At 41.6% G+C, this 141,608-nt stretch overlaps 11 protein-coding genes and 1 pseudogene across 11 annotated transcripts in view; 2 read left to right on the top strand and 10 right to left on the bottom strand.

Annotated features, from left to right (window-relative positions):
• Positions 1 to 66,371: 66,371 nt before the first annotated feature.
• On the bottom strand, positions 66,372 to 67,706 carry LOC118857488 (C-C motif chemokine 3-like). Its single transcript, XM_036768161.1, has 3 exons — positions 67,634 to 67,706; positions 66,943 to 67,054; positions 66,372 to 66,501 (listed from the first exon to the last, which is right to left on the bottom strand). Exons 1-3 carry the CDS (start codon positions 67,704 to 67,706, stop codon positions 66,372 to 66,374), a joined length of 315 nt encoding a protein of 104 aa, XP_036624056.1.
• A 785-nt stretch (positions 67,707 to 68,491) lies between these two features.
• On the top strand, positions 68,492 to 70,175 carry LOC118857487 (annotated as a pseudogene).
• Positions 70,176 to 70,265: 90 nt separating this feature from the next.
• On the top strand, positions 70,266 to 70,770 carry LOC118857188 (40S ribosomal protein S24-like). Its single transcript, XM_036767839.1, has one exon. It carries the CDS (start codon positions 70,300 to 70,302, stop codon positions 70,696 to 70,698), a length of 399 nt encoding a protein of 132 aa, XP_036623734.1. The 5' UTR covers positions 70,266 to 70,299; the 3' UTR covers positions 70,699 to 70,770.
• Positions 70,771 to 88,494: 17,724 nt separating this feature from the next.
• Positions 88,495 to 89,788, bottom strand: LOC118858074 (C-C motif chemokine 4-like). Its single transcript, XM_036768515.1, has 3 exons — positions 89,716 to 89,788; positions 89,025 to 89,136; positions 88,495 to 88,582 (listed from the first exon to the last, which is right to left on the bottom strand). Exons 1-3 carry the CDS (start codon positions 89,786 to 89,788, stop codon positions 88,495 to 88,497), a joined length of 273 nt encoding a protein of 90 aa, XP_036624410.1.
• A 5,265-nt stretch (positions 89,789 to 95,053) lies between these two features.
• LOC118857122 (C-C motif chemokine 4-like) lies at positions 95,054 to 96,333 on the bottom strand. The gene is made up of 3 exons (XM_036767759.1): positions 96,261 to 96,333; positions 95,598 to 95,712; positions 95,054 to 95,141 (listed from the first exon to the last, which is right to left on the bottom strand). Exons 1-3 carry the CDS (start codon positions 96,331 to 96,333, stop codon positions 95,054 to 95,056), a joined length of 276 nt encoding a protein of 91 aa, XP_036623654.1.
• Positions 96,334 to 104,015: 7,682 nt separating this feature from the next.
• Positions 104,016 to 105,761, bottom strand: LOC118856937 (C-C motif chemokine 4-like). Its single transcript, XM_036767496.1, has 3 exons — positions 105,625 to 105,761; positions 104,892 to 105,006; positions 104,016 to 104,441 (listed from the first exon to the last, which is right to left on the bottom strand). The coding sequence occupies exons 1-3, from the start codon at positions 105,695 to 105,697 to the stop codon at positions 104,354 to 104,356; spliced, it is 276 nt and encodes a 91-aa protein (XP_036623391.1). The 5' UTR covers positions 105,698 to 105,761; the 3' UTR covers positions 104,016 to 104,353.
• Positions 105,762 to 111,516: 5,755 nt separating this feature from the next.
• Positions 111,517 to 113,305, bottom strand: LOC118857036 (C-C motif chemokine 4-like). The gene is made up of 3 exons (XM_036767628.1): positions 113,061 to 113,305; positions 112,345 to 112,459; positions 111,517 to 111,900 (listed from the first exon to the last, which is right to left on the bottom strand). Exons 1-3 carry the CDS (start codon positions 113,131 to 113,133, stop codon positions 111,813 to 111,815), a joined length of 276 nt encoding a protein of 91 aa, XP_036623523.1. The 5' UTR covers positions 113,134 to 113,305; the 3' UTR covers positions 111,517 to 111,812.
• A 5,218-nt stretch (positions 113,306 to 118,523) lies between these two features.
• Positions 118,524 to 120,210, bottom strand: LOC118857044 (C-C motif chemokine 4-like). Its single transcript, XM_036767635.1, has 3 exons — positions 120,094 to 120,210; positions 119,369 to 119,483; positions 118,524 to 118,921 (listed from the first exon to the last, which is right to left on the bottom strand). The coding sequence occupies exons 1-3, from the start codon at positions 120,164 to 120,166 to the stop codon at positions 118,834 to 118,836; spliced, it is 276 nt and encodes a 91-aa protein (XP_036623530.1). The 5' UTR covers positions 120,167 to 120,210; the 3' UTR covers positions 118,524 to 118,833.
• A 5,162-nt stretch (positions 120,211 to 125,372) lies between these two features.
• Positions 125,373 to 126,979, bottom strand: LOC118857076 (C-C motif chemokine 4-like). Its single transcript, XM_036767677.1, has 3 exons — positions 126,862 to 126,979; positions 126,145 to 126,259; positions 125,373 to 125,693 (listed from the first exon to the last, which is right to left on the bottom strand). Exons 1-3 carry the CDS (start codon positions 126,932 to 126,934, stop codon positions 125,606 to 125,608), a joined length of 276 nt encoding a protein of 91 aa, XP_036623572.1. The 5' UTR covers positions 126,935 to 126,979; the 3' UTR covers positions 125,373 to 125,605.
• Positions 126,980 to 132,249: 5,270 nt separating this feature from the next.
• LOC118856867 (C-C motif chemokine 4-like) lies at positions 132,250 to 133,949 on the bottom strand. Its single transcript, XM_036767397.1, has 3 exons — positions 133,838 to 133,949; positions 133,113 to 133,227; positions 132,250 to 132,665 (listed from the first exon to the last, which is right to left on the bottom strand). Exons 1-3 carry the CDS (start codon positions 133,908 to 133,910, stop codon positions 132,578 to 132,580), a joined length of 276 nt encoding a protein of 91 aa, XP_036623292.1. The 5' UTR covers positions 133,911 to 133,949; the 3' UTR covers positions 132,250 to 132,577.
• Positions 133,950 to 139,217: 5,268 nt separating this feature from the next.
• Positions 139,218 to 140,159, bottom strand: LOC118857486 (C-C motif chemokine 4-like). The gene is made up of 3 exons (XM_036768160.1): positions 140,144 to 140,159; positions 139,878 to 139,992; positions 139,218 to 139,436 (listed from the first exon to the last, which is right to left on the bottom strand). Exons 1-3 carry the CDS (start codon positions 140,157 to 140,159, stop codon positions 139,349 to 139,351), a joined length of 219 nt encoding a protein of 72 aa, XP_036624055.1. The 3' UTR covers positions 139,218 to 139,348.
• A 708-nt stretch (positions 140,160 to 140,867) lies between these two features.
• The window catches only part of LOC118856868 (C-C motif chemokine 4-like), a 1,673-nt gene continuing 932 nt past the window's right edge, over positions 140,868 to 141,608 (bottom strand). The window contains exon 3 of the mRNA XM_036767398.1: positions 140,868 to 141,283. Within this exon, the coding sequence (XP_036623293.1) occupies positions 141,196 to 141,283 (88 nt within the window). The 3' untranslated portion in view covers positions 140,868 to 141,195. The remainder of the gene's footprint in view (positions 141,284 to 141,608) is intronic.

Here is a 141,608-nt window from a genome sequence, read left to right as displayed (position 1 = left end):
TGTCCTTTCTCAAAGAGGACCTGGACATCAGGAAGGGGAAGCCATGACATGCAAGTGAATTGGATTTAAGTGACGGAGGGCTGTGCAAAGTCACCAGCCTCACTTTGTCCTCTGGAGCCATCTCGGTCCAGTAGCCAGATATAGATCACTACTACTGGAGATGGCCCAGGATGCAGTGGGAGACCTTGGCCTTTTAAAGCTAAGGTCTTTAACTGATCTCAGTTTGACTGAGGCAACACCCATTCAGTGATTTAGGCATAATAAGAAATGAGGATAAGAATGGCCTCATTAAAAAAAAAAAAAAGATCTGAAAGTTGAAGACCTTGAGGGTTTCTGGCCAAAACAGAAACAATTGCTATGTACATTCATTCTGAGCCAATAAGGGCCCAAACTATTTTGGGACCTATTGTTGGCCAATCAAGAAGTGCATCTTGAGCCATTTCTAATTGTCCTGATCCATATTCTTCACTTAAATCCAATTCATTTGCATGTCATGGCATTACCTCCCTGATGTCATGGTCCTCTTCAAGAACAAAGGAGAAATAGCAACCTCTGTGAGTAGAAAAGGAGCTGCCCACTGGGGACCAAACTTCCAGATGGACAACATGGATTCCTTCTTTCCTTCCTTCCTTCCTTCCTTCCTTCCTTCCTTCCTTCCTTCCTTCCTTTCTTTACCTCTGCCCAAAGGGAATGTAAATTTCAGTCTCCGAAACTTTCTTTTTTTTTTTCTTAAAGACCAGCTTTAATCCCAAATCACACTGGTCTGGGAGAGTAATAAACCCATGATTAAGTCTTAAAAATAGAATTAAAATCAATTTTCAATTTTATAAGTCTAAATGTTTATTTTATTCTCCAGACAACACTCATTGCTGAACTTCTTATTCCGCTGAATGACTTAGTCATGACCTTCCACCAACTTCTCACTTTTGGTTTAGTTAGGAGAACTAGGTCTCACTGACTTTCAGCTCAAGGAGATGGCCCAGAAAAGTAACTAAGTAAAATCCCTCCTAGAAAGCTCCTCTTGCTTCCCCTTCCATGCATTTTTGCTTTAAACCCTAAGTAAAGAATGAATATATGTGTGTGCATAGATACACATAAACATATATATCTATACACATATGTATATGCATTATATATTTATATCATATACATAATATACACATATATTCATGTGTATGTCTTTAAACTGATATATTTGTTAATACAATCAGAGTAACATTCTTTTTTTTGTTTGTGGAAGGGGGAGACAAGGCAATCGGGGTTAAGTGACTTACCCAAGGTCACACAGCTAGTAAGTTTCAAGTGTCTGAGGCTGGATTTGAACTCAGGTTCTCCTGACTGATGCTCTATTCACTGTTCCACCTCGCTGCCCCCAGAGTAAAGTTTTTGTTTTTTTTAATTGAGAGGCAGAGTGATCTCTGGAACCAGGAGGACCTGAATTTAAACACTAGCTATGTGACCCTGGGCAAGTCACTTAACTTCTTGGTAACAACCTTTTGGTAACTTGATCCAGATGACTCTTTAAGATGCTAACTTACAAAGGAGTTGCTGATCTGTACCAGTGGAGGGAATTTCCATTCTGGGAACTTCCTACACCAAAGAAATCACAGGTCAAAGAAACGAATCAAGGCAATCCTCAGAAAAGAGGTTTAGTGTGGTGGTATCATATGAGAGGAAAAAAAATATTCTAGGTACTAGATTGCATTGGGATTGCATTAAAATTGTCTCTTGTACTGGTCTCCCCAACCCCAACTACCCTGCCCCCATTCTGGGCAGTATTAGTAAGTTTATAAATAGCCAGTATAGAGTATCAGTGGCAAGAAGTAAGATTGCTAAAGGGGAGCCTAGAAGTCACATACAGACTGTCCCAAAGATCAAAGGAGCATGATTTGCAAACTAAGCCATATATTAACCAAAAATCACATCCTGGTTATATGTGCTGAATCAGCCATCTAAACTTGGGTGTCAGGGGCTTTGGGTCCTATGATATGTAAATCTCAGATGACTTCCAGATATTTGCAGTAAGATCATCCAAACACCAAATGGTGCTGATCATTTTGAGATGCTATGGATATGTTAACTTTAAAGGTTTTCTGACAATTTTGAGCTGATTGGGGTCTATTAATGAACTAAACTCAAGGTAACACAGATTAGAGTTAGTTTGTTGCTCGCCCCACCAAAAAAAATGATAAAAATGAGAGTCCCAGCTCCTACCCTCCCAACCCTCCCATTCCCCACCCTCCAGCCCAGCACTTTTCCATTTCCATCTGGGCTTATGCTGCTGAGAGCTTCCAACTCTGATCTAGGGTTCTGTGATCCATTCTCTGTGCCTTTCCCTAGCCTCATCCTCTTCCCACACTGCCTATCCCTATACTGTCTGCCTCTATTCCTCTTTTCACTGTTTGTCTCTACTTTCTATGATGTTGCTCCCACACCCTCTGTGCCTTATTAAAGTGTGATTGCAACTTCACTTCCCTCTGCCATCGTGGCTTTTCCTGTCAATTGCCTGAAGAACCAGGCGTGCCCACCCCATTTCATCATTTTATAAATTAATTAGTAATTAAAGTGTTCATTGGCAGAAGTTATTCCCACCTTCCCAAAGACATTCCTCGTACCAAGGAGGGGTATAAATTAAGTGCCTAGATTGTAACTGATAAGGTGAGCCCAGGCACCAGAGAAGAGGCAGAAATAACAATACAGCCTGGTAATTCAAACCTGACATTCTGACCTACCTCTAGCAAGGTCTGAATCTGAAGTTTAAGTCAGGAAGAGGGAATAAGGAAAGATGCCCAGTTTGTAGATCTAAACTGACTCAGCTAAATGATGGAACGTTTCCACTGATGACTTCCTGAGGAAGGATTTCCAACTACAACCCTTCACACTGGAAAGGCAGGGGAAAACCCAGAGAACATTCATTCATTCATTCATTCATATTCATTCATGTGTCAGTTCATTCAACAAACATCTACTATGTGCCAGGCACTGTGCTAAACATGAGGAACACCAAGACAAAAATGAGGGCCCCTGCTCTAGAAACCTTGGGTTTTGCTGTGGGGGAAGTAACACAGAAGCAGAAAAGTGGATACAAAATACATCCAAAATAAGTACAAAGTAATTGCCAGCAAGTTGTGTTTGTCCTTCATTCTCGAAAAGGACCATGGCATCAGGGAAATGATGACACGACTTGCAGGTGACTTGGATTTGAGTGAGGGAGGACTGTACAAGGTCACCAGCCTCACTTTCTCCTCCAGAGCCATCTGGGTCCAGTGACCAGATATTCATCAGGGTGACTGGAGATGACCCAGAATGCAATGGGAGACCCTGGCCCTTTTAGGCTAAGGCCTTTTCAGGTACTCACTTAGATTGAGGTAAATCCCAGTTAGTGAACAGTCTTCTTTAAGAGGTGAGTCAAAGGGTGGCCCCTTTAACTAGAAAAAAAGAAAAAAAAATCAAGCTGGGAAGAGAAGACCCTCAGGGTTGCTGTTCCAAAGAGAAACAGTTGCCATTGACGTTCACTCTAAGTCAGGCAGGACCAAAATACAGCTATTAAGTGGGGCTAGGGCCAGGATGTATCTATGGGTAACTGAAGCCAATACAAGCATTTATCCCACTGGAGGGCATCATGATATATTTTCTAATGGGGGTAGCTTTTGAGTTGAGTTTTCCAAGGAAGCTGGGGATTCTAAGAGGGACAGGTAGATGGCACTGCAGTAGATAGAGCTCCACGCCTGGAGTCAGGAAGACTCATCTCCCTGAGTTCAAATTTGGCCTCAGATACTTACTAGCTGTGTGACCCTGAACAAGTCACTTAACCCTGTTTGCCTCAGTTTCCACATCTATAAAAGGAGCTCGAGAAGAAAATGGCAAACCATTCCAGTATCTTTGCCAAGAAAACCCTAAATGGGGGTCAAGGAGAGTCAGAGATGACTGAAAACCACTAAATAACAAAAAACAACAACAAAGGGGAGATGAAAAGTGACTGTGCATATTTGTCACAAGGGTTCTGCTCCCCTCCCACAGGGGGAGGTAGAAGGCAGAGGAAATGTTTGTTCATTTTAAAAATAAAAAGAACATCAAAACAAAAATAAAATGGACTGCCACTCACTCCTAGAAGGCAGCATCTGCCTAAATCACTTTGTCCTTCAATTCAGCTCAGTTCAGTTCCATTCAGCAAGCATTTATTAAGCTTTTATTATTTATTATTAACTATTATCTAACCCTCATACTTCCAGGCACTGTGCTAGGTAGGTGCTCAAGATACAAACCCCACCAAATGAAAGAGGCCTTGCCCTCCAGGAGGTCGCATTCTCTTGATGAAAGCAACACATACACAGAGAAGTTCAGACAGCATATAAGTAAAATAAATACCAAGTAAATTTGGGGATGGGGTGGAGTGGGGTAGGGAAAAGTAACAACCAGAACCGGAAAAGGCACTTGGGCTGAACCTGGAAGAGAGCTAAGGCTACCAGGAGGCAGAGCAGAGGCCCCCAAACTCAGAATGTTCTCCTCGGAGTCAGGCTTGGCCATTTCATATTGTTGCTCCCGTGATTGCACCTTATGTCTTCCCACCCGCACCCAGGACTTTGTGTGCTCAGCATTATACTAGGACAAATATTGTTATTCTAGAAACTTGGGCCACAGTGATTGTCCTTAAGGAGCTTAGAGGTTTGTGGGTGGGGGAATAAGACTCAAAGAGAGGAAACAGTTAGAGAACATTACAAGTGAATAATCCAAGTGGTGGACTGAACATAATCAGGCACCGGAATGAATGAATGAATGAATGAATGAGAAAGCCTTTATTTACTTGCTTATATGCAAAACACTGTATATGGTAATATGTTATTGGCACAGTATAAATTCTTTTAGAGTGAGAACTATTTTTCATTTTTCTTATACATAAGAAGTACTTAATAAATGTTTGTTTAAGTGGATTTGATGGGTGATTGTCAAGAAAAGTGATGTCTATGTCTCACCTGTCTACAATCTGGCCTTCTCCCAGCTGCCTAAACAATCTTCCTAAAGCACGGGTCTGACCTTGTCATTCCCACGATGAAAAGCCTCCCACAGCTGGCACACCCCTGGCTTCCCCTATGGAGAGTATCTTAAAGATTCTAGCAAGAGCTATGTTGCATATGCCCCTGTGTTAGAGCCCATTTTTTCCTAGACTCTATAGGTGTTGGAGGGAAAACATGTCAGATTTTTAAGGGGATGTTTGCACTGACTGTTCTTGCTGTAACAATAACTGAGTCCAACTAATTAATTGGTAATCAACCCATGATCATGGCAGAAAGCACTTCAGTTGGGGCTTAGGAGCTATAGCACTAGAAAAATAACTCCCAGCCCCTCAGCGATACCCCTAGGTCCCCAAGAGATGTACTAGCAAAGTTCTAGGAATCAGGGCCAGAATAAGGACACCCCAGAACTTACATAAAGAACACAGATTTCTTTCCACTACATCACCTACCTCACACTGTTGAGGAAATTTGTGCCTGATTGCCTGTCTATTGCCTTTCTATTTTTTCCCCCAACCCCTTCCTTAATGGTTGTTGGCTAATCAGAATCACCCCTTGTCTCTTATCAATTAAGATAGGGTTTCTAAGAAATGGTCAAGAAATGGACTTTAACCACCTTCTTGCTCATTCTTTACCCTCTTAACGTAAGCTTCCCTAGAATGGGTCCCTTTGAAAAGGTAGACACTTGGCCTTTCTCTTTTGCCTGCTTATACAAGGTGTCACTACACTAAGATCTTTGGGACACCCTGCATGTGGCTCTAAGAGCTGTTTTTATTCCTGAAGATATCAACAACTGAAATCATCCCCAAGAGGATCTGCCTAAAAAGCAGAATATTCACACAGGCTCTAGACCCACTCTTCATCCCAGGGTCTTGCTTAAGCTTTGGGATGGGATTGTGTGAGACACACTAAGAGGTTGTGTGCATACAGGCAAATGTGAGATTGTGTGGTATACAAGTATGCTTAGTGGAGAAAGGAAACCCCACTAGAACAATTTCCACTTTGATGGAGAGTCGAGAAGGGAAGTGAGTCTTGAGTAAGAAATTAGCAGCTCTCAGTATCACTGTTGAGACAAATGAGTCAAAACAAAGTCAGCAGATAGCTAAGTCACCCCATATCCTGCTGGACTGTGTAAAGCTGATGTGGTTGGTTCTCTTCCCCCTTAGTGGTTAAGAGACTTGAGAGCATTGCAGCAGAAGATGCAGAATGGTGGAGAGAGGGCCTTTTGTAACTCACACCATTTAGTGGCAGATTGGCCCTCTCCATCTTTCCATCAGTCTTTTCATTTCTCTTTTGTTCATTTCCTGGCAAACTCCTTACAATGACTGGAAACCAATTATCTTGTTCCCTTATTTCTTTTTCCTCTAGGCTATACTTCCCCATTCCTTTCATTAAGTTACAAATTCCACCTTTTAATCAAGAAAACAATAAGCATTTATTAAGCACCAACTATATGTCAGGCACTGGTCTAGGCACTGGGAATACAAAGACAGATGATCTTTGCTCTCAGGGAGTTTACATTCTGTGGTGGAGGGGAGGACCACATACACATATATAGATAAAATCAAAATACATACAAAATAGATGTAACGGTGAACCTAGAGGAAAAGACACCAGTAGCTAGGTGGACCAAGAAAGACCTCCTGCAGAAGGTGACAGTTGAGCTGAGTCTCAAAGCAGGGGTGGGGAACCTGTGGCCTTGAGGCCATCTGTGGCCTTCTAGGTCCACAACTGTGGCCCTTTGATGGAATCCAAACTTCACAGAACAAATCTCCTTAATAAAAGGATTTGTTCTGTAAAACTTGGACTCAGTCAAAAGGCCACACCCAAAGACCTAGAAGACCATGTGTGGCCTCGAGGCCTCAGGTTCCCCACTCCTACAAAGAGAACTTGGGATTCCAAAAAGTACAGGTCAGGAGGGAGAGCATTTGAAGTTTGGAAGACAATCAATACAAAGATATGGAAGGCAAGAAATGGAAGGTCAAGTATAAGGACTGGCAAGTTAGGTGAGTATGGCTGGATCTGGAGTGGGTGGGTTGGAGAAATGTATAAGAAAGAGCTTAAAAGCAAAGCAGAGGAGTCTTTATTTGAGCCAAGAGGTAACAGAGAGTCACTGAATACGTTGGGTGTGGAAATGTATGACACAGTGAGACCTACATTTTAGGAAAATTACTTTGGGGCTGTTGAGAAGATGAATTGAAGAAGGGAGAGACTTGAGGGAGGGAGACCAGTCAGGAGAAGAAGTGCAATAGTCCAGGCAAAGCCTGGTAAGGGCCTGATCCAGGGGAGTGCTTGAATGAAGAGGAGGCATTACTCTCCTCAAGTGCCAGTATTGGCCCTTGTCTTTTTGTTTGTTTGGGGTTTTTTTGTTTGTTTTTTCTTTGGCAGGGCAATTGGGATTAAGTGACTTGCCCAAGGTCACTCAGCTAGTACATGTGTCAAGTGTCTGAGGCTGGATTTGAACTCAGGTCCTTCTGACTCCAGGGCCAGTGCTCTACTCACTGCACCACCTAGCTGCCCCTGGCCCTTGTCTTACTGCTTGTTATGAGCTTTCCTTCTGTCCCTGACTCATTTTTGTCTCTGTATCATCCTTCTAATGCTTCTCTCCAGTCTCTGAGAAACAGAGGTCCTTCCTCTGAAGCCACCTGCCTTTCCCATCTCTTCCCAGCTCCTGAGGGCCTTGATATTCTTTCCTTTTCCTCCTCCTTGGTTCCACTCCTGTTTGAAAACATTCACTGCCTTCCATTTACCTCCATGGAAGCCCTTGCCAATTTTGGTTGATGACTCTAGCTCCTGTCCCATTCTTGTCTTCCTTTTACTATTCAATTTTCAAGTGAGTGGTTGGCAACCACTAACACCATTGTTTCACTAGGGCTTCCTGAGTAACCCCCACTGCATTCCCACGCTTCTATTGAAATTGTTTTCTTATGTTACCAATGGCTTCCTCCCCAGACCCTATGGGCCCTCTCTCAGTCTCCATTTTCTCTAAGCCTTCTAGTAGAACTTGACTATCCCCTCCCTTCTTCATGGGAATCTTTTTCCTTGTCTTCATTCATACTATACTACCTTGATTCTCTTATGTTGTGAAGATTGAATGAGATGATATTTATAAAACACGTAGCACAGTGCCTAGTAAGAAGTAGGTGCTGTTTGAATGTTAGCTATCAGCATCAGCATCACCACCATCAACATCATCATCATCACCCATCATTATGATTATTATCAGTGTTTTTCTGTTTACTCCAGTATGGTGTAGTAGATAGCCTACTGAACTTGGGATGAGGGAGACCCTAGGTCAAATTCTGCCTTTGTCATTTGCTACTTGCAGGATGACAGACAACTCCCTGAACCTCTCTGAGCCTCAGTTTCCTCATCTATAAAATGGGAATAAGAAGAGGTTATTGTGAGTCTCAAGTATGGTATAAAGTGCCTTGCATACTTTGAAATGCTGCATCATTTCAATGATTATTATTGGATATAGCCTTCTCCCAACCTTGGTATAGTACCAGGCACATGGTAAATACTTAACAAATGCTTATTGATTGACTTTTCTCTTTTGCTGATTCTTCCCCTGCCCCTCCCCCACCTTAGCATATGACATCAGAGGGAGGAAATGAGGATGTTTAACTTGGAGAAAAGAGGACCTAAGAGTCAAGATACTTTGGATTTGTAAGGTTGTCACATGAAAGAAGGGTTAGACTCATTTCCACTTGGTCCCAAAGGGCAGAGCTAGGAACAGTAGGAAGTATCTGGGAAAGAGAAGTTTCCTTAAGTTAGGAAAGTGCTCTTAATGATGAGAGCTGTCCAAAAGTGGAATGGGCTAATTTGCAAGGTTGTGAGATCACCATCACCAGAAGGCTTCAAACAAATACTAGATGACTGTTTGTTGGGAGTATTGTAGAAGGGATTCTTGGTCAGGTGTGGGTTGGACTCCACAGGCTCTGAAGTCCCTTCCAACTTTGACACTTCAGACTCTGTTCACATTTTTTCTTCCTGAAATGCCTCCTCTCATCCCTTCTGCCCATACATATTTTTAATGCTTTTTGTTGTTGTTATGAACTTGACAAAAACCAACAAACATGAGCATATCCATGTCCAAAGAAGAATAAAAAAAATAGGATTTTAATAAAACTGTAAATACCCATTATGTGTAGCTTGTTTTTTTTTAAATGAGTAATAAATCTAACATGTTAATCCCAAAGCTGTCTTGCTTATCTTTGTCTTTATCTGAACTTCCTTCTGTTCTCTTCTGTTTGCCCACACAAATTCTACTCAACCTTCAAGGTCCATTTCAAGACCCAATTCCTCCAGGAAACCTCATTTCTAGTGTCCATTGATAACTTCCTTCTTTGAAAACCTGCAACAATTCAGAGATCAGCTGTCTCTCCAATCTTCAAACCCCACCCTGCCCCAAATTTTTCTAATCTATTCAGAGAGAATGGTATCATTTCTCTAGGATCTTGGTTTTTTATTCCACTTGCTCCCCAACCCCCCACTTCCTTACCAGGCTATGTGCCTAGGCCAGTGCTGGGCACATAATCGGTACTCCATAAATATGGTACTTGTTGAATAAATATACACAGCTGTCAAAAAATTATCCTCAGATACTCTTTTCACTTCCATCTCAAAAACCTCTCTATTGCTTTATTAACTTAGGGGCATTGTGGTGTTCTGGAAAGAGAACTAAATTCTAAGGTACATGACCTAATTTCAATTCCCTCCAACTACTGCTCAGAGATCTTGGACAGGTCACTTGGCCTCTTGAGCCATCAGTTTCCAGTTCAGTAAAATGAATAGTTGTATTGTCTGATTTCTACCTACATTCTTGTGTAACCATTTGCTGAATAACCCCCAGCAATCTGGCTTGTATCCTTCCCCTTCTATTGAAATTGTTTTCTTGCCATACCAATGGTTTCCTCCCCAGACCCAACGGTCCTACTCTCAATCATCATTTTCTCCAAACCTTCTAGGAGCATTTGACTGTCCCCTCCTTTCTTCTATCTCTCAATCCTATATCTTCTGCGTGGTCTTCCAAAGTCTACTGTGTGCAAAGGATTCTTTTCTTCATCCAACAACTTTGCCCCTGGAACAGCTTTGCTCTCTCCCCACCAATACATTTCTAGAATACTCAAAGCTCACTTCTTCACTTCAATCTTCTTGGATTGATTTTACTCAACAGATTATTCTTTTTCTTTGTATCCTCTCTGCACAGATGGGTTTAGTTTGTGCCATATTATTGTGCATTTGTTGCAATGTTGCTTCATAAAAGATTAAATTGTTTCTCTTGTGTTCAGCATCTCAAGTTAGAATGCAAACTCTTTGAAAAGAGGGAGTTTTCATCTGAGTCAGTTTCATCCTCTGAGACACAACTTCAGTAGTTCCATGAGTAGCTGCCCAGGGTGGAATGTCTCATGCTTCCTTTTCATCACCTCATGTGTTGATAAGCAAAATAGCCTTTGTTTTCTTTGAGTGACTCAATTTATCTCAGTGAGCTTTACTAGGTGCTAAGCCCCAGGCCCAAACCCCATTAGGTGTTAACTTAATCCATGTGGATGTGAACCTCCCAGGGTCCTAAGGAGAGGGACCAACTCAAGAACCAATCACCAGAGCCTGAGCTCTGGTGATTCAGATGATGTTTGATGATGTCTGAAGCCCTATAAGAAGGGAGGACAGAGCCATTTGTGCAGGGTTCTGGAGATGGTGCTGATGAGGAGACTCTGGGCAGCTGCAGCTAAGGAGCCCTCCAGCTTGTAAACCTGGATGCTGAAACTTTGTTGAACTCTGGTAACTATGTGCTGGGATTTGAATCAGACAAAGTCTGTTGATGTTTGTAATTTGTTTGCGTTTTGTTTTGAAGTTCAGGGTGCTGGATTTTTCCCCTGAACTAACTGAATGATATTTGAATGCTGAATTAAAAGTAAGCTTGTCAACCCCTTCACCTTGCTTTCCTTAATTAAGCAGATCAGAAGAACCTGTACTGTTGGCAGCTTTCTGGGTGCTGGCTGTGGGTGAATCTTATACCCCCACAGAAGCTGCTAGCCAGATTGTTGAAACACCTCACTGTGGCTGGTGTCATGGTCTGTACCCAGTAGAAGCTAAATAAATGCCTATTCATTGAAAGTTTCTTCATTTGATCTCACCAAGTGCCACCTTTTGACTTAAGTTCTTTGGTAGAAATGGACAAGTTCAAGCTCTTTGGTTCTTCTTCTTTCTTAAGGATCAAAAAATCTGAGTTGTTGGTGGCCCAAAGTCCAATAGAGAGACATAGGAAATGCTGCAGCACATTTCCAATGATGGTAGGAAGATCTGGTTTAGAGAGTAAGTAGCATAAGAGATATTATTCAGGAAATGAATAATCAGAAAAGGAAGTAGATCAGTTATGAGGGTGAGAGATGGACAAGCTGGGTGCTATATTGGTACCTACCAATGGCAAGTCTTAGAGAGAGACCTCCAGCACATTGGGTGGAGTCCCCATGGAGTAAGATCTATGGGGGAACCTAGACAAGAACATCACTGGAAGAGAAGACATGGATGGGTTACAATTCGAATTGCTAGAAGTCATACCCACATTGATCAGGTCATGGATCCAGTAAAAAGCCAAGATCTTGTAATGACTGGGGCACTGGACTTGGATTCAGGAAGTCCTGGGTTCAAATCTAGCCCCAGACACTTGCTAATTACATGGCCCTCTGTAAGTCTCTTAAACACTCTATGCCTCGGTTTCTTCATCTATAAAATGAGGGGGTTGGACTAGCTGGTCTCTAAGCTGCCTCTAGTTCTAAATCTCTGAGCCTATAAATTCTATCCTAATAGAACTCTAACCTAACTTTATCCTAATACCACACTAATATGCCTCAATCAACAAGTCCCTACCATATAAAATGCCACATAATAAACCCAAGGTAATGGAGCAGGGAGGAAGGTACTAACAGTTGGGGTGAGGCAGTCAATTAGGCAAGGCCTCATAGTCAGTGAGTCGATGAATACTTTTAACCACCTTGTGCAAGGCACTGTTCTAAGACCTGAAGAGACGAAGAACGGCAAATGCCAGCCCCTGCTACAAGGACCTCACAGTCTGATGGGGGGAACAGCACACAAACAATTATGTACAATCAAGGTTTATGCAAAACCAATGGGAATTAAGTGACAGAGGGAAGGAACTAGAATTAAGGGGGATTTGGAAAAGCTTCCTGCAGAAAGGGATTGTTTTCACTGGAACTTAAAGGAAGCCAGGAGGCAAGAAAAACCCCATTTGGGGTTTTCTTGCCAAGATTACTGAAGCGGTTAGTTAGTCTTTCATAACATGACTCTTATGGAAGTCTTTTGCATAACTACACATGTATAACCTCTATTGAATTGCTTGCCTTTTCAATGAGGGTGGGTAGGAAGGGAAGAAGGGAGAGAATCTGGAACTCAAAGTTTTAAAAACAATGTTAAAAATTGTTTTTACATGCCACTGGGGAATAAGATATACAGGCAATGGGTATAGAAATCTATCTTGCCCACATGGTATCTGTAAGGACTAACTTTGACTCCTCTCATCAGTACAAGGTTCAAAGACACCTCCAAAAGAGTCATGATGGAAAAAGCTATGCACATCTAGAGAAAGAATTACAGAGTCTGAATGCAGATGGAGGCAAACTATTTGCTCCTTTTTTTTCCTTCTTTTTTGGTTTCGTTTCTCCTTTCTTATGATTCACCTCATGGGTTATAACTCTTCTTTACAACTGGACTATCATGTAACTAAGTTCAATGTGAAGGTATATGTAGAACCTACATTGGATTACATGCTGTCTTGGGGGGAGGGGGGAGGAGAGGGAGGGAGAGAAAATTTGGAACCCCAAAACTTGTGGAACTGAATGTCGTAAACTAAAAATAAAAAATAAATTTATATAAAAAAAGAAATCTATCTTGCCCTACAAGAAAGTAAGGAGGAAGAGGGTAAGAGGTGGGGGGTAGGGTAGTAGAAGGGAGGGCAGACTGGGGGAAGCAATAATCAGAATGCATGCCATCTTGGGGTGGGGGGGAGGGGAGAGATAGGGAGAAAATTTGGAATTCAAAATCTTGTGGAAATGAATGTTGAAAACTTAAATAAATTTTTAAAAAAAGGAAAGAAGATTACTGGAGTGCTTTGCCATTTGCTTCTCCAGCTCATTTTACAGATGAGGCACAGTTAAGTGACTTGCCCAGGGTCACACATCTAGTAAGTGTCTGAGGACAGATTTAAACTCAGGAAGAAGAGTCTTCCTGACTCCAGGCTCAGTGTTTTATCCACTGCACCACCTAGCTGCCCTTAGCTTTGAATGCCAAACAATATTTTTGAGCTGAGATTTATGGGAAACTAAAGAATATAAGCATAAAGGGAGCATAAATTATGTGAGGCATTTTATGTTTTCTCAGAGAGAGGGATCGATTTCCTCTAGCTACCTGCACAGAACCATCCCTAACCTCAGCACTAGACCTACAGGCTGCAGAGAGAGTACGGAACTGGGGGATGCTTAGAAGAAGAAACAGTCTGGATGTGTCTGAAAGCCTGAGGCTAAGCCTAACTTTGGACTCACCAGACAGCTCTGTTTCCAAAGCCAGGCTTCAAATCAAAGCCCTTCCAACACCTGCTGCTCTCACTCCTCACAGTCATTGTCCTTAAGCTCCTGGCACTTACTTTAAAAGAGCATTGAGTGGTGAGAAAACAGAGGCAGAGAGCCCAGGAAGGGAATATTCAATAGTCCTCAGTCAGAGGAAAAGTTATCATATAAATGCTTCAGCTATCTTGACAAAACCACAAGCAAATCTCTCGATTTTGAAAACAACCACTTCTAAATCTGTGATTTATTTCCCTTTGCTAGGTGGCCCCATGGAAAGAGTGCCAGGTCTGGAATCAGGAAGACTCGTCTTCCTGAGTTCAAATCTGGCCTCTGAAATGGACTAGCTGTGTGACCCTGGGCAAGTAACTTAACCCTGTTTGCCTCAGTTTCCTCTTCTGTCAAATGAATTGTAGACAGAAATTGCAAACCACTCCAGTATCTTTACTAAGAAATTCCCAAATGGGGTCACGGAGAGTCAGACACAACTGAAAAACGACTAAACAACATGCACAGAACCACTGTCTTGTAGTTGTTTGTATGTCTACACCAATGTCATCTATTTTCAAATGCAAACCTAGATCACCTGGCAGAATTGCTCCCCATGTGTACTGGTGTAGGGATTTATGGGGCTAAGTGAGCCCCCTTCCCCTTTTATTAACAGACTCCCTTCTCCCTTTGAGCAAGACTTCCAAGTTTAGCCAAGCCCTCTTCCAAGAAGTGATTTTCCTTTCAAATCAGTCCCCAATCCTTGGCAGACAATGGGAAGAAAAATGATGCCAGCCACAGCTGCTCAGCAAGTCAACCCTCTGCCATGCTAGTCACTCCCTCAGCTCCTTCCTGCTAGAAGGGATTTAGCACAGTGCATATAGGAACTGTTTTTGCTTTTGTCCTCACAACCCTCACATCCAGCACAGTGCCCAGCATATAATCAGTGCTTAATAATTTCTTATTGATCGTTGACTCCAGCATGGGCAAAAGGAAAGGAAAGTGTTGAAGGTCCTCCCTTCTCAAAAACCAGCTTAGCTATACAAGCCACAGTCCTCAATCCTCAGTCATCGATTGCCTAAAGAGATCCTACTGTAATTTTGGTGCCCTAAGAACTATGAAAATGAATCAATAATTTTCATTTCTGAGCTTCCAACCAGAGAACTATCCTGGCAAAATGCCACAATTGTCAAACTCATGTAAAGTTTTCTCTATCTCTGTCTTTTTATATGTCTCCGTCTCTGTGTCTGTCCATCGTCCTTTCTTCTCCCCTCTGAGACAGAGGTTATTTTCAGGAAGCAGCACCCGCCTTCCCGGGAGGGAGGAAGTGGGAGAAGAGTGAAGGAGAGAAAAGTGAAGGAGAGAAGGAAGTCACCACTTTGTTAGTCTGCAAGGAAGGCGCAACACCCATACTGATACGCTTCTTCCACACAGATCTAGTTTTGGCATCAGCACTGAGGATTTCATTTCCTATGGAGCTTCCAGCTCTTGCTGGTTATGGCAGCTCCCCTTGTCTTGGGGCTACCCAGTAACCCTTCCCCGCCCTCTTCTTGGCTTCCTGAGCTTCTCTCATGCTAGACACTTTTTTTTCTGCCCCATTAATCTTATAGGCTGGGAGAACAGGTCTGTGAGTCACATCTGCCCATATCTGCCATATCCTTAGAACGAATGAAAGAGGGAAATGGTAGTGGGATTTCTGCCCAAACTAACAAACATATATCTCCAGTGTCCTGATTTCCTTGTCAATGTCAACACAACACTAGTCTCAGATTATGGGATCATAGGTTTAGAGCTAAAAGGAACTGAAAAGCCACCTCCAGCGATCTCCTTTTACACATGGAAAAACTGAGTCACAGAAAGAAGAGACTAGCCCAAAATCACCCAGTGAGTAATAGAACTGGAATCTGAACCCATGTTTGCTCACTTGAAATCCAGGGCTCTTTCCACTGTACTTTCTGAACTGTACTACATTAGCTCTTTTCAAGGAATACTGATTAAACACCTGTTTTGTGTAATCAAGCATTTACTAAGTGCCCACAATATGGTGGACACTGCGCTAATGTGGGAGTTTGGAAAGGATACAAAGACAACAGTGAGACAGTTCTAGCTCTCAAGGAATTTACATTCTTTTTAAAAAAATTATTCCTTATTATTAACTTAATTTGAGTTACGTAAACATTAGCAAACATGAAGTATTTCACTATGCAAAGTAAAAAAGAGTTGTTTATGGAACTCTCCACATGCATATATATATATATACATACAAGTATAGATGTGCATGTGTGAGTACATATATTATATCTACATATGTGTGTATGTATGTGTATATGTGCATATACACGTGTGTATATACATACATGTGTGTATGTTCATATATATGAAAGACTGTTATGTTCAATTTATTTTTTCCCAGCAAAAATCTTTTTTAGAAAAAGATAATTCAGTTTCAGCATGGCAGTTCCAATATTGTTGGTGTTCCTTATTGAACTTTCTTCAACTCTTTTCACCTTATTTTTTCTCTTTTCTTCTTTAGTAAGTAGCAGAGGCTGGATGTGATCACACTTCTCCAACTTCAATTCTTGAGCTCTCTACGCTACAACACACTGTGCCTAGGTCTGGGTTATTTCTAAAGGATCAACATTACAAATGGGCAATTAATGGAAGGTTGTTTATGGAGGGATTTTATAGCTATCTAGTGATGCTCATGATGCCTGAGCCTAGGATCTTTCTTACCTTGTATTGACTTATCTGTGTGCAGGTTATATTCTCTATACCTCAATTTTACCTCCTCCTACTCAATGGAATATAAGTTTCCTGAGGGTAACAGCTATTCTTTTGCATTTTTTTAATGTCCCCCAGGAACCACCTTTGTTTTAAGTCATTTTTTTAGTCATGTTTGACTCTCCATGAACCCATTTGGGGTTTGCTTGGTAGAGATACTGGGGTAGTTTGCCATTTCCTTCTCCAGCTCCTTTTACAAATGAGGAAACTGAGGCAAACAGGGTTAACTGCCTTTCTGACTCTAAGCCTGGCACGCTATCCACTGTACTACCTAGCTGCCCTAGAAACTACCTTAGTGCCTTCCTAAGCACCTGCTGTTGTTTAATCAATGTTTGTTTAATTGAATTGCATTTTCATGGGCAGGGGGAGCGGGGGGAGGGGAGGATTGGAGTTGTCTAGTTATAAAGTATTAGTGATATTGTGGAGGGGACCTTAAAGGTCATCTCATCCATTCCCCCTGTGTGGGGCAGTTGATGAATTAAAATCAGAGGCATCTCAGGTAGAAAGTAGAAAGGATTTTATTACTATCCCATGGGAAAGAGCAACTCCAGCACCAAGAGCACCAAGGGTCCTCTCAGCGTCAGAGTGCACTGGTCACAGAAAATCAGGTGTTTTTATAGGTCCCTAACCACAATTCCCCTCTCAACCTCCTTCCTACCCTGGTGACAATGGCAAAGAACAAATCGTGTGATTATTTTTGACAAGTAGGTGACGAACCTAACCTTCCCACCATTCTTACATCTGTAACAGATGGCAAGCCTATTCTCCCACTATTCTTACATCTTAACATGATAAATATGCCCCAGTGACAATGACAAAGAACAAATGGTTTGGTTATCTTTGACAAGCAGAAGCCAGTTGTTTGATACCTCATCTTCACACCGGTGGCAAACTAGCCTTTCCCACCACCCTTGCTTCTGCAATGGATGCCTTCCATCACTCTTACATCTGTGATGGATATCCCTCAGCACCCTTACATTTGTTTCCCATCATTCTTATACCTAACTGGTCTTTCCAACCAGGTCTTGCAGGGCTACATTGCACCTGGCTTTCTGGCTTTTCATCCATTTCTCTTTTGGGAGCCCCTTGCCCTTGGGTAAATACACAGGATGTGAGCATCCTGTGTTCTATTCTTATTCATAGAGGATGTCCCGGTTACTGACCTGTTTGCCTCTATCCTTCTTTCTTTCAGGCCCCTCACCCTTAGGTAAAATACACAGGATGTGAGCATCCTGTGTCCTATCCTTACCTTCAGGGGATCCTACGGTTACTAACCTGTCTTCTGATGGTCACTAACTTGTCTTACAGAAAAACTTAACTAGAAAGCTGAGTTTTAAATTTCATGAGAGGCCTTACTATCTTACTTATTTCATGCTTATTTAATTTGTCCCTTTTTCTTATGAGAGGTCTTCACTTGTCCCACTCACCCCTAATTTTATAGATGAGGAAATTGTGTCCTAGAGAGTGTAAATGACTCCTCCAAAGTTAGACAAGCAGTAAGTAGCAGAGGCAGGCTGTCTGACTACAAATCCCATGTTCTTTCTAGTTCCTCATGTTACCTTTCAGTGGACTGTCAGATGGGGCAGAGAGAAATGAATATGGGGAGGGGGTCACCAAGCTGTGATGATGATTTGGTATATGTGCAGGGGCCCCTGAGGACTAAGAACCGGATGAGGCAACATGGTAGGGGCAGGAATTATGGCTTCTAATACCAAGCCTGGGTTCCGGAATCCTTTTGCATTGGAATCCAAAGGAAGGCTTCCAAATGCAATTCTTCTGATTTCTCTAGCAGGCTGGAAGAGGGGCCGAGGCCCGGGTACTTTTTCAGCACTGCTAAGAGAGTGGGCAGATGTCTTCATTTGATCAGTCAGCGAGAGGGTAATGCCAGCACCATAGTCATTTCCCTGAGGATGGAAGTCGGGACTCACAGGCAGCTAGAGAGTAGGGGTAGGAGCTGGGATGTCTCTTTCCTTCCATGATCACACAGACTCGTCATCACCGAGTCACTAGAAAGAGGAAAGACCTCACAAAGTTAGAGAGGATTTCCAGTTCCTCATGCTTTGGTAGCCCTGTTTTCTTAACAATAAACTCCATCATTGTGGGCAATATTATGTAGCTCTGTTTGGTTAGAGTAAGACATTGTGGGTACACTTAATCTGTGATCTTCCTAGATTACAATTCAGTAGAAATTTGAGTAATATTATCTGTGAACGGCAAAGTTATTGCAGGAAAGAGGTGATGATAGATATGGTTTTTCTTTATCCTTTGCAACCTAATCTGTAAGACCCGAATGGGTATATTTACTGGGGGGGGGGGGGGTGAGGGAGGAGAGAGGGGACAGAGCTTGCAGGGGAGGAGGGTTGATGGTGGGGACTTTATTCCTCAACTGGAATATTGTTCAAGGTTGTTGATGATGCTCCTTTGGGAGGGAATCAGATTTGTTTTATGGACTTGTGGGAAGATTCATGTAAAAAACATAAGAGTATGAAGGTGAAATAGAAGGAAACCAAGCAGGACACATTGGCAGCTGAGGCATCTGTCCCCCTGCGTTGGTGGTATTAGATTTATGTCAGTCACATTTGCCATAGGTCGTTTGCTTCTGGGGCATTTTAGCAGGGTTTCAGGGCTGTGAGTTGCAGAGTTCAGACTCCAATGGACCACAGCATTTTAGGATTTAGAAGAGTTTTCCTATGTTCCCCTTTGCCAATGTATCAGAATCCCGGAAAATCACTGAAAGCTTTCACAGCATTTTCTAATCTCAATGAAGGCAGATAATTGTGAGTTAGTCCCGTATGTGTCTAGCTAGAGGGAGAGAGAGAAGTTTTGTGTGTATGTGTGTGTGTGTGTGTGTGTGTGTGTGTGTGTGAGTGAGAGAGAGGGAGAAAAGGAGGGAAGCTAAGAGAGAGGAAGAAAGAAGAGGGAGAAAGAGAAGGGAGAGAGATGAAGACAGAGACACATAAAGTCAGAGAGAGAGAGAGAGAGAGAGAGAGAATGAACTGCAGCCTAATAGAATCTGGAGTTGGGGCTGGGATGCGTAAAATGTATATCATGTGTAATTAAAGATTCTACTTTTCCTATGTATTTATTTAATGTAATTAAGTTGCTTGCTTAGCTAAGTCTTCGATCAGAAGATACTGACTGGCACAGTATGCTAGGTGGGGAAGGAATAGGTGTGGCTATTAGGTTGCAGACTTAGCCTGAGAGATTGAGTAAACCATAATCTTAAACTAGATAAAATATGAACCCTGGAAAGCAACAATGGAAGATGTACTTCCTCAGTCGTAGCCATACTTCCAGAGTCTTGATTTCTAAATGGGACCAGGCACTGGTCACCTTACCTATTTTTACAAGGGGGAAGTGGTTTCCTTGCTGTGCTCTGGACCTAGAAGATGCAAGGGGGGTGGGGGTAGAGTTAATTTGAGTAATAAGGCCTTTTGATGCCTATATCACAATCTTGAAATCTTGGCAAACAAAGCTTAAGGGCCATTAGTTTGAACTAGGAAATAACACCAAACCTCTTGAGGAATAACTGTATGGCCAGGGTTCTTGCAATGCTAATGGTTTATTAAGAAGGAAAGGGCTTCTGAGAAGCCACACCTCCCCTTTCTCTCCATTGTACCCTCTAAGCTTTCACCTCCTGTCCCCCCCACCCCACCACCCTTCCTGCCCACTTCCCCACCCACCATAAACTTCCAAAATCTATCAGATCTTCCAAGGTAAGAATTCCAGCAAGATATGGACAACTCCCAGCAGACTTTTCTTGAATTGGTTGTTCTCTAAGGAGATTCTGGTAAATAAAAAAACAAAAAATTAAAACAAATAAAGAAAGGATTTCATGCACTGAGTGAGCCTACAGATGCCCTGGCCTGTCCCACTGCTTTCCACCATCTTCAGCTGCTTTATTGACAGAAGTGTGTGGCAGGAGTATTGGGGAACCTTGGTCTCCCTTCCCCAGAACAACTTCAAGTGTTCCCTAGGGCTTCCCTGGCCCATATGGACCATGCAGTAGAGTTCCTCCTCTCTATGGATGACTATTTTTTGATCCAATTAGTCCCTTTCTTCAGTAGTCTGTGTCATAGATGCCCAGGGAGTGCAGTAGTCCAAGTTCCCACATCCCAGCTTCCTAAATCTTTTACTTTTATCACTGACCAGTTATCATCATGATGCTTTAGGCATTATATAAACCCCATTATATAAACCCCAACTACCCCATGCCTGCCCTCAGTTACCTGCCCTCAGGTAAGCTTATAAACTTAGACCATTCTAAAGCAGATACACACCTCTAGAACAAGGCAGTGGGAGGTAATAAAAAAATACCTGGTATTTATATAGCCCTTTAAGATTTGCAAAGCATTTTACAAATATGAACACCCTATGAGGCTGGTACCACAAGTATTATGGTACCATTTTACAGATGAAGAAACTAGGGTTTAGTCAGGATAACTAACCAGGCCAGGGTCACAAAACCAGTTAAGTGACTAGCCTCAGTGTCAGAGTCAGGATTCCTGTCTGGTAAGAACATGGGATTAATCCACTGGGAACCCTGGTTCTAATCATTGGACCATTAATCTAGAACTGGAAGGGACACCAAAGGCTGTCTAGTTTATAAAACCACAGATCTAGAGCTTGAAGAGACCTCCTCATTTGCAGATGAGGAATGTGACCCCAGTAGAGGTTAAGTGACATGTCCTACGGCACATAGGCAGAAAGCATCAAAGATAGGATTTGAACTCAGATTCTCTGAGTCCAGAGCCAATGATCATTTCACTATGTGGCATTGCTTCCTCTTTGACTCTGCCACTTACTAGCTCTGGGACACTGAACAAATCCCTTCCTGTTTCTGGGCCTGGTTTCCTTTTCTGGAAAAGGAGAGGGGCTGATTCAAAGCTCCCTCCGTATCTATGGAAGTGCTTGGATGAAAGTGCTATGATAAAATACTTCCTAGCTGAGGAGGAAAGAAGCACTTTGGTGATTTGGTATTTTTTCAAAAAAATTATTATTATTCTATGGTTTATATTCCCTGATCACTCAAAATAAGGAAGATAAGGAGACAAATGGAGAAATCCAGCTTTCCCTTTAATGCCAACATTTCCCTTGGGAAGGGAAGTGGAGGTGGAGGGGGGAGGTGAGTGTGATGAGGAGGACCCCCCCCCCAGAAGTAATAGATGCCCAGAGATACAATAAGGCTTTTGTTCCTCAATGGTTAACCAGACCGTTCAGGAAAACCTGTTGAGTCAATAGAATGATCCGGGGGAAGGAGGGCAGGGAATAGGCTTGGTCCTCTTACCTAAATATGTCTAAATGTCTATTAATATAAGTAAATAAATAAATATACCAGAAACAATGTCTACACACTGATGGCCACATCCATTGCTGACACAGCGTTCTTCAGCATCACAGTCCCAGTCTCCACTGCAGAACTCTAGACAATCACCTGATGTTAGAAAAGAGCCAAAGGGAGAAAAGTAGCCATACTATAGGTAACAGTAAGACCAGCTATTCACAAGGATCCCTGAAGGTGGCATATTGACTTAGAAAACCACATGCTAGCATTATCTATGTTCTGTTGTACTTTTGTTTTGTTAAATATTTCCCAATGATATTTTGGTTTGGCTCCTGGTGGCATTGCTGCCTCTGGCCTAGTATTTTAAATAACTATCAGGAGGAAATGAAACAAGATGGGAGGCTGTTTGGTATAGAGAAAGAAACATCGCTTCCAGAATCAGAGGGCCTGGATGATCTTGGCCATGTCACAACCTCTCTAGGCCTTAGTTTCCTTATTTGTAAATGAAGGGGTTGGTTGGGGTATGGCTAAACAAACCATGGCACATGGATGTAAGGGAATTATCGAGCTGTAAGAAATGATCAAGATAAAGGATTCAGAGAAGCCTGGGAAGACTTATATGAACTAATGGAGTATGAGGAATGTAGAACTAGGGAATAGGGTGCACAACTACAACAATGTAAGAGAAAGAACAAAGAAAGAGAGAGAAACGGAATATTATATAATTATAATGACCAACTTTGGTCCTGGAAAAAAGAGAAAATGTACCTCCCTCTCTTGATTGCAGAGGGATTAGGAGTTTGCAGAGTTGGGAAGGAGGGAAGGCATATAGCTTTGGAATATGTTTTGACATGGTGAGTTTATTAGCTAATTCTGCTGAACTGATTTTTCTCTCCTCTTTTTAAATCTTTGTTATAAGGGAGGGAGGGATTGGGAAATAAGTGTGACATAAACACAAAATCCATGAATACAAATAAGATATATATGTATATACATACATACATACATACATATATATACTTTTAAAATGAAGGTCCATTCCAGCTCCAAATCTGTGATCCATGATCCTAAGACCATCAAAAACTTTAAATCTTCTTGTGTATTTGCTGGTTTCAGCTCTTTGGTCAGAGTTAATAGCGAATAATAAAGTTGTTGTTATTTGTGGTGGTGGTGGTAGTAGTAGGGGTGTGTGTGTGTGTGTGTGTGTGTGACACAGTTGGAAATTCTAGAGTTTGGGAAGTAGGTCAAAACTGGAGATATAGATTAGGGAACCACACATGTAGAGGTGATCCTTGAAGCCACAAGAAAGGATAGGATCATAGAAGGAGAGACTGTAGAAAAGGAGCAGCCGAAAAGCCAAGGACAGAAACACAGGGAGTGTCTATATCGTGGTGGGGGTGGGAAGATAGAAAATGAGGCTAGTGTCATTTTATGGAAGCCAAAGGAGAGGGTTTCAAAAAGGAAGGGTTAGCGTTGTCAAATATTGAAGAAAAGTCAAGGAGGATGAGGACTTTGGGAAAAGTATTTCAGTTTGGTGATTAGGGGTGTTATTGTTGACCTTTGAGAGAACAATTTTAGCAGAATAATGCAAGGCCCAGTCTTTAAGAAAGAAGTGGGTGGTGAGGAAGTGGATGCAACGAGTATAGACTATTCTTTCTATAAGTTTGGCAGCAAAATAAAGAGATAGGAAAGCAGATCCTATGTCTTTAAGGTTTTGTGGGAAGCTTTTGCTTACATATTTGCTTTAATTTAAGGGACACATGCAAACAGACGGAGAGGAACAGATTGGAGTTACAAGAGAAGGGATGATTGATGAAAGAGGTGGGAGGGGATGAGGTTGAAGGCACAAATAGAAAGGATCAAAACATCATCAAACTAGAGCCGGCCTTCAGGTTATTTCTATGTATTAGAAAAATCACCAGCTTTTGAGTGGAGAAACTGAATTCAAATCTTGGTTCTATTTGTGTGACCTTGGGAAAATCACATAAACTCTCTTGAGTCTTTATTTCTTCAACTTGAAAGGAGAGTTAGATTAAATCAGGGATTCTTTACCTTTTTTTGTGTTGTGGACCCCTTAGGTAGTCTGATGAAATCTATGGACCCCTTCTCAGAAAAATAGTTTTAAAAACATAAAATAAAATACACAGATTTACAAAGGAGAACAATTACATTGGAATAAAATCATTGAGCTATTAGAAAAACCAATTCGTGGCTCCCAGGACTAAATGATCAAGAACCCTTGGATTAGATGATTAATAAGACCTTCCAGGTCTACAGCTTACAATCTTTAGAAAGAAATCAGGATACTTCTCTTGAGACAGCTCAAAAGGAAGTCATAAAGTTGAGGATCTAGGGAAAGTTCTATGTGCAAAAGAGGGTGTTGGGGTGAAGGTGTGGGTAACCTGCAGCCTCGAGGTTACATGTGGCCCTCTAGGTCCCCAAGTGTGGCTCTGACTAAATCCAAACTTTACAAAACAAATTCTTGGTGTCTCCATGTGTAAGATGTCTTAGGATTTCCTGCCTTCGGCTTCCATTCTCCTTCTTTCTGGTTGCCTTCTTTAAAAGAATCTTTTTTTCCTGACTTACCTAAGAGTGAAGGATGGATCACTCTTGCTTCTTGCTGGTCCATGCTGAAGGTGAGGAGTGCCAGGAGGAAGAGGAGGCCTCCTGACAACTTCATGCTGGATGCCAAAGCCTTCAGACAACAGGAAAGTCAGGGCAGAACCAGTATTTATATCTTCTTGCTGAAACTAATAACAAGGCAGGCCCAGGGCAGGGCTTTGTTACCTGAAAGCATGGGCCCTGCCAATTTCTGGAAAGTATGATTCATGTTGCCAGCTCCATGTGTAAATACTGTGTGATGAAAGCAAGCTCTTTGAGCCAAGAAGAACAGCCAAAAGAAAGAAAGGGGAAAAAAAGAAAAAGGAAGCCAGGGAATGGCAGAACAAAGAAAAGTTACTGTTCCTTTTCCTTTCTCATGCTCTCCTGATAGAAACTCATCTAAGTAATAAATTACAGCCCAGGCTGAAGGTTTAGTATAAGATAGAGAGTAGGCCAGTGATCCAGATTTGGACAGTCCTACCTACCCCTAAACATCTTCTACAAGGCCTGAAATTCTTCACTTTTCTACATTATTTGAAATTCTACCAGTAAGAGATTCTCTTGCATTAGTCCATTTTGATCCAACCCAATCCGATGAGCACGTATTCAGCACCTACCAAGTTCAAGGCTTCAGAGATACAAGAAAAAAAGAAACCAAAAAACCCAGTCCCTGCTCTTGAGGAGCTTACATTCTATAAATAAGCAGATAAATCTATGCATGGGAATTTTAGGAGCAAAGAGTACTAATTGGGGTGGAGAGTAAGGGATAGATATGGAAATCCCATAAGCTAAGTCTTGAAGGAAGCTAAGAATTCTAATCAATGGAGGTGGGGGAAGACTTAATTCTAGGCATAAGGTAAACAAGCCTCCTATTTTAAAATGTAAACACCCCTGGAAGATTGAGAAGTATTTCACCTCTGTGTGACTTGTCATATGTTACAGAAGCAAGAAACCTTGATTTGAAGTTGAAAGCACTTGGGTTCAAATTCCACCTCTGCCACCAATTCGCAACTTGGGCAAGGCACTTCTCCCACTTTGCACCTCATTTTGGACTACATTTTTCTAAGGTCCCTTCTAGCTCTTCATTGCCTCCCTTTTGTTAATAATGCTGGAAACCCAACAGAGACACCAAGGGCCAGAGAACCACCTAGAGTGAGATTTAGTACGGATCTCCCCTTCCTAAGACCAATGCTAGATGCCTCAAAGTGCTTTCAAGGGTGAGAACACCAACTGGATTGAGCCTTCATACTTGCTATTACTTGTCTTCTTGATGAGGTTAGAGAAAAATGATGATAGTAGGGAACCACAGGTTTTTAGGGGCTCGAGACCCCGAACACCGACACACCAGGTCCTGCTAAAAGAATTCGACTCAAGCCTTCTCAGCCAAGGATAAGGACAAAGTTTATTAAAGATTCACCATAATGGCTTGTCTTAAGAAATCTTACCCTTTGTGATGTTTGTTTTCTCAAGCAGGCCAGATTCAATCTTAGCTAGATTGAATCTGAGCGCCTTCATGGAGGCAAGATGAGACTTATACACAGAAAGATTGTGGGAGGGATTGAGGGGTAGTCTTGGCTAGTCTGAGATGACTAGAGGACAGGTTTAGAGCAGACTGGGGTGAGGTCAGACTCCAGGGTGAGAAATAGTTGAAGGCTACCTGGAGATGACAGACTAAGAGAGCTAGGGTATAGATATTTTGATCAGGATCAAGGGTGAGAAACAGCCAGAAGGCAATTCAGAGGTAGCCAGACAATGGAAAGCTAGGCTAGGCTAGGCTAAGCTAGGCTATTTGGGCATGAAAAGCCAGATCAAGTGGGAAGATTCAGCGTGGGGTTCAAGGGGGTTCCCACAGTCTAAACACCATCATTCCCCCATCAAACAAATGGGACCCAAATTCTTTTGGGGTAAAAGGCGAAAGTCTTAGCTTCTGAAATTTCTTCCTGCTGGCAAGGGGCATAGAGCTGTCCCTGCCTCGATGGGTCCCGTTCAAGAGGTACATAGTCTGTGCAGTCATCTGGAAGTTGATGGTTTGGAGCCTGGAGGAGACAAATCTGGCAAGAAGGTTAAGTAAACAACCAAACAGACAGCATAGGAGTATAGAGAAAGGACAACTCCCCTGGTGTAAAAGACAATTTCCCTGGAGGGAATTAAAGATGACTATTTTGCGTCTAGCTCCCCTCATCACTTGTTCTGTGTACCACACTGCTTCAGGGTTCAGGAGTGTGTGGCACACCCGAAGAATTAGGTCAGGGGTATCTAAGAGCAAGTTTTGATATTTGGTGAGCCTGTGGTTAGCCAGCCACTAGTGGCTCTCTGCTTCTAGGATGCTCTGAACTTGATGGGGATTCAGAACTTCTAAAGGCTGGTCAACCAGAGGTTTAGAAGCTTCCTCAATTGGAATGGCTGTAGCAGCCAGGGAATCTAATTGTTTTAAAAAACAGGCAGTTGGCCTGGGGTCAGGTCCTAAGGACTGGGTTAGAACTCCCAAAGCCTGTCCTCTCCTTTCATCAACATACCAAGTGAAAGGTTTTTCTAGATTAGGAAAAGATAATGCTGGAGTGGTGGTCAATTTAGTTTTCAAAGTCTCCAAAGCTTGTGCTGGGTAGGGGCCCCACTCTAGAGGGAGTAAGTCTGGGCCTTGAGTGGCAATTAATGGTTGCAGTCCCTCCCAAACCTTGGGCTTAATTGGATATTGAAGGTGACTGGGGAGCACATTAGAATCTCTGAGGTGAATAAGGGCTGGAGTGGCATGAGTAGCTTTCCCAGGAATTCCCTGATACCAAACAATTGGCTTGACTGTCTCCCGCACTTCTGGGGGAACATGGGGAGGTCTGGTGAGCAGAGGGAAAAGGGAGCTGGGAGGTTTAACTAGAGAAAATTGGCTCCCCAGTTTCACCATCAAGTCCCTTCCCAACAAGAGGGTAGAGCCAGAGGAGAGCATAAGGATGGAGTGTTCAAACAACAGATCCTCTAGGAGGCAGGGGAGGAAGTATGTCTGGAGACTTCCCTTAGTTTCACCTTTGATGCCTATGACCCCACGGGTTGAGGGTCAAGAACATGTAGGGCCAGAGTAATTAGTCAACACAAGAGAACATAGCCATGATAAAGTGGGTAACCTTATCTTCTGCCTCGATTTTGCCCAGGGTTCAGTGAGAGAGGTGGAGAAAGTGGGAGCACTGCTGAGTGGGATGGTGAAGACCTCTCATAAAATCTAAACCTCAGCCTTTCTGTAAATTGAGTGGGATAAATAAAAGTGAGAGGTTCTCAGCATGACTCAGGGCTTCTGATTGTCAGCTAGGCCTAAGTTTCGAGCTACTACCTGTAGGAATCCGAAACTTAGAGCAGCCTGACCCCTTCTCAGCACGAGCCTCGCCAAATAAGGAGAGAAGTGTTTTTAAGAGTTGGCATTGGCTAAACTAGCTTTTCGTTGTTCCTTGTACCTGGGGTGGATTTCCGTGTTTAGACTGTGAGCCTGAACTGCACCAATGACAGTAAAGAGGTCTTTCCTCATTTGCAAAATAGGAGGAGTTGGATTAGGTGACCTCTGAGTTTCCTTCCAGCTCTAAATGACACTGTGAACCTCTCTGCATGTGCTCTTAACCTCTTCCTTATCAACTGTGTCCATCTTCAAATCCCTACCTTCTTTTGCACATTCCTTCCTCCAACTCACTTTGGCGTCTGGGACCATTGTCCTCTCATTAACAAGCTCTTCCTAGATCTCTTCTTTTTGGACTTTCCATTTTCTTGAATTCACAGAAAACTGGTTCTCACAAGAGATGCTTTATCCCTGACCTTACTTTCCAGTTGCAAGTTGTTCCTTCTCTATTATCCTACCCATTATACTGGGCCAGGAAGAGTCAACATACTTTTGATTCCTCATTGCCATTTCCAGACCCTACCTACATTCCATCCATCTATAAAATTCCGTTTAGATGCTTGTTTCTATGACTTCTATAGGTCACTCATCCGCCTTTTTCAGAGTTCTTTACCTGGCTTACAGCCTTTATTTCCACCCTAACTCCCAGAGTTGAGAATTTACAGATACCTTGGTTTCTCACCTGATCAACCTCCTCAATTCTCATGACCTATAGATTCACTACACCTTGACTACCCATAGGTGTGGTACTTTACTTTAGATCTTTAGATCTCACCACCTCCCTGTTTAAAATCTTGGAAATTCCTCTCTCTGATTATAATCTCCTGTCTTTTCAGTCTTCCTTCTGCTTCACTCCTCTTAAACCTAATTTTCATTCTCAAGGTGACTTCCAGTCTTTCTATCCTTTCCTATTCACCCAGTCTAACACCTGTATTTTGGTCTTCTTTTCTTTTTTTTTTTTTTACGTACTGATCCTGTGGTTGACCAGTTCTTCCACCTCGACCCATTTGTCTCTTTGCCCTACTTTTGTGGCCAGCCTTTCTTTATCCCTGGGTCATAGGCACCATCCACCCTCTATTGAAAGTCATTTGAAGACATTACGTGGCTCTGCCGGATACACTGATACTATCTAGCCTTGACAGAGTCTTCAGTGCAGCATGGGAATCCTTTTATTCTTCCCTCCTTGACCATCTCATATCCCTCCTGGTGGCTGTACCAAAATTTTTCTTCTCTAATGAAGGTCCCAAAGCTGGCCTTACAATTCTTCATCTGCAGGAACATACCCTTAGTGAGAAAACTGGGCCCATTTGTCCTGAGTCCCTTTTACATCTTGAACTGTTCTTCAACTCTTTTGTGCCAGTCTCTGAGGAGGAGGTGGCCCTTCTATTGGCCAACCTTTCTACTTGTGCCTTGGATCCTTTGCTGTTAGGAATCCTCTAATATTCTTCAATTTGCTATCTGTTAGATGCCTTTCCCACATGCCCAGGTCTCCCCTATCCTTAAAAAAGGAAAACCAAGCCCTCCACTTGACCCATTTGTCACCTCAAGCTATCATCCTCTATCTGTCCTCCATTTTATTGCCGTCACCCTAGACAAGTCATCCATATTGTCTGCTTTTCTTTCCTTACCATCCACTCACTTTGGGACCCTTTGCAGTCCAACTTTTCGCACCCCTGCTTTACTGAACCTGCTCTCTCAAAGGTTACCAACAATCTCTTCATTTTTTTATCTTGATGAATTTTCCTCGGGTCTCATACTTTTTGCTATTCATGCAGCTATTGATCCTGTCAATAACTGGCACCACCAACCCACTCCTCGGGATGATTTCTCTTCCCTTGATTTTGGTGACGCTGCTCTTTCTTGATTCTACATGTCTGATTTTTGCTCAGTTTCTTTTATTGGATCATCATCTATCCTCTGCCTTCCCAAGGCTTTTTCCTTGGGCCCTCTTCTCTTATCTCTTTGTACCCTATGACTGTGACCTTATCTGCTTCCATTGGTTCAGTTTAGTAATAGCTAGTATTTGTATAGCACTCTAAGGTTGCAAAGCGCTTTACATACGATATCTCGTTTGGTCCTCACAACAATCCCATAAGGTTGGTGCAGATGTGCAGATGATTTCTCATCTCTGTGTCTGGCCATTATCTTTGGAACTTCCATTTCTGAGTTTCCTTCTGACTGGCAGACGTCTCTATGTGGAGGTCCTGCCCGCACCTAGAGGCCAACATCATTATGTCCAAAATGGAGCTCATCAGCTTCCCTCCTGAACCTGCCCTCTAAACATTCTTATTTCTGCTGACATCATCATCCTTCCAGTCACCGAGGTTTATAACCTCCCAAAAGTCAGCTTTCTAACGTCAAGATCAACTTTGATTCTTGCCTCTCACTCAATGAGCTTCCCAACCTCTCCATATCCAGTCAGTTGCCAAGACTTGTTTATTCTATTTCTATAACACTTCCCATCTGTCTCTTTCATGCACAATTATTTCCCTAGTCCAGGCCTTCATCACTTCTCACCGGGACTCCTGTTTCAATGACCTAATTGCTCCCTGTGCTCCCATTCTCTCTCCTCTCCAATCCAGCTATATAGTGGCTATGACAATCTTCCTAAAACACAGGTCTGACCGTCAGCACTTTCTAGATTAAAAAAAAGAGAGCCTTCAATAGTGCTGTCTGTCTCCGTCTCTCTGTTTTTGTCTGTCTGTCTTTGTCTCTGTCTCTGTCTGTCTCTGTGTCTGTCTCTGTCTGTGTCTCTCTGTCTCTGTCTGTCTCTGTCTCTCTCTCTCTCTGTCTCTGTCTCTCTCTCTGTCTCTCTCTGTCTCTCTCTCTCTCTCTCTCCCTCTCTCTGTCTCTGTCTCTCTCCCTGATAAAATACAAAATCTTAAAATCTTCAGCCTGGCATCTAATATTTTCCATAATCTGCCTAACAAACTTGTTCCATATTATTAGCCCTTCAACATTCTATATTCCAGCCAAGATGGACTGAGTAAGCTTCTCCTCAAACTCAACTTTTTATCATTGCCCATCTCAAGTCATCTCCCATGCCTGGCATACACTCTCTCCTCACCTATGCCTTTCAGAATCTTTATCTTCCTTCAAGACAAGATTCAGGTACCCCTTTCTCTATGAAGTCTTCCTAGATCCCCCTCCATTTCTCTCTGTTCAAATCACCTTGCCTTATACTTTTCTATGCAGAGAGTATCCCCTCAGGATAATGTAAACTCCTTGAGGGCAGAGATTTGGTCTGTGTATCCCCAGCATCTGGTACAATGCTTGCCACACAGTAGATGCCTAATTTATCATTGTTGAATTGATAGTCACAGAGCCTAAGCAGAACCTTGTCAGAGCACAAAGAAGTCTACCAGAGGGCTGATTAGGTATTTCACATTTCACCTGGGCACTGTACTATCTAAACTGCTTCTGGCATAGAAGATCTCTATCGAGAGAGAGAGAGAGAGAGAGAGAGAGAGAGAGAGAGAGAGAGAGAGAGAGTTGGATAGATAGACAGACAGACAGGCAGATCTCATCATGCTCCTAAAACATCCAGACTTGAATCGATCCTCTTGTTGGTGGAAATCCTCTCCAGTGCAGGTTTCCCTACCTTCTCCTGCCACTACTATGATCAACTGCTCTTCTCATTGGACCCAAGAACTCTGGATCTGTCAAACTCACATGGTTACCCTTCAAGCCTATGCATGTCCATTTCAAAAATGGTGTTTGGTCATCTTCAAGAAAGGAAAGTGGAACAGCCAGTCAGGAGCCTAGGTGCAAGTTCATCTAATTGAGTCCATATTCCCTGAGGGAGGCAGTGCCAAGGGTAGGGGGCATAAGGACTGCTGATTCCCCTACCCCTCTTCATGGGAGTCTAGAAATAGAGTACACTCCTTGCCACCCAGAAGAGTCAAAACCAAACACCAAGACCAAAACAATTTCTTGTTTTGGTGGCACAGCCCTCTCTGATGCTGTCATAGTACTAAGGCTGGTGGGCCAAAGGACCACTTAGGGCTTAACACATACTACTAAAGCACAAACTCTTTCAATCCTGAGCCACCGCATACCCAGAAGCAGTCTCCAAAGTACCCACGTTGTCACTGGGACCAGGAATGACAATTATGAACGTAGTCCAGAGGGGATGATGATAGGGAGATGATCTCGGTACACTCTTAACATAAACCTTCCTCAAGGCTATGTGTTTGGCCTACTTCTTTTGGCCATCCTATTCTTATGGCAACTGCACTCATTCTATCTTTTCATCTATCTTCTCTATATAGATAATGCCCTAATCTGTATCTCCAAACCTGACCTCTTCTTGAATTTCAGTCCTTCATTCTGAAGCTGCCTCCAGGATCCCCCAAGCATCTCAAACTGGACACGACCAAAATCAAAATGTTTACCATCCCCTCCAAGCCCAGTCATCCTTCTTAATTCACTGGTTCTCTACAGGGCACCACCATGCACTGTGCCTCTTACTTTCATAATCTTAGACTGTCTTTGATGCTCGCCTCTCCCTTAGTTCTCCTATGCAATCAATTACCACGTTTAGTCAGTTCCATCTCCTGATGTCTCTTTAATCTGTTCCCTCCTTTACATTCCTACTGACCTCATGTGAGTAAAGGCTCTTATTTTCATTTGCCTTAGATGCCCACAATAGCTTCCTAACAGGTCTTTCTACCTATACTTGCCCCCTCTTTGAATATTCCCTTCACACTTCTTGCTCAGAACCATTTTTCTTGCTCATCAATCATATCTGAGACAGTTGCATCACTCATTGTGTGCCTCCAGAATGAAGTTCAAATTCCCCCATCTGGCATTTGAAACCCTCCTCAATCCAAGCCACTCACTACCCTATCTAGTCTTCTAGATAGATATATCAATAGACACACAGATAGACAGACAGAAAGACAGATAAATAGACACAGACACACAGACAGATCGATAGATGGATGGATAGATAGGTAGATAGATAGATAGATAGATAGATAGATAGATAGATAGATAGATAGGTAGATAGATAGACAGACAGACAGGCAGATCTCATCATGTGCTTACTATGTGCCAGGCATTTTGCTAAGTGCTGGGGATACAAAAAAAAAGGCAAGGGGAGACAGTCTCTGCCCTCAAGGAGTTTACAATCTAATGGAGAAGACAACATGCAAACAAATATATACAAAGCACACTATACACAGGAGAAATAGGAGATAATTAAGAGAGAGGAGGCAGTAGAATTAAGAGGGGTTGAGGAAGGATTTCTGTAGAAGGTGGGATTCTAGTTGGGACTTAAAGGATGCCAGGGAGGTCAGTAGTTGATGCAGAGGAGAGAGAGTTCTAGGCAGGAGGACACCTAAGGAGAAAGCCCAGAGCTGACAGATGGGAGTATCTTGTTCTAATATGCATTAAGTGCTAGGTTCTAGGGCTTCAAAGAAAAAAGTAAAAGGACGCGGCCACCAAGGAGTTTATATTCTATCAGAAGAGACAGCATGAACATCATGAATGTGCCTAGAAGGGAGCACTGGGTGAACCAGCCACATGTATTATCACTGGTCCTCAACTTGCCCTCAGGGGAAATGCTGAGGTACTTCAGCTATGCCACAGGATGGCAACAAACTGTTCTGGGTACACCCATGAGCTATGTATGTAGACATGTACAAGACGTGTACAAAATAGACTCAAAGTATTTGGAAGAGGGCAAAACATAGCTGCTGGCAGGGGGTGTGGGGAGAGGGCTCATATACAGAGGGGGCAGGGAATGTCCTGTAGATTGGAGAAAATCCAAGATTCTGAGAGGTGGAGGTGAGGAGAATGCTCTGAAGACATAGGGAGGCAACATGGACAAAGGTATGGAGACAAGAGTTGGAAGGTCATGTGTGAGAAGAAATGAAAGTACTGTTTGTCTGAAGCAGAGTGCCCTGAGGGCAGGGATATCTGAATGTGGTATCTCTTCCAAAATGTAGCATTGTGCTCTGCAAATGATACAGGATTAGCCTGTTTGTTGAGAATTACTGAATGATAAAGTTTTTTTTTTAATTTTTGGACTGTTTTAGTTAGGTCTTTTTACTTTTAGCCCAGTTGTTGGCTTGCTCTGAGGAAATAGAAGGGTTGGTTGGCATTCAGAGCAGAGGAAGAGCAAGAGGCAGTTGTCATGCATGGGGTAGGATAGGTATGGATGAGCTATAGAGCCTTTGATTAACCAGTGGGTGGTACAAGACTAGGACAGCTAGGTGGTGCGGTGGATAGAACACCTGGCCCAGAGTGAGGACGACTTGAGGTCAAAACTGGCCTCGGATACTTACTTGCTGTGTGACCCTGGGCAAGTTCCTTAACCCTGTTTGCCTCAGTTTCCTCATCTGTAAAATGAGCTGGAGAAGGAAATAGCAAACTACTCCAGTATCTTTACCAAGAAAACCCCAAATGGGGTCACGAAGAGTTGGGCATGAGTGAAACAACTGAATAACAAGTTAGAGGCTACTAAGTGCCTGTGAAATGGAGAGAAATGTTCTTAGGAGTTAAGAGTGAGGTCAAAGAAGGGAGTTGTGAAGGTACCTGAGAAAAAAATACCTACATCAAAATTTTGACCAGCATAAGGCCTCTCCAGAAATCATCTCAGTGATTTTCTTTCCCAGGAGTTGTTTTTTGTTTTTCTCTTTTCTCAGTGCTGGACCAAGTTAAGACACAAATGAAAATTAATATACTGATATTCAATCCACACAAAATGGAGCATATTCTGGGAAAGGTCATAGAGTGATAATAATAATAATTGTTGCTATTAGTAATTTCAGTTGGGTCCAACTGTTTGTGACCCCATTTGAGGTTTTCTAGGCCAAGATACTGGGGTGGTTTGCCATTTCCTTCTCCAGCTCATTTTACAGATGAGGAAACTGAGGCCAACAGGGTTAAGTGACTTGACCAGGGTCATACAACCACTAAGCGTCTGAGGCGAGATTTGAACTCAAGTCTTCCTGGCTCCAGGCCTAGCACTCTATGCACTGTGCCATCTAGCTTCCCTAATAATAATAATGATGATGACTAACATTTATCTAACACTTCAAGGCTTGACTTTTCCTCAACACCATAATATAATCTTCATTGTTGTTGCTTTTTTTACCCAAATTTTTTAATAACCTGAATTTTGACTGAATCACAAAGAGAGGCCGAGGGCTAAGTATAAACAGATATAACTATTCTGTTTAGTCAGAGAGCTCAAGCTCTACCTAAATGTTAGGAATTTTCCTAATTGGGGGCTCGGAGCAATTGTGATTGAATTTACAACTTTTTTGTCAATCAAGATTTTGTCTATGCTTTTTATTTATTTATACTGCCCTGTTTATTTATGCTGCCCCAACGATCCGCTGCCTGAAGTATAGGTATGTTACACTCCATCCCCTCACCAGGATTTTCTGAAACCTTTGAAAGGGTTTGAGGATTTCTAGGCTCTGCCATTGGCTCAAGTCTCCACCAATAGTGTTCCACCATTTTAGGAGGCCCGTGTTCTCCTCCAGACAATTCAGAAACTTGACCCTAATGAAAGGCACCACAGCCTGGGTGCTGTGGAAGTTGCCTTGATCCTGGATAAGGGCCTGAACATAGGCCCTACTAGAACTATGTGCGCTGTGGTCCATTTATGACTCTCTTACTTCCTGGAGATCCACTTCATCAATGAAAAGATGAAGCTTCTAAGGCATCTGAGTGGCCACCTGACAACCAATGCTTACCCATTTCCAAAGTGGAAATAATCACACAGCAGTTGGTTTGAAATGGTTCCAGCAGACCCCTGGCCCTAAGCCTGGGCTGGGCAAATCAGAAACACAGCTAAAGTCTGCATCTTCCTAGTCTGACCTGGAGGTTCTTCTGAAGTTCTGTCCCCACTCTTGAAACAAAGTGCCAATATTAAAACTTTGTTGTGACAGCAAGAAAAACAAATATTAACAGTAGAAATGACCTGGGTTGCATTATGTACCAGTAAAAAACTTATCTGGGAAGACTAGAGAGTGGGCGTCTACATTGAATGTTCAGAAACTAAACACTCAAACTAAAAACCTCAGGGGCCTTGTCCAAATCCCTCATTTTACAGATGAGGGAACTGAGACCCAGAGAAGCCAAGTGACACACAAGTAGAAAGAGGCAGAATTAAATTCAAACCCAGGTCCTTTTGTCTCAAAATCCTTTACCTTTTTTTTTTTTAACACCATACTAGGGGCTGGAGGAAGTTCTGGCTTTCCCATGTGATCTTGAGCAAAATCTGAGCCTGTGTTAGCTGAGACCTTATCTTCAAAATGGGGACAACCATGGAATACTTGTGCTATCAACCTAACAAGGCTATTTTGAGGAAAATCCTCTGTAAAACACTATAAAAATTTGATGATGACCTAAGGGATAAGATCTAAATAGAATCACCTCCCTTCCCTACTGCAGTCAGCATTGTCTCTACCCCAAAGAGGACCTATGATTCTCCTCTACCTTTCAGACATCCCTTCAACTTGGGCAAGACCAGCAACAATAGGAAGCTTCAGAGTAATGTGTAAGTGGAAGCATATTAGAGAGTTCTTTTTTTTTGTCCAACTGAAAATATTAATAAATAATATTTACTCTAGCCTAAAGTCCTTCCTAGATTTTTCCCTTTAGGAAAATGCCTGGTGATAAATGTTTATTGACTATTAACTATTTTTTAAATTAATCTATTCATTTTTAGTTTTTGACATTCACCTCCACAAGCTTTTTGAATTTCAAACTTTCTCCACCTCCTTCCCCTCCCCCACCTCAAGACACCATGCAATCTGACATAGGCTCCACCTACACATTCTTATTAAACATATTTTCACATTAGTCATGCTGTAAAGAAGAATTAGAATGAGTAGGAGGAATCACGAGAAAGAAAAAACAAAACAAAAAAAAAAGAGAGAAAGCAAATAGCATGCCTCGATCTGTACTAAGACTCTCCACAGCTCTTTCTCTGGATGTGGACAGTATTCTCCATCGTGAGTGCCCTGGAGATGTCTTAGATCCCTGCATCGCTGAGAAGAGCTAAGTCTGTCAAAGTTAGTCATCGAACAATGTAGCTGCTACTGTGTACAGTGTTCTGGTTCTGCTCACTTCACTCTGCATCAGTTCATTAAGTCCAGATTTTTCTAAAATGACAATTGACTAAATATGTTCAGTCAATAATATATCAAGAACAAATATGTCAAGAACAAAGGGTAAGGTCCTGAGGATAGGAATAAGGGTTATAATCAGATTGAAAACAAAGAGAATATTTTATCTAGTTGAGATCATTGTCTTCCTCAGCCCTTGAAGTGATTGATGCTATGACCAACCTAAGGTTATTCAAAAAGACCAAGCTTTTTATCACAGAGAGGATACCCTTTCAATTCTTGAGGGTAGTGCCTAGGAAATGGTTTTAGTAGAAGATTAAGTGATTATTGTTCTAGAATATTGACTCCCAAAATTGCATTTTAGTATGCTGGCTTTTTCCTTCTTTAAGATTCTTATGTTATCTTGAGTTATCTTGGAGTAGAACCATGTCCATGGACATGAAGGGGCTCTACTGGTTTGGACATCTGTCTCTTTGAGCAAAAAATGCTTTAGATAATGTTAAGTTAATAAAATAATAAAAATTGTTTTTTTAAAAATTTTTTTCTGGGCACACATTCCTGAAATGTTGCATACAGTATTAACCTTTTTCCTTTGAATGTATGACCTAAAATAAATTGGAGGAATGGAATTGTGAAGGCTCTGATGCCCCATAGCCCCAAAGTGGTTGAACATGTCCTCTGTTTGGCTACTAAGGCATTTGGCAATGACCCAATTTCATTAGAAGTTGTCTAAGTCTCAAGATACAAAGAGTCGAACAGTTGATCCTACTACCCCAGCAAGGACTACTGCCATTCATACAACAGGTGTGCTCTGGCATGGAAAAGACTGGCTGACTTCCTCACTGAGCTCTATTATCTGGTTTCCCTTATTTGCATTCCCAAGCTTAGCTGCTTTGCGGATGTGGCTACCAATTGACTCCTGAGGAAACTATTTAGCTCATCAGTCAACCACAATCCTTCACCCTGTGCTTGGGGCTTCTAGGAACCATGGACTTAGAACAGAGATTTGCATCTGTCTTTTTTTTTATGCTGAAATAATAGACAAAACCACACCCTCACCAGAATGATGGTGTTCTAAGCAGCTGAGTCCAGAATGGACAAACATACTGTCTTTGTTTGATGTTACATGTATATCAACTGCCAGCTATACAGATGAAGCTGATTAGGTTAGCCCAGGGGTGGGGAACCTGTGACCTTGAGACCACATGTGGCCCTCTAGGTCCTCAAGTGCAGCCCTTTGACTGAATCCAAACTTCAAAGTTCAAAGGGCTGCACTTGAGGACCTAGAGGGCCACAGGTTTCCCAACCTTGGCTTAGCCAAAATTGACTGTTTATTGGTCTAGGCCCTAGACTCTAGGGATGCATAGAAGAACTGTGTGCTACTTTCTCTTATTATGGACACTCTCCATGTTGCCATAGCACTTTTTAAATCTGGAATTCATGGTGGCATATATGTTACTGGATCTTCCACAAACCCTGAAATGGCTAGGTGTTACTTGGGACCTGTGACTTCAGCTGAAGCTAATTGATCAATTGGTAGCACTGGGGAATAAATTAAGCTCTCTCCCTCCCCACCCCGCTCCTCTCTCTCCCTCTCTCCCTCTCTCTCTCTCTCTCTCTCTCTTCCCTTCACTCTCTCTCTTTCACTCTCTCTGCCTCAGACTCTCTGTCTCTATCTCCACTTTTTTCCCCACAAACCAAAGTTGATTGAGTCCTGGTAGTAAGATTGAGGGATGAATGAGCCCCTTATGTGGATGTTTCTCCAGGAATTCCTGGGACATGATGCTTAACCATTTCCCTTCCCAAGTAGAATCAAGTACCATTTCACCTGTGTTAGTGATCAAGGTGACATATGATAATTTGAAACCTCAAAATAGGGGCCATATGTTGCAAAGCTCAGACTTAAAAAAAGATATTTCCTGAGAAGATATAACAAGAACAGAAGTACAAATACACCCCCTTGAACCAATGGCACACTCCTCTATACCACCTCTTTCCCAGAGGAGCAAGGGCTCAAACTTCCAGAGACTGCCTCAAAGCATTTACTCCACCAAGTTTCCTTCCAAAGTAGCAAAGCTGATAGACAAAGCTGCTCCCTTATCTGCAGAAAATGGTGTCTCAGCTGTCTGGTGCATGCACTGTTGTACTCAGTCAAGCTTGGGACTACTGGTAAACTCTTATATGGGTTCCTATTCCTGGACCTCTGGCAGCTTCCTCTTTCTACTTTTCAAAGCTCAGTAGGTCACTGCTATCTCCTTTACTATCACTTAAGGGCTAGAAAAAAAATAGATGCAACAGGGGTAGGAAAATAGCTGTATTAGGTGCTCATAGCCTCATGTTAGCTCCAGGTGAAACAGGGTCCTCCTCTACCTACAGCCCAGAGAAGTTTGTCCTCCATACTTAGATGTATCCAGGTAGAGAGAAAGGCATAATAGCGTCTACATGGTCTATACCAGGGGTGGGGAACCTGTGGCCTTAAGGCCACGTGTGGCCTGGTCTATACTAAGGAAGCCCATTACATCATCATGCCTACTCATGACCCCCATTCTATGCCTCTTTGCGTCTCAGCTTCCTTGTCTATAAATTGTGATGAATCTACTTTTCTTCTCTTCCTGTCACTCAAACTACAAGCTGATCTAAGCTCCATTTGGGAATTTAAAGACTATGGGAGACCATTTATGAGTGTGTGGAGACAGAACTTGAAGAGTTCTGGGGGATGGAAATCCTCTGTGTAGTAACTCATTTTTCTCCCATTTTTAGCATAAGACTCCTCTACTCCAGGCTGACTAGACTTCCAGTGTTAGGCAGAACAGGTCTAGCTGAAGGCCAGATAAGCCCGAGGGCCTAGAAATAAAACCAGTTACTATTGTTATTATTAGGCATGTTTTAACTCACACAAGAAAATGCTTGAAATATAACTTAAGATAGCCAGGGGAACAAGGGAGTAGAAGGGCAAGGGAAGAGAGGTTCAGTGTGGAGGATACAGCTGGGTCTTAGTCACCAGATGAGTTGTGGGGCAGAGTGCCAGCAGAGGGAGGAAGAGAGTCAAAGACCCTGGGAGATGTTTCCACCAAGGCTTAATACATCCATGTTATTCCATGCCTGAGTTCTATTGCATGCATTTTATGGGTATGCTCATCTGCTCAGGCACATCTGATTAGTTTCCTGTTTCTGATGTTCCAGACAGAGAATTACCAAAAATTAGTTAGAAAGGCCTAGTTTGCTTATGAGGCACTGGATGTTCCTGTATTGGCAAGCAAAGTGGGACTTTTGTTGTCTGTTGTTTTGGAGTGCTTCTCAGCGCTAAGGCAATCAAGTGCCTTTGACTGAGTCTTGACTTTGTTTGTAGGAAGGCCCACACCCTTTTGCTAGTTAGGTCATAAGAGGTGTGAAACCCTCAAGAGCTGTGAAGCTCTCTGACCCTGAAAAAGGGTATATACACTCTGAGGTTAGTATTTTGTTTGGGGGCACACTCATTGAAAGAGAGTTGGTGATGAGACTCTGGGTAAGCCATTGAAGCAGTCCCCCCTCCCTACCTCTGCTGGCTTTGAAAACCCAGATGTTGGTGCTTCTCTGGTAGCCATTGTGGTTTGGCCAGACAGAAATCCGTCTGTTGATTTGTTTATAATGTATGCTTGTAATTTCTGTTTGTATTTGCTTTGAAGTTCAGAATGCTGCCTTTTCTCCCTGAACTAAGTGGATGATATACATATATTTAATTAAAATAAGATTGTTAACCCCTTAAAGTTGCTTTCCTTAGAAGAGCAGATCAAAGAACTTGTGCTAGCAGCCCTTCTGTGTGCAATGGTCAGAAGTTAGAAGCTTCTTTGATTAGATCAGTTAATAGAAATACTCTTGGATTTGCCTTTAACTAGCTAGAGGGGAAACCCCTTGAAGGGAATGGTCAAAGAGGGATTGAATGGTGGTAGGAAAATGATAAGGCAAGTAGGTGGCCTAGTGGATAGAGTTGGGCCTGGAGTCAGGAAGACTGATCTGTCCTCAGGTATTTGATAGTTGTGTGACCCTGGGCAAGTTACTAAACCCTGTTTGCTTCAATTTCCTCATCTGTACAAAAACCTTTCCAGTATCTTTGCCAAGAAAACCCCAAAATGATGTCATGAAGAGTTGGATAAGACTGGACAAGAAGTAGGAAATGATTCCTTAAGAGCATGTGCAAAGTTCTAACTACTGTTCTATTTGATGAAGCAGATTGTTTATTGACCTGTTAAACTCTGGGCCCTTGCTCAATCTTAATTGGGAAATATTCCTCATTCAAGCATCCTGTAAATTGTGATTTCAAAATGGTTTGTGTTAGAGAGAAGTCTAAAAGAGTGTGACATTTCTCTTTCTAAGAAGGAAAATGTGTGCTAGTGTTATCGGTCTTTCACCCCCACAACAGCTGCTAGCAACATTGTTGTTACAGTTCCCAGCATGGAAGATCCTAGAAGGGAGGGTGGGGGTACCAAACAGAAGGGGGCATCACATTTTTTCTGACCATTGCCCTACTACAAACAGGGCACAGGGAAAGAGGGTATTGCTTTCTGGTGAACCCAGAAAGAAAACCCAGATGGGGTCACATTCATTTTTAACGGGTCTATGGCCACATCCACTGCTGAAACATTTCTCCTCCTTGGAAGTAAATTTCATTTCTAAATATAACATCATGTCATCTGCAAATAGGACAAACTTTGTCTCCTCTTTGCCTTGTTTGTGCCTTTAACATGGTCCTCTCATCTTATAGCTAGCATTTCTCTGTGAAAGAGAAAACTGAACTCTGCATTTTAGGCACAAGCTTTCCAGAAAGGATTTTTATTAATTCATGATTTTTCTACTCTTTGCATTTTCCTTTCTGGTGAACCAGTGGAGGGACTCTCCAATGGGTACAGCTTAGAGTCAGGATGGTGATACAGACAGGAAGACCTGAGTTTGAATTCTGAATTAGATACTTACCAGCTGCATAACCCTGGCCAAGTCATTTAACTTCTGTCTGTCTCAATTTTCTCAACTGTAAAATGCATTCCCAGTTGCATAACGGTAGTGACCTCATAGAAATATTTTGAGGTTCAAATGAGATAGTATTTGTTAAGCACTTAGTATAGTGCTTGGTACATAATAGGTGCTTAATAAATGCTTTTTCCCTTCACTCACCAAGTAGCACTTTAGACTTCTCTCCCATGCCCCCACACCTGGTACTTGTCAATCAGTCAGGCAATGATCAGTAAATACACATTTATTAAGCACCTACTGTATACTAGGCACTGTATTAAGGCTGGGAACATAAAAAGAGTCAAAAGACAGTCCCTCCCCTTAAGGTGCACCCAAGCTAATGGGGAGACAAAAACAAACAAATACGTACAAACAAGCTATAGACAGAATAGGAATAAATAAATAAAATAGGAAATAATGAAAAGAGGTAAAGCACTAGAATTTTTTTTTTGCATGGGGGAAGGCAGGGCAATTGGGGTTAAGTGACTTTCCCAAGGTCACACAGCTAGTAAATGTACCAAGTGTCTGAGGCCAGATTTGAACTCAGGTCCTCCTGACTTCAGGGCCAGTGCTCTACCTAGCTGCCCCCAAGGCACTAGAATTAAGAGGGGCTGGGTACCTTCATCTCCCACACCCCCTTTTCACCCTTCCTTTTGTGTTGTTTTCCCACCTTAAATGCAAGCTCCTTGAGGGCAAAGACTTGTCTTTTGCTTATATTTGTGTTGTCTCTTAGCACAGTACCTGACACATAGTAAGCCTTAAAAAATGCTTGTTGACTACTTGCTGGTCTTGTTTGGAGAGAGGAGAGCAGCATTTGGTTTCAGAATTGATGATTTAAAAAAGGCTGATGAAGTTTATTTTTCAAGTTAATGCAAAAGCTGAAGACTAGGAGCATCTTAAAATGCTTTCTTAATATTTCTAAAAGAGAGAGCAGGAAGGCTTTTGTCTACCTCTACACTTACTTTACCCTTATCCATACTGGGAAAGCTTCTTTTTTTTTAAATAATAGCTTCAAATATATACTTTTGACCATATTTTAAAAAGAATGAGTTTTTTTTAGGGTTTTAACATAAATAAATATTGAATTGCATCAAAAGCTTTTTCTGCACCTACTGAAATAATCATATGATGGTTATAATCTTTGTTGTTTATATGATTAACTACCCTGACATCTTCACTATGACTCAAACTTGGGAATAGTAAATTATTTTCTAGATACATTTCTGTAGTCTGCTTACAAGGATTTTATTTATTTATTTTGTATCATTAATTATATTAGTTTATAGTTCTCTTTCTGTGTATTGTCTTCCCCCTTATCACAACCATTTTTGTCACATTAAATAATTTTTAAAGTGCTTTCTGTCTCTATTTTTTAGAATAATTTTTATAGCTGTTATTAATTGTTCCTTAAATGTTTGATAAATTCCTTTTGTAAATCTATCTGGCTCAGGACTTTTCCCTCTTTAATTAATTAATTAATTTACTCAATTTATTTTTCCAAGACTGGGTTAAAATATCTATTTCTTATAAGATTTTATTTCCTATGTACATTTCAGCCCCAAATTCAATGGTTCTTTTGGGTTTCCTGAATTGAAATCCAGTGATGAAAAAATATCGAAGGCCCACTATACTTTCCACATCTTCAAATTCTTCACTTCTCTCCCTATCTCCCAATTTCATTTTAACATTTTTTAAAAATTTAATTTTATTTACAGTATCAAATTTTCTTCCTCTTCCCCTCGCTCTTATTTTTTGTGTTTCAATTATGCCCCCAAAGTGTAGTGCAACTCCTTTGGGCTAAGTCCAAACAAGCCAAGTCAGTGATACAGCTTAATGAGAAAATAAAGGTGTTAGATAAAATTCATGCCGGAATGTCATCAGCCATGAGTTTGGTGTTAACAAATCAACAATCCATCATATTCATAAAAAGGAGGAAAGTATTTCAAGCTGGTGTGTCCTTCACAGTCTCTAATGCCATCCACCAGCCATGAAGGACAGAGTGTCAGAGTGATGTCAAGACTTCACCAGTCTTGGCATCTTCTAACAGCAGTGACTGAAGTCCCAGAAACCTCTAGCTTGGTTTTCAGAGGGCAGCCAAGGTAGAAGCGTTCATAGCAGTACAGTACAAAGTACAACACCCTCACACTGCCATCTGACACAGGAGAAAGTAAAATTCAGGTTCAAAATATTTTTGTTTTAAGAATTTTATTTGCTGTACAGTATTTATAGCATTGCAGATTTCATGTGTTATGAAAGGTGAATATTGTCTGAAATTAATGGGTTTTTTTTGTTTTGTTAGCACAAAAGGCCACAAAACTCTAAGGAATTACTAACAAGAAAAAATGTTTTGCATGTTACCAATTTTATTTTGTGTATTTCGTTTTATGGGTTATTTCATGGTTAATGTGTCAGGAAAAGTGCATATTAACAGAATTAGTATTACCCCAGGCAAGGCAAGTCACTTCACTTCTATTTGCCTCGGTTTTCTTTTTTTGTTTGGGTTTTTTTGGGAGGGGGGAAGGCAGGGCAATTGGGGTTAAGTGACTTGCCTAAGGTCACACAGCTAGTAAATGTGTCAAATGTCTGAGGCTGGATTTGAACTCAGGTCCTTCTGACTCCAGGGCCGGTGCTCTACTAACTGAGCCACGTAGCTACCCTGCCTCAGTTTTCTTAACTGTAAATGGGGATAACAACAGCCCCTACCTCCCTAGGTTATTGTGAGGATCAGTTTTTGGTTGTTAAACATTCACCAGGATGTCCCTGCCAGTAGTCTTCGTGTCAGAGACCCTCCCATGACTGGCCCAAGGACATGGTGAAAGATTTCTCTGCTTTCTTACTTCCTAGACCCCACTCAGGAATCTAAGACAGCATATGCACAGCACCTTTCAGCATATTGAAGCAAATTTTCCATTTATAGGAGTGGAGTTCACAATATTTCATTTGCTATGCTATTTACATTTAAATAAGTAGATTTTTGACCTGTAAACATCGTAACTTTTAAATTGCTTCCATTGGAATTCTTTGTTCATCCAACCATTCCCACTCACTTTCTCTCTCATATGGTTGTAGGCAGTTCCTTCTCTGTTCTTCTGGTTCTGCTTTTTTTAATTTTACATAATTTCACAAAGATCTTTCAATATTTCCTTGTATTCTTCGTACTCGTTGGTCTTCACTGAGCTGCAGAACTCTATTACATTGACGTTCTTCAATTTATTTCCCATTCCTCTCTTGTTGGATATTTACAATCATAGGATTAATGATTTAGAGCTGAAAGAGGCATTAAAGGCTAATGAATCTAACCGCCTCACTTTATAGAAGAGGAAACTGAGATCCATTGAGGTTAAGCAATTTGCCCAGAGTTGCACACAGTTACAGTGTCTAAGGCAGGATTTAATGACCCCAAGTCCCCCTGACCCCAACTCCACTGCCCCTTTAGAAGCAGCTGGTAGTGCAGTGGATAGAGTGTCAGGCCTGGAGTGAAGAAGACCCAAATACGAATCCATTTATTAGCTGTGTGACCCTGGGCAAGTCATTGAACATCTATCTGTCTCAGTTTCCCTAACTGTCAAAAGAGGATGATAGTAACAACATCTACCCTGCAGAGTTGTCATGAGGATCAAACGAGATAATATTTCTAAAAAGCACTTAGCATAGTGCATGACCCCATTTGAAGTTTTCATGGGAAAGATAGTGGAGTGGTTTGCTATCTCCTTCTCCAGCTCATTTAATGGAAGACAGAATTGAGGCCAATGGGGTTAAGTGACTTGCCCAGGGTCACGCATCTAGTAAGTATCTGATGGTCTATACACTATACCACCTAGCTGCCTCCTAAGTCATAACACCTAGCTTTTATAGAGTACCTTAAGGGTTGCAAGATGCGAGTCAGTGGGCTAGAAAGAGCCAGGAGCGGTAGGTGGTTTTGTCAGAGATGGAAGTTGGATCAAACCCCAAAATTCACAACAAAGGTTCTAGAGATACCTGGAGAGAAACAAGATCTGGCTTTGGGGCCTCAAATGTTCATTTCAGAGCCACAGCTGAAGATTTGAGTTAGACAAGAACACAGAGTGAATCAGTAATAATAATGATAATGAGTCATTTCAGTCACGCCCTACTCTCCATGACTCCATGTGGGGTTTTCTCGGCAAAGATACTGGAGTGATTTGCCATTTCCTTCTCCAGCTTATTTTACAGATGAGGAAACTGAGGCAAACAGGATAAAGTGACTTGCTCAGGATCACCCAGTTAGTAGGTTTCTGAGGTCACATTTGAACTCAGGTCTTCCTGACTTTCAGGGCCAGCGCTCTATCTACTTTGCCACCTAACTGCCCCAATAACAATAATTAGCACTAACATCTCCACTTTGAGAGTCATAAAACACTTTACACAACGTTATCTAATTTGATCCTTACAACATCCCTGCAAGGTGGGTGCTATTATTCTCCCCATTTGACAGTTGAGGAAACTGAGGTTAAGTGATCTGCATAGTCATCCAGCTAGTAAATATCTGAGGCAGGATTCAAGCTCAGACCTCCCAACACTAGGTCCAGTGCTCAATACTCTACGCCACTTAATGGCCTTTGTAGCATTGAAGGTCTACATAGCAGGCACGGACAAGTTTTTGGCCCAGACTTTCACCACTGGCTCTCTCCAACTCCCTTCAGCTAGAGACTTCCCCATACCATTTTTTCCTTCATTAATTATGCTGGAATCTATAGGGCAGTGGATAAACATAGGATGCTAATCTAGGAGAAAACCAGGGTGGAAACCAAAATTGATTTGGAAGGGAGTGTTTGGGGTGGGTGAGTAAAATAGCTTGTAATACCAGAATTTTCCTCTGGAGTGTGACTTAGAGGTAGAAGGGACCTGAGAGGCTGTCTACCCCAAGCCAACCCACCACCACTACTTCATTTTACAGATGAGAAAACTAAACCCCAGAGAGGTGTGACTTGTCTGAGGTCACACATGTAGGAAGCAGCAGAGACGGTAGTTGAACCCAGGAGATCTGACTCCCTGGCCAGGGCTCTTCCCACTGTAACAAGTCATTACATTCTGTTTGTCTCACAGACTTCAGGTAATGGACAGTAGCCAGGTAAATTTTTACCTGAAAGGTAATGAATAGTGCAGTTCAGAAGTAGGAAATCAACTAAAGGCTTAAGCTGGAGGTAAGGTGGGAGGGGATACCATGGATGCGTAGTCTGTTATCTTGGTCAAGTTGTCAGGGATCACATGGAAATCATCCCTTGTGGATAAGGGTGAGCCAGTCATGAGGCCCAACATTACTACTCCCCAGGAATACAAAGGATTTGGTAGGGGAAGTAGCAAATCTTTGGGCTTCCCCATGCTTAGTCTGGTCACATGCTTCCCAGGATTGCATAAGAAGCTGATGGTAAGTCACATCAGTACTACCATAACCCTGGAGGATTGTATGCAAGAGTGTGAACAGTCTGCTGGAACTGATTGCAGAGATATAGTACCATAGGCAGAACATTGACCAAAGAACTGTCCCTAGGATGATACAGAGCCAAGAGCAAATGTACAGGAACCTATCAGTCATGTAGCCTTGGAGTCAAAGACTCCCATCTGACACAAATGGCCTGGGCACACTTTGGGCATATCTAACTCTGGTCTGTTGTGCCCACCTGGGGATATCTCTGTCTGATAACCCCCCAAATATACCAACTAGATGTCCTCACAAGTACTCAATCTTTTTTTAATTATTAAGCACCTACTATGTGTTAGGCACTGGAAGGACAAAGACCAAAATTAAGTAGTTTCTGCCCTCAGGGAGATTATATTCTATAAAAGGAGATAACACAAAAATAGGTATGCATATATATGCATGAATATATACATATATATGTAATATAAAAATGTGTGTCTATACACATGCATGTATATAATATAAAATTACATACATATACACACACAAATAAGTACTAGGTCATTTGAAGAGAGGAAAGTACTAGCAATTGGAGGGATAAGAAAAGGTCTCATAGAAGGAGTGATAGTGAAAATGAACTTTGAATGAAATTCAAGACTCTAAGAGGTAGAGGTGAGTTGAGAATGCATCCCTGGACAAAGGATAGAGATGGAGTGTCGTGTGTGATGAGCTGTATTAGAAGCTAGAAATGTAGGCTAAAACCAGGTTGTAAGGAAAGGGCTTCAAATGTCAAACACAGCAGTTTGTGTTTGCTACTCAAAGTAATAGAGAGCCATTGGAGTTTATTGAAGGAGAAAGGTGTCATAGTCTAATTTGTGCTTTAGGAAAATCAAAATGATATAAACTTCTATGTTTGACATCAAAAGCCCTTTGTTTGCAACTTGGTTCCACCCTATATTTCTAGCCTTATTCGCCCTCTTATCTGGAAAGTCCCTTGTGCTAGGAACTCCAACAACATGGAGAAGAACAGCCCACAGAAGAAGGCACTTTTTGGTCTATCCCTAGGCACTGCACTGGCTTTTCAGGATAGAGAAAGGCTGTGTCCCTAGCAAGAAAAGGAGGTCAGCTGAACTGGGTAAACTTAGGACACAAGCTACTGTTTCCTATCTAGTCAAACAAACATAAACCTTGTATCAGAGACATCTTCACACCAAAGGATGAGACGAGCTTGGGGAAATGTCACACTTCTGTCCAGAAACCTAAAGAAGCCTCTTATTGGGCTACCCAAGGAGGCTGCACTAATACCCTAACAATTGCCATGATGAGCCACAAGGAAGTTATCTCAATGGAAAAGTAAAGCAGAAACTCTCAGAAATTGTGCAACTGGTAAAGTCCCAAATTGCTTCATCATTCTATTTTCTTTAAAAAAAATTTTTTTAGATGCCTGATGGGCATCTAAAAGTGGGGAGAATAAAAAGGCATTTTCGAGAAACAGGATGATGACACACCTAGACACCTGGGCTCAGAGTCAGGAAGAGCTGGGTTCAAATCCTCCCTCTGACACATGCTGGCTTTGTGACCATGGGGACAAATCTCTTGGCCTCTCATTCATTGGTGTCAAACTCAAATAGAAATGAGAGTCACTAAGCCACATGGAAGGACCTCTACAGGAAGCACAGTGAATTAGAAAATCATATATATTTTTTGTATTTTTTATTAATATATAAACACATTAAAATCAGATAGAAACTACATTTTAATCTGGTTTGGGGCACACTTTGGGAGTGTCATGGTCCACATGTGGTTCATGAGCCAAGTGTTTGATACCTCTGCTCAAGGAGAGAGGGAGAAAAGAAGGAAGGGAGAGAATAAGCATTTATATAGTGCTCACTATGTGCCAGGTTCTGCACTAAGTGCTTTTTACAAATATTCTCTTGTTTGATTCTCACAACAACCCTGCAAGGTAGGTGCTATTAGTAGCCCCATTTTACAGCTGAGAAAATTGAGGTAAACAGAGGTTAAGACTTTAAGACTGTAAAGTTGCAGAGAAGGTGCCCATCTGCACTGGTAGGGTGGTTAGTCACTAGGGGCTCCCTATACTGATGAAATCACAAGTGTGGTTTTTAAAAAACAACAGCAACAACCCAGACACAAAGCGGCTGTGTCCACGGTCATTGCCCTAGAGGAGCTGACATTCCATTGGAGGGTTGCAATATTTACACTAGGGATTCTTAACCATTTTAATGACAGCTACCTCTTTGGCAGGCTAGTAAGTCTATGAATCCCTTTTCAGAAGAACATTTTTAAACAATTGAAGGAAATGTGAGATTTCAGTTAGAAGTTAGTGAAAATATAGATATGATTTTTTTTCCCTGTCTAACTTCATAGATCCTTGAAGTTTATCTATGGACGTCTGTGGACCCCACATGAAGAATCCCTCATCTATACAGATAACTAGAAAACAGGAAGAAAGAGGACAGAAAAGGCAGAGAGAGAAAACAGTAATGATTGGAGGGATCGAGGGGGTTATAATCCTCCCTATACTACCCTAATCATTGGGGAGGGGAGAGAAGTAAAGGGGGAATTAGGTTTACAACTCAGTTCCCATGTAGCAATAGTCCCACTGATGTGAATACAAACAGTGTCCTAAGGGTTTAAAAAAAGAATAACAAGAGTTGCTTTTTCGGTACCTTGTGAAGCTCCTCCTGAACTTGAGGGCATCCTAAAGTCTCTCCCCCTTATCCTGAAATACCATAAAACTTCCCCTTATCCTGGACCATAAAATTCCTTGTCCTCATCCTGAGTCATAAAATGTCCCCTGTCTCCCTTATCCTGTGTCTGCTATCCTGTCATCCATCTTCCTCATCCTGTCCCTAATCTTCAACCTCCATAAAAACTCTAAAATTACATCATCATCCTGAATAACTCTATATAAGCAGAATTCCCCCAAATATCGGAGTCTCACTTAGCTTTCTTGCTGAGGAGGCCCATGCTGCTCACACAATAAACAAAGCTCCCAATTAATGGCTAAGAGAAAATCATCTAAGTGAATTCTTTCACACCTGAACTGTGCTCTCCCAACTCTGACCTCAACACCAGAAAGGACCAAGTCAAGCCCCCCTACCCCCACCCCATTTCTGGGACCCTGACCTCATAGGGCTTCACTGCTGGGCTGGTCGCAACATCTGGCTTGGAATCCTGGGTTTCTAGGTCTGCATGGGTACTGGGTCCAGGACTCCACTCCCTGCACCTAGAACTGAAAAAATGATAAATGAAATAATAACAAAATCCCAAGTTTGTTTCTTGGGGCCACATGGCCTAAGGGCGGGGGGGAGAGAGAGAGAGAGAGAGAGAGACAGATTGAGAGAGAGAGAGAGAGAGAGATTGAGGAGAGAGAGAGAGAGAGATTGAGAGAGAGAGAGAGAGAGAGAGTGAGGAGAGAGAGAGAGAGAGAGAGAGAGAGAGAGAGAGAGAGAGAGAGAGAGAGAGAGAGAGAGACAAAGGGAGGGAGGAAGGGAGAGGGAGGGAGAGAGAAGAGGGAAGAAGGAAAGGAGGGGAGGAGGGAGGGAGGGGACAGAGGGGAGGAGAAGAGGAGGGAGAGAAGGGGGCATAAGAAATAGTGATGATGGGGATGGCATATGAACCCCAAAAAGAAAAGACCATGTCTTTGGGATCTGGACCCCAAAAAGGAAAAGCCCTGGACTTTCCCATGTGTCCCAGGTCCCTGGCATTCACCTGGGCAATTGATGCTTCCCAGTTAATTAACTGCCTTTTCATTGTCTGCACCTGGCCCTACCCTGGACCACTGCTCCCTTCATTCCATCTAGACCCCTTCTCTGTTCCCAGAAACTTTCTGTATAAAAGATCCATCTTGCCTCCATTAAAATGCTCAGATTCCTAAAGAGTCTGGCCAATACGGAGGATTTTTAGAATCATGCCTACCGTCTATCGGTGTTCTAATAAACCTTGTCTTTGGCTGAAAGAAAGCTTAGGTAGAATTCACTTGGGCAGGACCTGCATGTTGCTATTTTTGGGCCCCAGCACCCTTAAACCTTAACAGTAGGGTAGTTTAAAGACACCACAGTTCTGTCTATGTAGACAACAGAAAGAGGCTACCCTGGAGTTTCCCAAGTGGGCCCCCCAATCTTAGATTATCTGGGTCTGTGCCAAATCCCCTTTCACATACCTTTGAAATAAATATTCCTTTATAAAAGCTAATCTGTCAGTTAAATAAATGGAGCTGGTGTGAGATGCCTTCAAGGAGCTTACAGTCTAATGAGCGGGATAATATGCACACACACAGACACACACACACAGAGCAGGTTGTACACAGGATAAATAGGAAATAATTAACAGAGGGAAGGCACTGGAATTAAAAGGGGTTGGGAAAGGCTTCCTGTAGGAAGTGGGATTTTAGTTGGGACTTAAGGAAGTCAGGGAGATCAGTAGTGGGAGCAGAGGAGGGAGAGCATTCCAGGCATGGAGGACAGCCAGAGGGAATGCCCAGAACCAAAGGATGGAGTGTCTTGTTCATGGAACAGCCAGGAGTAGTATATAAAAATCTATTAACACCTATTGACAGGTAAACCCAGTAGTCCTGGGAGTGACAGCAGCCTCCAGACCACTGATCCTGCTTCCAGCTCCACCTCCACAGCCCTTATCCCAGTAAAGAATTACAAGGGAGATGCAGCTCAGTAACTGCTTCTGTGAGAGCTATAGCCATGGCTAGCATAGACCCATGAAAGCAAGTTCTAGCCACCTTTGTCCTTGGCATTTATGGGATGCTTGGGTGCTTGTGCTTCATTCTAATATTTCTCCTTAGATTCTGCTTGGATGCCTGTGCCTGGACCCCAAATCCAAAATCACATCCAGTTCTAAAATCACATCTCTCCCTAGCTTCAAAACATTGGCCCTAGCAATTCCTCTCTAGTTCAAGGGCAGCATGCAAAACACTTATCTCTCCTCCTGATACTGTGGCCAGCTGCACGTATAGAATTTATTAGTTTGGATTACTTGTGTATGTGCTAATTGACTGTGTACTGGGACATAACAATATTTACTACTTACTGACCTTACTGACATGTATCCTAGACATAGCCAAATGTATACTCCCTTACATTCATCTTGTCTAATGAGACATTTGATGAGAGCCACCTAGATATTCCCAGTCAGCCCTGACTGTTAGTTGACTTAGTGACCTTTTACAGTCAAAACCACACCTTCAGGTCACCCCACCTTGGGCTACTTCCCAGTGAACTGTGGGTAATATACCTGTGCAGTAGATACAAAAAGCGCATGTTCCTTTAAGAACTGACTACCCCTTAACCACTCCCTTATCCCACCCCAAAACACCTAATTGACAGGTTTTACCCCCAAATCTCATATTTAACTTTCCCTGTATCCCTGTAAGATTGCAGGTTCCCTAAGCACTCTTGCCTACTGTAAAGCATAATAAATCTTTGCCACTTTGACTTAAAGAATACTTGAGATCATGAATTCATTCCGGATGGCCCCCACCCTCTCCTACACTAGGGTCCTTGAGGGACGCTCCATCTCAACGACCCCATCTGGGAACTCCAGTCCTGGGATTCCTGGACCTCATCTCCCTCAACCCTCAATAGCATTGTCAAGAAGTTCAATATCAGGTGCTGATATGATTATGTTAGTGGAAGTGACATTACAGAAGAGAAATTGCCATCTGCTTTTTCACCATACCCTAAAGATTCTAGAACCTTGCCACCTTGATGGGGATGAGATCTGAACCCCCAAAAGGAAAAGACCATATCTTTGGCATTTGGACCCCAAAAAGGAAAAGCCCTGGACTTTCCCATGTGGCCCAGGTTCCTGGCATTTGCCTGGGGCAATCAGCCCTTCCTAGTTAATTAACTGCCCTTTCATTGCCTGAACCTGGCTCCACCCTAGACTGCCACTCTCTTAATTCCCTCTAGACCCCCTTCTCTGTCCCCACAGTCTTTCTCTAGGTAAGATCCATCTTGCCTGCATTAAGGGGCTCAGATTCAATCTGGCCAGCTTGTCAATACAAGCACCATAAATGCTTAGATTCCTTAAGAGTCTGGCCAATATGGCAGATTTTTAGAATCATGCCCACCTTCTATAGGTGTTTTCTCTTTGGCTCAGAGAAGGCTTGGATCTAATTCATTTGATCAAGAACTGTGTGTGGCTATTTTGGGATCCCAGCACCCCTAAACCTCAACAACCTGACTTGCAACTCAAAGCTTCTTTATGTGTTTTCCCTCCCTATTAGAACGTGAGTTCCTGGAGAGTTAGGACTGTGTCCACTTTGTACCCCAGCACTTAGCACAGTGCTCAGCTCTTAGTAAAGGGGTAGTAAATACTTTTAATTAATTAGTGTATTCATTCATTCATCCATTGAGAAATAGGACTGGATAGGTAGGCAGGAATCAGATTGTGGAAAACCCTAAATATCAGGCCAAGGAGTTTTTATTTTATCCTAGAGAAAAAAGGAATCATTCAAGTCTGTGAGGAAGGAAGCAGCTTGGTTAAACATGTACTTTATGAAGAAGAAAGAGGACAGAAACTGGAAAAAGAGAAATGTTAGTAATTTAGGTGACAGATGATAAAAGCCTGAGCTAGAATATTGATTGTGTAGGTGGAGTGAAGGGAACAGACACCAAAGATGTTATAGAGGAAGAACCAGAAAGGAAGGAAGACTTAGAACTGATTGGAATAGGGGTGAGGAAGGGAAAAGGTAACTCTGAGGTTACAAATCTGACTGTTCGAAATACTTACATTGTCTAGGAATAAATAATACTCGTTGGGAAGCCAGGAACATTTTAATTATATTTTACATTCAGTCTGAATAAATGGGTACATCCCCTGAACAGAGTACAAAAGAGTACAAAGGACTCAGATGGATGCCAGTCCTTTTGTTGACTCCCACATCAAATCTCCTGCCAGGTTCTCCACTGGCCAGATGTAACCCCCTGACTGCCTACATCATGTCCTCCTCAAATGGCTCACTTAAGCATGTGTACAAGCTTCTAACCTTTTGACCAACCAGAGGCTTGGTCTCTGCTAGATCAGAACTCTGATTTGAATTAGTTCTAATCAGTCACCTGACTTACATTCTGGTAAAGCTGGTGGGGAGGGGGGAGGGTGTTTTAACAATCCAGCTAGCAGCTTCTGTGGGGGCATAAGATGCACCCAGGAGGCTGCCAGCACGCTGGGAAAGCACAGGTTCTTTTTATCTGCTTAAACAAGGAAAGCACAGTGAAGGGGTTGACCAGCTTACTTTAATGCAGCATTCAGCTAGTTCAGGGGAGCATTCAGGCAACATTCATTTAGCTCAGGGGAAAAATCCAGCACCCCAAACTTCAGAACAAAATATAAACAAATTACAAATATCAACAGACAGACCCAATACAGATTCATTCACTTACTTCAGGGGAAAAAGCCAACACCCCAAAGTTAAGAACATTCATTTAGTTTGGGGGAAAAACAAAACCAGTACCCCGAACTTCAGAACAAAATACAAACAAATTACAAATATCAACAGACAGACCCAATACAATTCATAGTTACCAACATCTGGGCTCAGCCCAAGAGCAAGGGCTGGCCCAGAGTCACGCTCGCCACTGCTCCCACACCAACCGGAAAAGGAAAGAGAGATCTTCAAGCCGTCTTCTCCCCTCTTATAGAGTTTTTGACATCATCAAGTGCCGCCTGAATGACCAGGGCCCATTGGTTCTTGAGTTGGCCCCTTCCCCTAGGTTAACACCCAATAGGGTGTGGCTCTGGAGTCAATACCTCCCCTCAGTCAGCCCCATGACTCATCACACAGCAAGTTCTCTGCTCACAGGCACGGGTCTCTAGGCTTCCTGCCCCGAAGAGGAGCAGCAAGCCCGGCACTCAGCAAGGCCCAATGAGATAAACTGAGCCACCCAAAGAAAACAAAGGCCATTCTGGCCACAGAGGGATACTTTGAACTCTATGGAAACAAAACTACTCCCCCCGTTTCTTACAGTGAAGGATTTATACACAGATTTGGGAGTCATTGGTACAGATGTGATGCTTGGATTGATGGAAACAGACTTGATATGAGGATATTACCTGGTAAAATTTGTTAGATTAAACAGCATGCTTACAAAAGAGTTCTGTCTATATTAAAAGAATCAATATTTAAATTCAGAATATGTAGTCTGTAATAGCTAAGGTTAAAGGGATCAGATTATCTTCTGTCCAGCTGACTAGGACACTAATGTTACTTTTAAGTTCTAGTTGTCTCAATCTCTGGCAGCTTTGTTAATCTTCAGAGCCTTCTGGCTACTGTCCAGGAGATGAAACAGCTGGCTAGAGACTCAAATGTTGGAGCACTGAGTCTTGTCTCTTACCCCTTATATTACTTTCTGTATCCCAGTCCAACAATGCCTTCTACTCTACTGTGTCACCTGGAATACTGTTATAACACCTCGAATAGTTCTTATTGTCCCACTGTTTGCTACATTCACTGTATTAAAGCAAAACAGAAAGAGCTCCTTATTTTAGACCAACTAGAGCAATCAGTCCTTGCTTCTTATTATCAGATGCAAAATCAAAATACTAGAATTAATACACACACACACACACACACACACACACAGACACACACACACACACGGGGTGTCCATAAAGTCTGTGTGCAATTTAAAATAGTTGTAACTTTGTACCTATATGTGATAGAAAGAATCTGTAACAAGCAAAAGAAAGAAGAAACACTTAATTTTTTTTTGTTGCTCTTGTTAATTTTCAATATGTCCGCCATCATTACTAATACAAAGGGTAATACAATTCTGTAGTTCATGGAAAACATTTTCAAGCTGATTTTCTGTTTACTTTCTCTTCTAGTGAAGCCATGGGTGAACAGTAATCCTGAAAAATAAGTAACTTTTAAGTTGAATTTCTTTTTTTTTATAAATAAGATTTTTTTATTTTTAGTTTACAACGCTCAGTTCCACATAATTTTGAGTTACAAATTTTCTTCCCCTCCTTCCCCCCTTCCTCCCCAAGATGGTGTAGAATTTGATATATCTTTTACATATAACTTCACATTGAACTTATTTACACAATAGTCAAGTTGTAAAGAAGAATTATGACCAATGGAATGGATCAGGAGAAAGAAGAAACAAAACCAAAAACAAACAAAAGTGAAAAAAAAAACAAAGGGAAAGCAAAAAAAAAAAAAGGAGAGCAAACAGTGTGCCTCAATCTGCATTCATACTTCATAGTTCTTTCTATGTAGCTATGTTTAGCTCTCTCCATCATGAGTCCTTTGGAGTTGTCCTTGCACCTTGCATTGCTGCGAAGAACAAAGTCTATTAGGGTTGGTCATCACAGAATCCATATATCTGTGATTGTGTATAACATTCTCCTGGCTCTGCTCCTCTCGCTCAGCATTATATCATGTAGGTTTTTTCTTGTTATTATGAAGTCTGTATCATCCCCATTTCTTATTGCACAATAGTATTCCATTACCTTCATATACCACAACCTGTTCAGCCATTCCCCAGTTGATGGGCATCCCTTTGATTTCCAATTCTTAGCTACTACAAAAAAAGCCACTATAAATATTTTTGTACATATGGGTCCTTTTCCCACTTGTGTGATCTCTTTGGGATACAACCACAGAAGTGGTATTGCTGGGTCAAAGGGTATGAACATTTTTATAGCCCTTTGGGCATAGCTCCAAATTGCTCTGCAGAATGGCTGGATCAGTTCACAACTCCACCAGCAATGTAACAATGTTCCAATTTTCCCACATCTTCTCCAGCATTTATCATTTTCCTGTTTTGTCATTTTCGCCAATTTGACAGGAGAGATGTGGTACCTAAGAGTTGTTGTGATTTGCATTTCTCTAATCAGTAGTGATTTCAAGCATTTTTTCATATGCCTATAGATAGCTTTAATTTGTCCCTCTGAAAACTGTCTGTTCATATCCTTTGACCATTTCTCAATTGAGGAATGACTTGTATTCCTATATATTTGGCTCAGTTCCCTGTATATTTTAGAAATGAGGCCTTTATCAGAGACACTGGTTGTAAATATTTTCTCCCAATTTTCTGCTTTCCTCCTAATCTTTGTGGCATTGGCTTTTTTTGTACAAAAACATTACAATTTAACATAATGAAAATTATCCATTTTGCATTTTGTAATGCTCTCTATTTCTTGTGGCGTCGTGAATTCTTTGCTTTTCCATAAATCTGATAGGTAAACTATTCCTTGCTCTCCCAAATTGCTTATAGTATCAGCCTTTATTCCTAAATCATGAACCCATTTTGACTTTATTTTGGTATGTAGTATAAGATATTGGTCTATGCCCAGTTTCTGCCCTACCATTTTCCAATTTTCCCAGCAATTTTTTGTAAAATAGAGAATTCTTAGCCCAGAAGCTGGATTCTTTGGGTTTATCGAAGAGTACATTGCTATAGTCGGTGAGTACTGCATCTTGTGTACCTATCCTATTCCACTGATCCATGGCTCTGTTTCTTAGCCAGTACCAGGTACTTTTGATGACTGCTGCTTTATAGGACAGTTTAATATGTGGTATGGCTAGGCCACCTTCCCTAGCATTTATTTTCATTAATACCCTAGATATTCTAGACCACTTGCTCTTCCAGATGAATTTTGTTAGTATTTTATCCAGCTCTGTAAAATAATTTTTTGGTAGTTCAATTGGTATGGCACTGAATAAATAAATTAATTTAGGTAAAATTGTCATTTTTATTATATTAGCTCTGCCTAAGCATGAGCAATTGATATTTTTCCATTTATTTAGATCTGACTTTATTCACGTGAAAACTGTTTCATAATTATGTTCATATAAGCTTTGGATTTGTCTTGGCAGATAGACTCCCAAATATTTTATAGTGTCTACAGTATTAAGTTGAATTTCTAAAAATAAAATAAACATAAAATTTCTAAGGACAAAAATAAACTAGATACATCCAGCTTTCTAATCCTTGTTACAGATTCTTTCTATCACATATGGTTACAAGTTACAACTATTTTATATTGCAAACAGACTTTATGGACACTATAGATCATGCTTCAGATAATTGAATTGGGAAGCACAAGAGGGGAATTGTGGGAGAATATTATCTTCCCCCTTTTTATTTTAACTAAAAATATTGATAAAAGGAGCCAAAATGGCAGAGTAGAGGCAAGAATTCATCACAACTCTCTCAACATTCCTTGTCCTTCTTAAACTCCAACAAGTGTAAAATAACACTTCAAATTGAAATCTGGAGGGGTAGAGCCAATAAAAAAAGTTCATGACAAGAAATTTTTCCAGCTTGAAACAACTGGGAGGTCAGCAGGATAGATCTGACACTAAGGAGGGAGCAGATCTGGAGCAGCCTGGAGAGACCTCAGTTTAACGCCAGCAGCAGTCCTCACACAGAGCTGCAACAGCAGTAGCAGGTTTGAGAGTTCTCAGACCAGGTATGGTAAGTGGGTCTGACAACTCATCATAAAGAGATTACAGAGGACCCCAAGCTGGCACTGGGCACAAGATCATATTGGATTGTCCATATGCAGTTCTGGGTCTCAGTTTTAGGGCAAGGAGAAGCACTAATGCTTATGACCACAGGCAGCAGCAGATCTGGTCACAGTTCCAGGGCCAAGAGGAATGCTAGTACTTGTGGCTATAGGGAAGCAAGTTTCCTTCCTCGGTAAGGACAAGAGCACAGGCCAGGGGAGCAATGACCATGCCTCTCCTTTGATCATACCACCTTGGAAACACTAAAAACTTACAGGTGCCAGAACTAAATCTGAAAACTGTGGCTCAAAAAGACATGAAGCTTGGGACAGTGCCCTCTTCACCCTAGGAGTAGAGCCCAACTTTAATTTAAATAAGTCAAGAAATAGGCTGGAAAATGAACAAACAACAACAATGAAAAAAGAGCCTGACCATAGAAATCTATGATGATGAAAAGGAAGATCAAAACACGAACTCAGAAGAAGACAACATCAAAACAGCTTTAAGGAAATCCTCAAAAAAAAAAAAAGTCAATTGTACAGAAGAAGAAGAATTCCTGGAAGAGGAAGAGCTTTAAAAGGATTTATTAAATCAAATAAGAGAGGTAGAAGAAAAATTGGGGAAAGAAATGAAAGAGAATTATGAAAGTAGAGTCAACACCTTGGTAAAAAGAGACACACAAAAAAATTACAAAGGAAATAACACCTTAAAAAACAGAATTGGCCAAATGGCAAAAGAGGTGAAAAAAAATTCACTGAAGAGAACTCTTTAAAAAGCAGAATTGGACAGATGGGAGGAAAGGCTTAAAAGCTCACTGAAGAAAATAATTCCTTAAAAATTAGAACAGGGCCAGTGGAAACTAATAACTCCATGACACATCAAGAAAAATAAAAGAAAGTTAAAAGAATGGAAAAAATAGAAGAGAATGTGAAATATCTTATCAAAAAAATAACTGAACTGGAAAACAGATTGAGGAGACATCATTTAAGAATTACTGGGCTATTTGAATGTTTTGAGTAGAAAAAGACCTTAGACATCATATTTTAAGAAATTATAAAGAAAAACTACTCTGATATCCTAGAAACAGAGTATAAAATATAAGCTGAAAGAATCCACTGATCATTTCTTGAAAGAGATCCCAAAATGGAAACTACCAAGAGTTTCCAAATTTCAGAGCTCTCAGGTCAAGGAGAAAAATTGTAAGGAGCTAGAAAAAAAAATCAAATGTTGCAGAGCCACAATCAGGATCACACAAAATTTAGCAGCTTCCACATTGAAGGAGCAGAGGGCTTAGAATATGATGTTCTTTTTTTGGAGAGGGGAAGGCAGGGCAATTGGGGTTAAGTGACTTGCCCAAGGTCACACAGTTATCAAGTGTGCCAAGTGTCTGAGGCCAGATTTGAACTCAGGCCCTCCTGACTCCAGGGCTGGTACTCTACTCAGTGTGCTACCTAGCTGCCCCTGGAATATGATATTCTGAAGGACAAAGGAACTAGAATTACAACCAAAAATAACTGAATATACTCCTTTGGGGGAAAATGGGTATTTAATGAAATAAAGAAATTTCAAGCATTCCTAATGAAAAGACCAGAGCTTAATAGAAACTTGACATTCAAATGGAAGATTCAAAAGAAACACAAAAAGGTAAACATGACAGAGAAATCTTACAGGACTTAATATGGTTAATCTTTCTATTAATACATGGGAATATGATACTTGTAACTCCTAAGAATTATTACTATGGCATTAGAAGTATACACAGTAAATATGGGTGTGGGTTGACATGATGGGATAATCTCAGAAAAATTTAAAGTGTGAGAAAGAAGAATGCATTGGGAGAAGGAGGAAGGGAGAGGAAGAATGGGAAAAATTATCTCATGTAAAACAAGTGCACAAGAAAACTTTTACAGTGGAGGGGAAAGTAGCAGGGTAGGAGGGAGTGGTGGGCAACACTGGAAACTTATTCTCACCAGAACTGGTTCAAAGAAGGAATAACATACACACTCACTTGGGTATAGAAATCTATATTACCCAAAAGGGAAGTAAGAGGGGAAGAGGATAAGAGAAGGGGCTGGGTGGTGATAGAAGGAAAAGTGAATTAATGAAGGTAGTGGTCAGAAGCAAAATAGACTTTTGAGAGGGGACAGGGTAAAAAGAGAGAGAGAAGGATAAATGGGGGAGGGGGTGAGATGAGAAAATAAGATGGAGGAAAATATTGTGAATGTCAAAGAAATGAGCATACCTGTAAAATGGAAGCAGATAGTAGAATGGAGTAGAAATCAGAATCCAACAGTATGTTTTTTTACAAGAAATACACTTGAAACAGAAAGACACACAGAGTAAAAACAAGTGGCTGGAGCAGAATCTTCAACTGAAGTAAAAAAGTAAAAAGGGGGTATCAATCATGATCTTAGACAAAGCAGAAGGAAAAATAGACCCAATTAAAAGATATGAGCAGGGAAACTACATTTTGTATAAAGGTACCATAGACAATGAAGTAATACCAATACTGAACATATATATAGCATCCAAATAATTAAAAGAAAAGTTAAATGAGTTACAGGAGGAAATAGATAGTACCAAAGCAGTACTTAAGGGAAAATTTTAAATCTCTAAATGCTTAAATCAATAAAGAAAGAGCAGATTAATAAATTGGGCATACAATTTAAAAACATAGAAAAAGAACAAATTTAAAATCCTTAAACACCAAAATGAAAATCAAAGGAGACATTAATAAAAATTGAAAGTAAATAAGCCCATTAAACTAATAAATAAAACCAGGAGCTGGTTTTATGGGGGGAAAACAGTAAAAGAGATAAACCATTGGTTAACTTGATTTTTAAAAGGAAAGGAAAATAAGAAATTACCAGTATCAAAAACGAAAAGGGTGAATGTACCACCACTGAAGATGAAATTAAAACAATATTATTAAGAATTATTTTGTCCAATTATATGCAGATAAATCTGACAATCTAAGTGAAATAGAAGAATATTTGCAAAACACAAATTTTCCAAATTAACAGAAGAGGAAACAGAATATTTAAATAACTCTATCTTAGAAAAATAAATTGAAAAATTCATCAATGAGCACCCTCAGGAAAAAATCCAGAGGACCAGATGGACTTACAAATGAATTCTCCCAAAATTTAAAGAATAAGTAATTCTAATATGTACTATGTAAACCATTTGGAAAAATAGGCAAAGAAGGAGTCCTACAAAATTCCTTTTATGACATAAATATAATTCTTATACCTCAACCAGGAAGAACAAAAACAGAGAAAGAAAACTATAGACCTATTTCCCTAATGAATACTAATGCAAAATTTTAAATAAACTACTAGCAAAGAGATTTTATCAATATATAACAAAGATCATACATTGTGACCATGTGGAATTTACATCAGGGATATAAGGCTGGTTCAATATCAGGAAAACGACTGGTGTAATATGCCATAACAAATAACAACAAAAATCATATAATTATGTCAATAGTTGTGGAAAAATCTTTAGAAAAAATGCACTTCTCATTTGTACTTAAAAACACCAGAAACCATAGGAATAAATGGGGCTTTTCTTAAAATGGTGAGTAGTATCTGTCTAAAGCCATCAGCAAGCATTACGTGTGATGAGGATAGGCAAGAATCTTCCCAATGAGATCAGGAGCAAAGCAAGGATGCCCACTATCACCATTATTATTTAATAATGTGCTAGAAATGCTAGCTATAGCAATGAGACAAGAAAAAGAAATTGAAGAAATTAAAATGGGCAAGGAAGAAACAAAACTATTACTCTTTGCAGATGATATGATGGTATATTTAGACAATCCTAGAGAACCAACTAAAAAACTAGTTCAAACAATTAACAATTTTAGCAAAGTTGTAGGATATATAATAAACCCATATAAATCATCACTATTTCTATATGTTACCAACAAAGGCCATCAGGAAGAGATAGAAAGAGAAATCCATTTAAAATAACTGCAGAAAATATAAAACACTTGGCATTCTACCTGCCAAGAAAAACCCAGGAGCTATATGAAAACAATTACAAAACATTTTGCACACAAATAAAGTCAGATCTAATTGCTCATGGGTAGGCCAGGCCAATATGTCAAAAATGAAAATTCAACCTAAGTTAATTTATAGTATTCACTGCCATAACAATCAAACTACCAAAAAAAATCACCTTATAAAGCTAGAAAAAAATAAGAGCAAAATTCATTTGGAAGAACAAAAAGTCAAGAATATCAAGGGAATCAATGAAAAGAATATGAAGGAAGGCAGACTAGCAGTACCAGACTTCAAACTATATTACAAAGTGGCAATCATGAAAACAATCCAGTCCTGGATAAGAAAGAGAGTGGTGGATCAGCGGAATAGATGAGATACACAATACACAGTAGTAAATGACCATAGTTATTGAGTATTTGATAAACACAAAGATCCAAGCTTTTGGGACAAGAATTCACTATTTGACAAAAATTGCTGAGAAAACTACAAAGCAGTTTGGCAGGTTATATCTATAGACCAACATCTCACATCATACACCAAGATAAGGTCAGGATGGGTACATGATTTAGGCATAAAGAATGACAGCATATGAAATTAGGGGAACATGGAAATTTTTACCTGTCAGATCTATTGATAAGAAAAAAGATTATGACTGACCTTGAGATAGAGAGGCTCATGGGAAGTAAAGTGGATAATTTTGATTACCTTAAATTTTAAAAAGGTTGCACAAACAAAACCAACTCATCCAAGATTAGAAGAAAAAAAGCAAGAAACTGGGGGAAATTTTTCTTTTCTTTTTTTTTTTTCATTTGCTATTGGAGGAAGGAGGACAAGGCAATTAGGGATAAGTGACTTGCCCAAGGTTACACAGTAGTATGTTATTGTAATGGAATACTATTGTGCTATAAAAAACGACAAACAGAGTGGTTTTAGAAAAACCTGAGAAGATTTACATGAACTGATAAAGAATGAAATAAACAGAACCAGGTGAATATTGTACATAGTAACAGCAATATTGTAACAATGATCAACTATGAGTGACTTCATTATTCTGACCAATGCAATGATCCACAACAATTCCAAAGGACTTAAGATGAAAAATACTATCTATCTCCAAAGAAAGAACTGATGGACTCTGAGTACAGGTTGAAGCCAATTTTTTTTTCCACTTTCTTTTGCTTGCTTTTAAATTTTTGCTGTTGTTCAGTCATTTCAGTCATGTTCAACTCTTCACAACCCCATCTGGGGTTTTCTTGGCAAAGATACTGGAGTGGGTTGCCATTTACTTGTCCACCTCATTTTACACATGAGGTAACTGAGGTAAACGGGGTTAAGTGACTTGCCCAGCATCACACAGCTAATAAGTGTCTGAGGCCAGGTTTCAACTCAGGGAGATGAATCTTTCTGACTGCAGGCCCAGAACTCTATGTACTATACCACCTAACTGCCTTTTTTAAATTTTGCAACATGGCTAATACTGAAATATGTTTTTTGCATGATTTTGCATGTACAATGGAGATCATATTTCTTGCCTTCTCAATGGGTGGGAAAGGAACAAGAAGTAGAGAGAGAAAAATCATAACTCAAAAAATTTAAATAGATGTTAAAAATAAATAAATTGTAAATGTGAATTTTTTAAAAGGACATATGGAGAAAAATATTCATATATATGTATATGTTTGTATTATATGTATAAATTCTAGAAGCCCTTTTCAGATTTGTCCCCTTAAGAAGGTGGGTTAGGTTAAGAACCAAAAACTTTTCTTAAAGAAATTAGATTGAGTGGAAACCAAATTTAGGGCAAACGTGCCTTTTGTTAAGATCATGGCTTTTTCCATTCCCAAAAGTGATTGGTCTGTGATCTAGCCAAGGTAAGTGCTCTCTTTTCTATCCACAAAGAAATGCCCTTTTGGTCTCATTCAGAAAACATTACAATATTGATCAAAGAGTAGAGACCATCTCAGTTCTTGAGGTCAAGAAAAGAATTGTATTGCTCTAATTGAAAATTAAGTTACTATTATTAGTGACTATTATTCTCAAATGTTTACTGCAAACTGTATTTTCAGATAATATAACCATTTCCTTGTTCAAGATTCCTATTAAATTTCATTTCAAATTGTCTTGGTCTAGAAAGATATCTGAGGGCATGGTGTGAGGAGGGTTGGGGAACAAGGCCAGTTTGGACCATTGTCTCTCTCAGCTAGAAAAATGTTTGGACTTAGAATAATGTTAAACAAATTTTTTAAAAGTTTCTGGGAATATGATTGTGCTATAAGAAACGATGAGCAGGTGGATTTCAGAAAAACCTGGAAAGACTTACATGAACTGATGCTGAGTGAAGTGAATAGAACCAGGAGAACATTGCACACAGTAGCAGCAACATTGTGTGATGATCAACTTTCATAGACTTAGCTCCTCTCAACAATAAAACAACCTAAGAATTCCAAGGTTCATGATGGAAAATGCTATCCGCATCCAAAGAACTATGGAGTCTGAATACAGATCAAAGCAAAGCATATTATTCACTCTCTCTCTCTCTCTCTCTCTCTCACACACACACACACACACACACACACACACACACACATCTTTCTCTGTTTTTTTCTTTCTTGTGGTCTTTCCATTTTGTTCTGATTCTTCTTTTACAACATGAATAATGTAGAAATATGTTTAATATGATCATTCTCTTTCCCTCCCTATACTGAATGTCCATAATGACCTTAGCGTATCTCTAACACATACACTATTTCCTGACTGTTCCATGACAATATCACAGAATCACAGAACTCAAGACCTAGAAGGGGCCCCAGAAGCCATCTAGTTCAAGATATACTTGAAAGAAACCTCCACTAGAATTTCCTCTGTGGGTAGTTACCCAACCTCTGTTTAATGCCCTCTAAGGAGAGGAACCAACTGCCATTCCAGGCCACTCGTTCCAGTTTTGAAGAGCTCTAATTATTAAGAAGGTTTTCCTATTATTAGCCTCTGTTTACCTCTTTGTCACTTCTACCCATTGGTCATGGTAGGCACAAACAGTACAAGTATGACCCCTTTTCCCCATGATAGTCCTGAAGATATTTGCATATGAGTATAATAATCTCCCTGAATCTTTTCCTCTTTTCACTAACCGTCCTTAAACTCATTCTTGCATGACAGGGACTCTAGGCCCTTCTCTTTCCTGATTGCCCTCCTTGGGACACTATCCAGCTTCCCAATGTCTTTCTCAGGACTGTGCTCACATGTGGTGTTCAGAACTGAACACGGTACTGCAGGCCAGAATGTGGTCAGATCAGGCAATCCTTATTCCTAGAAGCTATGCCTCTCATTGTAGATTAGATATTTTGTGGGCCACTCAAGGTGCTGAGCCCAATTGAGATTGTCATATACTTCAACCACCAAATTCTTTTCCTCTCAGAACAAATGCTGTCTGACTAGCCCTTCCCCATATGGTGTGGTGGTATAGGAACTCCACCTTAGCCATCTTATTTCTACTGAGAAAACCAAAAACACACAGAAAACACGTGGCTTAAAAAAATTTTATTCTGAAGTCTTAGTCCAACAGATGTTCATGGAATCCAGCAGATGGCCCCAGGATTCAAAGGAAATGAGGCTTGGCTCCTAATAGAGATCTCCATGGAGGACAGACATTCTCCAAAAGGGCAAATAGCACCAATAAATACCCAAAGCTGCCACCCAATAATTTACATAAATTAAATTTCACTGATGTAAACATCTCAGGAAGGCTGGGGTCTAGGAAGATTGCTTCTGAATGTGGAATTCCTTAGCTTGGTTCATTTCTCTTTAAGATTCGTTGTCCTAGTCTCCTGAGCCTCTCTGTTCAGTTCTGGGTCAGCCATGTACTTCTGAACCCAGTCATCCTTGGGGTTGGCACATTTCTGGCCTCCCTTTGTGTTTATGAATCTGTGGAATGAAGGGAGAGGGGATGAGAGACCAAGAAGCTTTTCAGCTGGAGATGAAGGGAAGATCTTTCTGTACCCCTCTTGTAGATTTCTGGAAGGGATTAAGAAACCATTCTCCCACCTTCTGAAACTTCCATCAGGTCCATTCAGGCCATGTGTCTCTTCCTAGAGACAACCCCAGGAGAGATATCCCAGGCAACTTCCTGGCCTCAGACTCCTGTTGCTTCCATGTATCCTTCCTCATTGGAGGGAATTGCTCCCATCTTGGTCTCTGGAGAACCAAACCTGGGCATGGAACCTCATGAGCTACATCATCCTTTTATCCAAAATTTCAGCTGAGCTTCCTGATCTACCATTTGGCCAGATGGCTAAATGTCTTCATTTTCTCTTTCTGCCATCTCACCCTGTATCCCCTAAAGAGGCTCAGTGGGTAGATACTTACATCACACCTGGCTGAGAACACAGGCCGCTGGTCTTATAATAGGTTATCACAATTTTCCTGGGGATCTGTTTACTGGCATAGGAGTAGCAACAAGTAGGAGCATTGGTCCCCACTGTAAAGAAAAGATATGCCTGAAATTAGTAAGGCCACACATTCACACTACACATTCCTTCAGTGCTGACATCATCTCAGGAACATGCTTTCCATCAGGCATGTCTCCCTACCCTGCTTCTCCCCAGCACCAGGTGTGAATCAACTTGTGCCTGGAGAAGGGTCAGACCTGCTACTCTCCTTCCCAGAGAGGATCATGGGGAAAACCTGAAATATGAGAACCAGAAGGAATGTCAGAGGTCTACCCACCCTATTCCTGTCTTTTAGAGAGGAAGCCACTTGCATGGGTATTTAGTGTCAGAGCCAGAACTAGAATCTGGTTGGACCAGGACCCAATCTAATGTCCTTTCTGGTCTCTTCTCCTGCCTTGAACTTCCATGTTAACCAGCATATACTATCAAGGACATGTTAATGCTTAATAGAAAGCCTCCCTGTTCCTACATCCTCCCTTCCAATGCTCCCCCTCCACACCCTCATCAGATTCCTATGATCATACTAGGTTTGTCCCTGGCCAGGGTTCTGTCCAACTCACAACCAGAGCCTGGGCACAGTGATAGAGGGCAGCAGAAAACTCACTTACTTGGTGCAGAGGATGTCAGAGAGCTGAAGGCCATGACCAGGAGGATGGAGAGAGCAGCGACAGAGACCTTCATGGTCCTGGGAGAAGAGAAGGCTTGGAGGAGCAGAGCACAAGCTAAGACACTCTGGAGGTCTGTGTCTCTGTCTCGTGTTTGGGCTCTCTTTTTATAGGGCTTTCTGGGAATACGTGAAAACATGGAATCAACAGAAAATGAGTGGAATTTCAAAGAAAAGAGAATGAGTCATGGTGAGAGTTTGGAAACTGAAATGCAAAGTCAGTATAAAGAGCTGAAGTTTTCTTCCTCAGTGCAGCTTCATCAGGGTGGAAGCGGTGGAGTATAAGGGGAGAGGGGGTGGGGAGAGAAGAGGGGGTGGTGGAGGTGGAGAAGGGTGTTCAGGGGCTACGTTGTGAACTTGAGATAGTAGCAGAGACAGGAAAACCAAATAAGAAGGATAATAATGTTAGCCATCAATCTGAAGTGTGTATTCTGAATGAGCACCATGCTGACATATGGCTTTATGTACCTAGATCACAAGATTGTAGATTTAGACCTAGAAGGACTCTTAGTGATCACCTACTCCTTTACTATAACCTATGTAAGCCTTATGGATCTTTGTCCCAACACTCAATCTCACTGAGAAGTTGAGTCCCCAGAACTTGGCTATATATCTTCCCCACCCCCATCCCTCTTCGGCTTACTAGAGCTACTTCTGAGGGTTCAGAGGTTATTCTTTAATTCCATAAACTGGATCTCCCATTACTTTGTTTCCCTCTAAGATTATCAGTTGAGAATCAATTGAATCATCCAGATTTAAGCAGCTTTTACAAAGGAGTGGTTCCATAAAACATTTGGTAGAGATGGGGCAGAGCCAAGGTGACGGCTGGAAAGTAGGGACTTGCCTAGTGCTCTCCCCCAGGGCCCTCCAAACAGTGATAAAAAATGTCTCTGAACAAATTCTAGAACTGCAGAACCCATGGAATAGTGGAGGGAAGCAGGGCTCCAGCCCAGGACAGCCTGGATGGTTGCTGGGTAAGGTAGAGTGGAGCAGAGCCCAGTGTGGGCTGCACTGGACCAATCAGACCAGGAGCCAGGTGGAACAGGCCCTAGCACCCTGAACCAGTGAGCTGTGGCAGTTACCAGATTTTTCAACCCACAAACACCAAAGACAACAGAGAAGGTTAGTGGGAAAAGCTGCGGGGACAGAGTCAAAGGAGTTCATGGTTTGGCCACCTCCCCAGGGGCAGCAGAGGTGGTACAGCTACAGAACTACAGCTGCAGTTGCTTCTGGCCTCAGGCCCACCTGGTGGGAGGAATTAAGTGGCAGATTAGAGAGGGAGTGCAGAGCCTGCTTCAGATCTGAGTCAGGTCTGGGTTGGCGGTTCTTAAGGGAGGAGGAGCCCTGGTGTGGCAGAGCTTGCTGTGTAGAAATAGCTGTGAAAACAACAGCACGTACCCTCAAGCTTAGAACAAAGTACTCTCCACTCTACAAGCAGTCATACCCCAACAAAAAACTCAAGGGTCAAGTACTTGGCTGGGAACATGGCCAAGGAGTGAAAACAGACTCAGATTCAGACTCACACTTTGGAATCTTTCTTTGGTGAAAAAGAAGACTAAACATACAGCCAGAAGAAGTCAACAGTCAAAGAACCTACATCAAAAGCCTGCAACAAAAACATGAACTGGTCTCAGGCCTTGGAAGATCTCAAAAAGGATTTGGAAAAGTAAGTTAGAGAAGTAGAGGAAAAGTTGGGAAGAGAAATGAGAGTGACATGAGAAAACCATGAAAAACAAGTCAATGACTTGCTAAAGGAGACCCAAAAAAATACTGAAGAAAATAACACCTTAAAAAATAGGCTAACTCAAATGGCAAAAGAGCTCCAAAAAGCCAATGATGAGAAGAATGCCTTGAAAGGCAGAATTAGACAAATGGAAAAGGAAGTCCAAAAGACCACTGGAGAAAATACCACCTTAAAAATTAGATTGGATAGCCTGCAGTAGAGCCTGAACTTTCTACACTTCTCATTTTTGCCTTTTTCCTGCCCTGCTGTTTGTCCTTACCAGTTATCCCCAAAGATATCCTTGATGATTTTGACTTCTTTAAGAATTACTTCCATCATTTCTTCTTCACAGAAGAAGAATCCTTGCACTCTACTATGGAGGATCAATTGAGATTCTTGCAGCATTTCTTCAGGCTGGAAGAAACTGGCTGGTTGGATGAGCCCACAAAGGCCATCATAAGGCAGCCTCGATGTGGGGTCCGAGATATTGCTGACTACTCATTTTTTCCTGGGAAGCCCAAAATTAAAAATAACCCCACATCCTGTCTACCAAGGAACTATCCACTTTGACGATGAAGATTGGTCAAATTCTGAAGAGGGAATCAACCTCTTCCTGGTGGCTGTTCATGAAATAGGCCATGCCCTGGGTCTACAACACTCTCAGGATCCTGACTCCATCATGTACCCCATCTATCAATATCAAGACCCAAAACTCTTCAGACTCAGTGATGATGATATAATAGGGATCCAGACTCTTTATTAAGGAAAAGAGAAAATGCCATGTCCTGAATATCCTGAAGTTCTAGACTTGATGCACATGATCCTTTTTCATAGAAAGTACAAATTTGCCTTTCCCTCTCCTGCTGCTTGAGGAGCCGGCCGCCACCATGAATGACACTGTAACCATCAGAACCAGGAAGTTCATGACAAACAGACTTCTTCAGCGTAAACAGATGGTTATAGATGTCCTTCATCCTGGAAAGGCCACAGTGCCCAAGACTGAAATTCGAGAAAAACTGGCCAAGATGTACAAGACCACTCCAGACGTCATTTTTGTCTTTGGATTCAGAACCCATTTTGGTGGTGGCAAAACAACAGGCTTTGGCATGATTTATGATTCCCTTGACTATGCAAAGAAAAATGAACCAAAGCACAGACTTGCAAGGCATGGCCTGTATGAGAAGAAAAAGACATCAAGAAAGCAGCGAAAGGAACGCAAGAACAGAATGAAGAAAGTCAGGGGTACTGCAAAGGCAAATGTTGGTGCTGGCAAAAAGAAGGATTAAAAGGCACTATGGATGACGTTTATCCGTGAAGATAATTTTTCATCAGAACATAAATAAACTATATAAAAACTTAAAAAAAAAAAAAAAAAAGAAAGTACAAATTTCCCTGACTCAGGAAGCAAATCAATAACTCCCATGTTACCTTGAGGCTTGTTGGAGCTAAGGTCCAAAGTATTGGGAGAGGAATGATCTAGTTTAGAATTTGAACTCTGAACAACAGAACACAAAAAGGGGTATTTTAAATATGGAACTGAATGTCCACTTTCTATGGCCTTTTTTTAAGTATGTAAATAAATTATACATTATTTCTAAAAAAAAATTAGATTGGTGCAAGTGGAAGCTAGTGACTTTATGAGAAAGCAAGATATTATAAAACAGAATCAAAGGAATGAAAAAGTGGAAGACAATGTGAAATATTTCATTGGAAAAACCACTGACCTGGAAAATAGATCTAGGAGAGATAATTTAAAAATTATTGGACTACTTGAAAGCCATGATCAAAAAAAGAGCCTAGATTTCATCTTTCAAGAAATTATCAAGGAGAACTGCCCTGATATTCTAGAGCCAGAGGATAAAATAGAAATTGAAAGAATCCACCGATCACCTCCTCAAATAGATCCCCGAAAGAAAACTCCTAGGAACATTGTTGCCAAATTCCAGAGCTCCTAGATCAAGGAGAAAATACTGCAAGCAGCCAGAAAGAAACAATTTGAGTATTGCAGAAACATAATCAGAATAATACAGAATCTAGCAGCTTCTACATTAAGGGGTCATAGTGCTTGGAATATGATATTCCCGAGGTCAATGGAAATGGGATTAAAACCAAGAATCACCTACCCAGCAAAACTGAGTATCATGCTCCAAGGCAAAATATTGATTTTGAATAAAATAGAGGACTTTCAAGCTTTCTCAGTGAAAATACCAGAGCTGAATAGAAAATTTGACTTTCAAACACAAGAACCAAGAGGAGCATGAAATGGTAAACAAAAAAGAGAAATTGCAAGGGACTTGCTAAAGTTGAACTATTTTGTTTACATTCCTACATGGAAAGATGATGTATATAATTCATGAGACCTCAGTATTAGGGTAGTTGAATGGAATATATATATAGACAGTGGGCACAGGGTGAGTTGAATATGAAGGGATGGTATCTGAAAAAATAAAAACAAATTAAGCGATGAGAAAGAAATATATTGAGAGAGGGAGAAAGGGAGAGATAGAATAGGGTAAATTACCTTGTGTAAAAGTGGCAAGAAAAAGCAGTTCTGTTGGGAGGGAAGAGGGGGCAGGTGAGGGGGAATGAGTGAATCTTGCTTTCATCGGATTTGACCTGAGGAGGGAATAACATACACCCTCAATTCGGTATCCTACCCCACAGGAAAGAAGGAGGAAGGAGATAAAAAGGTGGGACGATAGAAGAGAGGGCAGATAGGGGGAGGAGGTAATCAAAAGCAAACACTTTTGAAAAGGGACAGTGTCAAGGGAGAAATCTGGATGAAGGGGGACAGGATAGGAAGGAGCAAAGTATAGTTAGTCTTTCACAACATTAGTATTGCGGAAGGGTTTTGCATAATGATACACATGTGGCCTATGTTGAATTGCTTGCCTTCTTAGGGAGGGTGGGTGGGTACAGAAGAGCGAAGAGAATTTGGAACTCAAAGTTTTAAAAGCAGATGTTAAAAAAAAACAGTTTTTGCATGCAACTAGGAAATAAGACATACAGGCAATGGAGCATAAACATCTATCTTGTCCTACAAGAAAGTAAGGGAAAAGGGATGGGGGGGAGTGGAGTGACAGAATGGAGGCTGACTGGGGAATGGGGCAATCAGAATATATGCCATCTTGGAGTGGGGCGGGAGGGTAGAAATGGGGAGAAAATTTGAAATTCAAACTCTTGTGAAAATTAATGCTGAAAACTAAAAATAATAAATAAAGATTTTTAAAAAAAACCTTTGGTACAAAACATACTATCAAACGTCTGTGAAACACTCTCCCCCAAGGATAGCCAGAGTCCAGGGGAAAGTGGACTCAAGCTTAGAGTGTGTGGAGATGATTACACAGCTTGGTGATTGAGAGTTTTCCTTGTGACAAAGGTATAAATCACACTTGCTGGTTGCTGGAAAGTTCTTTTCTCCCATTCATCAAGTATTTATGGAGTTCAATTAAGCATGATGAATGTTCTTGGCTTGTGGTATAGGCAATGACACACAGATGAGACAGGGACGCTGATAAGAAATAATGGCCAGAGAGGGAGGCCAAAATCTTCCAGAACCATTACACTAATACATGGTGTACTCTACCAGTACATGCAAGCATGGTATTCACCCAGCCAAATTGGGGATATGGGATGGGAATAATAAGAAGATTTGGCCAAGCTTGAAACCAAGTTCTCTCCTTAGGCATTTCCCCCTCCACAGGAGAGGTATGCTGGACAACCATACTTGCCCCAATTCGTGGAACGTCTCTGTTCTCAACTCACTTGATAATTCATAGATGAACCTTGGGCTGAGGCTATGTTTCTTTGACCTATCCTAACATGATTCATGCTGTAAGGTCATTCCAGTTCAAAGAACATTGAGTCCCCAGTCTAGGGACAATTTATGACTAATTGATTGAGACATGATTTCACCTAAAATACCAAGGCTAAAATGGAGTAGGGTGGTCTAGTCCCACTCATATCAAAAGTTATACACATCTATAAATATATGGAGAGAGAGATGTATATATCCATACACACATACTTACACATACTATATATATTATATAATTATATATCATACATAATATAATGCATTATATACTATATATAATTATATATAATATGTTATAATATTATAATATATGTGCATATGGATGTGTATATATGTAAATATATGCATATATATATACACACGCATATATATAATATATATGTATATACACACTGAGATAGATATCCTCCCACCACCTGCTGCTTCTCCTCTATCAGCCAACAGAAACCCAGTGACTATGTGATAAAATATACATATATTTTCAATTCACAGACCCCAGGTTTTACCAGGGCAACTGAGGAAACATTTGTTGCAAAAGGTGGTCATGAACAGAAATAGAGAATGAGATCTCTGAGGTCCTGGCCTAGTGCTCTGTATTCTTTTGTGATGATATTAGCAGCATGCATTTGTATAACATTTTAAAGTCACAGAGAACTTTAACATCTGTTACCTCATTTCATCTTTTTTTCAAAGAGGCAATTGGGATTAAGTGACTTGCCCAGGGTCACACAGCTAGTAAGTGTCTGAAGAAGGATCTGAACTCAGGTCTTCCTGACTCCAGAGCCAGCTCTCTTGCCACTGTGCCACCTAGTTGCCCCACCTCATTTTATCTTAAGGAGTTCAATTAAGCAAGATGAATCTTCTTGGCTTGTGAGGGTGGCAGGGCTATTATGTTCATCCCCATTTTATTCATGAGGAAATTGTGTCTTGAAGAATATGGTGTGAGATCTTGGTCTAAATCTAATTTTTTTTTTTTCTGTAGACTTTTCTGGTCTTCCCAGCAGTTCGGTGGAAGAGAGTTCCTTACCCTAATAGGTGATGTCCTTCAGTTTGGCAAAGTCTATGTGGTCATTTTTATCTGCTTCTGCATCAGAGTTAAGTGAAAGGAAGACAGGAGAAGAATTTAAAGGATGACAGCACTAAAGTGGAAGGAAGCAACTTTGAAATAATTCAGAATGCTGATCCATGGATGACTAATAGGGCTTTTCAGAAGACTGATGACAAAGCTTGCTTCCCGCCTTTGCCAGAGGGTATGTAGATTCGAGAGGACTAGAAAGGGGCAAACAATTGGAACAGCTCAAGAAGCACTAGTGTTTTTATATTGCTTCTAAAATCATATACAAAACCACCTGGTATTTGATGCTCTTTAACAATCTTTTCAGTCGCTGTTTCTTTGGATTAGTCTGTTGATCTGACTCTCTCTGTCTCTCTGTCTGTCTCTCTCTCTCTCTCTCTGTCTCTGTCTCTCTGTCTCTCTGTCTCTCTCTGTCTCTCTGTCTGTCTGTCTCTCTCTCTCTCTGTCTCTGTCTCTGTCTCTTTCTCTCTCTGTCTCTCTCTGTCTCTCTGTCTCTCTCTCTCTCTCTCTTTCTCTCTCTCTCTCTCTCTCTCTCTCTCTATCTCCCCTTAGGCCATGTGGCCCCAAGAAACAAGCTTGGGATTTTGCTATTATCTTACTTGTCTTTTTTCCTTTCTAGGTGCAGGGAGTGGAGTCCTGGACCCAGTAGCTCCAGCCATGCGGACCTAGAAACCCAGGATTCCAAGCCAGATGTTGCGACCAGCCCAGCAGTGAAGCCCTATGAAGTCAGGGTCCCAGAAATGGGGTGGGGGTAGGGGGGCTTGACTTGGTCCTTTCTGGTGTTGAGGTCAGAGTTGGGAGAGCACAGTTCAGGTGTGAAAGAATTCACTTAGACGATTTGCTTTTAGCCATTAATTGGGAGCTTTGTTTATTGTGTGAGCAGCATGGGCCTCCTCAGCAAGAAAGCTAAGTGAGACTCCGATATTTGGGGGAATTCTGCTTATATAGAGTTATTCAGGATGATGATGTAATTTTAGGGTTTTTTATGGAGGTTGAAGATTAGGGACAGGATGAGGAAGATGGATGAAAGGATAGGAGACACAGGACAAGGGAGACAGGGGAAATTTTATGACTCAGGATGAGGACAAGGAATTTTCTGGTCCAGTATGAGAGTGAATGGGATAGATAATTGTGAAGACTTCACAGGGTATGTCTAAGGGAGTAGGAGAGGTTTGGGATTTAGCCTTGTGATTCTGGAAAGTCAGGGCCTGGAGCTGTGGGCATGCCCTTCCCCCTCTCTCTCAGATGTTAGAAGATAATGAACTTTCCGTGAGCTATTTGTTCTCTGATCCAGGAAGGTCTCTCCTCCCCCCAACTCCATTTCTTCTCCTAGACTTTCAGACACCACCCCGGTAGTTGAGTTCTGATAGGGAAAACCTGAATGGACAGGATCAACCTTGGTCCTCTGTCTAGTTTTCGAGCCTAGTCTGTAAGCCCACCTTCCAGCCAATGGTGAGAAGGGATAGAGGTGGGTGGGAATCCTTTCATTAAGAGTGTAAATTAAGGCAGGTTCCCTTTTACCTCGCTTCCTCCATCATGGAGGTGTGCCCAAATCTTACAATGTTTGTAAAATAAACTTACTTTGTTTCCCCTAAAGATGTCTCTCCTATTATTTGAAAATTACATCCCACACAAGGGGAAGTTTTATGGTATTTCAAGATAAGGGGGAGAGACTTTAGGATGCCCTCAAGTTCAGGAGGGGCCTCACAAGTTACTGAAAAAGCAACCCTTGATATTCTTTTTTTAAACCCTTAGGACACTGTATTCACATCAGTGGGACTATTGCTATATAGGAACTGAGCTGTAAACCTAATTCCCCTTCTTTCTCTCCCCTCCCCAGAGATTAGGGTAGTATAGGGAGGATTATAACCCCCAGGTATTTGGAGGGAAGTTTATTTTTATTATACCTTTGAAATAAATATTCCTTTCTAAAAGCTAATCTGTCAGTTAAATGGAGCTGGTGTGAGATGCCTTCAAGGAGCCTACAGTCTAATGGGGGAGATAATATACAAACACACACACACACACACACACACACACACACACACACACACTCAAACACAGCAGATTTTACACAGGATAAATAGGAAATAATTAACAGAGGGAAGGCACTGGAATTAAAAGGGGTTGGGAAAGGCTACCTGTAGGAAGTGGGATTTTAGTTGGGACTTATATAAGCCAGGGAGGTCAGTAGTGGGAGGCAGAAGAGGAAGAGCATTCCAGGCATGGAAGAGAGCCAGAGGGAATGGCCAGAACCAAGAGATGGAGTATCTTGTTCATGGAACAGCCAGGAGTAGTATATAAAAATCTATTAACACCTATTGGCAGGTAAACCGCAGTAGTCCTGGGAGTGACAGGAGCCTGCAGACCACTGATCCTGCTTCCAGCTCAACCTCCACAGCCCTTATCCCAGTAAGGAACAACAATGGAGATGCAGCGCAGTAACCGATTCTGTGAAAGCTATGGCCATGGCTAGTATAGACCCATGAGAGCAAGCTCTAGCCACCTATGTCCTTGGCACTGTCAAGTAGCTCAATATCAGGTGCTGATATGATTCTGTTAGTGGAAGTGACATTACAGGAGAGAAATTGCCATCTGCTTTTTCACTGTACCCTAAAGTTTCTGGAACCTTTCCACCTTGATGGGGATGAGATCTGAACCCCCAAAAGGAAAAGACCATATCTTTGGCATTTGGACCCCAAAAAGGAAAAGCCCTGGACTTTCTCATGTGGCCCAGGTTCCTGGCATTTGCCTGGGGCAATCAGCCCTTCCTAGTTAATTAACTGCCCTTTCATTGCCTGAACCTGGCTCCACCCTAGACTGCCACTCTCTTAATTCCCTCTAGACCCCCTTCTCTGTCCCCACAGTCTTTCTCTAGGTAAGATCCATCTTGCCTGCATTAAGGGGCTCAGATTCAATCTGACCAGCTTGTCGATACAAGCACCATAAATGCTTAGATTCCTTAAGAGTCTGGCCAATATGGCAGATTTCTAGAATCATGCCCACCTTCTATAGGTGTTTTCTCTTTGGCTGAGAGAAGGCTTGGATCTAATTCATTTGAGCAAGAACTGTGTGTGGCTATTTTGGTATCCCAGCACCCCTAAACCTCAACAATCTGACTTGCAACTCAAACTTTCTCTATGTGTTTTCTCTCCGTATTAGAATGTGAGTTCCTGGAGAGTTGGTACTGTGTCCACTTTGTACCCCAGCACTTAACATAGTGCTCTGCTCTTAGTAGAGGGGTAGTAAATAGTTTTAATTAATTAGTATATTTATTCATTCATCCACTGAGAAATAAGACTAGATAGGTAGGCAGGAATCAGATTGTGGAAAACCCTAAATATGAGGCTAAAGAGTTTTTATTTTATCCTAGAGAAAAAAAACTCATTCAAGTTTCTGAGGAAGGAAGCAGCTTGGTTAGACATGTACTTTATGAGGTTATTTTTGCTTCTATGAAGGAGAATAAAGAGGACAGAAACTAGAAAAAGAGAAATGTTAGTAATTTAGGTGAGAGATGATAAAAGCCTGAGCTAGAGTATCGACTGTGTAGGTGGAGCGAAGGGAACACCAAAGATGTTATAGATGAAGAACCAGAAAGGAAGGAAGACTTAGAACTGACTGGATATAGGGGTGAGGAAGGGAAAAGAGTCAAAGGTAACTCCAAGGTCACAAATCTGGGTAACAGGAAGGATAAAGAGCTATTTAACAAAAGAAAGAAAGTTCAGAGGAAGGTAGGATTTAGGGAGAAAGAGAATGAGTTCTGTTTCAAACACACAGAGTTTGAGACATCAACATGATAACCATGCAGAGATGTCCAGCAGGCAGATGATGAGGCGTAACTGGAATCGGGGAGATAGGTGAAGGATTTATATACAAATTTGGGAGTCATTGGTATAGATACAATGCTTGGATTTATGGAAAAAGACTTGAGATGAGGATATTACCTGGTAAAATTTGTTAGATTAAACAGCATGCTTACAAAAGAGTTCTGTCTACATTAAGAGAATCAGTATTTAAACTGAGAATGTGTAGTCTGTAATAGCTAAGGTTAAAGGGATCAGATTATCTTCTGTCCAGCTGACTAGGACCCTAAAGTTGCGTTTAAGTTCTAATTGTCTCAATGCCTGGCAGCTTTGTTAATCTTCAGAGCCTTCTGGCTATTGTCCAGGAGATGAAACAGCTGGCTAGAGACTCAAATGTTGGAGCACTGAGTCTTGTCTCTTACCCCTTATATTACTTATATTATATTATATTATATTATACTTATATTATAGAAATATCCCAGTTCAACAATGCCTTCTACTCTATTGTGTCACCTGGAATACTGTTATAACACCTCGAGTAGTTCTTATTGTCCCACTGTTTGCTACATTCACTGTATTAAAGCAGAACAGAGAGAGCTCCTTATTTTAGACCAACTAGAGCAATCAGTCCTTGCTTCTTATTATCAGATGCAAAATCAAAATACTAGAATTAATACATACACACACACACGGGGTGTCCATAAAGTCCGTGTGCAATTTAAAATAGTTGTAAATTTTTTATTGTTCTTATTAATTTTCAACATGTCCACCATCATTACTAATACAAAGGGTAATATGATTCTGTAGTTCATAGAAAACATTTTCAAGTTGATTTTCTGTTTACTTTCTCTTCTAGTGAAGCCATGGATCAACAGTAATCCGGAAAAATAAGTAATTTTGAAGTTAAATTTCTAAAAATAAAATAAACATAAAATTTCTAAAGACAAAAATAAACTAGGCATATCAAGCTTTCTAATACTTGTTACAGATTCTTTTTATCACATATAGTTACAAAGTTATACCTATTTTAAATTGTACATGGACTTTATGGACACTATAGCTCATTCTTCAAATAATTGAATTTGGAAGCACAAGAGGGGAATTATGGAAGCATAGCATGTTCTCCCTTTATATTTTAACTAAAAATATTAATAAAAAGAGCCAAAATGGCAGAGTAGAGACAAGAATTCATCACAACTCTCTCCACATTCCTTTTCCTTCTTAAACTCCAACAAGTTTAAAATAACACTTCAAATTGAAATCTGGAGGGGTAGAGCCAATAAAAAAAGGTCATGATGAGACATTTTTCCAGCTTGAAACAACTGGGAGGTCAGCAGGATAGGTCTATGACACCAAGGAGGGAGCAGATCTGGAGCAGCCTGAAGTGCCCTCAGTTTAATGCCAGCAGTAGTCCTCACACAGAGCTGCAACAGCAATAGCAGGTTTGAGAGTTCTCAGACCAGATATGGTAAGTGGGTGAGACAACTGGTCATAAAGAGATTAGAGAGGACCCCAAGCTGGCACTGGGCACAGGACCATATTGGATTGTCCATATGGACTTCTGGGTCTCAGTTTTAGGGCAAGGAGAAGCACAGGCAGCAGCAGATCTGGTCACAGTTCCAGGGCCAAGAGGAATGCTAGTACTTGTGGCTACAGGGAAGCAAGTTTCCTTCCTCAGTAAGGACAAGAGCACAGGCCAGGGGAGCAATGACCATGCCTCTCCTTTGATCATACCACCTTGGAAACACTAAAAACTTACAGGTGCCAGAACTAAATCTGAAAACTGTGGCTCAAAAAGACATGAAGTTTGGGACAGTGCCCTCTTCACCCTAGGAGCAGAGCCCAACTTTAATTTAAATAAGTCAAGAAATAGGCTGGAAAATGAACAAACAACAACAATGAAAAAAGAGCCTGACCATAGAAATCTATGATGATGAAAAGGAAGATCAAAACACAAACTCAGAAGAAGACAACATCAAAACAGCTTTAAGGAAATCCTCAAAAAAGAAAAAAAAAGTCAATTGTACAGAAGAAGAAGGATTCCTGGAAGAGGAAGAGCTTTAAAAGAATTTTTTTTAAATCAAATAAGAGAGGTAGAGGTAAAATTGGGGAAAGAAATAAGAGAAAATTATGAAAGTAGAGTCAAAACCTTGGTAAAAAGAGACACACAAAAAAATTACAAAGAAAATAACATCTTAAAAACAGAATTGGACAAATGGCAAAAGAGGTGAAAAAAAATTCACTGAAGAGAACTCTTTAAAAACCAGGGGAGGAAAGGTTTAAAAGCTCACTGAAGAAAATAATTCCTTAAGAATTAGAACACGGCCAGTGGAAACTAATAACTCCATGACACATCAAGAAAAATAAAATGAAGTTAAAAGAATGGAAAAAATAGAAAAGAATGTGAAATATCTCATCAAAAAATAACTGAACTGGAAAGCAGATTGAGGAGAGATCATTTAAGAAGTACTGAACTATTTGAATGTTTTGAGTAAAAAAAGACCTTAGACATCATATTTTAAGAAATTATAAAGAAAAACTACCCTGATATCCTAGAACCAGCGTACAAAATAGAAACTGAAAGAATCCACTGATCATCTCTTGAAAGAGATTCCAGAACAGGGAGAAAAATTGTAAGGAGCTAGAAAGAAATAATTCAAATGTTATGGAGTCACAGTCAGGATTATACAAAATTTAACAGTTTCCACATTGAAGGAGCAGAGGGCTTGGAATATGATGTTCTTTTTTTTCTGGAGGGGGGAAAGGCAGTGCAATTGGGGTTAAGTGACTTGCCCAAGGTCACACAGCTAGTAAGTGTGACAAGTGTCTGAGGCCAGATTTGAACTCAGGTCCTCCTGATTCCAGGGCTGGTACTCTACTCAGTGTGCTACCTAGTTGCCCCTGGAATATGATATTCTGAAGGACAAAGGAACTAGAATTGCAACCAAAAATAACTGAATATACTCCTTTGGGGGGAAATGGGTATTTAATGAAATAAAGGAATTTCAAGCATTCCTAATGAAAAGACCAGAGCTTAATAGAAACTTGACATTCAAATGGAAGATTCAAAGGAAACACAAAAGGTTAAACATAACAGAGAAATCTTACAGGACTTAATATGGTTAATCTTTCCATTAATACATGGGAATATGATACTTGTAACTCCTCAGAATTATTATTATGGCAGTTAGAAATATACATAGACAGTAAATATGGGTGTGGCTTGACATGGTGGGGTAATCTCAAAAAAATTTAAAGTGTGAGAAAGAAGAATGCACTGGGAGAAGGAGGAAGGGAAAGGAAGAATGGGAAAAATTATCTCATGTAAAACAAGTGCACAAGAAAACTTTTACAGTGGAGGGGAAAGTAGCAGGGTAGGAGGGAGTGGTGGGCAACACTGAAAACTTATTCTCACCAGAACTGGTTCAAAGAAGGAATAACATACACACTCACTTGGGTATAGTAATCTCTCTTACCCAACAGGGAAGTAGGAGGGGAAGAGGATAAGATAAGGGGCTGGGTGGTGATAGAAGGAAAAGTAAATTAATGAAGGTAGTGGTCAGAAGCTAAATAGACTTTCGAGAAGGGACAGGGTAAAAAGAGAAAGAGAAGGATAAATGGGGGAGGGGAGTGAGTTGAGGAAATAGGATGGAGGAAAATACTGTGAATGTGAATGGAATGAACTTACCCATAAAATAAAAGTAGATAGTAGAAGGGATTAGAAATCAGAATCTAACAATATGTTTTTTTACAAGAAATACACTTGAAACAGAAAGATACACAGAGTGAAAACAAGGGACTGGAGCAGAATATATTATGCTTCAAGTGAAGTAAAAAAGTAAAAAAAGGGGTAGCAATCATGATCTTAGACAAAGCAGAAGGAAAAATAGACCCAATTAAAAGATATAAGCAGGGAAACTATATTTTGTATAAAGGTACCATAGACAATGAAGTAATACCAATACTGAACATACACATAGCATCCAAATAATTAAAGGAAAAGTTAAATGAGTTACAGGAGGAAATAGATAGTAAGCCTATATTAGTGGGGATCCTCAAGTTTTCCCTCTCAGAACCAGATAAATCTAACCATAAAATAAATAGGAAATAAATTGAAGAAATGAATAGAATTTTTTTAAAAGTTAGATATGTCAGACCTCTGAAGAAAACTGAATGGGAATAAAAAGGATCACACTTTCTTTCTCAGCAATACATTGCATCTTCAAAAGAAATTGACCATGTATTAGGGCATACAAATCTCACAAACAAATGCAGAAAAGCAGAAATACAAAATGATTATTTTTAGACAGTTAGCACAGACTAAAAATTAACTGATCTAAAGAATGAGTGGGTTAAAGAACAAATCATAGAAACAATCAATAATTTCACTAAAGAGAATGACAACAATGAAAAAATGTAACAGAATTTGTGGGATGTAGCCAAAGCAGTACTTAGGGGAACTTTTAAATCTCTAAATACTTAAATCAATAAAGAAAGAGCAGATTAATAAATTGGGCATGCAATTTAAAAAAATAGAAAAAGAACAATTTAAAATCCTTAAAACACCAAAATGAAAATCAAAAGAGAGATTAATAAAAACTGAAAGTAAAAAAGCTCATTAAACTAATAAATAAAACCAGGAGCTGGTTTTATGGGGGGGAAACAGTGAAAGAGATAAACTATTGGTTAATTTGATTTTTAAAAAGAAAGGAAAAATATAATTACCAGTATCACAAATGAATAGGGTGAATGCGCCACCAATGAAGATGAAATTAAAACAATATTATTAAAAGCCATTTTGTCCAATTATATGCTGATAAATCTGATGATCTAAGTGAAATAGAAAAAATTTGCAAAATATAAATTTTCCAAATTAACAGAAGAGAAAATAGAATATTTAAATAACTCTATCTTAGAAAAATAAATTGAAAAAACCATCAATGAGTACCCTCAGGAAAAAATCCCCAGGACCAGATGGATTCACAAATTAATTCTACCAAAATTTAAAGAATAAGTAATTCTATGTTTCAACAATCTGGCTAGCAGCTTCTGTGGGGGTGTAAGATCCACCCACAGCCAGCACCCAGAAAGCTGCCAACAGCACAGGTTCTTTTGATCTGCCTTAATAAGGAAAGCAAGGTTAAAAGGGGTTGACAAGCTTACTTTAATTCAGCACACAAATATCATTCACTTAGTTCAGGGGAGAAGGCCAGAACCCTGAACTTCAGAGCAACATACAAACAAATTATAAACATCAGCAGACAGACCCAATACATATTCATAGTTACCAACATCTAGGTTCAGCCTGGGAGCTCAGGACAAGGGCTGGCCCAGAGTCAAGCGCCAGTGGCTGTAAGGAGGAGCTCCAAGGAACAGACAGCCAACCCCTGGTTTTTATATCTTTTTCAGCATCAGGGGTAAGTCACACATGCGACTCACCCACGTGACCTAAAATCGTCACAAAGAGGTAGACTTAAACCCACGTGGTCTAGGAGCCTCTGCTGTCCCAGACATGTAAACTAGGCCCTCCCTGGAGTTAGCCCCACCTTGGGCCCCACCTTAGTTGCCAATCCACACCCACTAAGGTTTTACACCTAATAGGGGTCTGGGCCTGGGGCTTAGCACCTAGTAAGGATTACTCAAAGAAAACAAAGACCATTTTGCTTACCAACACATTCTAATATGTACTACATAAACTATTTGGAAAAAAAGGCAAAGAAGGAGTCTCGCAAAATTCCTTTTATGACACAAATATAATTCTTATACCTCAACCAGGAAGAACAAAAACAGAGAAAGAAAACTATAGGCCAATTTCGCTTATGAATACCAATGCAAAATTTTAAATAAACTACTAGCAAGGAGATTTTATCAAGATATAACAAAGATCATACATTGTGACCAAGTGGAATTTATATCAGGAACATAGGGCTAGTTCAATATTAGGAAAACTACCGGCGTAATAGGCCATAACAAATAACAACAAAAATCATATAATTATGTCAATAGTTGTGGAAAAATCTTTAGAAAAAATGTACTTCTCACTTCTACTTAACAATACCAGAAAACATAGGAATAAATGGGACTTTTCTTAAAATGGTGAGTAGTATCTATCTAAAGCCATCAGCAAGCATTATTTGTGATGAGGATAAGCAAGAACCTTCCCAATGAGATCAGGAGCAAAGCAAGGATGCCCACTATCACCATTATTATTTAATAATGTGCTAGAAATGCTAGCTATAGCAATGAGACAAGAAAAAGAAATTGAAGAAATTAAAATGAGCAAGGAAGAAAAAAAACTACTACTCTTTGCAGATGATATGATGGTATATTTAGACAATCCTAGAGAACCAACTAAAAAACTAGTTCAAACAATTAACAATTTTAGCAAAGTTGTAGGATATATAATAAACCCATATAAATCATCACTATTTCTGTATGTTACCAACAAAGTCCATCAGGAAGAGATAGAAAGAGAAATCCATTTAAAATAACTGCAGAAAATATAAAACACTTGGCATTCTACCTGCCAAGAAAAACCCAGAGCTATATGAAATCAGTTACAAAACATTTTGCACACAAATAAAGTCAGATCTAATTGCTCATGGGCAGGCCAGGCCAATATGTCAAAAGTAAAAATTCAACCTAAGTTAGTTTATGGTATTCACTGCCATAACAATCAAACTACCAAAAAAAATCACCTTATAAAGCTAGAAAAAAATAAGAGCAAAATTCATTTGGAAGAACAAAAAGTCAAGAATATCAAGGGAATCAATGAAAAGAATATGAAGGAAGGCAGACTAGCAGTACCAGACTTCAAACTATATTACAAAGTGGCAATCATGAAAACAATCCAGTCCTGGATAAGAAAGAGAGTGGTGGATCAGCGGAATAGATGAGATACACAATACACAGTAGTAAATGACCATAGTTACTGAGTATTTGATAAACACAAAGATCCAAGCTTTTGGGACAAGAATCCACTATTTGACAAAAATTGCTGAGAAAACTACAAGGCAGTTTGGCAGAAATATGTGTAGACCAACATCTCACATCGTATACCAAGATAAGGTCAGGATGGGTACATGATTTAGGAATAAAGAATGACAGCATATGAAATTAGGGGAACATGGAAATTTTTACCTGTCAGATCTATTGATAAGAAAAAAGATTATGACTGACCTTGAGATAGAGAGGCTCATGGGAAGTAAAGTGGATAATTTTGATTACCTTAAATTTTAAAAAGTTTGCACAAACAAAACGAACTCATCCAAGATTAGAAGAAAAAAAGCAAGAAACTGGGGGAAAATTTTCTTTTCTTTTCTTTTCTTTTTCGTTTGTTTTTGGAGGAGGGAGGACAAGGCAATTGGGGTTAAGTGACTTGCCCAAGGTCACACAGTGATATGTGATTGTAATGGAATACTATTGTGCCATAAGAAATGACAAGCAGGGTGATTTTAGAAAAACCTGAGAAGATTTACATGAACTGATAAAGAATGAAATAAACAGAACCAGGTGAATATTGTACACAGTAACAGCAATATTGTAACAATGATCAACTGTGGGTGACTTCATTATTCTGACCAATGCAATGATCCAAAACATTTCCAAAGGACTTAGGATGAAAAATACTATCCATCTCCAAAGAAAGAACTCATGGACTCTGAGTGCAGGTTGAAGCCAATTTTTTTCCACTTTGTTTTGCTTGCTTTTAAATTTTTGCTGTTCTTCAGTCATTTCACTCATGTTCAACTCTTCATGACCCCATCTGGGGTTTTCTTGGCAAAGATACTGGAGTGGGTTGCCATTTACTTGTCCACCTCATTTTACACATGAGGTAACTGACGTAAACGGGGTTAAGTGACTTGCCCAGCGTCACACAGCTAATAAGTGTCTGAGGCCAGGTTTCAATTCAGGGAGATGAATCTTTCTGACTGCAGCCCCAGTATTCTATGTACTATACCACCTATCTGACTTTTATTTTAATTTTGCAACATGGCTAATATTGAAATACATTTTTTGCATGATTTTGCATGTACAATGGAGATCATATTTCTTAACTTCTCAATGGATGGGAGAGGAAAAAGAAGTAGAGAGAGAAAAATCATAACAAAAAATTTAAATAGATGTTAAAAATAAATAAATTGTAAATGTGAATTTTATAAAAGGACACACAGAGAAAAATATTCATATATAGGTATAAATATATATGTGTATATATGTATTTCTGTGTATTGCATATATAAATTCTAGAAGCCCTTTTCAGATTTGTCCCCTTAGGAAGGTGAGTTAGGTTAAGAACCAAAAACTTTTCTTAAAGAAATTAGATTGAGTGGAAACCAAATTTAGGGCAAACGTGCCTTTTGTTAAGATCATGGCTTTTTCCATTCCCAGAAGTGATTGGTCTAAGATCTATCCAAGGTAAGTGCTCTCTTTTCTATCCACAAAGAAATGCCCTTTTGGTCTTATTCAGAAAGCATCACAATATTGATCAAAGAGTAGAGACCATCTCAGTTCCTGAGGTCAAGAAAAGAATTGTATTGCTCTAATTGAAAATTAAGTTACTATTATTAGTGACTATTATTCTCAAATGTTTACTGCAAACTGCATTTTCCCATAATATAACCGTTTCCTTGTTCAAGATTCCTATAAATTTCACTTCCAATTGTCTTGGGCTAGAAAGATATCTGAGGGCATGGTGTGAGGAGGGTTGGGGAACCAGGCCAGTTTGGACCATTTTCTCTCTCAGCTAGAAAAATGTTTGGATTTAGAATAATGTTAAATAAATTTTTTAAAAGTTTCTGGGAATATGATTGTGCTATAAGAAATGATGAGCAGGTGGATTTCAGAAAAACTTGGAAAGACTTACATGAACTGATGCTGAGTGAAGTAAATAGAACCAGGAGAACATTGCACACAGTAGCAGCAACATTGTGTGATGATCAACTTTCATAGACTTAGCTCTTCTCAACAATAAAACAACCTAAGAATTCCAAAAGATTTGTGATGGAAAATGCTATCCACATCCAGAGAAAGAACTATGGAGTCTGAATACAGATCAAAGCATATTATTTTCTCTGTCTCTCTCTCTCTCTCTCTCTCTCTCTCTCTCTCTCTCTCTCTCTCTCTCTCTCTCTTTCTCATCTTTCCTTTCTCTGGTTTTTTCTTTCTTGTGGTTTTTCTGTTTTGTTCTGATTCTTCTTTTACAACATGAATAATGTGGAAATATGTTTAATATGATCATTCTCTTTCCCTCCCTACACTGAACGTCCATAATGACCTTAGCGTGTCTCTAACATATACACTATTTCCTGACTGTTCCATGACAATATCACAGAATCACAGAATTCAAGACCTGGAAGGGACCCCAGAAGAAATCTAGTTCAAAATATACTTGAAAGAAACCCCTCCTAGAACTTCCTCTGTAGATAGTCACCCAACCTCTGTTTAATGCCCTCCAAGGAGAGGAACCAACTGCCACTGCAGGCAACTGGTTCCAGTGTTGAACAGCTCTAATTATTAGGAAGGTTTTCCTATTATTAGCCTCTGTTAACCTCTTAGTCACTTCTACCCATTGGTCATGGTGGGCACAAATAGTACAAGTATGACCCTTTTCCTCATGATAGTCATGAAGACATTTGAATATGAGTATAATAATCTCCCTGAATCTTTTCCTCTCTTCACTAACCGTCCTTAAACTCATTCTTGCATGACAGGGACTCTAGGCCCTTCTCTTTCCTGATTGCCCTCCTTGGGACACTATCGAGCTTCCCAATGTCTTTCTCAGGACTGTGCTCACATGTGGTGTTCAGAACTGAACACGGTACTGCAGGCCAGAATGTGGTCAGATCAGGCAATCCTTATTCCTAGAAGCTATGCCCCTCATTGTAGATTAGCTATTTTCTGGGCCACTCAAGGTGTTGAGCCCGATTGAGATTGTCATATACTTCAACCACCAAATTGTTTTTCTCTCAGAACAAATGTCTGACTAACCCTTGCCTGTCTGGTATAATGATACAGGAACTCCACCTTAGCAATCTTATTTCTGCTGAGAAAACCAAAAACACACGGAAAACATGTTTCTTGAAAAAGTTTTATTCTGAAGTCTTTGTCCAACAGATGTTCATGGAATCAAGCACATGGTCCCAGGATTCAAAGGAACCAAGGCTTGGCTGCTAATAGAGGTCTCCATGGGGGACAGGCATTCTCCAAAAGGGCAAATAGTACCGATAAATATCCAAAGTTGCCACCCAATAATTTACATAAATTAAATTTCACTGATATAAACATCTCAGGAAGACTGGAGTCTAGGAAGATTGCTTCTGAATGTGGAATTCCTTAGCTTGGTTCATTTCCCTTTAAGATTCATTGTCCTAGGCTCCTGAGTCTCTCAGCTCAGCTCTGGGTCTGCCATGTACTTCTGAACCCAGTCATCCTTGGGGTTGGCACATGCCTCGCCTCCCTTTTTGGTTATGAATCTGTGGAGTGAAGGGAGAAGGGATGAGAGACCAAGAAGCTTTTCAGCTGGAGACGAAGGGAAGGTCTTTCTGTACCCCTCTTGTAGATTTCTGGAAGGGATTAAGAAAACATTCTCCCACCTTCTGAAACCTCCATCAGGTCCATTCAGGTCATCTGTCTCTTTCTAGAGACAACCCCAAGAGAGATTATCTCAGCCTCCTTCCTGGTGTCAAATTCCTGTTGCTTCCATGTATCCTTCCTCATTGGAGGGAACTGTTCCCATCTTGGTCTCTGGAGAACCAAACCTGGGCATGGAACCTCATGGGCTACATCATCCTTTTATCCAAAATTTCAGCTGAGCTGCCTGATCTACCATTTGGCCAGAATGCTAAATGTCTTCATTTTCTCTTTCTGCCATCTCATCCTGTATCCCCTAAAGAGACTCAGTGGGTAGATACTTACATCACACCTGGCTGAGAACACAGGCTGCTGGTCTTATAATAGTCTATCACAATTTTCCTGGGGATCTGTTTACTGGTATAGGAGAAGCAGCAAGTAGTAGGGTTGGGGCCCACTGTAAAGGAAAGAGATGCCTGAAATTAGTAAGGCCACACATTCACACTACACATTCCTTCAGTGCTGACATCATCTCAGGAACATGCTTTCCATCAGGCATGTCTCCCTACCCTGCTTCTCCCCAGCACCAGGTGTGAATCAACTTGTGCCTGGAGAAGGGTCAGACCTGCTACTCTCCTTCCCAGAGAGGATCATGGGGAAAACCTGAAATATGAGAATCAGAAGGAATGTCAGAGATCTACCCACCCTATTCCTGTCTTTTAGAGAGGAAGCCATTTGCATGGGTATTTAGTGTCAGAGCCAGAACTAGAACCTGGTTGGACTAGGACCCAGTATAGTGTCCTTTCTGGTCTCTTCTCCTGACTTGGACTTCCATGTTAACCAGCACATACTGTCAAGGACATGTTAATGCTTAATAGAAAGCCTCCCTGTTCCTACATCCTCCCTTCCAATGCTCCCCCTCCACACCCTCATCAGATTCCTATGATCATACTAGGTTTGTCTCTGGCCAGGGTTCTGTCCAGCTCACAACCAGAGCCTGGGCACAGTGACAGAGGGCAGCAGAAAACTCACTTACTTGGTGCAGAGGATGTCAGAGAGCTGAAGGCCATGACCAGGAGAATGGAGAGGGCAGCGACAGAGACCTTCATGGTCCTGGGAAAAGAGAAGGCTTGGAAGAGCAGAGCACAAGCTAAGACACTCTGGAGGTCTGTGTCTCTGTCTCATGTTTGGGCCCTCTTTTTATAGGGATTTTTGGGAGTACGTGAAAACACGGAATCAACAGAAAATGAGTGGAATTTCAAAGAAAAGAGAATGAGTCATGGTGAGAGTTTGGAAACTGAAATGCAAAGTCAGTATAAAGAGCTAAGGTTTTCTTCCTCAGTGCAGTTTCATCATCGTGGAAGTGGCAGAGTGTAAGGGGAGAGGGGATGGAGAGAGACTGGTGTGTGGTAGAGATGGAGAATGGTGTTCAGGGGCTAAGTTGTGAACTTGAGATAGTAGCAGAGACAGGAAAACCAAACAAGAAGGGTAGTAATGTTAGCCGTCAATCTGAAGTGTGTATTCTGAATGAGCACCATGCTGACATATGGCTTTATGTACCTAGATCACAAGATTGTAGATTTAGACCTAGAAGGACCCTTAGTGATCACCTAGTTCTTTACTAGAACCTATGTAAGCCCTATGATCTTTATCCCAACACTCAATCTCACTGAAAAGTTGAGTCCCCAGAACTTGGCTACATGTCTTCCCCACTCTCACCCCTCTTTGCTTACTAGAGCTACTTCTGAGGGTTCAGAGGTTATTCTCTAATTCCATAAACTGGATCTCCCATTACTTTGTTTCCCTCTAAGATTATCAGTTGAGAATCAATTGAATCATCCAGATTTAAGCAGCTTTTACAAAGGAGTGGTTCCATAAAACAGATGGTACAAAACATTCTATCAAACGTCTGTAAAGCACTCTCCCCCAAGGATAGCCAAAGTCCAGGGGAAAGTGGGCTCAAGCTTAGAGAGTGTGGAGATGATTACACAGCTTGGTGATTGAGAGTTTTCTTTGTGACAAAGGTGTAAATCACACTTTCTGATTACTGGAAAGTTCTTTCCTCCCATTCATTGAGTATTTATGGAGTTCAATTAAGCATGATGAACCTTCTTGGCTTGTGATATAGGCAATGACACACAGATGAGACAGGGATGCTGATAAGAAATAATGGCCAGAGAGGGAGGCCAAAATCTTCCAGAACCATTACACCAATACATGGGGTTATCCAGTCTTTGCCAGAGGGTATGTAGACTAGAGAGTACTAGAAAGGGGCTAACATTTTCAGCCCTGGCTGATGTTTTTGTTTGTTTTATTTGATGACACTTATTTGTTCCATGGGGAAGGTTTCTTTTGGGGGAAAGAATGGAGATTGGTGGGTAGTAATAGTGATGCAAAAAAGGAAAAAAAATAAAAGGGTATCAGCATAAGCAAATTTCATTCCTAGAAGATAGCAAAAGAAACAAGTACATGCAAGCATGGCATTCACCCAGCCAAATTGGGGATATAAGATAAGAGCAGTAAGAAGACTTGGCCAAGGTTGAAGCCAAGTTCTCTCCTTAGGCATTTCCCCCTCCACAGGAGAGGGATGCTGGACAACTACACTTAGTCCCAATTTCTGGAATGTCTCTGTTCTCAACTCACTTGATAATTCATAGATGAACCTTGGGCTGAGGCTATGTTTCTTTGACCTATCCTTACATCATTGATGTGTAAGGTCATTCCACTTCAAAGAACATTGAGTCCCCAGTATAGGGACAATTTATGACTAATTGACTGAGACACGATTTCACCTAAAATACCAAGGCTAAAATGGAGTAGGGTGGTTTAGTCCCACTCATATCACATGTTATACACATCTATAAATAGGTGTATATTTATATAGAGAGATGTATATATACATACACACACATAAAAATACATACTATATATAATATAATATTGTAATATATATACACATACATATATGTGCATATGTATACGTATATATGTAAATATATGCATGTATGCATACACACATGCATATATGTAATATATATGTATATACACACAGAGATAGATATCTTCCTACCACCTTCTGCTTCTCCTATATCAGCCAACAGAAACCCAGTGACTATGTGATAAAATATACTTATACTTTCAATTCACAGACTCCAGATTTTACCAGGGCAAGTGTGGAAGGGTTTGTTACAAATGGTGGTCATGAACAGAAATAGGGAATGAGGACTCTGAGGTCCTGGCCTAGTGCTCTGTATTCTTTTGTGATGATATTAGCAGCATGCATTTGTACAACATTTCAAAGGCACAGAGAACTTTGACATCTATTACCTCATTTCATCTTTTTTTCAAAGAGGCAATTGGGATTAAGTGACTTGCCCATGGTCACACAGCTAGTAAGTGAAGAAAGATTTGAACTCAGGTCTTCCTGACTCCAGAGCCAGCTCTCTTGCCACTGTGCCACCTAGTTGCCCCACCTCATTTTATCTTAAGGAGTTCAATTAAGCAAGATTAATCTTTTTGGCATATGAGGGTGGCAGGGCTATAATGTTCATCCCCATTTTATTCATGAGGAAATTGTGTCTTGAAGAATATGGTGTGAGATCTTGGTCTAAATCTAATTTTTTTTCCGTAGACTTTTCTGGTCTTCCAAGCAGTTTGGTGGAAGAGAGTCCTTACCCTAATCGGTGATGTCCTTCAGTTTGGCAAAGTCTATGTGGTCATTTTTATCTGCTTCTGTATCAGAGTTAAGTGAAAGGAAGACAGGAGAAGAAATTAAAGGATGACAGCACTAAAGTGGAAGGAAGCAACTTTGAAATAATTCAGAATGCTGATCCATGGATGACTAATAGGGCTTTTCAGAAGATTCCCAGAGTGTATGTAGACTAGAGGGGACTAGAAAGGGTAGAATGTTCTCAGCCCTGGCTGATTTTTTTAATTGTTTTCTTTGGTGGTACTTATTTGCTACTTGGGGAAGGTTTCTTTTGGGGGAAAGAGATTGGTGGGTAGTAACAGTGATGCAAAAAAAGGAAAAGAAAAAAATAAAAGTGCATCAACATAAGAAAATTCATTCCTAGAAGACAGCAAAAGGAAGAAGGAAGCTCAAAAGGGGATCCAGACAAACAAGGGGATTTACTGAGCATTTGGAACAGTTCAAGAAGCTCTAGTGTTTTTCTATTGCTTCTAAAATCACATACAAAACCACCTGGTATTTCATACTCCATAACAATCTGTTCTGTCACTGTTTCTTTGGGTCTGTCTGTTTATCTGATTCTCTCTCTGTCCCTCTCTCTCTCTCTGTCTCTCTGTCTGTCTCTCTGTCTCTCTGTCCCTCTCTCTCTCTCTCTCTCTCTCTCTGTGTCTCTCTCTCTGTCTCTCTCTCTCTGTCCCTCTCTCTATGTCTCTCTGTCTCTCTGTCCCTTCTCTCTCTCTCTCTGTCTCTGTCTCTCTGTCTCTCTGTCTCTCTGCTCTCTCTCTCTGTCTCTCTCTCCTCTCTGTGTGTCTCTCCTCTCTCTCTGTCCCTCTGTCTCTCTCTCTCTCTCTCTCTCTCTCTCTCTGTCCCTCTCTCTCTCTCTCTCTCTCTCTCTCTCTCTCTCTCTCTCTCTCTCTCTCTCTCTTTCTGTCTCTCTCTCTGTCTCTCTGTCTCTGTCTCTCTCTCTCTCTCTCCCTTCTGTCTCCCCTTCCTCCCCTCCCCCCCTTCACTGAGCTTCTATTTGATAGGAGAATCCCAAGACAGGAGTAAGTTTCCTCAGCCAATCTATACACTCTTTCTGTTTTCTCACCTGTTCATCCAAGGATTTTTCTCATTTAACCCAAAGTGTTGGATTGCTTGCTTGCTTGAGGCTTTTTTTCACCTTATAACTTACTTTGAGAGACATGGGGCCACTTGATTTTTTTGCTCAGTCAACAGCCCACCCATATAACAAAGATACATGCACCTATATGAAAATCTATGTCTTTATAAAATTTCATTTGAAATCTAATAAGTGTCAGAGCCAGGACAAGAATTCCCACCTGCTGATTACAAATCAAAATTAGCCAATTTAGCACAGATTTCTCCAACATTAAAAAAACAGCTGTTAGGTTAATGCTAAATACACTGAATCCAAGTAGAAGCCCTGTTTAGCTAAGTTGTCCATGGTCACTCAGATAGTGAAGACAGGATTTGAATCTAGTTATTCTGACTCCAAATGCAGCATTTTATCCCTGCTATCACATCATGTAAAATAAGGTCCATTTTGATCACCTCTTTCCCCATTCTCCTTCTCTCTCCTATGCTGAAGTTCCTTAGCATATCTCTTACATATACACTATTTCCTGGCTGTTCCCTGACAATATCACAGAATTTGAGACCTGGAAGGGACCCCAGAAGCCATCTAGTTCAAGATATACTTGAAAGAAACCCCTACTAGAACTTTCTCTATAGGTGGTCACCCAACCTCTCTTTAATGATCTCCAAGGAGAGGAACCAACTGCCATTGGAGGCAACTGGCTCCAGTTTTGGACAGCACTAATTCTTAGCAAGTTTTTCCTATTATTGAGCCTTCTATATACTCTTTGTCACTTTTACCCATTGCTCATGTTGGGCACAAAAAGTACCAATGTGACCCCTTTTTCTCATGATAGTCCTGCAGATACTTGAATGTGAGTATAATAACCTCCCTGAATCTTTTCCTCTCTTCACTAGCCATCCTTAAACTCATTCTTGCATGACAGGGAGTCTAGGCCCTTCTCCTTCCCTATTGCCCTCCTCTGGACACTATCCAGCTTCCCACTGTTCTTCTCAAACTGTGATGCTCAGAAATGAACATAGTATTCCAGGCCAGAGGGTGATGGGATCAGGCAATCCTTATTCCTAGAAGCTATGCCTCTCATTGTAGATTAGATATTTGAGGACCACTCAAGGTGCTGAGCCCAATTGAGATTGTCATATACTTAAACCACCAAATGTTTTTTCTCTCTCAGAACAAATGCCGACTAATCTGCCCCATCTGGTATGATGACACAGGAACTCCACCTTAGGAATCCTATTTCTGCTGAGAAAACCAAAAAGACACAGAAAACATGTAGCTTGAAAAAGTTTTATTCTGAAGTCTTTGTCCAACAGATGTTCATGGAATCCAACAGATGGCCCCAGGATACAAAGGAACTGGGGATTGGCTACTAATAGAGGTCTCCATGGGGAACAGGTATTCTTCAAAAGGGCAAATAGTACCAATAAATACCCAAAGCTGCCACCCAATAATTTACATAAATTAAATTTCACTGATATAAACATCTCAGGAAGACTGGAGTCTGGGTAGATTGCTTCTAAATGTGGAATTCCTTAGCTTGGTTCATTTCCCTTTAAGATTCATTGTCCTAGGCTCCTGAGCCTCTCAGTTCAACTCTGGGTCAGCCATGTACTTCTGAACCCAGTCATCACTGGGGTTGGCGCACATCTCCCGTCCCTTTTTGGTCTTGAACCTGTGAATTGAAGGCAGAAGGGATGAGAGACCAAGAAGCTTTTCAGCTGGAGATGAAGGGAAGGTCTTTCTGTTCCCCTCTTCCCAACTTCCTGCAGATTTCTGGAAGGGATTAAGGAACCATTCTCTCACCTTCTGAAACCTCCATCAGGTCCATTGAGGCCATCTGTCTCTTTCTAGAGACAACCCCAAGAGAGATTATCTCAGCCTCCTTCCTGGCCTCAAATTCCTGTTGCTTCCATTTATCCCTCCCCATTGGAGGGAGTTGCTCCCATCTTGGTCCCTGGAGAACCAAACCTGGGCATGGAACCACATAGGCTAATACTCTCTCTTTTATCCACTGTTTCACCTGAGTTGCCTGATCCAACCATTTGGCCAAATTGTCAAATGGCTTCATTTTCTCTTTCTGCCATCTCACCCTGTATCCCCTAAAGAGACTCAGTGGGTAGATACTTACACCACACCTGGCTGGGAACACAGGCTGCTGGTCTCAAAATAGTCTGTCACAAATTTCCTAGGGATCTGTTGTCTGACATAGGAGAAACAGCAGGAGGTAGGAGTGTTGGGCCCCACTGTGAAAAAAAGAGATACATGAAATTAGTAGGGCCACACATTCACACTACACATTCCTTCAGTGTGGACATCATCTTAGGAACCATCAGGCACATTCAGATTGTCACCCCTCATGATTGCCCTCAAGTACCAGGCATGATTCTCTGTGTATAGAGGAGGATCAGACCTGCTGTTGTCATTCCCAAAGGGGATCCATAGAGAAAACATAAAGAGGTAGAGGTGGAAGGGATATCAGAAATTAACCTGTGGCACTTGTCACAAGGTATTTAGTGTCAGATCCAGAACTAGAACCTGGCTGGACCAGGGCCCATTCCAGTGCCTCTTGTCTTGTTTTGATCTTGTATGTTAACCAGCAGAAATTGTCAAGAGCATTTTAATAGTTTCATAAAAATCCTACCTGCTCCTTCCCTTCCCTTTTAGCTTTCCTCCTCCCCACCCTCCTCAGATCCCTGTGATCAGACTACACTTATCTCCTGTGAGGGTTCTATCTAGCCTATGACCAGAGAGCCTGGGTACAGCCACAGAGGGCAGAAGAAAGCTCACTTACTTGGAGCAGAGGATGCCAGAGAGCTGAAGGCCATGACCAGGAGGACAGAGAGGGCAGCCACAGAGACCTTCATGATCCTGAGAGGAGAGATTTGGAGGATCAGAGCACAAGCTAAGAGACTCTGGAGGTCCGTGTCTCAGTCTCATGGTTGGACTCTCTCTTTATAGGGGTTTCTGAGAATACCGAGAGAGATAGATGCAACAGAACAGTGGAAATTCCAGTGTAAAGCTGATGACATGGTGGGAGTTGGAAACTCAAAAGTAAGCCCAGGAAATGTAAGGGTGGTGTCAAGGACTGAGGTTCTCTCCCCCAGTACAGTTTCATCATGGGGGAAAGAGGAGGGAGGATGGAGAGAGAAGAAGTATGTATGTGGTTGGGTGGCAAGGGTGCTAAGGGGGAAGTGGTGAACTTGTGATAGTAGCAGAGGCAGATGAAATATATGCAAAAACAAATAGAAAAGAGTTATGCTGACCATTGATATGAAGAAATATTCAACATGACCTTCCTACTTCTTTGATATCATCACTGCCTAGATATTAGGATTGTAGATTTAAAACTAGAAGGGTCATCATTGGTCTAGTCCAACACCTTCATTTTATAACTAAAGAAACTGTGGCCAGGAAAGAAGTGACTTATGTGAGGTCACACTGGTTGTCAGAAGCACGTCCTGGATATGGTCCCAGGTCTGCTAACTCCACATCTTTCCGCTCACGATGACTAGTCCATATAGATTTTTGTGGAAATGGGAACAGAGCAGAAAGAGGCAATGAGGACTTTATTCTTGGTCCATTCCTTTGTCTACCTTCTTTTATGATGCTTTTAACAACATATATTTGTATGACTTTTCAAGGATACAAAACTTTTTGACATTGACTGTTTAATCTTCACAATTACCTTGCAAAGTAAGCATGGTTGGTATTCTTATCCCCGTTTTATTTCTGAGAAAATGGAGATGACATTTAGTGAACAGAACCCTAGGCTTGAAGTCAAGATGACCTGGGGTCAAGTCCAGTCTCTAAAACTTACTAGCTGTGTGACCTTTAAGCTCACAGTCAACACTCTAATAAGAGGAACTGTAGCGCAGTTGCTATAAAATTACTGGTTATTATTATGAAGTGTCTTGTCCAACTTTAAACAGTTAGTGAACAACAGATTCCAGGTTCAATCTTGGGCTTGCCAACTTCAGGCAGTGTTATAGAAACTTTGGTAGACATTCTTAAGGGGGAGGAAGCAACATGAGACTCTGTAGTGGGAGTGTAGGTATGAAATAATGACCAGAATGATTAGATATTGTTTAATACATCATTGTAAATGTGACTTTTTAAAAAATAAAAATAAAGTTCATTCTAAGTCAACAAAATAAGATATGGAGAGATGATGGAGATGTGTATATAATAGACAGTGTTGCCATTGGATGAATTCAGGAATAGGAATAATAGGAAAGATGCTTCCTTCCATTTTCCTCCAGTTTGCTTCTTACATAACCTTTCATGCCCAAGTCTCTTTGGAGGATATTGCAATGTGTAATATAAGGTGCTGGTCTAAGTTTGATTTCTGTCTGACCACCTTCCTTACCTCGAGTTTGCCAAATCCTCTTTTGGTATGTTTACAAGCTTCAGCTTCAGAATGAAGTAAGTGAAACTAAGAGAAGAATTGTTGCAATGACTATCATACTGTAGATGAAAGCAACTCTGAGAGACTTGAGAATGCTGATGACTTACAATGACTCATCATTCTATCAGAAGACTGAAGATGAAGTGTATTTTCCCCACTTTGGGCAGGAAGGGGATGGCCTAGAGGTGCCAAATGAGACAAGCATTTTTAGGCATGTTTAATGTCTTAGACGGCTTTGTTAACTATACTTAATCTGTTACATGAAAGGTCTTCTTCTGGGAAATGTTGGGAGTTAGTGGCTACTGATGGTAATCCAAAAAAGAAATAAAATGCAGGAATGAAAAATTTAAAAAACACACACACAGAGAGCAGAGTGGAAATAAAGACAGGACAAAGCAACTAGCAGGGGAATTTGCCTACCACTGTGATAAACTTAATATATATTTTAAAATAACCAAATTGCAGATTGAGGCACACTTCATGCTCGGCTCTCCCCCCTCCTTTTTTTTCTTCTCTTTTGTTTTTGTTTTTGGGTTTTTTCTTTTTTTTTTTTGGTTCTGTCTCTTCTTTCTCATGATTCATTCCATTGGTCATAATTCTTCTCCACAGCTTGACTAGTGTATAAATTAATTCAATGCGAAGTTATACGTGGTAGTTATATGAGATTCCATGCCATCTTGGGGAGGAAGGGGGGAGGGAGGGGAGAAAATCTGGAACTCAAAATTATGTAGAACCGTGTGTTGTAAACTAAAAATAAAAAAAATAACCAAATTGTATTCAGCAAAAGTTCACAGATTCATACATCCCTCTTTTCTGTACTTCTTTCTATATTCCAATATGAGCATTCATTGATATCTTAATGTTCATAATAAAAAAGGACACAATATAGTCTATACGGGCCATGGCAATATTCTGGCTATGAAAGAAATTAGGACGGACACTGCAATGTAAGTTAAGGGATCACTCCCTTACGGTCAATCGTTTGGCATGGATATACCTTGTCCTGATATAGGCTTGGACTGTGGTTCTTCTCTATGGCTCCCTCCGTGTGATAAGAGTCTTAAGTCACTCTCGCACTCTCATCCTCAGTGTCCTGATACCTGAATGAGACACTTGGAACATGGAGAGATGCAAGAGTGGATGGGGACACAGTAAGGACCAAAGGCACAGAGAGAATGGGAACAAAGGTCAAATGGTACAGAAATGTCTTAGTCAGGTCTCCTCCAGAAGGGACAATAGTATTGTCTGAGCCCTGGGAGAGGAAAGAAAAAGAGAAAGAAAGATGATCTCACCACAGTCTCCTTAGCCAAGAAGGAACAGCAGAGAGGAAACCAGACTGAGGTCTCGGATTCTTCCTTAGCAGTAGGAAGCAAGAGAGGACTTCTCCTTTCTTCATTGAGTTTCATTAAGAAATGAGGATACTGCTCATGCGACTAGTCAGGACAGATTTTGGGGATTTCTTGGCATTCTCCCCTCCAGAAGAGGTAGTGTGGTACAGCGGTTAGGGGCTAGGGTTAGTTCAAATCCAGGCTCTGAAACTTGCAAGCAAACAGTGTCCCTGGGCAAGTCACTCAATCACACTTCTCCTTGAAATACCTCCACTCTCCTCCTTAATCCTTAAACTCCTCTGATCTCTTTCCTGAGATCCACTTCCACATCACCAGCTGCCTGAAGGAACACTACCCTGGAGGTCTGGTTAGCATTTCAAACCCAACATACACCAAGAGCAGAGCTCATTATCTCCCTTCTAAACTCAGCTTCCTTTTCAATTTCACTTTTCCTTTAAGGGTCCAACCATCCTTTCAGGCATACTGGTTTGAAACTTCAGCATTATTCTCAACCCTTCACTTACTATATCCATCCCTCCACAGATTCTCCTGTACTGTTTCCTTTTCTCCACTTGAATGGCCACCAAACTAATCTACTCCCTCCTCATCTCTCTCTGGAGATATTGGAATAGCTTTCTGGTTGGCCCCCTTGCCTTCTCCAAACTCTCATCTCCCCTATCCATCTTCACAGAGCTGTGAAATTGATATTCCTCAAGCTTATATCTAACCACATCACTCACCTCCCCAAGAAGCCTTAGTGTTTCTGTTACCATTCCATATTTCTCTCCCTTGAGAAAGCAGTCCCTCATATCTAGAAGGATCTTTCTCTTTCTCTCCACTTCATATAATCCTCACCATCTTCAAGGCTCCACTCAAGTGCCACCTCCTACAAGAATCTATTCCTGATTCCCCCAGTAGATAGTGTTTGTTTCCACCCCCTGTAATTACTGTAAATTGATTTTGTAAATAGATTTCCAAATTTACTTCTCTGGCTCCATACAGTTTCCTTCCATTGGACTATATTCCATTGAACTATAAAGTCCTTCTGGGGAAGTATTGTTTTATTTTTGTCTCTGGGACTTCACTACCTAGCACAGTGCTTAGCATACAGTAGTCACTTAATAAAAGCTCATGGAACTCCAATGAATGCTGTAGAGGGGATTGCTGTCCTGGTTGAAAGATTGGGCTCATTGACCTCAATGGTTCCTGCTAACCCTGCATTTCTCCAATTCTACACTTCCTTGAGAAACCACATACATACAATTATAATAACTAACCTTGGCACTATAGAAGAGTTGAGAAAATGCACCAACACTCTCCATTTGTGGAGATGGAGGATTTGGAGTGTTGACTGTTGAATAAACTGCCAGATATGGTGGACATGTTGGTGAGCTTTGATGAACTTTTTCTCCCTTCATTTTAAAATCTTTGCTGCAAGTGCAACTCACTGGGGAAGAGACATTTAGAAATGTATGATGTTAAAAATGTGTTAATAAAAATAAGATTCAACAGTGAGAGAAAAGTACAGACATGCCCTTTGGACTTCATTGTTTCTGAGGCCATGAAAAGCTTCCTACATTCTTAGAGATACAAAGAGATTCACTCTTATACATTGTACTTACCATTTCAGCCCAGCCTGACGGAGTAGACAGCCTGCTAGTATTGACATCAAATAGCAGTGTTTGAACCCTGTCTTGGACACTTCCCAGCTGTGTGCTCATAGGAATATCATTTAATCATCTTTCATCTCCTTAACAACCTATCTTATGCTCCAGGCAGTACCAGGAAAATGAAAATGCTATCCACAAACAGCTCCCACCAATAACACACAATCAAAACAATAAAGGATAATAAAAAGCCATTCCCTCAATAAAGTGCATGACAGTTTAAAAAACATCTTCTTCTACCCCATCATCTCATGTAAACTTCAAGGCAGCCATAAGGGATAACCAAGAGAGAAAGCTTGAATGAATGGCCCAAGATCACACAGCTAATGCCCAGCAGAGCCCACGTGGGAATGCCAAGGAGGACTGGATGCATTACACACACATTAGTTTATGGTCCCCACTACAACCCTGTGAGGTGATATGTTAATATTATACCCATAAGACAAAGTAAGAACTTGACACACAAAGAGGTGACAAGGCTTGATGAAGACTTTGTGTTAACTCACTCTCCCCTAGGTTTCCTCTCCTCTGGTGGAGAAAATATTATCTTCACATTAGAGTTGGGAAAAACTAAAGTATAATTATTAGTGATTTGTTCAAAGATATCCAGCTAGAACTTCTGACAAGGCTTCAGAGATAACCAAAGGGACAATGAGGAAGAAGAGGCAGAGAGAAGCGAAGGAAGTCAATTGTGACAAGTTCAGTCCACCTGGGGAAAATGCAGGGCATAGGAGCAAGAGGTGGAAATGATATTAGTGCATTGTGGGAGGAGGAATAAGGAGGCCAGTGTCCCTGGATGGTAGAATGCATGCAGGGGATTAAAGTGTGAGAAGACTGTGAAAGGAAGAGGAGGCCGAGTTAAGAAGAACTTTAAAAATTGAATAGAGGATTTGATATTTGGTCCTGATGGTAATAAGGAATTACTTTGGAAAAAAAAAGGAAACAAAGAAAGAGGGAGGGAGGGAGGGAGGAAGGAAAAAAGGAAAGGAAGGAAGGAAGAAAAAAGAAAGGAAGGAAGAAAAGGAAAGAAAGAAAGAAGGTAAGGGAGGAAGGAAGGAGAGAGGGAGGAAGGAAGGAAAGAAAGAAGAAAAAAGGCATTAATGAAAACCTTTATAAAAGACAGAGAAGAGAATGAAGAAATTCCAGAGGGAGTCACCAAAAGCAGAGTTTCCCTACCATTGTCATAAACTCAACACATACTTTAAATAAAATCTATATGTAGCTGAAATTCACAGATTCGTATACTATCTTCTCCATTCTCTGCATATGGAAAAGTTCACACATGTATTATTCTAGTGTTCAAAATAAAAAAGGAAAAATAAGTTTATGAAGATCAAGACAATTTCTTTCATATCAAAGGAATTCGGGGAAAAGCTACTCTGTAAGTTTGGAAACCACGGTCATAAGGCCACTGGTTTGGCTTGCAGAAATCTGTCTTGTCCTGTTAAAAGCCTGGCCTGTTGCTTTTCTTTATGCCCAAGGCTTCTCCTTCCTTCCTGTACTGAGAGTCATAAGTCATCCTCCCACTCTCAATCTCAATGACCTCAGTGAACTGAAGTGCATAGGATAGAGAGATCCAAGTTTGGGTAAGGACCCAATAAAGACTGAAGCCACACAGAGAATATATTAAATGTTAGAGCAAACCAACCCTCCAGAAATATCTGAAGTCACATCTGGACTGCAGGAAACCTTGGTGCTGCTTAGTCTCTGGAAGAGGATGGAGGGGGAGAAGGCAGGAAAGTCTTACTCCATACCGAAATGGGCAGGAGGAAATGGGACTGCGGTCTTGGAGTGTCCCTTAGCAGTAGGATGACAAAGCTGGCCAGATTTTGTGGATTTCCTGTCCTCTTCCCCTCAAGGACAAGTAGTATGTCTTAGAGGGCAAAAGGCTGAACTACTCAGAAAGTCAGGGGAGACTTGAGACAAGGAGACCAGAGAGCTGGCTATCACTCACTTTAATTAGGGTGGGGGGACTGGATTAATTTTCTTCATCTTCAGCCTAACCTTACAAAAATCCAGAAACATTGAAAATGCATGCCTTGGCTTACTTTTTTTTTTAACTCTAAAGCTAGGACAAAAAGTCAGGTGTTGTGATTTGAAATCCAGATTGGCCAGTTTGCTCTAGGTTTCTCCTCCAATGACAAAAATGATTTGTAGGTTACCGTTAAACTGAAATCCATCTAGAGACCCAGAATGAGTAGGTGACTTACCCATGGTCCCATAGGTAATGAAGCCAGGATTTGAAACCTGACACTCTGACTCCAAATAAAAACATTCTTTCTGGTGCTACGCCTTTTGAGACAATGCTCATTCTCATTACTTCTTTCCTAGTTTTCTCCTGCACTGTCCTTAGTGATTCCTTGGAAAAACTCCTGTGCAATAATTATTTTCTGCTTATACCCTGACAATATCACAGGATCACAGAATTTGAGTATTGGGAGAGATCATAATCAACTGGTCCAAAAGGTGACTAAAAACATCCCCATTGTCACACTCTCTGTAGGTGGTCACCTAGCCTCTATTTAAAGACCTCCAAGGGAATCCACCACACTCCCCACTACGATTTGGACAGCTGTAATTGCTAAGAAGTTTTTCCTAATGTCAGACCTAAATCTAGTTCCTTACAAATGCTGGCTATAACCCCAGGTGCTGTCCTTGGGGCTCAAAGAGCACAGATCTATATCCCCCCACAGAACTTCCAATACTTGAAGACAGAAATCATATTTAAACTAGATCTTCTCTTCTCCCCACTAACCATCCCTAATTCTGTCAACTCATCCTCTTGGTGCTCTGGACACTTCAACTTCTTCCTCTCAAGTCCACCCTAGACATTCTCCAGCTTCCCAATATTCTACCTAAAGTTGGGATTACAAAAATAACCACAAGACTCCGCATTTGGTCTGAAAGACCAAAGAATATTGGGACTTACTTCTCTATTCCGGGAAGCCTACTTCTCAACCCAGGAGATTTAATTTTGGGCTTCCCCATCAACCTCCTGACTCAAAACACGATGACTGTCTACCGAACCCCGGAGCTTTTGTAGAAATACTGTTGTCTGTAAATGCCACACCCATCTGGTATGACCATGGCAGAAATTGATCTCCTAAACCTACTTCCCCAAAGAATATTGAAAACACAGCAAAAAGTTAATGCTTTAGAAAGTTTTATTCTGAAATCTTTGTCCAACGGATATTCATGGAATCCACAGGTGACCCCAGGACTCAAAGGAACAGAGGCTAAGCTGCCAAGAAAGGTCCCCATGGGGGACAGATGTCTTCCAGAAGTAGAATAATAGTGCTAATAAATAACCAAAGTGGCCACCAAATAATTTACATAAATAAATAAATCTCACAGATAAGAATGAATTACAATGGGGGAGAGGATATCCTAAAGGCTGGAATTTGGGGAAATTGCATCTGCCTCTGGAATTCCTCAGCTTGGTCCAATTCCCTTTAAGAGTCATTGTCCAAGAGCCCTGAGCCCCTCAGTTCAGCTCCAGGTCTTCCACATAGCTCTGAACCCAGGCATCATTGGGGTTGGCACACACCTGCCGGCCTCTTTTGGTCTGGAACCTGAGAAGGGAGAGAAAGAGGGATGAGAGGTCACAGAGAGAAATGCTTCTTTGTGTTCCCCCTAGGTCCAGCACTAACCACTCCTTGTACATCTCTAGAGGGCGGTGAGGAACAGTTCTCACCTCTGGCAATATCCCAAAAGCCCTTCTGAGTCATTCAGATTCTCTCTAGAGGCCTATTCAGTGGAGCGTGTCTCAGGAAGACTAATATTAGCATATAATCCCTGTTTCTTCTGTTTCTCCCTCCTCCTTGGGTGAGCAGCTCCCATTTTGCTCCATGGAGAACCCAACCTTCCCCAGGGACTGCTTGGGGAATTTCTTTCCCTTGTAACCTCGGTTTCCACTGAGTGGCCTGATTCATTGATTTCACCAAGTTGCCAAATGGCCCCATTTCCCCTTGCCATCCTCTCTCCCTGGATCCCCTCAAGACATTCAGTGGATAGATACTCACACCACAGCTGGCTGGGAACACAGGCTGCTGGTCTCATAATAGTCTGTCACAAATTTTCTTTGGATTTGTTGGCTCACATAGGAGAAGCAGCAAGATGTGGGAGGGTCAGAGCCCACTGGAAAGAAAGGGGAGGCATGAGATTAGTAAGGTCATATAGTCACATCTTTCATTCTTTACCTGCTGACTCCATCCCAAAGACAAACTCAGAACTAGGCACACTGGGAATGTGATCCCTCCTGCCTCCCTTACCCTGCTTCCCTCCAGTACCAGGTATGATTTTCATTGTGCCTGCAGGAGGATCAGACCTGCTGTTCCCTTTCATCACTGGGGATATTTTGAGGAACCCTAGAGTGGGGGTAGGGAGACTAAAAGGGATGTCAGAGACCTGCCCATCCAATCCCTGCCTTTTGCCCAGGAAGCCACTTGCTGGAGATCACTTGGGTAATTAGGGGCAGAGCCAGAATGAGAACTTAGCCAGACACAGAATCCGGTCCAGTGCCCTTTCTCCTCTCTTGTCTCATCTCCATATCACATTTAACCAAGATATACTGCAAAGGACACATTAATGCCTTCAGGTTTAAAAGGCATAGACATCTTTCCTGCTCCTGCTCCTGCCCCTCTCCACTCTCACAGATCCCTATGATCAGACTAGTTTCATCTCCTTTCAGAGTTCTGTCCATCTTATTACCACAGCCTGGGCACAGCCACAGAGTGAAAGAAAAGGAACACTTACTTGGTGCAGAGGATGCCAGAGAGCTGAAGGCCATGATCAGGAGGATGGAGAGGGCAGCCACAGAGACCTTCATTGTCCTGAGAGGAGAGAAGAGTCTTGGAGGAACAGAGCACAAGCTAAGAGACTCTAGAGTTCTGTGTCTCTGTCTCATGTGCGGGCCCTCTTTTTATAGGGGTTTCTGGGAGGACTCAGAGAGAAAGAAGGAACCTAAAAGGAGTGGAAACTCCAGTGGAGAACTGATGTCATGGTAGGAGTTCAAAACTAAAAAAGGAACCCAGGAAATATAAGGTTGGTGTCAAGAAGTGAGGTTCTCTCCCCCAGTGCAGCTTCATCGAGGGGAAAGAAGAGGGGGATGGAGAGAGAGGTGTGCATGTGGGGGGTGGCAAGTGTGCTAAGGAGGAAGTGGTGAACTTGATTTAACAGTTGATGGATGAAACCTATGCAAAGACAAAAAAGAGTTTCGTCAACCATTGATATGAAGAAGTATTCAATATGACCTTCATGCTGCTTTGATATCATAACTGCCTAGATCTTAGGATTGTAAATTTAGGGGTAAATTTAGGTGGTTTAGATAAACACTCTCATTTTCCAACTAAAGAAACTGTGGGTCAGAGAGAAATGACTTGTTCAAGGTCACATTGATAGTCAGACACAGATCCTGGAAATGTTCTCCAGTTTGTTGACTTCACATTTTATACTCACAGAAAATGGTCCATACAGAGAAACTACCTCAGGTTCTTCAAGGGCACTCCTTGGCAAGTTTCCTGTAAATGATGGAAATGAGCAAGGCAAAGAAAGGAGGACTCCTGGTCTTGGCCCATCCTTTCATCTGCTTTCTTGTGTGATTATTTTAACACCTTACATTTATATAAAGATATTAACAATGATTATCTCATATCATCTTTACAACAACTTTATGAAGTAGGCAGGGCTGGTATTCTTATCTCTGGTCTATTTATAAGACTTGACATAAAGTAGATAGAGTCCTAGGCTTGAAGACAGGAAGATCTGTGTTCAAGTCCCATCTCTGATCTTTAACCTCACAGCGCCCCTGGCCAGCATTCTAGTCATATCATTTGTGGAACAGTTGCTATACAATTACCAGTTATTGTTAAATGGTTTCTCCAAATTTTAATAACCAGGAAGTGACAGATTCAGGTTTCAACCTTAAGCCTTCTGACTTCAGGCAGGGTTTGAAAAAATTATGGGGCAGATATCCATAAGAGAGTAGACAACCTGAGATTCTTTGGCAAGGTGTGTACATATGACACAATGATATTTTAAAGTACACAACTATCATATATGCAGTCACATCCATTTTTATCCAATGGAAATGAAATTGATGTTAAAGAAGAGAAAACAAGTTGTGGGGGGAAGATGGAGATGGGTGTGAATACAATGTGACTATTTAATGGGTTCAGAAGTGGTGGGGTAAGATAGGCATCTCCTTCAATTTTCCTGAAATTTATTTGAGATGTAATTTTCCTATCCAGGTCTGGAGTCAGCAGACCTGGGACCAGATCCAGAATCCAAGAGAGGCAGATCTCACTACTAGAATCAACTGGAAAAAGACCCCTCTCTCAGGTCATAGCTGGTGTTGGAGTAGAAAGCTAAGGATGCTTCTCCTTCAAAATCTGTGATCTAGGCAGTTATAATATCAAAGGAGTATGAAGGCCATGCTGAATAATCCTTTAAATCAATAATAATTCAAATAAAAAATCAATAATAATTCATATAATAATCAAAATAATGAATAATAATTCAAATCAAAACAATCCTTCAAATCAATGGGGACCATCTCTCTCCTTCCTATTTCATTTTGCATTTCTTTCAGCAGTTTCTGCTGCTCCCTCAAGTTTATCACAGCTCCCTCATTACATTTCTCATGCCACTGCACACACATCTCTCCCCTCTCCATCCACTCTCCTCTTTCCCCCATGATCAAACTGCCCCAAGGAACTAAACCTCAGCCCTTGACACAGGCTTGCATTTCCTGGGATCTTTTTTCAGTTTCCAATTTGCACCATGACATATGCAGCTTCTTGGCGTAGGCGATGTGAGATATTGTTCTAAGCTTCATTTCTCTCTGGCTGCTTTCCAGTGTTTCCAGTACTTTTGGTCACATACAGAATGCTCACCCAAGTGGGTGATTTCCTTGGGTTTCCTAAACACTCTGCTGTCACATGCACTTGTTTCTTTTTCTGAGTGAAATAAACAGAACCTGGAGAAGAGCTAATAAAATGACTGGAGCATTGTCAATGAAACCCAATTAGAATGACTCGAGAATGCTAATCACTGCAGTGAGTGATCCTTCCAGCAGAAGACCAAAGATGAACACTGTTCCCAACTTTTGATGGGGAGGTAAGAGACTAGAGATGCCAAATGAGACAAACTTTTTCAGCTCTGGCCAACACTTTTGCTGTTAGATGACGCATGATCTATTATATAGGAGGATGTCTTTGGCGCAACTGACAACAAGGCAAACATGGAAAAAATAAAGGAAAGAGCAACAAGAAAAATTGAGAGGGGAAAAGAAATTCTAGAAAGAGAAACAAGCAAGTAAGGGAGGTGATTTCCCATTGTGATAAACTTCATATATATCTAAAAGCACTAGACTAAACTCAGTAGAAGTTCAAAGATTCATACACCCTCCTCTTTTCCTTTCTTCTTTGCATATTGAGATGCTTGTATTTGTTGATATTTTGATGTCCATAATAAAAAAGAAGAAATTAGTACTGTGTGTGGGTCATGGTGATTTGGGATTCGATCTGACCTAAATTGGGATATCACTTCCTTATGGTCAGTGGTTGGGTTTGCAGAGCCTAATCTTGCCTTAATATAGGTCTACCCTGTGGCTCTTCTCTGGCCTCAGGGCTTCTTCTTCCTCCCTCTGCTGAGAGTCATAAGTCACTCTCCCTTTTTCTTCCTCAGTGTTCTACAACCTGAAATGAGTCACACAAGACACAGAAATGTCCAAGGGAATATGGGGACCCAAAAAGGAAATGCCACATGAGTATGTTCTCAAAAAGAGAAATAAAGTCTCAGTGCTACAGTAAAGCCATAGAAATATCTTTGTCAGACTTTCACTAAAATGCTGGAACCCTGGGAGAGGAAGGGAAAAGAGAAGCAATGAAGGTTTCACTACAGTCTCCTGACTCAAGAGAGCCAGCCTCTACTTCCTAATGCAACCCTGGGAAAATCATTTGACTTCTTCTGATCTTCAACTTCCATCATCTGTAAAATGAAGGGGTTGGACAAGGTAACGCTAAGGACCCTTCCAACTCTAAAGCCTGCAAATCTATGCCACTTGATATGTGCAATGTACAGAGATTCACAACTTTTCCAGGGTTGAACACTATAAAAACTAAAAATCCAATTGAGCAGCCGCCATGTCCCAAATATGACCTAAAAACAGCCCATGGAAGCACAGATTATCTTTTTTGTTTCAGGAATGGAAGAGGAAGATGAAGTTTTTGTTCCTTTGAGCAATATAAACCCACCCTCTGCAAGAAATTCTAACCTTAATAAGTAATATGACCTAATTTTGAAGAGTGAGCAACACTTAAAGCTGAAGGAAAGTAACAAGAGAAAAAAAGTGATAGCATGTACCTCAAATGGATGTAGGGAAAGAAAAAGGTTCAGGGATATCCCAGGAAAATATAGGAGAGAAATTGTCATCAGGGCCACAATGTTTTCATACAAATTGAATCAGTAATTATTTATAGAACATCTATTATGTGCAAGTCTTTTTGTTTTCCCTTATTCAAAGATGAGGAATATTGTTTAATTTGCTTCCAATCTAGCAGATTAAAAAGTATATGAGAGGCAGTCTTAAAAGGAAAAAAAAATTACAAAATTGTAGGACCCAAGAAGGAAGAGGGGAGAGAAAACCAGACGGGTTGAGCATTCCATTTATCAGTAGGAATCAAAAGAGGACTGCTTTTCTCCTTGAAATTCAGAGAGGAATGAGGATCCCACTCACATAGCAAGTCAGGGGTAGTTTTGTAGATGCTGACCATTTCCTAGCTAATCCTTCAGATTCCCTGAGTTTTGGTGAACATTTTGCCCTTCGTTTTAAAAACTTCCTTTCAAGGCACGAGCATAAGAGACATTTAGAAATGAATGGTGTAAAATACCCACTGAAAATAATAAACTTGGATTGTAAAAGGAGACCCAGAAAAGTACAGAGAGGTCTTTGGGCTTCTCTGGTTGTTTCTGGGCCCATTTTGAGAGTCCTCCAACTCTTAGGGACAGGAAGGGATTGATTCACCCTCATTCCCTGTGGGGCCATTCCAGCCCAGTCTGGTAGAGTTGGCAGGATGCTGGGATTCAAAGTGTAGAGCAGTGTTTGAATCCCAGCTTGGAATTTCCTAGCTGTAAGCTAATGGGAAAATCAATTAATTAATCTCTCAGAGTCTCCGTTTCCTCATTAATCAAATGGGGATAATCATACTCCCTCTCTCTATTTCATATGGATTGTAGAGAGAAAAGAGTCCTTTGGAGACTTCAAACCCCCTAAGAAAGGAGCTCTGGACAAGAGGATCAAGGACTGGGAGCTGCAAGGAACCTCAGAGGGCATGAAGTTCAGCATGGATGAATTGTCCTTCCCGATCCTTTTCAAATCCCCCTTGGCATTTCATCTCCCCAAGAACCCTCTGGTGCAGGCAGGGCGGGAAGAAGCGGAACACTGCCCAATCACATCTACCAGCAGTTAATAACAAACAACAAAGGAAAACATACAGCCTTTGCTTCAATAAAGCTCTTTACAATTTTAAAAGCATTTTCTTCGACCTTATCTCGTGTCAGCCTCAGGGCAGTCTTAAGGGATACCCAGGGAGAAAGTTTGAATGAATTGCCCAGGATCACACAGCTAAGACCTGCAGAGGCCAAGTGGGAATGCCAGGGAGGATTGGATGCATTTCAGGAATTTACATGTGCATTAGTGGATAGAATACTGGACCCAAAGTCAGGAAGACTCATCTGCCTAAGTTCAAATCCAGCCTCATCCACATGCTAGCTGGGTTAATCTGGGCAAGACACTTAACTCTGCTTGCCTCAGTTTCTTCATCTGTCAAATGAGCTGGAGAAGGAAATGATAAACCACTCAAGCTTCTCTGCCAAGAAAACCCAAAATAGGGTCATGAACAATCAGACATGACCAAAATGACACAACAACAACAGCAACAACGTATTGATCTACTTCAAAAGATGACTGAAAAAAATCTCTGCGATCATGTCCTTTGTGGGTGGTGACCTAGCCACTGTTTAAAGAACTTCGTGGGAGAGGGAACCCACCACAGTTTGACACAGCCCATTCCAGTTTGTCCGTTTTTCCTAATGTCAGACCCAAGTTTAGGTCCTTACACATTCCACCCCTTGCTCTTGGTTCCATCCTTGGGCCCCAGAGAGCACTAATCTCCACTCTTCCAAAGGACAGAACTTCTAACATGTGAAAACACAATCATGGCTGACATGGCTCTTCTCTTCTCCCCACTTCCTTCAAATCATCCTCTTGTGAGTCTAGACACTTCACATCATTGGTTGCCTTTTTCTCAGCATTGTCCACCTTCCAAATGTTCTTCTTAACCTGTGGATACTGAACACAAGACTCCCTGTGTGCCTATCAGATCAGAACAGTAGAAATATTGCCTCTTTATTCCTAGACGTTTGCTTCTCAACATGGGAGGAGATGGGATTTTTGGAATCTCCATCACCCAGCCGACTCAAAGTGAGATGGCAGCCCACTGATCCCACCTTCGTTGTCAGGTGACGCCATGCCAATCTTACACGATAAGAGCAGAATTCCCTCTCCTGAACCCTTCACGCCCAAATAACATTTGAAACTACAGCAAAAAGATACTATTTTCAAACATTTTATTCTGAAATCTTCGTGCTACAGATAGTCATGGAATCCAGCAGGTGACCCAAAGGACTCTTAGGAAGAGAGGCCAGGCTGCTCATAGAGGTCCACATGGGGAACAGTTGTCTTCCAGAAGGACAAATAGCGAGAAAAAATACCCAAAGCTACCACTAAACAATCTACATGACTAAATCTCACAGAGAAAATGAATTTTTATGGGGGAGAGGATTTCCAGAAGGCTGGAGTTTGGGGAGATTGCATCTGACTGTGGAATTCCTCAGCTTGTCCGTTATCCTTTCAGATCCATCATCCAAGGCCCTTGAGCCCCTCAGTTCAGTTCCAGGTCTTCCACATAGCTCTGAACCCAGGCATCACTGGGGTTGGCACACACCTGCCGGCCTCTTTTGGTCTGGAACCTGGGCAGAGAGAGGAGGACAGATGAGAGGTGATGGAGGGGAAGATGGTTCTCTGTGTTGTCCCATGGTCAGCACTGATCACTTCCTGCACATCTTTGTAGGACCATGAGGAGCAATCCTTACCTCTAGCAGCATGTCTCAGGCCTTTCTGAGTCATTCGAGTTCTCTCTGGAGACCTGTCCAGTGGGGAGTCTCTCAGGAAGCCTCACCTTGGCATATAATTCCTGTTGCTTTAGTTTATCCCACCTCCTTAGGTGAGCAGCTCCCATCTTGCTCCATGAAGAACCCAACTATTCCCATGGATAACTTGAAGAACTTCTTTCCCCTATAACCAGGGTTTTGCCTGAATGGTCTGATTCATCCATTTCACCAAGTTGCCAAATGGCCCCATTTCCCCTTGCCATCCTCTCTCCTTGTACCCCCTTTCAGTAGATAAATACTCACACCACAGCTGGCTGGGAACACAGGCTGCTAGTCTCAAAATAGTCTGTCACAAACTTTCTGGGGAACTGTTGGCTGACATAGGAGAAGCAGCAGGAGGTGGGAGGGTCAGAACCTACTGCAAAGAAAGGGGAGGCATGAGATTAGTAAGGTTGTAGGTGCACACCTTACATTCCTTAGCTACTGACTCCATCCCAAGGACAAACTCAGTACTAGGGACACTGGGGATGTTATCCTTCATGTCTGCCTTATCCTGCTTCCTTCCAGTACCAGGTTTGATTCTCATTGTGACTGTAGGAGGATCAGACTTGCTGTTCCCATCCCCTTAGGGGATCATTTGTGGAAACCTGAGGTGTGGAAACTAGAAAGGGTGTGAGAGACCTGCCCATCCAATTCCTGCCTTTTGCCCAGGAAGCCACTTGCTGGAGATCATTTGGGTAATTAGGGGCATAGCCAGAATGAGAACTTAGCTACAGAATCCAGTCCAATGCCCTTTCTCCTCTCTTGTCTCATCTCCATCTAACATTTAACCAGGAAATACTGTGAAGGGCAGGTTAACATTTTCAATTCCAAGGGCATAGACATCCTCTCTGCTCCTGTTCCTGCCCCTCCCCACCCTCACAGATCCCTATGATCAGACTTATCTCCTGTCAGGGTTCTATCCAGCCTATGACCAGAGCTAGGGCACAACCACAGAAAGAAAGAGGAGGCTCACTTACTTGGTGCAGAGGAAGCCAGAGAGCTGAAGGCCATGATCAGGAGGATGGAGAGGGCAGCCACAGAGATATTCATTGTCCTGAGAGGAGAGAAGGCTTTGGGAGCAGAACACAAGCTATGATACTGTGGAGGTCTGTGTCTCTTTCTCTTGTGTGGGCCTCCTTTTAATAAGGGTTTCTGGGAATACACAGAGAAAAGGAAGGGACCTAAAAGGAGTAGAAATTCTGGTGGAAAGCTGATATCACGGTAGGAGTTCAAAACTAAAAAGGGAGCTCAGGAGATGTAAAGCTGGTGTCAAGAACTGAGGTTCTCTCCCCTAGTGTGGCTTCATTGGGGGGAAAGAGGAGGGGGGATGGAGAGAGAGGTGTACATGTAGGGGGTGGCAAGGGTGCTAAGGGGGAAGTGGTGAGCTTGAGCTAACAGTAGAGACAGATGAAACCTATGTAAAAACAAATAGGAGAGTTTTGTTGACCATCGATATGAAGAAGTATTTCAACATGACCTTCATACTGCTTCACCAGCCTATATCTTAGGATTGTAGATTTAGAAGCAAAAGGATCCTGGGGGGTTTGGATGAACACTCTCATTTTCCACCTAAAGAAACTGTGGCTCACAGAGAAGCGACTTGTTCAAAGTCACATTGGTAGTCAGAAGCAGATCCTGGAAATGTTCTCAGGTTTGTTGACTTCTCATTTTTATACTCACAGGAAATGATCCATATAGAGGAACCCCCTTGGGTCCTTCAAGGGCACTCCTCAAAAACTTTTGTGCAAATGGCGGCCATGAGCAGGTCCAAGAAATGAGGCCTCCAGGTCTTGGCCCATCCTTTCAGCTGCTTTCTGGTATGAAGATGTTAACACTTTACATTTGTATTACTTTAAGGATGCAAAAGGTTTTAACACTGATTATCTCCTATCATCTTTACAATTACCTTATGAAGTAAGGAGGGTTGGTATTCTTATCTCTAGTTTAAATCTGACACTTGACATAGAGTGTTTAGGGTCCTAGGCTTGTAATCAGGAAGGCCAGGGTTCAATTGCTATCTCTGAACATTATTAGCTCTGTGATCTTTAACCTCCCAGTGCCCTGAGCCAATACTCCAATCAAATGATTTGTAGAATAGTTGCCATACAATTACCAGTATTCTTAAATGACTTGTCCAAATTTTAATAACCAGGAAGTGAAAAATTCAGGATTCAACCTTAGGCCTTCTGACTTAAGGCAAGATTTGATGAAATTATGGGGCAGAGCCCCATTGGAGAGGAGGCAACCTGAGACTCAATGAGGAGGAGTGTAAGGTTGCTACCATGACATTTTTTAAGTACACAACTATCATATAGACTAGGGGTGGAGAACCTCCAGTCTTAATGCCACATGTGGCCTTCAAGATCCTTGGTTGAGGCCCTTTGAGTCTAAATATTACAGAACAAATCCTTTCATTAAAGGAATTTGTTCTGTGAAGCTTGGATTCAATGAAAGGGCCACACTTGAGGATCTAGAAGGCCACATGTGGCCTCAAGGCCCCAGGTTCTCCAACTCTGATATATACCATCACATCCTTTTTTTATCCAATGGAAATGAAATTCATGTCAAAGACATGACCAGATGTGGGGGGAAGATGGAAATGGGTGTGAATACAATGTGACTATTTAATGGGTTCAGAAGTGGTAGGGTAGGCCAGGCCATGTTCTTCAATTTTCCTGAAATTTGTCTAAGATGTAACTTTCTTATCCAGGTCTAGAGTCAGGAGACCAGGGACCATGTCTAAGATCTGCCTCTCTGTACTGGAATCACTTGGAACAAGGCCCCTCTCTCTGGGCCACAGTTAGCATTGGACAAGACAGCTAATGGCCTTTCTCACCCTAAAGCAACAGTCCTAAGATCCAGGCAGTTGTACTATCAAAGTAGTATGAAGGCCATGCTGAATAGTCATGCAAATCAATGGTGACCATATCTCTCCTTCTTCTTTCATTTTGCATTTCTTTCATCAGTATCTGCTGCTCTCTCAAGTCTATCACTGCCCCCTCAGCACCCTTCTTCTGCCACTGCACACACATCTGTCCCCTCTCCATACACTCTCCTCTTTCCCCCATGATCAAACTGCCCCAAGGAACTAAATCTCAGCCCTTAACACAGCCCTGCATTTCCGGGGTTCATTTTTCAGTTTCCAACTTCCCCCATGACACATGCAGCTTCTTTTTGTAGGTGGTGGGAGATATTCATCTAGGTATATGCTTCATTTCTCTCTGGCTGCTTTCCAGTGTTTCCAGCTTTTTTGGTCACAAACAGAATGCTCACCCAAGTGGGTGATGTGCTTGGCTTTCCTAAACACTCTGCTGCCATGTTCCTTGCTTCTATTTCTTGATGAAATAAACAGAACCTGGAGAAGAGCTAATAAAATGACTGGTATGTTGTCAATGAAAACCAGTTGGAATGGCTTGATAATGCTGATCACTGCAATGAGTGATTCTTCCAGCAGAAGACTGAAGGTGAAGCCAGTTTCCCACCTCTTCGCATGGAGGTGATAGACTGAAGATGCCAAATGAGAAGAACATTTTCACCTCCGGCCAACACTTCTGCTTTGTTTCCTTAAATACAATTTATTATATAGGAGGACGGCTTTGAGACCATTAATAGCAAGGCAAAAATAGGAGAAATAAAGGAAAGAGCAACGATTGAAAACTGAAGGGGATAAAGGAATTCTAGAAGAAAACACAAGCAAGGAGGTAATTTCCCATAGTGGTAAACTTAATATATACCTAAAAACACCAAACGATATTTAGTAGAAATTCACTGACTCAAATGACCTCTTCTCTTTGTTGATATTTTCAGTTTTAAAACACAAAAGATGAAATTAATAACATGTGAGGGTCATGGTGATTTGGGAGACACTCCGACGTAGGTTTGGATATCACTCTCTTATGGTCAGTAGTTGGGTTTGCAGAGCCTAACCTTGCCTTAATATAGGTTTACCTTGTGGCTCTTCTCTGGCCCCAGGGCTTCCTCTTTCCCCGTCTACTGAGAGTCATAAATCGCTCTGCCTTTTTCTTCCTCTCTGTCCTACTACCTAAAATGAGTCACACAGGACATAGAGAGATCCAAAGTAATATGGGGACCCAAAATCGGAATGCCACAGGAGTATGTCCACAAAAAGACAAAGAATTAAAGGTTCAGTGCTACAGTAAAGACATATATAGATCATAGTCAGACTTCCACTGAGGACTGGAGCTCTGGGAAAGGAAAGGAAAAGAGAAAGAAAGAGGGTCTCACTACATTCTTTTGGCCCAAGAAAGAAGAGGGAAGAAGAAAACAGAATGGGATTTAGCATTTCCTCTTATCAGTAGGAATCAAAAGACGACAGCTTTTCCCCTTGAGTTTCAGACAGAAATGAAGATCCCACTCATATGACAAGTCAGGTCTGGTCTTGTGAATTTCCTGTCCTTTTTTTCCTCCACCACAGGTAGTGTGATGTGGTGGTTAGGGAGCTGAACTTAGAGTCAGTTAGACTGAATACAAATCCTGCCCCTGATACTAACCAGCAAACAAGGTGTCCCTGGGCAAGTCACCCAATCATCTTCATCCTTTAGACACTGACCTTTTCCTTTCCTAATCCAACTTTTTCCCCCTTCATTTTAAAAAGTTTCTTTCAAGGCATGAGCATAAGACACATTCCAAAATGACTGGTAGAAAATATCCATTGAAAAAACAATAAAATTGAATTTTAAAAGAAGACCAATTAAAGTACAGGCACCTCCTTGATCTCCTCTCTTTTTTTTCACCTGTGGCCATTTTGAGATCCTCTTAACTCTTAGGGATAGAAAAGGATTGATTCACTCTCATTCCCTGTGGGGACCATTCCAGACTAGCCTGGTAGAGGTGACAGTATGCTGGCATTAAAAGGGTAGAGAAATGTTGGAAACCCAGCTTGGACAATTCCTGGGCGTATGCTCATGGGAAAATCAATTAATCTCTCAGAGCCTCAGTTTTCTCATCCATCAACTGGGGATAATTATACTCCTTCCTCCTATTTCACATGGGATGTTGAGAGAAAAGTCAGTCCTTTGGTGACTTCAAAACCTGCTAACAATGGGAGTTCTACACTAGAAGACCAAGGATTTGGTGCTGGAAGGAACCTTAGAGGGTGTGAAGTTCAACAAGGCCTTGTTTTCCTTCCCAGTCCCTTTCAAATCTCCCTTAGGATTTCATCTCCCCAGGCAGGGTAGGGAGAATGGAAACACTGCCCACCTACAACCACCAGAAACTAATTAAAAAAACAACTAAGAATAATAAACAGCCTTTCCTTCACTAAAGCTCTTTCCAGATCTTAAAGCATGCTCTGCTCCCCCTGTTAACTCATGTCAGCCTCAGGGCAGTGTTAAGGGATAGAAAGGGAGAGAAAGTTTGAATGAATCGTCCAAGATTACCCAACTAATGCCTGACAGAGGCCAAGTGGAAATGCCAAGGAGGACTGAATGCATTTCAGGTATTTACACTTGAACTAGCGGATAGAGTGCTGGGCCTTAAGTCAGGAAGACTCATCTTTCTAAGTTCAAATCTGGCCTCAGACATTTAATAGCTATGTGACCCTGGGCAAATCACTTAACCCTGTTTGCCTCAGTTTCCTCATCTGTCAAATAGCTAGAGAAGGAATTGACAAAGCCCTCCAGTATCTCTGCCAAGAAAACCCAAATTGGTGTCAAGAACAATCAGACACCACTGAAATGACTCAACAACATACTGATCGACATCAAAAGGTGATTGAAAAAACATTCACATTATCACATTCTTTGTGGGTAGTCACTTAGCCACTATTTAAAGACCTCTATGGGAGAGAGTACCCACCACAGCTTGTTGTAGTCCATTCCAGTTTGGAAAGCTATAATTGTTAAGAAGTTTTTCCTAATGTCAGGCACAAATTTGGGTCTTTAAGGGTCCTTGGTTCCGTCTTTGGGCCCCAGAGAACACAAATCTCAATTCTTCCAAAGGACAGAATTTCTAATACTTGAAAACAGAAATCATGGCTGACATGGTTCCTTTCTTCTCCCCACAGACCATCCCTACTTCCTTCAAATCATCCACTTCTTAATCTAGGGACTCCACATCATTGGATACCTTTGTTTGAACATTCTCCAGCTTCCAAAAGTCCTTCTTAAACTCTGGATACTGAATGCAAGACTCCCTGTGTGGTCTTATCAGATCAGAGCAGGAGGAACATTGGCTCTCTATTCCTAGAACTAGGCTTCTCCAGATGGGAGATATTGGAATTTTTGGAATCCCCATCAACCAGCTGACTCAAAGTAAGATGGCAGCCCAATGAGCCCACAAAGCTATTACAAAACCTTTATTTTCCAATTATGCCACAACAATCTTATATGATAACAACAGAACTCTGCTTCTTGAACCCCTCATCCCCAAAGAACATTGAAACCACAGCCAAAGGGTACTATTTTCAAACATTTTATTCTGAAATCTTTATGCTACAGATATTCATGGAATCCAGCAGATGACCCAAAGGACTCTTAGGAAGAGAGGCCAAGCTTGCCATAAAATTTCCCATGGGGAACAATTGTTTTCCAGAAGTGAAAACAGCAAGAACAAATACCAAAAGTTGCCACCAACTACTTTACAAAAATTCAATCACACAGAAAAGAATAAATAATGATGGGGGAAATGATCTCCAGAAGGCTGGAGTTTGGGGAAACTGCATCTGCCTCTGGAATTCCTAAGCTTAGTCCATTTTCCTTTCAGATTCCTCATCGAAGCCTCCTGAGCCCCTCAGTTTAGCTCCAGGTCTTCCACATAGCTCTGAACCCAGGCATCACTGGGGTTGGCACACACCTGCCGGCCTCTTTTGGTCTGGAACCTGGGAAGGAAGAGGAAGACAGATGAGAGGTGATGGAGGGAAGATGGTTCTCTGTGTTCTCCCCATATCCAGCACTGATCTCTTCCTGCATATCATTGCAGGGCCATGAGGAACAATCTTCACCTCTAGCAACATCTCTCAGGCCTTCCTGAGTATCCAGGTTCTCTCTAGAGACCTGTCCAGTGGGGAGTCTCTCAGGAAGCCTCACCTTGGCATATAATTCCTGTTGCTTCAGTTTCTCCCTCCCCCTTGGGTGAACAGCTCCCATCATGCTCCATGGAGTACCTAACCTTCCCAGTGGACCACTTGGGGAACTTCTTTCCCTTGTAAGCAGGGCTTCCCAAGAATGGCCTGATTTATTCACTTCAAATTTCCAAATGGCCCCATTTCCCCTTGCCATCCTCTCTCCCTGGATCCCCTCAAGACATTCAGTAGATAAATACTCACACCACAGCTGGCTGGGAACACAGGCTGCTGGTCTCATAATAGTCTGTCACAAATTTTCTGGGGAACTGTTGGCTGACATAGGAGAAGCAGCAGGAGGTGGGAGGGTCAGAGCCCACTGCAAAAAAAGGGAAGGCATAATATTAGTAAGGTCTTAGGTTCACATCTTACATTCCTTAACTGCTGACTCCATCCCAGGGACAAACTCAGAACTAGGCACTCTGGGAATGTGATTCCTCCTGTCTGCCTTAAACTGCTTCCTTCCAGTTCCAGGCGTGATTCTCATTGTGCCTGCAGGAGGATCAGACCTGTTTTTCCCATACCCTTAAGGGACCATTTGTGGAAACCTGAAGTGAGGGAACTAGAAAGGGTGTCAGAGAGCTGCCCATCGAATTCCTGCCTTTTGCCCAGGAAGCCACTTCCTGGAGATCACATGGGTAATTAGGGGCAGAGCCAGAATGAGAACTTGGTCAGACACAGAATCCAGTCCCGTGCCCTTTCTCCTCTCTTGTCTCATCTCCAACTAACATTTAACCAGCATATACTGTCAAGAGCTGGTTAGTATTTTCAAGTCCAAAGGCATAGACATCCTCCCTGCTCCTGTTCCTGCACCTGCCAACCCTCAAAGATCCCTATGATCAGACTAGGCTCATCTCCTGTCAGGGTTCTGTCCATCTTATTATCACAGCCTGGGCACAGCCACAGAGGGAACGAGAAGGAACACTTACATGGTGCAGAGGATGCCAGAGAGCTGAAGGCCATGATCAGGAGGATGGAGAGGGCAGCCACAGAGACCTTCATGATTCTGAGAGGAGAGAAGGCTTGGAGGAGAAGAGCACAGGTGAAGATACTCTGCAGGTCTGTGTCTCTGTCTCATGTGTGAGGCCCTCTTTTTATAGGGGTTTCTGGGAGTATCTGGAGAGATGGAAGAAACCTAAAAGGAGTGGAAACTCCAGTGGAGAACTGATGTCATGGTAGGAGTTCGAAACTAAAAAGGGAACCTAAGCAATGTAAGGCTAGTGTCATGAACTGAGATACTCTCCCTCAATGCAGCTTCATCATAGAAGAAAGAGGAGGTGGGACGGAGAGAGACGTGTGCATGTGGTGGGGTGGCAAGTGTGCTAAGGGGGAAGTGGTGAGCTTGAGCTAACAGTAGACAGATAAAACCTATGCAAAAACAAATGGGAAAGAGAGTTTTGTTGCCCATCGATATGAAGAAATATTCAACATGACCTTCATGCTTCTTTGATATCATAATTGCCAAGATTTTAGGATTGCAGATTTAGGGGTAAAAGGGTCCTAGGTGGTTAGGTGAACACTCTCATTTTTCAGCTAAAGAAACTGTAGCTCACAGACAAGTGTCTTCTCCAAGGTCACATTGGTAGTCAGAAGCAGATCTTGGAATGTTTTCAGGTTTGCTGACTTCACATTTTTATACTCACAGAAAGTGGTCCATACAGAGGAAGCCCCTCAGGTCCTTCAAAGGCACTCCTCAACAACTTTTGTGCAAATGGTGGCCATGAGCTGGGCAAAGAAATGAGGACTCCTGGGTCTTGGCCCATCCCTTCAGATGCTTTCTGGTGTGAAGATGTTAACACTTTACATTTGTATCACTTTAAGGATATGAAAGATTTTAACACTGATTATCTCATATCATCTTTACAACAACCTTATGAAGTAAAAAGGGTTGGTACTCTCATCTTTACATTATCTCTAATTATGACACTTGACAGAGTGGGAATAAGATCTTAGGCTTGAAATCAGGAAGGCCTTGTTCAATTGCTATCTCTGAACATTATTAGTTGTGTGACCTTTAACCTCCCAGTCCCCTGGCCCACACACTAATCAGATCATTTCTACAATAGTTGCTGTACAATTACCCTTATTCTTACATGACTTGTCCAAATTTTAATAACCAAGAAGTGACAGATACAGGTTTCAACCTTAGGCCTTCTGACTTCAGTCAGTTTGACAAAATTGTGGGGCAGAGCCCCAGTGGAGATGAGGCAACATGAGACTCTCTGGGGAGGAGTATAAGTATGATAAGTACTCAAATATCATATAGACCATCACATCTTTTAGAATTCAATGGAAATGAAATTGATGTTAAAGAAAAGAAAATAAGATGTGGGGGGAAGATGGAGATGGGTGTGAATACAATGTGACTATTCAATGGGTTCAGAAGTGGTGGGGTTGGACAGGCATCTCCTTCAATTGTGCTGAAATTTGTTTGAGATGTAACTTTCCTATCCAGGTTTAGAGTCAGAAGACCTGGGACCAGATCCAGGATCTGAACTAGGTATAAGAGCTTTGAGGTTGACATTTTCCCTTGGAGGCACACTCATTGAAAGAGTGTTGGTGATGCGACTCTGAGTAAGCCATTGAAGCAGCCTCCCGGCTTTGAAAACCCGGATGTTGGTGCTTCTCTGGTAACTATGTATTGTGATTTGGTCTGTTCACATTGTCTCTGTTTATAATTTCTGTTTGTATTTGCTCTGAAGTTCAGGGTGCTGACTTTTTCCCCTAAACTAAGCGAATGATATATGTATGTTTAATTAAAGTGAGATTGTAAACCCCTTTAAGTTGTTTTCCTTAGACAAGCAGATCAAAGAACCTAGGCTAACAGCCCGTCTATGTACTAGTGTTATTGGCCTTAGCCACAGGAACTGCAACTAACATTGCTTTACAAAATGTCTGCAACACCTGGAACAAGGCCGCTCTCTCTGGGGCACATTTGTATTAGACTAGACAGCTAATGGCCCTTCTCATTTTAAATTTACAGTCCTAAGACGTAGGCAGTTATAGTACCAAAGCAGTATGAAGACCATGCTGAATAATCCTTCAAATCAATGCTGACTATTTCCCTCCTTCATATTTCATTTTGTATTTCTTTCATCAGTCTCTGCCGCTCTCCCAAGTTTATCACTGCCCCCTCAGCACCCTTCTCATGCCACTGCACAAACATCTCTCCTCTCTCCATGCACTCCAATCTTTCCCCCACAATGAAACTGCCCAGAGGAACTAAACCTCAGCCCTTGACACAGCCTTGCATTTCCTGGGCTCCTTTCTTCAGTTTCCAACCCCCACCATGACACATGCAGTTCCTTTGTGTAGGTGGTGTCTAAGCTTCATTTCTCTCTGGCTGCTTTCCAGTGTTTCCAGTAGTTTTGGTCATGTACACAATGGTCACTGAAGTGGGTGATTTTTGTAGGTTTTTTAAACACTCTGCTCCCTTCTTCACTTGCTCTCTTTCTGTGTGAAGTAAACAGAACCTGCAGAAGAGTTATTAAAATGACTGGAGTATTGTCAATGAAAACAAATTGGAATGACTCCAGAATGCTGATCACTGCAACGAGTGATCCTTCCAGCAGAAGACTGAAGGGGAAGCCAGTTTCCCACCTTTTGATGGGGAGGTGATAGACTGGAGATGCCAAATGAGACAAACATTTTCAGCTCAGCCAACACTTTTGCTTTGTTTCCTTATGCACAATCTGTTATAAAGGGGATGGCTTTGGGTGAACTAACAGCAAGGCAAAAATAGAAAAATAAAGGAAAGAGCAACAATGAAAAACTGAGGGGAAAAAAGAAATTAGGTGTCACAAGCAAGGGAGGGAGGTGATTTCCCATTGTGGAAACAATATATACCTTAAACCACTGAATTATAATTATTAGAAACTCACAAATTCATGTGACCTCCTCTTTTCTGCTCTTCTTTAATGTTTAAATGTTCATATTTGTTGATATTTTGATGTTCAAAATAGAAAAGAAGAAATTATTAATGTGTGAGGGTCATGGTGATTTGGGAAATATTCTGATGTAAATTTAAATATCATTCTCTTATGGTCAGTAGTTGTGTTTACAAAGCCTAACCTTGCCTTAATATAGGTTTGCCCTGGGACTCTTCTCTGGTCCCAGGACTTCCTCTTTCTCCCTGTCCTGAGAATCATAAGTCACTCTCTCTTTTTCTTCCTCCATGTCCTACTACCTAAAATGAGCCAGAGGGGCTGTAGAGAGAGATCCAAGGGAATATGGGAATCCACCATTGGAATTCCACAGGAGCATGTCCTCAAAATGACAGAGGAATAAAGGATCGATGCTACAGTAAAGCCTTAGAAACATCTTAGGCAGACTTCCACTGCAAGACTGGAGCCCTGAGAAAGGAGGGGAGAAGAGAAATAAAGGGGATAACAGATTGGGGTTTAGCATTCCCTCTTATCAGTGGGAAACAAGAGAGGACAGTTTTCCCCTTGAGTTTCAGAGAGAAATGAAGATCTCACCAACATGGCAAGTCAGGTCTGGTCTAGTGGAATTCCTGCCCTCTTCCCCTCCAGTACAGGGAGTGTGGTCTGGTGGTTAGGGAGACGAACTTAGAATCAAGGAGACTGACATACAAATCCTGCCCCTGATACTGACTAGCAAACAGCATGTCCCTGGGCAAGTCACCTAATCATCTTCATCCTTTAGACACTGACTACTTCCTTCCCCAATCCTGTTAATTCCCTGAGTTTTGCTGACGTTTTCCCCTTCAATTTGAAAACTTTTTTTAAAGACATTAGCATAAAACACATCTGGAAATGAAAGTGTAAGATATGAATTGACAAAAACAAACTTGAATTACGAAAGGAAAGCTAGAAAACTACAGGCATATCTTTGGACTTCTTTGTTTCTTTCTAGGTCCCTTTTGAGTGCCTCTCAACTCTTATGTTTTGGCGAAAAAAGGTTTGATTCACCCTCATTCCCTGTGGGGATCATTCCAGACTAGCTTGGTAGAGTTATCAGGATGCTGGTATTCAATAAAGTTCTTTATAATTTTAACAGCATCTTCTTCTACCCCTGTTACCTCATGTCAACCTCAGGGCAGTCTTAAGGGATACCCAGGAGAGAAAGTTTGAATGCGCCCAATTAATGCCTGGCAGAGGTCAAATGGGAATGCCAATTTGTTTCAGGAATTTACATGTGCATTAGTGGATAGACTGCAAGGCTTAAAGTCAGGAAGGAAGACTCATCTGTCTAAGTTCAAATCTGGCCTCAGACATTTACTACATGTGTGACCCTGGGAAAATCACTTAACTCTGCTTACCTCAGTTTCCTCATCTGTAAAATGAGCTTCAGAAGGAAATGGCAAAGCACTCCAGTATCCCCACCAAGAAAACCCAAAATGGCATCACAGTCAGATACAATTAAAATGACTCAAGAACAGTAACAACAATATATTGATTTACTTCAAAGGGTGATTTTTAAAATCCCTCCTATCATATTCTTTGTCAGTGGTCACCTAGTCACTGTTTAAAGATCTTCATGAGAGAGGAATCCGCCAAAGCTTAGATGTAGGCCGTTGCAGTTTGGACAGCTATAATTGTTAAGAGGTTTTTTTCCCAATGTCAGGCACAAATTTAGATCTTTACAAATTCCACTCCTTCTCCTTGGTTCCATCCTTGGGCCCCAGAGAGCACAATTTTCAACTCTTGCAAATGACAGAACTCCTAATATTTCAAAACAGAAATCATGGTTCGCAGGTCTCTTCCCTCCTCCACACTGACCATCCGTACTTCCTTCAAATCATCCACTTCTTAATCTAGGCACTTTGTGTCATGGGATGCCTTTCTCTGAACGTTCTCTAACTTCCCAAAGTTTCTCCTAAACTGTGGATACTAACCACAAGACTCTCTGGTTGGTCTTATCAGATCAGAACAGGAGCAATACTGCCTCTCTGTTCCTGGAATTTTGCTTCTCTAGAAGGGAGAAGATGGGATTTTTGGAATCCCTGTTTACCTGCAGCCCAATGCGCCCACAAAGCTATTACAGCAACCTTGTTTTCCAATTATGCCACACCAATTTTGTGTGATAAGATAAGAACTCCATCTCCTGAACCCCTCATCCCCAAAGAACATTTGAAACTACAACAAAAAGATACAGTTTTAAAACATTTTATTCTGAAATCTTTATGCTAGAGATAGTCATGGAATCCAGCAGGTGACTCAAAGGACTCTTAGGAAGAGAGGCTAGGCTGCTCATTGAGGTCGACACGGCGAACTATTGTCTTCCAAAAGTGCAAATAACAGGAAAAAATACCCAAAGCTGCCACCAAATAAGTTACATAAGTAAGTCTCACAGATAAGAATTGGAATTGGGGAAAAGAATTCCAGAAGGCTAGAGTTTGGGGAGATTACATCTACCTTTGGAATTCCTCAGCTTGGTCCATTTCCCTTAAAGATTCATCATCTAAGGGCCCTGAGCCCCTCAGTTCAGCTCCAGGTCTTCCACATAGCTCTGAACCCAGGCATCACTGGGGTTGGCACACACCTGCCGGCCTCTTTTGGTCTGGAACCTGGGAAGGGAGAGGAGGACAGATGAGAGGTGATGGAGGGAAGATGGTTCTCTGTGTTCTCCCCATATCCAGCACTGATCTCTTCCTGCATATCATTGCAGGGCCATGAGGAACAATCTTCACCCCTAGCTACACCTCTCAGGCCTTTCTGACTCATTCAGGTTCTTTCTAGAGACCTGTCCAGTGGGGAGTCTCTCAGGAAGCCTCACCTTGGCATATAATTCCTGTTGCTTCAGTTTCTCCCTCCCCCTTGGGTGAACAGCTGCCATCTTGCTCCACAGAGTACCCAACCTTCCCCAGGGACCACTTGGGGGACTTCTTTCCATTCTATGCAGTGTTTCCCAGGAGTGGTCTGATTCATTCATTTCACCAAGTTTCCAAATGGCCCCATTTCCCCTTGCCATCCTCTCTCCCTGGATCCCCTCAAGACATTCAGTGGGTAGATACTCACACCACAGCTGGCTGGGAACACAGGCTGCTGGTCTCATAATAGTCTGTCACAAATTTTCTGGGGAACTGTTGGCTGACATAGGAGAAGCAGCAGGAGGTGGGAGGATCAGAGCCCACTGCAAAGAAAGGGGAGGCATGAGATTAGTGGGTCATATGTTCACACCTTACATTCCTTAACTGCTGACTCCAGCCCAGGGACAAACTCAATACTAGGCACACTGGAGATATGATCCCTCCTGTCCCCCTTATCTTGTTTCCCTCCAGTACCAGGTGTGATTCTCATTGTGCCTGCAGGAGGTTCAGACCTGCTGTTCCCATCCCTATATATTTTCATTTGAGTAAAACTGAAGTGTGGGAACTAAAAGGGCTGTCAGAGAGCTGCCCATCCAATTCCTGACTTCTGCTGAGGAAGCCACTTGCTGGAGATCACTTGGATAATTAAGCGGAGATCCAGAATGAGAACTTAGCAAGAAAAAAAAACTCAGTCCACTGCCTTTCCTCCTCCCTCATCTCATCTCCACCTAACTTTTAACCAGCATATACTGTCAAGGATAAGCTAGTATTTTCAAGTCCAATTATATAGACATTCTCACTGCTCCTGCTCCTGTTCCTGCTCCTTCCCCTCCCCACCCACACAGATCCCTATCATTTAGTCTCATCTCCTGTCAGGGTTCAGAACCTGGGCAGAGCCACAAAGGGGAAGAGAAACTCTACTTACCTGGTGCAGAGGATCCTGGAGGGGTGAAGGCCATGGCCAGGAGGATGGCGAGGGCAGCCACAGAGACCTTCATGATCCTGAGAGGAGGAAAGGCTTGGAGGAGCAGAGCACAAACTAAGACACTGTGGAGGTCTATGTCTCTTCTCATTTGTGGGCCTTGTTTTAATAGGGGTTTCTGGGAATGCCCAGAGAGAAGGAAGGAACCTAAAAGAGGTGGAAATTCTGGTGGAGAGCTGATGTTACAGTAGGAGTTAGACTAAAAAGGGAGCCCCGGAAATGTGAGGCTGGTGTCAAGAACTGAGGTTCTCTCCCCCAGTGTGGCTTCATCATGGGGGAAAGAGGAGGGAAGATGGAGAGAGGAGTAGTGTGCATGTGGTGGGGTGGCAAGGGTGCTAAGTGGGAAGTGGTGAGCTTGAGCTAACAGCAAACAGATGAAACCTATGCAAAAACAGACAGGAGAGTTTTGTTGACCATTGATATGAAGAAGTATTCAACATGACCTTCAAACAGTTTGATACCATAAATGCCTAGATCTTAGGATTGCAGATTTAGGGGTCAATGGGTCCAAGGTGGTTTAGTAGAACCCTCTCATTTTCCAGCTAAAGAAGCTGTGGCCCACAGAGAAGTGACCTGTCCAAGGACACATTGAAAATGCTCTCAGGTTTATTGACTTCCCATTTTTATACTCACAGAAAATGGTCAATACACAGGAACCGCCTCAGATCCTTTAAGGGCACTCCTCCACAAAAATAGTGGCCCTGAGCTGGGCAAAGAAATGAGGACTCCTGATCTGGGCCCATCCCTTCACCTGCTTTCTGGTGTGAAGATGTTAACACCTTACATTTGTATCACTTTAAGGATACCAAAGCATTTAACATTGATTGTCTCATATCATCTTTACAACAGCCTTAGAAAGTAAGGACTGTTGGCATTCTTATCTCTACGTTCATTTCAGACTTGACAGAGAGTGAATAGTATATTAGACTTTAGATCAGGAAGATCTGGGTTCAAGTCCTATCTCTGAAAATTATTAGGTGTGTAATCTTTAACCTCCCAGTACCCCTGGCCCACACACTAATCAGATCATGTATAGACTAGTTGCCATACAATTACCAGTACTTTTAAATGGCTTGTCCAAATTTTAATAACCTGGAAGCGATAGATTCAGGATTCAACCTTAGGCCTTCTGACTTCAGGCAGGTTTGGACAAAATTATGGGGCAGAGGTCCATGGGAGAGGAGGCAACCCAATACTCTCTGAGGAGGAGTGTAAGTATGATACCTTGGCATTTTAAAGTACACAACTATCTTATATACCAGGGGTAAGGAACTTCCTGCCTTGAGGCCACATGTTTCCTTCTAGGTCCTTGGGTGGGGCCCTTTGACTGAATCCAAATATTACAGAACAAATCCTTTTATCAAGGAAATTTGTTCTATGAATTTTGGATTCAGTCAAGAGCTGCACTTCAGGGTCTAGAGGGCCACACGTGCCCTCAAGGTCCCATATCACCCATCGCTGATATATACCATCTCACACTTTTTTATTCAATGGAAATGACATTCATGTCAAAGAAGAAAAAACCAAATGTGGGAGGAAAAAGGAGATGGGTATAAATGCTATGTTACTATTTAGTGGGTTCAGAAATGGCAGGGTTGGACAGGCATCTCCTTCGATTTTCCTGAAATTTGAGATGTAACTTTCCTATCCAAGTCTAGAGTCAGCAAACCTGGAATCACTTGGAACGCGACCCTTCTATCTAGGCAGCATTTGGTACTGGACTAGACAGCTAATGGCCCTTCTCATTCTAAATCTACAGTCCTAAGAACTAGGCAATTATAGTATCAGAATAGCATGAAGGCCATGCTGAATACTCATCCCAATCAATGGTGGCCATATCTCTTCTTCCTACTTCATTTTGCATTTCTTTCATCAGTTTCCGCTACTCTCTCAAGTTTATCACGGCCCCTTCAGCACTCTTCTCATACCACTGCACACACATCTCTCCCCTCTCCATCCAGTCTCCTCTTTCCCCCAAGAGTAAACTGCCCTGAGGAACTAAATCTCAGCCCTTGACACAGCCCTTCATTTCCTGGGTTCCTTTTTCAGTTTCCAACTCCCACCATGACACATGCAGTTTATTTTTGTAGACGGTGTAAGATATTGGTCTAACCTTCATTTATCTCTGGCTGCTTTCTGGTTTTTCCAGCAGTTTGGGTAACAAACAGAATCCCCACCAAAGTGGGTGATTTCCATGGGGTTCCTAAACACTCAGCTGCCATGTTCACTTGCTTCTATTTCTCAATGAAGTAAAGAGAACCTAGAGAAGAGATAATAAAATGACTGGTGTGTTGTCAATGAAATCCAGTTGGAATGACTCCATAATGCTGATCCTTCCAGCAGAAGACTGAAGGTGAAGCCAGTTTCCCACCTCTTCATGGGGAGGTAGGTGATAGACTGAGGATGCCAAATGAGATGAACGTTTTAAGCTCAGTCAGCACTTTTGGTTTGTCACCTGATACACAATCTATTAAATAGGAGGATGGCTTGGGGCTGCTAACAGGAGGGCAAAAGTAGGAGAAATAAAGGAAAGAGCAAAAATGAAAAATTGAGGGGAAAACAGAATTCTAGAAGGGGAGAGATGCAAGTAAGGCAGGTGATTTCCCATAGTGATAAACGTAACATGTACCTAAAACCACCAAGAGATAATTAGTAGAAATTCAGATTCATACACCCTCCTCTTTTCTGTTCTTTATATATTGAAATGTTCATATTTGTTGATATTTTGATGTTCAAAATAAAAAAGAATAAATTAATAATGTATGAGGGTCATGGCAATTTTGGAGACACTCTGGGGTGTGTTTTGATATCACTTTCTTATGGCCAGTGGTTGGGTTTGCAGAGTCTAACATTGCCTCAATATAGGTTTGCCTTGTGGCTCTTCTCTGGTCCCAAGGCTTCCTCTTCCTCCCTCTACTGAGAGTCATAAGTCACTCTCCCTTTTTCTTCCTCTGTGTCCTAAACCTAAAATAAGTCACACAGGACATAAAGAGATCCAAAGGAATACGAGGACCCAAAATGGGAATGCCACAGGAGTGTGCCCACAAAAAGACAAAGAATTAAAGGCTCGATGCTACAGTAAAGCTATAGAAACATCTTAGTCAGACTTCCACTTGAGGACTGGAGCCCTGCAGAAGGAAAGGAAAAGAGAAGGAAAGGGGGTCTCACTACATTCTCCTGACCCAAGAAAGAAGAGGGAAGAGGAAAACAGAATGGGATTTAGCATTTCCTCTTATTAGTAGGAATCAAAAGAGGACAGCTTTTGCCCTTGAGTTTCAGACAGAAATGAGGATCCCACTCACATGGCAAGTCAGGTCTGGTCTTGTGAATTTATTGCCCTTTTCTCCTCCAGCACAGGCAGTGTGGTCTGGTGGTTAGGGAGCTGAACTGAAAGTCAGGGAGACTGAGGTACAAATCCTTCTCCTGATACTGAGTAGCACACAAGGTGGCCCTGGACAAGTCACCCAATTATCTTCACCCTTTAGACACTGACCCTTCCCATTCCTAATCTTTTAAATTCCCTGAGTTGTGCTGAACTTTTTTCCCCTTCCATTTTAAAAAGTTTCTTTGGAGGCATGAGTATAATGCACATTCAGAAATGACTGGTACAAAATATTGACTGAAAAAACATAATTGAATTGTAAAAGAAGACCAATTAAAGTACAGACACATCTTTGGGCTTCTCTGTTTTTTTTTTTTCCCTGTGGCCATTTTGAGAGCCTCTTAACTCTTAGGGATAGAAAAGGCTTGATTCGCCCTCATTCCCTGTGGGGACCATTGCAGACTAGCTCGGTAGAGGTAACAGGATGCTGGTATTGAAAGAGTGGAGCAGTGCTGGAACCCCGATTTGGACACTTCCGGGCTGTATGAGGCTCTCTCTGAGCGTCAATTTCCTCATCCATCAAAAGGGCATGATTATACTCCTCCGTATTTCACATGGGTTGTTCAGAGAAAAGTCAGTCCTTTGGCAATGTCAAGACCCACTAACAATGGGAACTCTCCACTAGAAGTCCAAGGATTTGGTGCTGGAAGGAACCTTAGAAGGCATGAAATTCAACGAGGACTCTTTTTGCTTCCCAATCCCTTTCAAATCTCTCTTGGGATTTCATCTCCCCAGCAGGGTAGGGAGAACAGGAGCACAGCCCACCCTCAGCTACCACAAAGAATAAGAAACAACCTTTCCTTCACTAGAGCTCTTTCCAGCTCTTAAAGCATGTTCTGCTGCCCCTGGTAACTCATGTCAACCTCAGGGCAGTCTTAAGGGATACCATGGAGAGAAAGGTTGAATGCATTGCCCAACATCACACAGTTAATGCTTGGCAGAGGCCAAAGAGGAATGCCAAAGAGACATTTCACGAATTTACACATGCACTAGTGGATAGGATGCTGGGCCAAAAGTCAGAAAGACTCATCTCCCTGAGTTGAGATGTGGCCTCAGGCACTTACTAGTTGTGTTACTCTGGGCAAGTCACTTAACCCGGTTTGCCTGTTTTCTCATCTGTCAAATAGCTGGAGAAGAAACTGGCAAAGCAGTCCAGTATCTCTGCCAAGAAAACCCAAAATGGGATCACAAACAATCAGTCAACTGAAATGACTCAACAACAGAAACAGCATATTGATCTACTTCAAAAGGTGATTGAAAATAAATCTCCACTACCACATTCTTTGTGGGTGGTCACCTAGCCATTGTTTAAAGACCTCCATGGGAGAGACAACCCTCCACAGCTTGACACATTCCATTCCACTTTGGACAGCTATAATTGTTAAGAAATTTTTTCCTAATGTCAGGCTCAATTTTAGGTCCTTACAAAGTTCACCCCTTCTGCTTGGTTCTATCCTTGGGCCCCAAAAAGCACAGATCTCAACTCCTCCAAAAGACAGAATTTCTAATGCTTGAAAACAGAAGTTGTGGCTGACAGGTCTCTTCACTTCTCCCCATGGACCATCCCTACTCCCTTCAAATCATCCACTTCTTAATCTAGGCTCTTGGTATCATTGGATGACCTTCTGTGAACATTCTCTAGCTTCCCAAAGTTTCTCTTAAACTGTGGATAAGGACCACAAGATTCTCTGCTTGGTCTTATCAGATAAGAAATGGAAGAACACTGCCTCTCTATTCCTGGAATTTTGCTTCTCTAGAAGGGAGAAGATGAGATTTTTGGAATCCCCATTAACCTGCTGACTCAAAGTAAGATGGCAGCTCAATGAGCCCACAGAGCTTTTATAGGCCCTCTGTTGTGTAATGACGCCACACCAATCTTATATGATAAGAGCATAACTCTGTGACCTGAACTCTTCATCTCCAAAGAACATTGAAACCACAGCAAAAAATATGGTTTTAAAACATTTTATTCTGAAATCTTTGTGTTACATTCATGGAATCCAGCAGGTGACCCAAATGACTCTTAGGAAGAGAGGTCAGGCTGCTAATAGAGGTCCCCATGGGGAACAATTGACTTACTGAAGTGAAAACAGCAAGAACGAGTACCCAAAGATGCCACCAAATAAGTTACATAAATAAGTCTCACAGAGAAGAATAAATTATAGGGGGAGAGGGGATCTCCAGAAGGTTAGATTTGGGGATATTGCATCTAACTGTGGAATTCCTCAGCTTGGTCCATTTCCCTTTAAGAGTCATCATCCAAGGGCCCTGAGCCCCTCAGTTCAGCTCCAGGTCTTCCACATAGCTCTGAACCCAGGCATCACTGGGGTTGGCACACACCTGCCGGCCTCTTTTGGTCTGGAACCTGGGCAGGGAGAGGAGAGATGAGAGGTCACAGAGAGAAATGCTTTTCTGTGTTCCCCCTAGGTCCAGCACTGACCATGCCTTGTACATCTCTAGAGGGCCATGAGGAACACTTTTCACCTCTGGCAATATCCCATAGGCCCTTCTGAGTCATTCAGGTTCTCTCTAGAGGCCTGTTCAGTGGGGAATGTCTCAGGAAGCTTAATATTAGCATATAATCCCTGTTGCTTCTGTTTCCCCCTCCCCCTTGGGTGAGCAGCTCCCATTCTGCTCCACGGAGAACCCAACCTTCCGCAGGGACCACTTGGGAAATTTCTTTCCCTCATAACCTCAGTTTCCACTGAATGGCCTGATTCATTGATTTCACCAAGTCGCCAAATGGCCCCATTTCCCCTTGCCATTCTCTCTCCCTGGATCCCCTCAAGACATTCAGTGGATAGATACTCACACCACAGCTGGCTGGGAACACAGGCTGCTGGTCTCATAATAGTCTGTCACAAATTTTCTGTGGATCTGTTGGCTGACATAGGAGAAGCAGCAGGAGATAGGAGGGTCAGAGCCCACTGCAAAGAAAGGGGAGGCATGAGATTAGTAAGGTCATATATTCACACCTTTCATTCTTTACCTGCTGACTCCATCCCAGGTACAAACTCAGAACTAGGCACACTGGGGATGTGATTCCTCTCTTATGCTGCTATCTTCTAGTACCAGGTGTGATTCTCATTGTGCCTGCAGGAGGATCAGACCTGCTGTTCCCTTTCATCACTGGGGATATTTTGAAGAACCCTAAAGTGGGGCCAGGCAGGCTGAAAGGGATGTCAGAGACCTGCCCATCCAGTTCCTGCCGTCTACCCAGGAAGCCACTTGCTGGAGATCACTCGGGTAATTAGCAGAAGAGCCAGAATGAGAACTTAGTCAGACACAGAATCCGGTCCAGTGCCCTTTTTCCTCTCTTGTCTCATCTCCAACTAACATTTAACCAGCATATACTGTCGAGAGCTGGTTAGTATTTTCAAGTCCAAAGGCACAGACATTCTCCCTGCTCCTGCTCCTGCGCCTGCCAACCCTCAAAGATCCCTATGATCAAACTAGCCTCATCTCCTGTCAGGGTTCTGTCCATCTTATTATCACAGCCTGGGCACAGCCACAGAGGGAACGAGAAGGAACACTTACATGGTGCAGAGGATGCCAGAGAACTGAATGCCATGATCAGGAGGATGGAGAGGGCAGCCACAGAGACCTTCATTATTCTGAGAGGAGAGAAGGCTTGGAGAAAAAGAGCACAAGTGAAGACACTCTGGAGGTCTGTGTTTCTGTCTCATGTGTGAGGCCTTCTTTTTATAGGGGTTTCTGGGAGTATCAGGAGAGATGGAAAAAACCTAAAAGGAGTGGAAACTCCAGTGGAGAACTGATGTCATGGTAGGAAATCGAAACTAAAAAGGGAACCTAGGCAATGTAAGGCTAGTGTCATGAACTGAGATACTCTCCCTCAGCACAACTTCATCATGGAAGAAAGAGGAGGGGGGATGGAGAGAGAAGTGTGCATGTGGTGGGGTGGCAAGTGTGCTAAGGGGGAAGTGGTGAGCTTGAGCTAACAGCAGACAGATGAAACCTTTGCAAAAACAAATGGGAAAGAGAATTTTGTTGCCCATCGATATGAAGAAATATTCAACATGACCTTCATGCTTCTTTGATATCATAATTGCCTAGATTTTAGGATTGCAGATTTAGGGTTAAAGGGTCCTAGGTGGTTAGGTGAACACTCTCATTTTTCAGCTAAAGAAACTGTAACTCACAGACAAGTGTCTTCTCCAAGGCCACATTGGTAGTCAGAAGCAGATCTTGGAATGTTTTCAGGTTTGTTGACTTCACATTTTTATACTCACAGAAAGTGGTCCATACAGAGGAACCCCCTCGGGTCCTTCAAGGGCACCCCTCAACAACTTTTGTGCAAATGGTGGCCATGAGCTGGGCAAAGAAATGAGGACTCCTGGGTCTTGGCCCATCCCTTCAGATGCTTTCTGGTGTGAAGATGTTAACACTTTACATTTGTATAGCTTTAAGGATATGAAAGATTTTAACACTGATTATCTCCTATCATCTTTACAATTACCTTATGAAGTAAAAAGGGTTGGTACTCTCATCTTTACATTATCTCTAATTATGACACTTGACAGAGTGGGAATAAGATCTTAGGCTTGAAATCAGGAAGGCCTTGTTCAATTGCTATCTCTGAACATTATTAGTTGTGTGACCTTTAACCTCCCAATCCCATGGCCCACACGCTAATCAGATCATTTCTACAATAGTTGTTGTACAATTACCCTTATTCTTACATGACTTGTCCAAATTTTAATAACCAAGAAGTGAAAGATACAAGTTTCAACCTTAGGCCTTCTGACTTCAGTCAGTTTGACAAAATTATAGGGGAGAGCCCCAGTGGAGATGAGGCAACATGAGACTCTCTGGGGAGGAGTATAATTATGATAAGTACTCAAATATCATATAGACCATCACATCATTTTGTATTCAATGGAAATGAAACTGTTGTTAAAGAAAAGAAAATAAAATGTGGGGGGAAGATGGAGATGGGTGTGAATACAATGTGACTATTCAATGGGTTCAGAAGTGGTGGGGTTGGACAGGCATCTCCTTCAATTGTGCTGAAATTTGTTTGAGATGTAACTTTCCTATCCAGGTTTAGAGTCAGAAGACCTGGGACCAGATCCAGGATCTGAACTAGGTATAAGAGCTCTGAAGTTGATGTTTTGCCTTTGGGGGCACACTCATTGAAAGAGTGTTGGTGATGAGACTCTGAGTAAGCCATTGAAGCAGCCTCCCAGCTTTGAAAACCCAGATGTTGGTGCTTCTCTGGTAACTATGTATTGTGATTTGGTCTGTTCACATTGTCTCTGTTTATAATTTCTGTTTGTATTTGCTCTGAAGTTCAGGGTGCTGACTTATTCCCCTGAACTAAGGGAATGATATATGTATGTTTAATTAAAGTGAGATTGTAAACCCCTTTATTTCCTTAGAGAAGCAGATCAAAGAACCTGTGCTAACAGCCCTTCTATGTGCTGGTGTTACTGGCCTTACACAGCCACGATAACTGCAAGTAACATTGCTTTACAAAATGTCTGGAACACCTGAAAGAAGGCCCCTCTCTCTGGGGCACATTGAGTATTAGACTAGATAGCTAATCACCCTTCTCATTCTAAATCTACAGTCCTAAGACGTAGGCAGTTATAGTACCAAAGCAGTATGAAGACCATGCTGAATAATCCTTCAAATCAATGCTGACTATTTCCCTCCTTCATATTTCATTTTGCATTTCTTTCATCAGTCTCTGCCACTCTCCCAAGTTTATCACTGCCCCCTCAGCACCCTTCTCATGCCACTGCACAAACATCTCTCCTCTCTCCATGCACTCCAATCTTTCCCCCACAATGAAACTGCCCAGAGGAACTAAACCTCAGCCCTTGACACAGCCTTGCATTTCCCAGGCTCCTTTCTTCAGTTTCCAACCCCCACCATGACACATGCAGTTCCTTTGCGTAGGTGGTGTCTAAGCTTCATTTCTCTCTGGCTGCTTTCCAGTGTTTCCAGTAGTTTTGGTCATGTACACAATGGTCACCGAAGTGGGTGATTTCTGTAGGTTTTTTAAACGATCTGCTCCCTTCTTCACTTGCTCTCTTTCTGTGTGAAGTAAACAGAACCTGGAGAAAAGCTAATAAAATGACTGGAGTTTTGTCAATGAAAACAGATTGGAATGACTCCAGAATGCTGATTACTGCAATGAGTGATCCTCCCAGCAGAAGACTGAAGGGGAAGCCAGTTTCCCACCTTTTGATGGGGAGGTGATAGACTGGAGATGCCAAATGAGACAAACATTTTCAGTTCAGCCAACACTTTTGCTTTGTTTCCTTATGCACAATCTGTTATAAAGGGGATGGCTTTGGGTGAACTAACAGCAAGGCAAAAATAGAAAAATAAAGGAAAGAGCAACAATGAAAAACTTGAGGGGGAAAAAGAAATTAGGTGTCACAAGCAAGGGAGGTGGTTTCCCATTGTGGAAACAATATATACCTTAAACCACCAAATTACAATTATTAGAAACTCACAGATTCATGTGACCTCCTCTTTTCTGTTCTTCTTTTATGTTGAAATGTTCATATTTGTTGATATTTTGATGTTCAAAATAGAAAAGAAGAAATTATTAATGTGTGAGGGTCATGGTGATTTGGGAAATACTCTGATGTAAATTTAAATATCATTCTCTTACGGTCAATGGTTGTGTTTGCAGAGCTTAACCTTGCCTTAATATAGGTTTGCCCTGGGACTCTTCTCTGGTCTCAGGGCTTCCTCTTCCTCCCTGTCCTGAGAATCATAATCACTCTCTCTTTTTCTTCCTCCATGTCCTACTACCTAAAATGAGCCAGAGGGGTTGTAGAGAGATCCAAAGGAATATGGGAACCTACAATTGGAATTCTACAGGAGAATGTCCTCAAAATGACAGAGGATTAAAAGTTCAATGCTAGAGTAAAGCCAAAGTAAAACATCTTAGGCAGACTTCCACTGCAAGACTGGAGCCCTGGGAAAGGAAGGGAAAAGAGAGGTAAAGGGGAAACCAGACTGGGGTTTAGCATTCCCTCTTATCAGTGGGAAACAAGAGAGGACAGTTTTCCCCTTGAGTTTCAGAGAGAAAAGAGGATCCCACTAACATGGCAGGCTAGGTCTGGTCTAGTGGATTTCCTGCCCTTCTCCCCTCCAGCACAGGGAGTGTGGTCTGGTGGTTAGGGAGATGAACTTAGAATCAAGGAGACTGACATACAAATCCTGCCCCTGATACTGACTAGCAAATAGCATGTCCCTGGGCAAGTCACCCAATCATCTTCATCCTTTAGACACTGACTACCTCCTTCCCCAATCCTGTTAATTCACTGAGTTTTTCTGATGTTTTCCCCCTTCAATTTGAAAACTTTTTTCAAGACATTAGCATAAAACGCATTCAGAAATGAAAGTGTGAAATATGAATTGACAAAAATAAACTTGAATTATGAAAGGAAAGCTAGAAAACTACAGGCACATCTTTGCACTTCTCTGTTTCTTTCTGGGGCCACTTCAAGAGCCTTTCAACTTTTATGTTGTGGCTAAAAAAGGTTTGATTCACCCTCATTCCCTGTGAGGGTCATTCCAGACTAGCTTGGTAGAGTTGTCAGGATGCTGGTATACAATAAAGTTCTTTATAATTTTAACAGCATCTTCTTCTACCCCTGTTACCTCATGTCAACCTTAGGGCAGTCTTAAGGGATACCCAGGAGAGAAAGTTTGAATGCGCCCAATTAATGCCTGGCAGAGGTCAAATGGGAATGACAATTCATTTCAAGAATTTACATGTGCATTAGTGGAAAGACTGCTGGGCCTAAAGTCAGGAAGGAAGACTCATCTTTCTAAGTTCAAATCTGGCCTCAGACATTTACTACATGTGTGACCCTGGGCAAATCACTTAACTCTGTTTGCCTCAGTTTCCTCATCTGTAAAATGAACTTCAGAAGGAAATGGCAAAGCACTCCAGTATCCCCATCAAGAAAACCCAAAATGGCATCACAGTCAGATACAATTAAAATGACTCAAGAACAGTAACAACTATATATTGATTTATTTCAAAAGGTGATTTTAAAAATCCCCACTATCATATCCTTTGTCAGTGGTCACCTAGTCACTGTTGAAAGATCTTCATGAGAGAGGAATCCGCCAAAGCTTAGATGTGGGCCGTTCCAGTTTGGACAGCTGTAATTGTTAAGAAGTTTTTTTCCCAATGTCAGGCACAAATTTAGATCTTTACAAATTCCACTCCTTCTCCTTGGTTCCATCCTTGGGCCCCAGAGAGCACAATTTTCAACTCTTGCAAATGACAGAACTCCTAATATTTCAAAACAGAAATCATGGTTGGTAGGTCTCTTCCCTCCTCCACACTGACCATCCCTGCTTCCTTCAAATCATCCACTTCTTAATCTAGGCACTTCATGTCATTGGATGCCTTTCCCTGAACATTCTCTAACTTCCCAAAGTTTCTCTTAAACTGTGGATACTAACCACAAGACTCTCTGGTTGGTCTTATCAGATCAAAACAGGAGCAATACTGCCTCTCTGATCCTGGAATTTTGCTTCTCTAGAAGGGAGAAGATGGGATTTTTGGAATCCCTGTTTACCTGCAGCCCAATGCGCCCACAAAGCTATTACAGCAACCTTGTTCTCCAATTATGCTACACCAATTTTATGTGATAAGATAAGAACTCCATCTCTTGAACCCCTCATCCCCAAAGAACATTTGAAACTACAGCAAAAAGATACAGTTTTAAAACATTTTATTCTGAAATCTTTATGCTAGAGATAGTCATGGAATCTAGCAGGTGACGCAAAGGACTCTTAAGAAGTGAGGCTAAGCTGCTCATTGAGGTCGACATGGCAAACTATTGTCTTCCAGAAGTGCAAATAGCAAGAAAAAATACCCAAAGCTGCCACCAAATAAATTACATAAATAAGTCTCACAGATAAGAACTAATTGGAATTGGGGAAAAGAATTCCAGAAGGCTAGAGTTTGGGGAGATTACATCTGCCTTTGGAATTCCTCAGCTTGGTCCATTTCCCTTAAAGATTCATCATCTAAGGGCCCTGAGCCCCTCAGTTCAGCTCCAGGTCTTCCACATAGCTCTGAACCCAGGCATCACTGGGGTTGGCACACACCTGCCGGCCTCTTTTGGTCTGGAACCTGGGAAGGGAGAGGAGGACAGATGAGAGGTGATGGAGGGGAGACCATTCTCTGTACTCCACATGTCCAATACTGATCACTTCCTGCACATCACTGCAGGACCCTAAGGGAACATCCTCACCTCTAACAACATCCCTCAGGTCTTTCTGAGGACTCAGGTTCTCTCTAGAGACCTGTCCAGTGGGGAGTCTCTCAGGAAGCCTCACCTTGGCATATAATTCCTGTTGCTTCAGTTTCTCCCTCCCCCTTGGGTGAACAGCTCCCATCATGCTCCACATGAGTACCTAACCTTCCCAGGGACCACTTGGGGAACTTCTTTCCATTGTAAGCAGGGCTTCCCAAGAGTGGCCTGATTTATTCACTTCAAATTTCCAAATGGCCCCATTTCCCCTTGCCATCCTCTCTCCCTGGATCCCCTCAAGACATTCAGTGGGTACTCACACCACAGCTGGCTGGGAACACAGGCTGCTGGTCTCATAATAGTCTGTCACAGATTTTCTGGGGAACTGTTGGCTGACATAGGAGAAGCAGCAGGAGGTGGGAGGATCAGAGCCCACTGCAAAGAAAGGGGAGGCATGAGATTAGTGGGTCATATGTTCACACCTTACATTCCTTAACTGCTGACTCCAGCCCAGGGACAAACTCAATACTAGGCACACTGGAGATATGATCCCTCCTGTCTCCCTTATCTTGTTTCCCTCCAGTACCAGGTGTGATTCTCATTATGCCTGCAGGAGGTTCAGATCTGCTATTCCCATCCCTATATATTATCATTTGAGTAAAACTGAAGTGTGGGATCTAAAAGTGCTGTCAGAGAGCTGCCCATCCAATTCCTGACTTCTGCTGAGAAAGTCACTTGCTGGAGATCACTTGGATAATTAAGCGGAGAGCCAGAATGAGAACTTAGCAAGAAAGAAAACTTAGTCCACTGCCTTTCCTCCTCCCTCATCTCATCTCAACCTAACTTTTATTTTATTTTATAATTTATAATACTTGAAAACAAAAGTCATGGCTGACAGGTCTCTTCACTTCTCCCCACAGACCATCTCTACTCCCTTCAAATCATCTACTTCTTAATCTAGGCTCTTGGTATCATTGGATGACTTTCTCTGAACATTTTCTAGCTTCCCAAAGTTTCTCTTAAACTGTGGATAAGGACCACAAGATTCTCTGCTTGGTCTTATCAGATAAGAAATGGAAGAATACTGCCTCTCTATTCCTGGAATTTTGCTTCCCTAGAAGGGAGAAGATGAGATTTTTGGAATCCCCATTAACCTGCTGACTCAAAGTAAGATGGCAGCTCAATGAGCCCACAGAGCTTTTATAGGCCCTTTGTTGTGTAATGACGCCACACCAATCTTATATGATAAGAGCATAACTCTGTGACCTGAACTCTTCATCCCCAAAGAACATTGAAACCACAGCAAAAAATATGGTTTTAAAACATTTTATTCTGAAATCTTTGTGTTACATTCATGGAATCCAGCAGGTGACCCAAATGACTCTTAGGAAGAGAGGTCAGGCTGCTAATAGAGGTCCCCATGGGGAACAATTGACTTACTGAAGTGAAAACAGCAAGAACGAGTACCCAAAGATGCCACCAAATAAGTTACATAAATAAGTCTCACAGAGAAGAATAAATTATAGGGGGAGAGGGGATCTCCAGAAGGCTAGATTTGGGGATATTGCATCTGACTGTGGAATTCCTCCACTTGGTCCATTTCCCTTTAAGAGTCATCATCCAAGGGCCCTGAGCCCCTCAGTTCAGCTCCAGGTCTTCCACATAGCTCTGAACCCAGGCATCACTGGGGTTGGCACACACCTGCCGGCCTCTTTTGGTCTGGAACCTGGGCAAGGAGAGGAGAGATGAGAGGTCACAGAGAGAAATGCTTTTCTGTGTTCCCCCTAGGTCCAGCACTGACCATGCCTTGTACATCTCTAGAGGGCCATGAGGAACAGTTCTCACCTCTGGCAATATCCCATAGGCCCTTCTGAGTCATTCAGGTTCTCTCTAGAGGCCTGTTCAGTGGGGAGTGTTTCAGAAAGCCTACTATTAGCATATAATCCCTGTTGCTTCTGTTTCTCCCTCCCCCTTGGGTGAGCAGCTCCCATTCTGCTCCACGGAGAACCCAACATTCCGCAGGGACCACTTGGGAAATTTCTTTCCCTCAT

The sequence above is a fragment of the Trichosurus vulpecula genome, chromosome 7 (genome assembly GCF_011100635.1).
Source record: "Trichosurus vulpecula isolate mTriVul1 chromosome 7, mTriVul1.pri, whole genome shotgun sequence".
NCBI classification, from domain to species: Eukaryota; Metazoa; Chordata; class Mammalia; order Diprotodontia; family Phalangeridae; genus Trichosurus; species Trichosurus vulpecula.
Note: the sequence above shows the minus strand (reverse complement) of the source record. Positions and strands in the feature narration are given on the sequence as shown.

Bases quoted from the DNA above. Each gene is read 5' to 3' on its own strand.
- LOC118857488 (XM_036768161.1), bottom strand. From the start codon at position 67,706: ATGAAGGTCTCTGTCGCTGCTCTCTCCATCCTCCTGGTCATGGCCTTC. The intron at 67,055-67,633 runs GTAAGTGAGTTT...TTTTCTTTACAG, and splicing joins TCTGACATCCTCTGCACCAA to TGGGGACCAATGCTCCTACT. The intron at 66,502-66,942 runs GTAAGTATCTAC...TTCATTCCACAG, and splicing joins TGTTCTCAGCCAGGTGTGAT to ATTCATAAACACAAAGGGAG.
- LOC118857188 (XM_036767839.1), top strand. From the start codon at position 70,300: ATGAATGACACTGTAACCATCAGAACCAGGAAGTTCATGACAAACAGA.
- LOC118858074 (XM_036768515.1), bottom strand. From the start codon at position 89,788: ATGAAGGTCTCTGTCGCTGCCCTCTCCATTCTCCTGGTCATGGCCTTC. The intron at 89,137-89,715 runs GTAAGTGAGTTT...TTTCCTTTACAG, and splicing joins TCTGACATCCTCTGCACCAA to TGGGCCCCAACCCTACTACT. The intron at 88,583-89,024 runs GTAAGTATCTAC...TTCACTCCACAG, and splicing joins TGTTCTCAGCCAGGTGTGAT to ATTCATAACCAAAAAGGGAG.
- LOC118857122 (XM_036767759.1), bottom strand. From the start codon at position 96,333: ATGAAGGTCTCTGTGGCTGCCCTCTCTGTCCTCCTGGTCATGGCCTTC. The intron at 95,713-96,260 runs GTAAGTGAGCTT...TTTTTTTCACAG, and splicing joins TCTGGCATCCTCTGCTCCAA to TGGGGCCCAACACTCCTACC. The intron at 95,142-95,597 runs GTAAGTATCTAC...TTCAATTCACAG, and splicing joins TGTTCCCAGCCAGGTGTGGT to GTTCAAGACCAAAAAGGGAC.
- LOC118856937 (XM_036767496.1), bottom strand. From the start codon at position 105,697: ATGAAGGTCTCTGTGGCTGCCCTCTCCATCCTCCTGATCATGGCCTTC. The intron at 105,007-105,624 runs GTAAGTGTTCCT...CTTTCTTTCCAG, and splicing joins TCTGGCATCCTCTGCACCAA to TGGGCTCTGACCCTCCCACA. The intron at 104,442-104,891 runs GTGAGTATCTAT...CTCCCTTCTCAG, and splicing joins TGTTCCCAGCCAGCTGTGGT to GTTCCAGACCAAAAGAGGCC.
- LOC118857036 (XM_036767628.1), bottom strand. From the start codon at position 113,133: ATGAATATCTCTGTGGCTGCCCTCTCCATCCTCCTGATCATGGCCTTC. The intron at 112,460-113,060 runs GTAAGTGAGCCT...CTTTCTTTGCAG, and splicing joins TCTGGCTTCCTCTGCACCAA to TAGGTTCTGACCCTCCCACC. The intron at 111,901-112,344 runs GTGAGTATTTAT...CTCTCTGCCCAG, and splicing joins TGTTCCCAGCCAGCTGTGGT to GTTCCAGACCAAAAGAGGCC.
- LOC118857044 (XM_036767635.1), bottom strand. From the start codon at position 120,166: ATGAAGGTCTCTGTGGCTGCCCTCTCCATCCTCCTGATCATGGCCTTC. The intron at 119,484-120,093 runs GTAAGTGTTCCT...CTTTTTTTGCAG, and splicing joins TCTGGCATCCTCTGCACCAT to TGGGCTCTGACCCTCCCACC. The intron at 118,922-119,368 runs GTGAGTATTTAT...CTTCCTTCCCAG, and splicing joins TGTTCCCAGCCAGCTGTGGT to GTTCCAGACCAAAAGAGGCC.
- LOC118857076 (XM_036767677.1), bottom strand. From the start codon at position 126,934: ATGAAGGTCTCTGTGGCTGCCCTCGCCATCCTCCTGGCCATGGCCTTC. The intron at 126,260-126,861 runs GTAAGTAGAGTT...CTTTCTTTGCAG, and splicing joins TCCAGGATCCTCTGCACCAG to TGGGCTCTGATCCTCCCACC. The intron at 125,694-126,144 runs GTGAGTATCTAC...CTCCCTTCCCAG, and splicing joins TGTTCCCAGCCAGCTGTGGT to GTTCCAGACCAAAAGAGGCC.
- LOC118856867 (XM_036767397.1), bottom strand. From the start codon at position 133,910: ATGAAGGTCTCTGTGGCTGCCCTCTCCATCCTCCTGATCATGGCATTC. The intron at 133,228-133,837 runs GTAAGTGTTCCT...CTTTCTTTGCAG, and splicing joins TCTGGCATCCTCTGCACCAT to TGGGCTCTGACCCTCCTATC. The intron at 132,666-133,112 runs GTGAGTATCTAT...CTCCCTGCCCAG, and splicing joins TGTTCCCAGCCAGCTGTGGT to GTTCCAGACCAAAAGAGGCC.
- LOC118857486 (XM_036768160.1), bottom strand. The intron at 139,437-139,877 runs GTGAGTACCCAC...CTCCCTTCCCAG, and splicing joins TGTTCCCAGCCAGCTGTGGT to GTTCCAGACCAAAAGAGGCC.